Here is a 107818-nt window from a genome sequence, read left to right as displayed (position 1 = left end):
AAAAAAGGTAATACTAGTAGGATCAGTTACATGGAATATAAAAATATTTGAGTAAAAAATCAAAATGGATTAAAACTTAGTAATATAAGAATAATACATAACAGTATACTTTTTTCGAACGTGGTTAAGTATTCGATTATGAAAGCAAGTAACATAATAATAATAACATTTATAATAATATTAATACGCGTAAATGAAAGTTAAATGGACTAAATACATAGAGTATACATTTTTCGAATGCAATTAAGTATTTGATTATGAAACTGACAAAAGAAGGGTAAAACCAGATAAAATGAGTTGTTGTTGTTTTTTGAGTAAATAAGGAAATGGATTAAAAACTGAGTATACATTTTTTGATCGCGGTTAAGTATTCGATTATGAAAGCGAGTAACATAAGAATAATAAGCAAAAAAATTAATTGAAATGGCTGAAATACATAGAGTATATATTTTTTCTAACGTCCAAGGAAAAACAAGCAAACTAGATTGAAATAAATTGAATAGGGTTAGGGGTCAGCAGAAAAATCACCCAGTGGTATGATTGGCAAACACCAAACACCAGAGAAATCATTCTATATTTGCTGCTGTATGATATCAGATAATTGAGAACCCATTTCGCGTGCTGTCAATTCACAGGAGACTAAACACAATTCAGGCATTGATTTACATCGTCAAACGAGCACGCTGGTATAACGATTGGAATATCCTCCAACCAGATCTGGGTGGATGCGTTGAAATGTGGAATAGCACAATGTTATTTTTTGAATATCAATTTAGCGCAAAGCCTGATCGAGGTATAGACGAATCTCATTGACCTGAGTGTTGCCGTCATCGTCTCTGTGAGCCATTTTGGATCTCGCAACCCAGACAATTGGCTTGGATGATGCGACGAACCAGGGTACAGATGAAATAAGCGACAATTTACTTCATAATCAGTTTATCCAGTGGTTTCCTGCTACAAAGAAAATATTTACATAATATTCACGAAATGTATTCTTAAATTTCACGCATAATAATGGTAATCACTTTTAGTAGATATGATATGTATAGGCAGAAGGCCAGTTTGCAAACTCGCTAGCGAATTGGCTAACTTCTTGGGTTGTGACTAAAAGGTTGGGGTTTTGAATATCGTGGCGCCGACATGTAGTCGCGACATCCAAATTATGCGTTGGGGATAACATTAAGTCAACCGCTAAAAAAACTCATTCGTGGTTTTTGCGTGAACAATCACTTGTATACGAAGACCTCATTACATGAAGAACATAGAACACTTTTCCTCGTATATTTAAAAATTAAATCGCCATCCAACTGTAAGACTGCCATCGTTGATTAGCTCATATAGTATGACAACCGTCTCCCCCTGCTGTTATATAGATTCGCCTAGAGTGGGTGCGACTACAAGACGAAAGCCAACCATTTGATCCCATCTGTTCCTGGATCCAGGGGGAAAATGAATGTCTCATTTGCAAAGGTGTTAAGCGATGTATGTCAGGCCTGTGTCAGAACACTGTTATAAAAACTTTTGCTTTTGGCTGGTTCCCGCCTCAAGTGTTATGGCGTACCAAGCCACAAGAGGCTGATAACGATTCCGGCATTCTGATTGGTCCATTACTTTCTCATTGCTTGTTCTATCTTCATTGGTTATGTGATATCAGAGCTTATGCTCTTGAAATTTGGGTGAATTTAAAATTATTTCTTTTGTTATAAATTTGCACAGAAACAGTATGAATTGCCAGAAACATCTCAAACGCAAGTCTAGGGCTAATCTGCACTGGCTCGGAAGATTGTAAATGATTAGCTAGTTTGAATTTGCATAAAAATACTGACAATGAACGTGCATTCAACGCCACAAGTTTTTTTGTTTTTTTAGCCAATCAGAATTCATCTTCCGAGCCAGTGCAGATCAGCCGCAAGTCTAAGCTGGCAGAATATATGGGCATGGCATAATAAAGACTTGTTTACAGGAAAGGAAATGTTTTTAAGTTATGTTATTTAGTTACGTGGAACGATATGGCGATTTTCACTAGACTTGACCTTGTTTGTGTTTGTGAAATTTATTGAATTTTATTACAGTGATAATGACATGAGTGATTGTGACGAGAATACCGCCGACAAGTTTAATTTCAATCTTGTCAGTAAGAGAAAACGTTTATTAAAAAAGTTTAACGTGAGTGGAACGGATTGGGTCGTAAAAGTTTCGCATCCAAATGCCAATACGTTCAATGAAGTGCATAGCATATTACATGGTACTTTTCATCAACTGCTCGAACTGATCACCTCTGACCTTGACGGACGTGACCAAATTCGCATTTCATTAAACGTATCCTAAATTCGAAATTTGGCTACAATTTATACCAGTTGAGGATATGAATGTTGACAGGGTGGAGAGGATTCTACAATCTTATCAAGATATTTCCCTCAAAGAAAACATCACCATCAGGACGGTATTTGTTGAAATACAAAACATGTGGGAGGAAGCGACAGTTTAATACGAAGATCATAGACAGGTTGAGCAATTCCAAATCTGTCGTTGAAATTGTTTCAGATGACCAGATGTGTTGCGCTAGAGCGATCGTGCCATGGCGACCACGATTGCTCTAGCACAAGGGACGAGAATTCACCATCGATGTGGGATTCTATAAAGAGGAAAAAACAACGAGATACTCTATGCAAAGCGACCGTGCTAGAGAACTTTTATGGAAGGCCAGAGTCGAACAGAGTCTAAGTGGCATCAAAGAGATTAAACAATTCCAGAGGGTGTTACCCGATTTCAGAATACATCTGTTGTCGCATGATCATTTTGATTCCATCATCTTTGTGAGCAATACCGCAGAAAGTTCCAGGGACATATTTCTGTTTCTGAAAGACGAACACTGCAACGTCATCACAAAAATGACCGGTTTTCTGGTAAAGAAGTACTATTGCACTAGGTGTGACAAGTTTTATGCTGAACGTTACGATCATGTGTGTCCGACTGGGTGTTTGAGTTGTGGTAATCAATGGGACTGCATGGTTACATGATGGAAAAAATGTGGTAATTGTCACAGATTTTTTAAGAATGAGGTTAATGGGGAAAAACTCTGCCAGTTAGTTCAATGTTGCACACAATGTCACAAACTCCTCAAATATTGTCATGGGTCTCACAAATGTAACAAGGTTTATGTAACAAGTGTTTTCACACATAAAAACAGAAAAAATAATGAAGAATCTGATGATTCGATGGAAGAATTTGCGAAGGATACGTCTTTTACGATTTTTGAATGCATGACTGACATTGCACTCATATTCCAGATCTGTGCGTAGCAAAATACGGAGAAAGTGTCCTATGGTCCACGTACCTTGGAAGATTTCTGCGAGTGGGCATTAGAACAGGAGCATAATGAGATGATTTTCATCGCACATAATTCAAAGGGGTACGATGGAATTATGATTCTGAATTATTTTCACGATCACAATATACTACCCAAAGTCATCATGAATGGTTTATGGAGTTCATCAACATGTTTCTGAAAATTAAACAAGAGTCATGCAGTGGGACAGAGGTCGAACGTTGAACAGACCACGGCCGCCGAACTGTTGGAAATGTTGATGGATAGTACAAAGGACGTCACAGATCTTTCTTTTGTCTATGACAAAATGGTTCTTGACCAGCACTGCGATAAAGAAGACTACATTACCGAATCACTCAATATGAACGTTGTACTGGCTGCCATGATGACAAGCTATGCCCGACTTAAACTCTACAGTGTTCTGGAGAAATTAGGTAGCATAGTAAAGTACTTTGACACAGCAATTTCGAGAATGAGATCTTGGGGATCTGACAAGAGAAATAACTCCAACGGATAATTACATCACACATTTCATATCTGGAGGACTGAAAAATTACGCGTATCGACTACACAAACTGGAGAAAAGTGGGAACCAGATGGTGTGTAAAGTGTAAGGATTCACCCTCAATTACAGAAATGAACTGAAAATTAATTTTGAGTCCATGAATTGACTTGTTAGGGGAACAAGCGGTTCTCTACTCATCAAAGACCTCCGAAAAATGATGCGCAAGGAAGATAGAATATTCAATAGAGAAGAAGTTAAAATGTACAGTTTAGTGTATGACAAACGAGTGATACAAGATGATTACTTTACTGTACCCTCCATACGGCTTCTTAAACTATAAATAGAAGCGAGATCGTCGGTTACCCTCCATCCATCTATTTGAACTTTGAACAATCACAGTGACATGGGCTCTACCAAATCGGACGTGGTTCTATCACTTGTCTATTCTGGCTTATGAACGCTGCCTTATTTTGTTTCGAACTGGATGTTGAAAAAGTACATGTATTGGTGTTATGCCAGCCAGCGAGTTTCAGCCAGCCTATTTGGAAATGATGAAACATTATGGCTAAGCAAATGTACCCCGGAAACGTTAAGTTTCTTCAGGAGGCATTCATCAATGCCACCCAAGAACCTCACGGATACCTCCTCATGGATCTGATGTCAGACAACCCTGAGGATATATGCATTCAAACGAACATTCTTTCATCTCAAGTACCGATAGTGTATGTGAGAAAAGTATAAAAAAGACCATCCATTGCCAGTCATTTCATCATTTCAGTCCGTATACAAAAAAAACACTTCCTCTCTGTATTGCACAAGGCCAACTCAAAAAACAAAAGGCGATAATAGATGGAGCCACTAGTGACTTGATACAGTGTCTGTGCGAATGCTCACTCAATGTGTTAAAAGGAAACATCCAGCTATCTCCTAGTCAGAGAAGAAATTTGGCGTTGTACGTTAAACATCTCCGAGCACTGTCCAATAAGAAAACTCAAGTCAAGAAAAGGAAAAAAAATTCTAGTTCAGAAAGGGGGTTTCCTTGATTGCTACTTTAACTTCGAGCATACTCCTTCCCCTACTCGGTCATAAACAGATGGAATCCGAGAAGAAGGCTTTAGTCCTTGCTGAGCTACTATCTACCATCCAAAGCCAGAATGCTCAAATGACGAGACCTGTGGTGAATTCACATTGACTTCGCTGGATAGAGACATGAACTACAAAACAGAAATGGAGAGTTACCTAAAGACGAGAAGATCAAACTGTACCAGCAAGTTCTGTGTAAGTACTTGTTGTTGCAGGAGAAGGAAAACGGGCCGATTCCAATCTCCGTTGTGCAGCAATTACCAAGCATCCAAAGTCTTGCCCAGGAGCATGCAGAGAAAAGCGAAGCTCCTACTTCACTGCAGTGAAAACGGCGAATTAACCATTGATGGACAATCCATATCAGGCACGCATGCAGTCGATTTAGTAATATTAATATGCATAATATTAGATACTACCTATGAGCACAACATCATAATAATATTTTCCAAGGCTGTCCACCCTTAGGGAATTAATGCAAACATGATTCCGAGAACACCAAGTAATTCTTCATAATCAAGAATGTAAATTTGCACATTTATAAGTGAATGATTTTTGTAAGGTAAGATATTTATGCCAGCCATGCCAGATTAAACACAGTAAACCATGAGTCTACTGAGGTGCATATATACAGGTTTCAAAGTTTAAGCATCATACAAATTAGTAAACTCTTCAACCAAAGCATATGAAATTATGAGTCTATATCAACTATGTGTTGGAGCACCCTTGTCACGTGGGAATTGGAAACTGAAAGAATTGTATTACTAAGCTAAATAAGCACAACTCTCCTAGCTAAAAGATAAAGTATACCCGGACCACTTTCCATCAAGCTGATAGGTGGACTATGATATAACCATTTTTGATTTAGCTGGCAGATGGAATACGACAGAACTACTCTGCATCCAAATGATCGATGGACTATGGTATAACCACTCTCCATCTACAGACTATGGTAAACTACAGAGTGACTAATTACAGTGTAGTTTTGATATATTACATAGAACGCTGAAGTAGTCCCTTGATTTGACCACACTGTGAACATCATTGCATTCTCATTATAAACAGCTGAAAATTAGGTAGAATAAAGACTATAAAAATATAAAATAGAATTTCTAGAACATATTAAGTGGGTAAAAGGATGGTTGTTGTCACATCCTGTTCGATATGATACCCATAAATATACATTGTTTGTTTACATGAATCTTATTGATGAGCACAAATACTGAGTGTAGGCTGCTAACTTACTCTACATTGTAGGTATAATATTGTGTGTTTTGTATTGCAGTGAAGTTTCACACACTGAGTGATCTTTTATTTTAAATGATATGCATAGATAATCTGTAAACCCTTTATATTGACATTAATTGAGTGTCAGAAAATGAGTATTAAGCCTATTCGGACTATATAATGGATCAAAAATGCATAACGTCTCTAATCAGCATACAGGCAGCACAGCACTGACGAGAAATCAAGTAAAACTGCGCATTTCATTGTCTATTTGTTGGCAACTAGTTTGCATCTTGTATATCATAGTAGTGATTCTATTTCAAATTTATAATGATTACTTGAACGTTGTTCATGATTTTCCTAGAAACTTGGTTAAATTCCAGGCAATTGCAAGGAAGAAAAAGTCCGAGATGAAAAAAACATTTGTCAAACACCGTTATGTAACAACAATTTAAATAAAATACCCTTTGTTTATAAGGAGGTCTCCTGTATTTGCTTATACGCTGTCTTAACTTTTTAATTAGCACCCAGAATTTGAATAATCACACCTCCTTCTGCTGAGAAGGGCTTTAAATACATCTGAAAAATAGCTGCTTATAATATTTGGATTAATTTAAAAATAATTAGATGAATTACAAAATAAAATGACACGCATATATACAGTAGATTTTATTGGAAATAAGTCATAACATAGATTTGTTGTATATTAAAACAGCACAAAAGGTAAGTAAATGTCATTATCATTGTATCTTTCTTTTACACCAACTTGGAATAAAAAAATTCGAATCGAAAAGACTCACAAAATGGCTGTCATAAAAAATTTAAAAAAAACATTATTGGGTAAAAAGGGTGCATGTATTTTCACAAAGCAATGATCTAATACATCAACTCCAAAAAATGCAAGAATCTTAATTATTAGCCTGTAATTAACATATCAATTATTTTAAGTGGACTTACTTTTTGTCAAGTAATTATTAACGGCATTACAGAAGTGAGAAAAACAAAACTGACGCTAGCCAGCCATGCCACAAAAAACGCACCATAATCCTATTTCCACATTTATTTGTTTGGCTTAATGGACATCATCAAGTATTTTCTTGATAATATAAAGCAATCATCACGAGGTACAAATATTTATCTCATATAGATTTGACTGTGTTCTCTTTTGTACTTGTCAGCTCTATTTTAGGGTACTTGCCAATTCTTTGTCAGGTATTTGTTTTACTTCCCTCGTTCAAACGATAGTATATGATGTAACTTTACAATGTTAGAAAGAAGTTTGACCTGTCTATATATTATTATTTTTTAATAATAACATCCAAAGCCAGTTCATCATGTTTAGGTTAACTGTCAATTTTCGTAACTTCGAAAATCGTTTTTTAAATATGTCTCATCAAATTTTCCAGTCTTCGTAACTTTTCAAATTGTCTGAAGTAGAATTAAAAAAAGTTGTTGAGAAATGATCCAGTCCATCATTAATTGGAATAAGAATATTTTTTCCGACGTTATTTACTATCTAACTAATGCTTAATTAGTTCTTGTTATGCATTCATGTTGAGTCCATACTTTGGATACTCTCATTCACCCGATGTCGTACTATTTACACGAGATGACAATTCATCGGCTTAGGATGAGGTTCAGTGGTTTATTTATTTGTACAACCAACACAATATTATTATTATCATTATTCAATGGAGTCTGTCGCTCAATTATCGTATTTAATTTGCCAGTTCATGGAAGTATTTTTAGATATGGTTTGTATTCACACGTCAAGTTATTCCTACAGTTAAATGAATAAAAATACTTTAGCTTCCTTATGATGTTTGAAATGCTAACGGGGTCTGTGAGGTGCAATGATGTATACATTACGCTGTACATAATCTGAAAACAATACTGATCTCCTGGAATGTAACGAGCAGCTGCTCAGGTATTACATATTAGAGTCAAAGAAGCTACTTATTTTTCCTTGTCCAATTGCTAACTAAAAATCACTACTAATACTAATACTTGTATGGGTAGGGTGTATGTTAGTGCTCCCGTCGACTGTCATTTTATTTTCGAGCAAGATGGTCGCCGTTAAAATGCTATGGCCATATCGACGTAAACTGGCAAAAAAATAAACATTCGATATGGCATGGTAACACTGAGGGTGTTCCAGTCGAGGACTATGTTGCGGCGGCTGCCGATATTATAGGCGACAACTTAGTTATAGCAGCGTCACTAAGAAATATGGTGTACAGAGTGTTTAATTTGAATCTGCCGCAGGTATTACTCTTAAAACCTAATTCAATTTCAACGTTCAGGTAACTAGTTCTATCAAAAGTTCTTCCATTTCTAACCGATGATTATATTGAGCTTGCTTTAAAGCCCTATGGCCGTATTATGAGTAAAATGCGTAGCATTCCTCTCGGATGCAAGTGACATGGATTAAACGGTTCAATCCCCAGTGCTGTATGGCGGACTGACATACAATACAAGGTTCGGAAACAAACACACTGAACTTAATAAGCTTTTGATAAACAATGAAAAAGACATGCACGCAAATAAAGGTGAAACTGACATGGAAATCACAACTGGACCACTTGGCTTAAATAATAACAATAACGCCACCGTTTACCCTCTCACTTAAACTTTCCGGCTAACATGAAAGCTCACAAAACTTTATTACCCAACGCACACCAAGTAGTGATCAAGGAGATGATATCACTTACGCTAATTCAGCAGCGGTAGTAGGCGACCATATAGAATTAGTAGTATCGAATATGTTGGATATATCTGGCAGTTCCAATTTTCTAGCTACTCATCATACTGAATCAATAAAACATACGTGCTCACAAAAACATAGATAAATGTTTTGATTTTTATCATTTTACCAAGGTGGTAGCAAACGAATTACAAAACTACCATCGTGCATCATGAAACAAATTAATAAAATAAGAAATATATATGCACCACAAGTGTCAGTTAGATTTAAATAAAAAACACTGTAACTGTGGCAACATTAATATTCAGTAATATCCCTAAGTATTATGGTTATAACCATCATTATTTGGGCAGGCAACAAATTGTGATATTGTCCTCACGAACATTTTATTATTTAAATGTTCAATGAAACCCTTTTTAACAACCCCCGCCCCCATGAACCGCTCGTTTTTTCAACTTTGTCGATGGTGGCGTAAATATAGTCAGTAAATTAATGGACGATGGAATGAAAGCCTATCACGGTCGATCGGTGGTGTATACTTCATTCTACCACACAAATAAGCAACAAGATTACATCCTCTTCATTTGGTGTTGTCATTGTAAATCAGCCATGTTGAATTGCCACGGGATTGGTAATTGTGAAGTACACGGCAAGATCTTCATTGCAAGTAAGATTCTTGTGTTCGGTATGCTCATTTATCACAGTTTCTAAATCAGTCCGTCAATAATTGACATTATTACTATGAATACGCAACTCAATTCCAACCTTTAGATAACTAACTAGTTCTATCAAATGTTCCTCCTTTTCCTCCACACATGATGCATATCGTAATAAAGCAGGACCACGACCACATGTACCCCACACTATAGTTTTGAATTAAACAGGCTGGTTTGTCCCTTTCGCGACATTTTCAATCAACGGATCTTCAATGGCGAGTCGTTCATGCGGCGTATAAAACAGGCCAGTTTTCTTTTCAATGCCAGGCTTTCTGACTCGATATGTCTCCGCGACGCAGTTCCATCCAGCATATTTACTTTGACTGCTTCACGGTAAATGATCTGTTGCCTTTTCTTTCGAACAGTAACAACAGTCCGAGTTTCTTCCACAGTGGCATGTTATGCTACTGCCTCCCAAATCATGTAGCGTTCTATCCTGTCAAGCACAGTTATGTTCTGTTTACAAGTGCTGCTATAAAATTTGCTATTCACCTGAGTCTGTGTAATAAAGATGATGATAGACTTATTCTATTAGACTTATGCTATCAGAACACTTTACTCGGCATGTCCATACATGGCTCAAAGTAAAAGGTGTTTTATACATCCATGCTTGCAGTTGGTTCTCTTTTGTGTGGCTGTTAGATCGCAATTGAAGTTTCATCCTCGCACACTATTTGTAGTAAGTTTGTCTTTTACTGCTTTGGGACTAGTTGGTGGGGTCGTAATCTCTTGTGGTGAGAGTCAATACAATTGGCCTATGTACAAGGTCTCACGGGTTAATGTTCCAATGTTCTTGGTTTTATTACTTTATCTATAACCAGAGGGCGCTGTGATACAAGTAAGTGCACCAGGACTAGAGCGTTTCCAACACACAGTCGCCTGCATCCCCAAAACTATACCACCAAGGAAATTCTGAAGAAATCGAAAACAACTATCAGAAATCAGTGCTCGATTGAGATGCATACCATCCATATTAGAAAACATTAACGAGCTGAAAACTAGCCAGGATACTATAAGCACCTCACTGGAATTCTTCAATGGAATTGTTGAAGATCCAGGTGTACTACGTTGGAGCATGAAAATAAAGAAATCAGATGTGTCAATGAATATCTTCAGAAACAAGACAAGAGCCGACGAGTGGGAAAAATCAGTAGAGGAACAAAACCAATATAGTCGTCGTGAGAGTATCGAGATTCATGGTATCCCCGAGAGTTCTGATACATCAAAACCAGAAAACACAGATGTAGTTACTCTTAAAGTGTTGTGAAAGATTTAACCTGAACTTACTGGAATGGATGTTGAAGTAACTCATCGTTTAGGAAAGAAACCAGCTGAAAACTATCAGGCTTTTCCAAGACCCATAATTGTAAAAGTTTGAGGAAGAAACAAGAAAGTATATACCTGAATAAAAAGAAGCTCGCAAATGTTACTGTTAGCAGCCCAAGATTTCCAGACTAAAATCTAATCAACATAAATGAGAACCTAACGCCTAATGCACGAAAGCTTCTGAAACTGGCCAACGAAGCGTAAACAGGTAAATTATAAATTCCTCTGGACTAGAAACGGACAGATATTTGTACGCAGGGTTGAGAATTCACAATCTCTTAACATAAAGAATGAGCATGATCTTGTAAAGATCGTGTAGTATTCCGTATCATTTTGTATATATATATATATATATATATGCATAGATATTTTTACACATTTTAATGTTGGATGATAATGTAAATAACACTTGTTATAGTAATTGTAAATCGTATTCTTCTTCCAAGTTCTTCAATCTGATAGGTAACACACCTAAGTCTACCTTTTCAATTTCACAATGTAATATTCGGTCCCTCGGTCGAAATTTTCAGGATTTCAAATTATTCTACGAATCGCTTATAAGATCAAAAATCAAAGTCATTGCAGTATCTTAAATTTGGCAGATACAAAACAGAAAATTGACCAGTGGGGTGGGGGATTAAGGGTGTATATTCGGACATCTTTGAAGTACACAGACTATAGAAGCAAATGCAAGTCATTCTGAATCACTATGGCTGAAAATTTACAAGTACAGAAATAAATCACTCATAGTTGGTATAATATATTGAAAACCAAACAAAAATGTGGACGAGTTTCTTGAAAGCCTTGAATCCGTGTTAATTGATATTGATCATAAAAATTCACAGTGTATACATGTTGGTGACTTCAATATAATTACTTATAATGTCCATGCAAATGAAACAATCTTACCAATAGTACGTCTTCCCTAAATTTAGTTCAAATGATTACCATGCCGACACGAATATCAAATCACTCGCGTACGGTTATTGATCATATTTATACGAATACACTTACTAATTTTGTCAATTGTGGTACAGTGGAGGTTGATCTTTCTGATCATTTGTCTATTTTTGTCATCTTTGATGATCTCTGTATTTATTTTCAAGAACCGAGAAATTTGACCTCCAATTTAAATGTAAGCTCATTTCAAGTTTTCAAGTATTTGTAATAAGCATGCATCCCTAGTTACTAAAACTTTAAACCAAAAACGAAAAACGAGGAAACTTTGGATAACTGCAGGAATTAGGAAGTCGGTGGATTGCAAACACAAACTATATTCAAAAGTATTCAAAAGTAACTACCATCCAGTTATCCTGGAAAACACTATCGGAACATGTTTATTTTGAAACGAGCTAAGCAGAATTTGTATGGTGATCAGTTCACATGTTGTCAAGGAGATAATAATAAAACTTGGAAGTTATTATGAATATTCTAGGTGGCAGGAATAATGTAAGTTTCCAAAATGCAAGTACACTTCATATGTCTTCTACACACAGTCGTTTAGAGACCACTCTTGTTAACCAACATGGCACTGTTAATAGGTTTAACCAGTTGTTTGTCTTTGGCTGACATGCTAATAACTTAAATCATTGCACTAAATCCTATCATTCATATCTACCAAAATCCTTACCACAATCTTTCTTTCCTCATGCAACCTCTGAACAAGAAATATTTCAACTACTAAAAGCACTTAATAAAAATAAGACTGTGGGGTATAACTAAATTAGTCCAAAACTGTTAATTTATGCCGCAGAATACATTTCCCGACCATGTGTATTCCCAAATTCTTTTAAAATAACTAAAGTGACTCAAATTTTCAAAAAAGGAGTACCTAGTGATCCAGGCAACTACAGACCAGTTTCATGTTTGAGAAAATAATTAACAAACAAATGATCTCGTATCTGAACAGTTTTGAACTATTGTACATTCCTCAATATATGTATTTCGGGAGAGATACAGTACTAAGGTAGCAATTGCGGACATAGCACAGAAAATTGTGAAGGAAATTGATATGGGTAATGGCGTGATTGGTATATTAATGGATGCAGTCAAATGAACTACCAATTACTTGCTAGGTCCGACACGCTTTCTGATTTACGTAAATGATATTGCAAGCGCCACAGATTATTTTGACACCCGTTTAGTTGCAGACGACACCAGCCAATTTCATACCTTCAATTCAAAAAACACAATAGATCGTTCAGATATAAATTTTCATTTAAACAATGTTATAGACTGGTGCAATACTAATAAATTACCAATAAAATCCCCCCCCCCAAAAAAATGAATATATTATATTTAGAGGTAAACGGGCATAAATACATTCAACGGGTACAATTAATATAAAAGGAGTAACAATAGATGAAGTTGAAACAACTAAGTACACTGGTGTTGAATTGAACAATAACCTTGACTGGAAGAACCACATACAGAAAGTAAACAAAACAATAAGTAGTAAAGCAGGTATTCTTTTCAAGTTGAGGGTCATTATTCCACCATGTATTCTTTTACTATTATATAACTGTTTCATCCTATCACATATTTCCTATGCACTAGAAGTTTGGGGGAACACGTACCCAACTTACCTGAAACCCATACATCTCACACAGAAAAAGATTGTACGCATAATAACAGCATCAGATCGCTTCTCACGCACTTCTTCACTTTTTAATCAGCTCCATGTATTAGATATCTATAAACAACATGGTTTGGAAATGGCTTCGTTTGTTCATGATAATCTCAATGGCAAGTTACCACAGGGGTTTCTTCAATATTTCTCTTCTATTCAACACTCGTATCACATAAAATCAAAAGCATTAGGTATTTTTATTATTCAAAAATACCATACTAATTCAGGACAATATTCAATCAAATATGCTAAGGCTAAACTCTAGAATAAACTTCCAGAAGACATTCGTTCCATGGCCTCAAGAAATTCATTCAAAAAAGAAATGAAAATATGTTTACAGTATGCATAATTGAGTTGTATGTAAACATTTTTAGCGTCCACTTATTATTGCAGTTTGTTTTTAACCTAGAAAATGGAGTGGACTCGACTATTGTTTTACACTATTTTTCCTATTCCCTATGTATTTCAGTGTTGTTTGTAATGTATCCTTTTATCAATATTGTCTGTAAATTAAGTGAATAAATTAAATCTATCTATATTTGTCTAATAGCAAATAAAAAAATCACTACTACTTCTATTACTTGCATGGGTAGGACATGTGTTCGTGGAGCTCCGTTAATTTGTCTCGGTAGTGGTTTTATTTGGTTTTTAATTTGAATGTCCTTTAACTGCTTTATTTTGAATCAACTCAACCCGTGAGTATTTTATTGCTTTCGTGTATATATTTAGCTTTTTATATTTAGTTTGCTGCATTTTCCGTGTTGGTGTGTTGTGATCAATGGTCGCTTAAATAGCCGCCATTGAAAAAAACACGCAATGCACGACCTATTGTAAATATATTCGCAACCATGCCATCTTATGTGATTATGTGGCTGGTATCCATGGAAACTGTCACGAGGTTGAATGATATTCAGCACGAACAATCCTGTCCGTGAAGGATACCACCCAACACCCGTGATTGTGGGTTCTTTTATTTTACCCATAACAAACAGGGCCACATGGGACCTCTCGATAAATAACCAGATTGGAATCGTAAGATAGTAATTGCAGGGTATAACGTCACTCTTATGTAATGAAAACACAATATTGGTAAAATTAATAGATTTAATACACTTATGCAATAGCACGTACAATAAATAAGTGTCTCCAAACAATACAATCAATAATAATAATAATACTACAGCCTCTGGAATTTCCTATACTAATGTGAATGTGTGTATGGGTTACTGGTAACAAATGCCATGGTCTTTGTAGTCAGTCCGTGGTGGTATCAAATCGATGATTCCCTTGTCTTCAATCAGCATGATATTCAGTGGCTTGGTATGTTCTCATCACTATTAGTGTCTTTGGTCAGTCTTCATGCAGCATGGCCCGAATCTTTTCACGACTTGCAGGGATAGACCACGACCACAACCTGCTCACACCTCAGTCACCAAGGGCAGACTGCCTCTACATGTGCTCCCAATTTCACTGGGGTTTCTCCAGGAGGAGTGCAGGAGTGGGGACAAAGGTTATTTCTATCCTTTTGTTCTAGTAGTCAGGTCAGTGACCTCATGTCTCCAATCTGGCAGTAATTCAGTCAAGTTAGTTTCCTATACAATTTGGCAATGATTCACATCGTGACGTCCTGACCGCAAAGTGTACGTATGCACAAAAATCTTCCTATCTGGCTGTATTAAACACACTGTCTAGAGGCTGGATATGTATAGATAGACAGAACAGCCCAATTGTGATAGATTTTCTGACGAACCCTGTGACACACCCCCATGCTGAGCTGTGAACATCACATGATCACACCCAAACACAGTCATGAAAATACAACATCATTTGTACTTGTCTATACCCGAAACCCCAACAATTCATGTAACATCTTGTAATATAATTGTTACTAAATTTTATTCCTATAACCCATTTATTGATTACCTTTAGTCTGACACAGTTCTACTTAAATAGTCTGCTCCTACGTTATGACTCCCTTTTATGGCCACTATTCGATAAGAAAAGGATTGGAGATAGAGGGCCCATCTCATAACGTGGTCATTTGTGTATTGTGCACTTTTCATACACGTTAAAGGTTTGTGGTCGGTTTCTATCCAAAATTGAGACGCATGCAAATATTGCTGAAATTTTCGCAGTCCCCAAATTAGGGCAAGGCATTCTTTCTCAATTACTGAATAGTGTGTTTCTGTCTTTGTCAATTTTCTACTTGCAAAGGCCATTGGGAATGCTACGTTTTCCTAATATTGAAGTAACACAGCCCCAATCCAACATTTGATGCGTCAGATCTTAGCACGAATGTTCTTTTAAAATCTGGCAATTTCAAAATGGGAGGGTGGCTAAGCGCACTTTTTAGCTGTGTGAAGGCCATTTGGTGATTCTGTTCCCAACTAACCTTTTTTGGCATACCCTTGCGCAATAGCTCAAACAATGGTGCGGCAATTGCGATAAAGTTGGGGACAAACCGTTGATAGTATCCTGCAAGCCCAAGGAATGCACGCACCTGGCTGACAGTCCTTGGCTGTGGTGTTGCCTGTAATGCTTCAATTTTTGTGGGTATAGTGCGTATTTCGCCATTTCCAACTATGTGTCCAACAAATTCTAACTTGGTGAAACTGATGTAACACTTAGACGGTTTAGCTGTTAAACTGGCCTTTCTTAACCTACTTAGTACTTCAGTAAATGTACTTAAGTGGTCATCCCATCGGCTATTATAAATTAGAATGTCATCCACCAAGTTGATGACACGCTCATGAAGCCCCTCAAGGACGATTCTCATCGTCCTTGAAAATGTACTCGGACTATTCGTAAGCCCAAATGGTAAGACAATATTGGTACTGACCTACTGGTGTCAAGAATGCAGTCTTTGGTTTGGCATCCTCTGCCAGTGGAATCTGCCAGAAACCTTTAGTAAGATCTATTTTTGTCAGGTACTTCCCCTCCGCAAGATGCGAAAACAGTTCCTCAGGGTTTGGCATCAGTTCTGCGTCAAATGCAGTAATACGATTCAAACGTCGGAAGTCCGTACAGAAACGTATTTTACCATCCCTTTTTTTAACAAGAACAACAGGCGCAGCATATGGTGAGGCAGAGCGTTCAATAATGCCCATACAAGACATCTCTTGAACCTCTTCAATTATGGTTTTTTGCAATGCATAGGGGTTAGCATATGCCTTGCACCTCACTGGGTGGTCAGTATAAGTTTGATCTCATGAATACCTACGTTTGATCTACCAGGCATATCAGTTAGGGTGCCAGAATATTGTTGCATTATTTCCTTCACCTCTTTAATCCTGCTCTCTGGCAACTCCGGACCCAAATGCACATCATCGATCGTCTCTTGCCCTTTCAAGGGGACGAACTCAATGAGATCTGGCAACCGAGTTCCAGGTCCATCCTCTCCCTCATCCTCTGGTCGTTCCATGACCAAACCTAGGGATACGCAAAATAGTGTTCCCTGAATATCCTTATCAACATCCTTTACACCCTCACCTATCACTTTACTTTTCTCGTATTTCTTTAGCATATTTATATGGTACAACTTAGTTTTACCCCTTTTATCAATTCGATAATCACCTAATCCAACACATTCTATGACTTGAAAAGGACCTTGCCATTGCATTCGCAACTTATCTGTTGCCGTGGGCAATAACAGTAAAACCTTATCACGTACCGTGAACTTACAGGGTTTAGCTTTTTTGTCAAAGTGAACACGATATCGCTCACTAGATTTAGCCAGTTCCCATTGTGCCATGTGACAAGTTGTTTCTAATCTGTCTCTTAAATCAATAACATACTCGTATGTGGTCTTTACTTCAGGATTTGACACTTCACCTGTCCACAACTCTGAGTATTGTCATGGGATCCCTCACCGTCCTACCATATAGTACTTCAAATGGCGAGAATCCCAAACTAGACTGTGGTGCTTCTCGATATGCAAACAACAATGGTGCCACATATCTGTCCCAGTCTCTGGAACGTTCTGCACACATACGTTTCAACATTCCCTTGAGTGTAGCATTAAACCGTTCCACAAGTCCATTGCATTGTGGATGGTAAGGAGTGGTTACCAATTGTTGGATTGACAACAACCGACTCACTTCTCCCATCACTTCACTTACAAACTGGGTACCTTGGTCCGTCAACACTTGTTCAGGGAACCCCACACGACTATATATGGCAACCAAGGCCTCGGCAACCACCTCTGTTGTAATTCGTTTTACAGCCTCAGAATAACGGGTTGGTAGTCAACAACTGTAAGTATGTATTGATGATCAGTAGTGGTAGCTGGTTGCATAGGTCCCACCAAATCCATGGCAACTCTTTTAAATGGGATATCGATTAATGGCATCGTGCCCAAAGGGGCTTTGCCTACCTTCCCTTTTGGTATGGTGCGCTGACAGACGTCGCACGACTGACAATATCGTTTGATGTCATCATGCATGCCTGGCCAATAGAATTTAGTAAACACTTTATCAACTGTCTTTTGACTACCCAAATGTCCAGCCAAAATTGAATCATGGGTCAGTTTCATAACACCCATACGGAACATGGATGGCACAACTGTTTAAAATTTCTCCCAAATTCCAAAGCAGGGGAGTGGTAACAACGATATAGCAAACCATTTTTTGTAAGAAACCTATTCTTAGTACCTACCCGGATTTCTTTCCCACTATGGGCCAGCTCCCATGCCCGATTGAGAGTCTTATCATCATGTTGGGCCACCCTCAATGATTCTACTGTTACTAGGATAATATTCTTCGGAAACTCTGGAACAATTAGTGGCTGTACTGATTTATTCCTGGAGGAGGACTGCGCTCTAGTAACCACTCCCAATGACACGTCGTTTCTGGGAGGAGTATCAACGTTTACTGAAACCCCAGACTGTCTCTTGGGAGTTGGACAACTGGCGACATAACCCTCCCTCCGTTCCTTAAAGGATCGCACCTCATTCGTGTTGTAAGGACTTGCACCTGTATTCGTGTTGTAGGGACTTGCACCTGCATTCGTGTTGTAGGGACTTGCACCTGCATTCGTGTTGTAGGGACTTGCACCTGCATTCGTGTTGTAGGGACTTGCACCTGCATTCGTGTTGTAGGAACTTGCACCTGCATTCGTGTTGTAGGAACTTGCACCTGCATTCGTGTTGTAGGAACTTGCACCTGCATTCGTGTTGTAGGAACTTGCACCTGCATTCGTGTTGTAGGGACTTGCACCTGCATTCGTGTTGTAGGGACTTGCACCTGCATTCGTGTTGTAGGGACTTGCACCTGCATTCGTGTTGTAGGGACTTGCACCTGCATTCGTGTTGTAGGGACTTGCACCTGCATTCGTGTTGTAGGGACTTGCACCTGCATTCGTGTTGTAGGGACTTGCACCTGCATTCGTGTTGTAGGGACTTGCACCTGCATTCGTGTTGTAGGGACTTGCACCTGCATTCGTGTTGTAGGGACTTGCACCTGCATTCGTGTTGTAGGGACTTGCACCTGCATTCGTGTTGTAGGGACTTGCACCTGCATTCGTGTTGTAGGGACTTGCACCTGCATTCGTGTTGTAGGGACTTGCACCTGCATTCGTGTTGTAGGGACTTGCACCTGCATTCGTGTTGTAGGGACTTGCACCTGCATTCGTGTTGTAGGGACTTGCACCTGCATTCGTGTTGTAGGGACTTGCACCTGCATTCGTGTTGTAGGAACTTGCACCTGCATTCGTGTTGTAGGAACTTGCACCTGCATTCGTGTTGTAGGAACTTGCACCTGCATTCGTGTTGTAGGAACTTGCACCTGCATTCGTGTTGTAGGGACTTGCACCTGCATTCGTGTTGTAGGGACTTGCACCTGCATTCGTGTTGTAGGAACTTGCACCTGCATTCGTGTTGTAGGGACTTGCACCTGCATTCGTGTTGTAGGGACTTGCACCTGCATTCGTGTTGTAGGGACTTGCACCTGCATTCGTGTTGTAGGGACTTGCACCTGCATTCGTGTTGTAGGGACTTGCACCTGCATTCGTGTTGTAGGGACTTGCACCTGCATTCGTGTTGTAGGGACTTGCACCTGCATTCGTGTTGTAGGGACTTGCACCTGCATTCGTGTTGTAGGGACTTGCACCTGCATTCGTGTTGTAGGGACTTGCACCTGCATTCGTGTTGTAGGGACTTGCACCTGCATTCGTGTTGTAGGGACTTGCACCTGCATTCGTGTTGTAGGGACTTGCACCTGCATTCGTGTTGTAGGGACTTGCACCTGCATTCGTGTTGTAGGGACTTGCACCTGCATTCGTGTGGTTGGGACTTGCACCTGCATTCGTGTGGTTGGGACTTGCACCTGCATTCGTGTGGTTGGGACTTGCACCTGCATTCGTGTTGTCGGGACTAGCACCTGCATTCGTGTTGTCGGGATTAGCACCTGTATTCGTGTTGTAAGGACTTGCACCTGCATTCGTGTTGTAAGGACTTGCACCTGCATTCGTGTTGTAAGGACTTGCACCTATATTCGTGTTGTAAGGACTAGCACCTATATTCGTGTTGTAAGGACTAGCACCTATAATCGTGTTGTAAGGACTAGCACCTATATTCGTGTTGTAGGGACTTGCACCTGTATTCGAGTTGTAAGGACTTGCACCTGTATTCGAGTTGTAAGGACTTGCACCTGTATTCGAGTTGTAAGGACTTGCACCTGCATTCGTACAATTCCATGTTGCACATTTTTCCTCTCCACCGTATCAACTCAGATCAGGATGATTAGGCTCACGTGCACCTTCAATATTCCCAATAACCAAGTCCTACAGTGGAGATTCAAAGCACAGTGCCCTTACAGGACCGGTGTAGTAGGGAGTATGTACATCAAATTCGGCTAAACCTGTATGGACCTTAGATCCGTCCATCAAAATACAAGTTCCCTTTCCCTCAATCATTTGGGAAGGGAGAACCAGGCTAGCTCGCACAGTCACCCCACTACACTCAGTATCTCGCAAGACCCTTACTGATTGCCCATTGACAAGGCCCCCAACCACCGGCATTGCTGACTCCATAGATGCATCGTCAATACCGATACCAGTTGTCGTTGGCATGGGAATGGACTACCATTTTTTGTTTTTGATACATCACCCGGATAAATGTCACCAGCATTGTTTATATCAAAACATTTGTTAACTGTATCAGTGGCATTGCTACATATACCTGTGGATGCAGTTAAAGATTTGCCATGGACATCTTTTGTTGCATAACATGTTGCTTTCCGATGCCCGATTTTACCACAGCAGAAACACTGACCTTTACTGGTAGGGTCCTTGCGCGTTTCATCTGATGCGCTCTGCCCTTGCATTGACTTAACCGGCTGCGGTGCATTTTTCTGTGGTTTCGAACCTCCTAATAATTTTGCAAGAATGCCACTAAAATGATGGTTCTCCTTGCGCTTATCTGCACGTGTGGCCATGTCTCTGATTGAGGTACATGCGCCCTCTCGAAGATGCATTACCAGGTCGTAACCACAAGTGGCTAGAAACTGCTCACGAGCAATCAAATCCATCAGTGCCTCAACCGTGTCGTCAATACCTGCCAATTCTACCCATCTTGTCAAGTATTTTTCCAACCGTATAACAAAGGTTTCAAATTTAATGGGTCGAGAATTTCTAAATTTGTCTTGATAACCTTCTTCTGTAAGGTTATAAGCTTTTAGCATCGAGCAACGCACATACCTCCAATCCTTTACCTGGTCTACTCCTAAGGCATTATAAATTGCTAACGCTTTGCCTGACAACTGCCCACTGAAAGCAACCCCCCACAGGTCACGCTTCCAGCCACATTTTGTAGCAAAGATTTCGAACCGAGTTAAATAAACATCCATATCCTCCTCTTCCTTATAATCAGATGGAGATTTAATTTTACTCACAAAGGGGGTAAAATCATGTTCAGCTTTCACTTGCTGCGTGTCTCGTTTCAACTCAAATTCATGTTGTTCACGCAAACGCTCAATTTCCAGTTTACTACGTTCCTTATCTCTCTGGGTTGCCCTTTCTCCCTTTATATCTTCTTGTTTTTGCTTAAACGCAGCACGAACATACTCTTCTAAAGCCCCACCTTCATACCCAAGTTCTCCCCCCTCTGCCCTTAGCTCTCTGATAAAAACAACAGTTTGAGGAGTTTCCTTCCTGGGAGTTTCTTTCTTGGGTGGCATAGTGAATTAACAAGGCCACGTGAAGGATTATTCAAATATTAATGAACCTGATTAACCCAATAATAAGAACTTCAATACATACAAGTGAAACAGACACCCATTAATGCAAAAACATACCAAAATAAGAATTCGAGATACAATAATATCCTGGATGTGTTAAATAAATTTCAACACATCCCACTTCTGACACCAAATGTCACGAGGTTGAATGATATTCAGCAACAACAATCCTGTCCGTGAAGGATACCACCCAACACCCGTGATTGTGGGTTCTTTTATTTTACCCATAACAAACAGGGCCACATGGGACCTCTCGATAAATAACCAGATTGGAATCGTAATATAGTAATTGCAGGGTATAACGTCACTTTTATGTAATGAAAATACAATATTGGTAAAATTAATAGATTTAATACACTTATGCAATAGAATGTACAATAAATAAGTGTCTCCAAACAATACCATCAATAATAATAATAATAATAATAATAATAATAATAATAACAATCAATACTACAGCCTCTGGAATTCCCTATACTAATGTGAGTGTGTGTATGGGTTACCGGTAACAAATGCCATGGTCTTTGTAGTCAGTCCGTGGTGGTATCAAATCGATGATTCCCTTGTCTTCAGTCAGCATGATATTCTGTGGCTTGGTATGTTTTCATCACTATTAGTGGCTTCCATTATCGGCCTAGTAGAGCTCTTTGGTCAGTCTTCATGCAGCATGGCCCGAATCTCTTCACGACTTGCAGGGAGAGACCACGACCACAATCTGCTCACACCTTGGTCACCAAGGGCAGACTGCCTCTACATGTGCTCCCAATTCCACTGGGGTTTCTCCAGGAGGAATGCAGGAGTGGGGACAAAGGTTATTTCTATCCTTTTGTTCTAGTAGTCAGGTCAGTGACCTCATGTCTCCAATTTGGCAGTAATTCAGTCAAGTTAGTTCCATACAATTTGGCAATGATTCACAATGTCCTTCAGCCAAGTCAGTGATACTGTTCGGTAGTAATTAATTCTCACGTTTTTGCAAATACTCTGTTTTCCATAAACACGCGTCTATAAACTACAATGTTCTGCCAGGGGCATGCCTAGGTGGCATCGTGACGTCCTGACCGCAAAGTGTACGTATGCACAAAAATCTTCCTACCTGGCTGTATTAAACACACTGTCTAGAGGCTGGACATGTATAAATAGACAGAACTGACCAATTGTGATAGATTTTCTGACGAACCCTGTGACACAAACCTACGTTGAGGCGGTGTCCTAGATTGTTGGTGACAAAATGATTGTTGTAGAATCGGTGTACAGATCGGTGTTGTTTTTTTCGGCGCGTGTATTGGTTTGCTTTCTGTTCAAGGCATTACTGTTATTATAGGTGAAATGATTACTGCTGAGCCTTATTTGATAACCAGAATAGCCCTACGAGTAATCTTTAATCTCACTGTCAAATAATGATACAAATGAATCTGGTAATAATGAAGTACAAAATGGTACTGACGATCGCAACATCCGGAATCAATAGTGACACCTTTTTTCACCATTTTATCTTCTGGTTCATCAGATTTGTTTTTTACACCATCGGATTGATTTTGTGAAGTACACGATTTTTAAATCTACATCCACCCTCTTGCTAACACAAACACAGTTTGACATATCGAATATATCGGACATATTCTCAAGCTAGTGAAATGATACTAGAAGACTCAGTATATTTCATTTCTGAATTTATCGAGAATTGTTTTTTATTTTGTTCAACATTGAAGTATTTGGTAAAACAAGACATGAATGTCACAGACCCTTTAATTTGATTATAAAATACTCAGTAGTGTTAAAGTAGTATATGGAACATCTGCATTCAGGTGGTTTAATATGTATATGGGTACAACTCATCATAACGTGATTTCCCATAATTTATTCCAGCGCTACAAAACTATTGCCAACAATGTACTTGCTCAAGGCACTGCATAAAACTGAATGAACCATTATGTAACTGGATGAAAAATTCAGTTTTTTTATATTAACATGACCTGGATTTGTTTCAATATCACTGCTAAGCAACTTGAGTAGAATTATTCTTGCGTCGCACAAATACTATTTTGTAGTAACACAGTATGATTTATTATTTAAAATATATTCACTGTAACATTCAGCAACATCTGTTAATGAACAGTTGTCAAGCAATATTGAAGAATGTAAAATACTATAAATTATTTAATTTTCACTGCAAGAAATGTTCAGGATTTTATAGCACTTGTTATGACATGTCGCAGGACCCCAAACAATTTGTCACTCCTACAAAATCCAGCAAATTCAGACTCATGTAATTCGAGAAAATTTACTTTAAGATAACATTTTCTTAACTGTACATAATACTAACGTGTATAGATTGCAATGTTGTATAGATTTTATAAAGTCACCAAGCTTCGACCAGCCGTGTCCACAATGTAAATAGTTTATATTAAAGTTATGTTCACAACATCAAAGGTACGAGTATAATTATAGGCAATGTTTTCTAGTGAACACATTTCATCAACAGATGGAGCTGTATGTATCTGAAAAGCATGAATCACGCAAACAGATAACAAAACGATGTTTAGCCATGCGATATGGTACTCAAAAACTATTAATCTTGTGCAATAATTAAATAACATACGAGGCTCTTTACAAACTGAATTCGTGAATTGACAAGCATTTATCTTTTAATATCCTAATTACTCACATGAATATGAAGATGGCAATCAACATTGCAATTCACATCGCTATGCGCATGTCATGTGCATACCCTACCACACTAAATTTATATAAAAATTGAGAACCTACCTTCGTAATAAATTACAACTCTTTTGATGACTTTTTGAAGTTTCTGCAATCCAAAATCCAAAATTAGAAAGCTTCATTACACAGGTTTCTCAGCTTTATTTATAACTCCAACATTGTTGTTGTTAGAAGATGTTCATTATTTAAAAACTGTATATATATAATATACAGAATACTCATGTTTTCTCGAAATAAGAAAAAAACAGTACATCACATATAATATAAAGGTGACATATATGGTAATAATTTTGACACTGTTTTTATCTTCATATTCTTTGTGAACATTTTTTGTAAAATAAATTGTTAGTCTCAGTTGTTCTTAGTTTCTCTGATGTGTTGATTTGCTATGTATAGTACAATCTGTGTTTCTGTTATCGATTTATATTAGATCAAATACATAATAGGTAATACTTGTGAATTTCAAATCATTAAATTCATGACTGAGCATTCAATTCATTCTGAGCATGTGTAATTATTTTGTCAGTGTTGTTGGGAGAGATAATTTATGCTGATAATTGTGAAAAAGACCCACTTGGGATTAGATTCCAAGAAAAAAATTCAGAGCCTTTTCAACAGATTATTGCAGAATTTTTGTTGTGGCCGAAATCCCAAAACGGAGGTGAAATTAGTAGTCCCACTTTAGCCGGCACCTTAACGGGAACTTAGTGTATTGTCCAACACGGTCCTTCACTACTTCCTAAACAGTGCATATATTAAAAATTAGATCAAAGTGTATATGAAAACGACAGGATACATAAGCGTTCAGGCAAATGTGTTTTATCTCCGTTATAATGTGTTTATTATATGTTTTATCATAATTTTTTGGTATTATGCTTAATGTGTATGAAACACGTACTTTGAAGCAATGCCTGTGGGGGGGCAATGTTTTCGCACGGCGACACAAATTGGTATGTCTATTTTGTTCCATCCAGGTGCTCATGTTGAAGTGCTGACAGAGAATGAAATTTGTAGTGGTCATTTATTTATCGTTAACATTTAATAAATTAAAAACATCCCTAAAATTTACATAGAGCGCATGGCACGCTTTACCCTTCACAACTGCAAATGACCTGGACTGCAATATTTTAATTTGTAGGTGAAATATGTATGTGAGATGTAAGTTGTTTAAGTAGCAAAACCCCACATTAGAACCAATATAATATAAATCATGGTGTAAACTTTTAGCAAAACTGACAGAAAAACAGTATTACATCATGCTAGTTCTGTCAATCATAACTTGTATTCAGGTGATTATTGTAATCGTTGACACAATCCTACAATTGTGCTAAAAAATGAGACGCTCGCTTACCAGTATTGTGTTGGTGTATTCTGATTATTACCAGTCTAGTGCACAGACAAGCTGTATCACATAACGACTGTTAGACATAGAAAAAAATCTCATGACTTAATATCAGATTGATGGTGATCACTATTCACGGCGTATTCTTACTCAGGAGATCGGGCAGAAATATTCATTAGGTAAACGAAATGCATAATCATCATTATGAGGATCAACCTTGAAATAGAGTTGTACTGGTGACTCACTTTCTCCGTAGATTGTCTAATATTTTTAACATACTTTCATCAGTTAATCCTTATAAATCCGAAGCACTCGTCAAAACGGCTGCAAATGTATTTAATATACAATATACGTTATTGTTACGCTAATCATACTCCATATAGTTCACAGTATTTTTTCACAACTAAATTGGCAATGTTCGTTGTTAAAATCTGAACAGGTTAATCATTGACTGCGATGACACAACGCTTTAGTTATGATGTAACTATTTGTTCAATAATGACAAAACAAATCAACTCTTCATCATGAAACGAGTATATAGTTGTAGGACAATAGTTTGTCCCTTTTTAATGTAATTGCTGTAGCTGGCTAAAATCTTCACATTGAGCAAATGGTATGATAACATTTACAAAATAAAAAACAGTCCTAACATTTTGCCAAAATACTGAAATTAAAGAAGCTAAACATTACCAATTGATAATTATTAGTTTTAGCTTGAACGCAGGAAGTCTTCATTTTCTTCTTGAGATACTTTTATTCCAAAACACCCTTCCACAATGCTTTACCGTTTTTACATTGCAAATAATGCATCTTTATGATGTTAACGGAGTCCATGCAATGACCTGGTTACTATCTTAAATAATTTCAGTTTTGCTCATACTGCAGTAACTGTATGTTATTGAATTCACTTTACATGGGCTCTGGCAGTTCTAGTTCTGATTCTAGCCATTTGTTTCTCTCATAACAGAAATTGTCTCAATGATTACAGGTCAAAAATTGTCAAATTGACTAAATCTAACAAAAACAGTATGGGAAATGCGGTTTGCAAACAAAACATAATTGTAACAAATGCTCCAGGTTACCACCGAATTCATCGCCGATCTATTTTCAGATTTTGAGTTGGTGACCGGAGAATGACATCGTGTAAATTTCCCATAACCCACCGCGTGATTTGTGAAGGATAGAATGTTACAGGTTTTCGACCTGTGACACATACACGACAACAAACGCCCACACCAAATCCGCAAAACAAGCGAAACAGCTACTTTAATCAAACATATGAAACGGCAAGGTCATCTGTCAAAATCATACGAGAAATAATTGCAGAATCATATATCATAAATGTAGCAAACTACAGATTTCAGCTAAACTTTCCGCTTATTTAAATTGTTGTCCAAGAATATGTTCTAGTAAATATGTCCAGTTATTGCCTACAGTTATTGAAAACAATAGCTTAACCATCTTGTGATTTTTAAATTCTATTGGAGTTTGAGTAGTATAATCACGTATTTATTCTATATCGTACAGTAAGAAACAGTTAGATTGCAGAATTAAGTCATAATGTAATGAAATAAAAACTACAGGTTTTCAATGAACTCTTCCCCGTGCTAGAGTGTCAGATTTTTAATTGTGACCGGTGAATGACATCGTTTAAATTTCCCATAACCCATTGCGTAATTCGAAAGATAGAATGCTCCAGGTCTTCGACATGTGACACATACACGCCAACAACTGCACACACAAAATCCTCAAAACAGGTGGGACACATACATCCGCATCAATAAAACTTATGACAATAGTGACTCCCAACATAAATACAAGAGTCAGAGTTGCAATTGGATACGCCACCTACAACTTTCGATGAAGTGCGTGTAGACATTCTCTAAATACGAAGATGTTCCGTGTCGTACTGATCGTTGTAACAATCATTTCACTGGAAAGCCAGGGGGATGTAAGTATATAAAAATATGTTTGGTAAATAACGCGTATTTCCTCACCCGATTGTATTATTCGATCGTTTTCTTCCTTGATTTGTCAGATAGTGAACATTTATTACACCCGATTTTGACTGTAATATTACATTACATTTCCATCGTTTTTACAATATTAATATAACATTGTTTTGATCTCTCAGTCTTTGCAAGAAATATTCTTAGTGCAGGCGGGTTTAATTGACACAGACCCATCACTGATTTGCCAAGCTTTTCGCTGGGCATACCAGTATATTCATCATCAAAGCAAAAATGCATTCTCGTGTCATATTATTATAAATCTATGTCGTTTCAGGCAGCTGTTCCAATTACTACACCTCCACCTCCACGTGAGTATATATAAAACACTATGTTCGCTCACAAATGATTTTGCTAGAGACACAAGTATAAATGTTTATTATCCTTGGGAATGAGATTAGATGTTGGCAATAATAAAAGATCATCATTCCGAAATAAAGTAAAAGATGACAAGAAACAATTGGGATAAGTAAAAACTACTTTCAGTTAGGAATAATTGCAAAAATTTTTACAAATAGTCTATTAATATAGAAGTCAGTCATGTAAAAAAAAGTGGTTCGTTTTACTGTTTATTTTATGACTAGTCGTACAATACAGATTGTTGATAAACGATAAGTGTTAACGAATATGTTTTTTTCAATAGCACCTGATGCTGTAGCATTTTGGCCGCTGAATAAAGAACATTATCTCAACGACACATCTGGTAATGGTAATGATGCTGAGAACACATGGAATAATGTAACCCTGGTCGCACCAGCCAAAGGACGTCAGTGCGGCGCTTATAAATTCCGTGGTAACCCCAGCTCGTATTTATTTTTTCCAAACAATGGTGCTTTCGACACTAAAGGGTCAACAACTATCATGGCGTGGATTTATCCGTTTGGTAGTGCAGGTCCTATTTTCTACTTCGATCCAAATATGACGAATACAGGTGTTCAAATGTCGCAAGTGGTTGATAATTTCTCGCCATCGGGGTTGTCTGCAAGCGTTAGCTTTACTAAACGCGACGCAACTCCAGTAGCAGCATTAGAGACAAACATACCAGCTTTGAATGAATGGTATCATTGGACTGTTATGTACAATAATGACACGAGCAACGGATCTATGTACATAAATTGGACTCTCGCGATATCGGCAAAGTATGATGAAGGAGAACTTGCAACTCAATATGATGCACAAGCAGGCGCAGCATTATTCCCTCAAGAATGGTTTCATGGTTTTATTACTTGTATACAAATTTACGATAGAACAATGACTGAAGCTGAAATTAGGGCAGCCGCGCATAACCCCCTGTGTACATGTCCGAGTAAGATGCAATATAGATTATATATATCATTATAATATGTCGATATTAGTCATTACTATAACAAACTATTTAAGGCATTTTTTGACAGAAATCACAGATAATGCGTTTTAATACATCCTGTCTACATTCTTTCATTGTAGTCGTGACAGGTGACCCTCACATAACTACTTTAGACGGACGTGCTTACAGTTTCCAAGGCATGTGTTGGTATACACTTGTAAAAGACTGCTCTAGCGCCAATCCCGACTTCGAAATCACCGCTGATTTAGCACCACCAAACGAGATCAGTGATCAAATGAGAACCAGAGCTGTTGCCATCAATGTTACAGTCGGAGATGAAAGCGTTGTCGTTGGTCAGGATAATGTAGCAACTGTAAGTACAGCTTTCTTTAATTGCTAGTCTGGTAAAGTCGGGACTTCTTTTTTGTTTTACAAAAAATAATATAATTAATTGTCAATTTAGCCTTTTTAACGTAATCGCGAAAACTAGCGTGACAACGTTCAGATGACATTTTAGAATTAATACGTGATTAATTTATCAATTAGGTGAGTGGTAGCAGTTCTAAAAATATAAACATCGTACATGACGGCAACATGGCACAATTGAGTTTCAAGCAGAAAGACACAACATTCAAGATATTCTGGACTGGAAGTAAACACACTTTTGCTATTGAATTCACTGGTGATTATTATCGCGGAAGAATGTGTGGTCTGCTTGGTAATGGTGACGGTGATGCCAAAAATGACTTCCAGAGACCCGATGGTGTTATTGTAAAGGATGTTACTGAGTTTGGAGAAAGCTGGAAAGTTACTGGCAAAAAGTAAGTATGAAAAACGGAATTCACCAAGAAAGCAATCAGAATATCAAAATAAGTAATCAAACGATTGATAAATAGGATGATTGATTGATTGATTGATCGGTTCGATCTGATACCCATTTTTTCTTGCAGATGTTAGTGTCCACCACAGACAATTCAACACACGATGACCAGTCGCACTATATGAATATTATCAATCAAGCTTAGTGTTGCAGAAATGCATAATTAATTTAAGCCATGGGTTTGGTTTTGGGGTGAATAGTATCAGTTTTCTCTTTATTAGTACAATAAATGGCTTGCAAAAGGAAAGAATAGTGTGTGTGTGTGTTCACTAGCATGTTGTATTGATGTGTGATTACTGATGAGCCACATGTCAAAACAATTGTCCCAGTTGACAAATTGAGAAATAATAAACTATACAATAAGATAACAAAGTTGTACGTACCCCCTTGAATCCACTTGTGTTATTCTGGTAAACTTAGACTCACTACATTGAAAGAAAAAAAAAACGTAAATATTTAGGCGAGACGTAATTTATATATTCAGAAGACATTGTTTGAAATCAATGAAATGGATGACATATTCATCTCAAATCTACTTTTAAACCAGCCTTTAAAAATTCTTCACTTCCCGAGTTCGCCATGGTCGACGACGTAACTGCTTCTAACGACGATAGCTTCAGGGAATGCAGAGTACAAAAACTAGCCGTAATGTCACGCAACAAAGTCAGTGTAGAACAAGAACCAAGATCAGCAAAATACGCTTTCTTGCAAAACACGGGTATCTAAATTGTGTTGCTCTTACGGCGTAGAATCATTGCGGGCTGTCTTGTTTCTATCAGTCCCACGTCACACATTGGACAGTCATTATCTTGAAATATGTGCAGGCTGCTTCGTCGACATTTGCGCTGGACTGCACTAAAGCTGAGCTGAACTGCACGTCACTGGCCTGGAGCTGGGTGTCAACTGACTAATTCGTGTTCACGGTCGTCTTGCACAAGCAAGTTCAAAAGAATATTAATTAGCAATGAAAATACACGCTATTTATCCTAATTCCACAGCTGGGCAATCCTCGTTAGCTAACTTGGCATTATCACAATACATCACTATTACAGTGACATTACCAAAACTCTAGTCTATAAATTTCCTTAAGAGAAAAAGATGACCGACGAGAAAAAAACGTAATATAAACATCAACCTACTGTTTTCCATCTTCCCCCAAATAAGAAAAGCAGTTTCAAGTTAAATTTGCCTCTTATATGGGTTAACCACCCCAACCAAATTAAATAATTTGCGGAGAGCCGTAAAGATGTTTGCACCACAACGAATGGTTGATAACTATCTTCAATGATATGTACAATGGAACGTGGGAATACTTGCCAATAGCTGTATGGGAAGTTTCCCATAAAGAATTACTATCTTGTAATTGTTCAACTGTTGTACTTTGTGTAACAGTTGTCAGCCTAAACCTAGTAAAAACATGTCGTCATACTGTGACCATTTCTACGATTTTTATCTGCAGTGTTTTTCTTCAATTTCCATTTGATCTGTTTAGACGTCGTTTCAAGTTGTTGTCGCATAATTTTGTACGCCATTTTTCTGTCTCAGAAAACATTACATGTTTGGATGATGTACTTTTTCCTATTTTTCACACAGTGGCCGTCAACACATTACAATAGAACAGAAACGATAGGTGATAGATAGATAGATATAGCGAGAGAATACTTTGTTCGAAATGTCAATTTATATTGAATAATTTTGCGATATTTGCCAGTGCACGTGCAAGAACTATGTAGATGACAAACCTAAAGTATATAGCATTATTTAGATTCTGAAAACATGACATTACTGCAATAGATATCATAGCCTCCGTTATTTGACAGAGGTGATAGTTAGATCGCAAGTATATGTTATTCAACTCTAAAGAAACATCTAATATTGCGATAGCTGATGGCCTGAAATACTGCTCGATAGTATTTTTGTGATAGATGATCTAAATGTCATTTATATTACAGTTTAAACAAAATACTATAATACTTTATAGGACCAAACAAATTGTTTTGTTGCCCTCAGCGACCGACCGAAAAATATGAAATATCGGGTCGCGTTTTTTTCCCATATATCGTGGCTATTTACGATACCCTTAGTTTTCACGAGTTTAAAAAAAAATCCGACCGACCGACAATTTTTTTCAATTTTCCGACTTGAGGGCAACATAAGTTGTTTTGTTTTTTGATGATCGAGCGCAGTTAGATAGTATAGATTCTCTGTGCTGAAATTCCGGCCCGGGATTCACGCAACTAAGTGGTGTATTTTGAAAACATACGACAATTTGTTCCACGCAAACCACTATGTAATATTGCAACATCGTTATTAAAAATGACATCACTTAGCATTAAGTCGTGAGAGTAATTATCCCTCGAGCAATTATATTCGAACAAACGAGGGAGTCACAAACTAACAGACAGACGTATTTATAACTGTTCTGGCATTGAAATAATTTCTCAGGGGATTTATTTATTACACCTTTTTGGAATTTACAACAAATCACTGAAAATCACAGCAATTGAGATTTGTTTTAATATTTATTTACATTTATGTATATAACATACATGGACAAACAAAACATATACATTACATTACAGAAGGCTTAATCTCAAGATATAATTTCAAAAGAAACCGTGTGTGGTGAAATCTAGCTACCTGAAAAATGAATACATAAATAAATAAATATTGACTATTTTAATTTTAATTTTAAAAGATATTTGTATCGTCTACACACGGTGTCCTTGTTGTCGTTCAAGTTCAAGTTTATGTATTTCTTCAGTCGATAAATTTATGTAAAACCTTTAACTTGTTTACCTAAAAACAAATCTTCTTACGGCATTAATAAAAAGGAAAACCTTTTATTTCTTCACGGGCTACAAATCGTTCTACGATTACATCACTTCTGCTCTCCTGATCGTGACAAATACTACGATTGACTATATGACGCCACGTCTATTCAGTCTTCCTGGTTGTAATTTATAATGACATGATTCAAGCATTTTTTTGTATTTTTTTGCCAAAATTCAGATATGAATATTGTTGATGTTTATTATATTTGGGTTTGAATGTAATATTCAAGGTAATACATGTTGTTGGATATCGAACATGACGTGGTTTCACATTGTAAAGTAGGTAGGATTGCTAACCTCTAACAAAGAAAACACGATTTGTAAGCTTGAATAGTGATCAACTAGATGAGATTCAGGGATTGAAGGACAAAAAAATACAAAAAAATTTCGAATTTTACGTGATAAAATTGCACCCGGGTAATTGTCATCGTCTATTTCGAAAACCACGGGATAACGCAGAATTCGGCGACGATATATGGTGTTGTAATTCTCCTCTGGGCGTAAATAAATTAGGGGAGATGATATATGTAATTCCGAAATCTCCAGATTTGTTTCGAGTGTACACCAACCACTGTATCAGAGCGACGGCGTGCACATTCCTTGATTCCAACTGAGTTGAGACGAGGCGTGTCATGTACGTGTCCTGTAACACAACGAGGCGAGTATCCGATCTTACACCAACACAGTTACCTCAGAACAGCGACCAGACTTGTCAGGCATACCGTCACAAAGCCTTGGTCATACCAAAAGAGGCATCCAGGTCAGATGTTGGGTCCGAGATCGCCGAGCGGGTCACCGTATATGATACACCACCGCGTCCCACCATGTCTCAAACTTCGGTCGAACCATGGACGTACTAACCTGGTCGAACAAAGTACCGCTGATAGCCAAATATCCACAGTTACAAGTGGTATGATGAGTCGGACATTCGATTTATTCCACAACTGTACTTTCAATGGGCCAATTACAGTCCAAATTGTACAAAATCGGGAAGAAAACATGGGAAATCAGTTATTTTATTGATTCAAAGTGTACTTGACTTGTATTCCAAATGACATTGACGTAGTCAGTGAAAGGTTAGGAAGGTCGTGTATATACGTCGTGAATTGGGCTATATCTCAAGATATACCCGATTTCGGCGGGGGGAGGGGGCATTGCTTAAATATAATATACGTTCAACATTGCTTGAAATTGTTTTGTAGTAAGCAAATGTCATCAATTTTGAGCAACAGGAACACCTATTGGTTTTGCTATTGTTTCCAGTGTCCTCAAGCACAAAAATGTGAACGATTTGACAACAGACTAAGCTGTGTCATGGCCATGGTCAACAGAGCACACCTTTTGGTTAAAGACATCCTAAGTGGTGTAATATGCAAATTAACTTCAATAGTCACAACAATACAACATTTCACAGGCGAAAGACTTTCAGCTATTGTTACCACTCACGGATGAACTCCACTTTAACAAATTCGACTCAAGAATCAATTAAAAATATATTTTTTTTATTAAACCATAACACCATGATTGTAAACTAAAATAAACTATAATTATATAATCGAAGCTGTTACTCATAAATAGCTCACAAAATGATCTAAAACCGTTCATCTTTTTTAACTGTATTCGATTTACAATTCAAATTGTAATGCAAATACTAAATAAACACTAGCAAAAGCATACTTATACCAGTAAAAATGTGTTACGCATGTATACATTAAGTAGACAACTATTGTCTGAACATACTTCTTCGGTAATAAAGAAAAGTTACATATATTACTGTGCATGGGTACAATGTGTGATCACGTAGGGACAGTTTAATCAAAGTATATCCACAAAGCGAAATTGGATACATCGAAAAAATCAAACACGTTGATCTCAGATTGGTGCGACTGTTAGATGTTAAGGCTTGGTTGGCAAACAGGAATAATCTTGTAAGTAGTTGCGCATTTATTACTATGTAGGAACGGAAGTTATTATTAAGGGTAAGACAAATAGAATATAAACTCGACTGGTACAGCGTATAAACGTGGATTAGAGAGATGCAAATTAGGAATACAAAATGGAAAAGTACATGGGTATATATTAGCAATAAGAATTATAAAACATCTAAGTGTGTGTTCGAGTTTAATTCGATTCCTGGTTCCTGAAACTTCATATCAGAGTACAAGGAGATGCTAACCCAATATAAACCATAATAAAATAAGCGAAACATCGTGATAGTAATAAAAAAAATATCCAAGGCTCAAGTTGATGAGCTATACTATGATGTAAACAGTGCTTAGGGTATTATGTCGTACCAGGATCTGAATGGTAACGGTAGAGAAATAAATCATTATAAATTATAAATTTGTCTGCGTGGAAATCCTATCAGCACTATGTAACCTGTTCTAAAATATAAATTTTACAATACGTCTTTAAACAAATTTTATTAAGTGTCAACCAAATAAACTGCAATGTTTTAAAAACATCTGAAGACTATAAACACAGTTGTAACTTTTAACTTTGTTAATCATATATATTTGATAGTACAAAACATACTTGAAATGACATCATCAATTCAAATAAGGCAGTTCTCGTTCATTTGTTATAGTTAACACAGCGACTATGGTTACCATGGACGTATCAGTCAAAACTAAATCATCCACATTTTTGGAAGTGACCTAAATTTGTTCTTATGAATTAGTAATATCGACCATGAAAGGTAATTTTGTGTTCCATAAATGAAGTTCAACTGTACTATTAGATAAGAAAGAGTTTAATATGTGATTACACAAGTACTAAACCCATTGTTACTGAATATGTGACATACAATATCGAATATAATTCATGTGTAACAATAGCCCTGGAATATGAATAGATGCGTACATGTATGTAGAATATGTCAACTTTTGAATCAATACTACATATAAAAATCAATATTAATTTTCTTATATAATATTGTTAACTGCTACACACAGAGCAAGCCAGATTGATTCAAAAGCATTTGCTAAATTCATGAAAATAAAAAAAAAAAACCTAGAATTCATTACAAGATTATTGTGTATTTAAGTACCACAGATACTGTGCATCGTGTGGTCCAATTTTGTGTAAAAAATGTAGTTACCACTTGTAGCCCAGTACGAGTAACGGTTGCAATGCCTTATGATGTACAAATCATTAAGACTGTGACCATAAACATCCCTATGCAATGGAAGCAGCCAGCAGAAACAATATTGAATGCATGATATACAGCACTGAAGTTATATTTAAAGTGTGACCTTAGTGTAGCAATGATCATTGTCAACAATTGTCATGAATCACTTGATCGCATGATGTACAGTTACAGTTATTCTGATCATGGAATATGAGAGTAGACTAGATATCTTGTTCATTAAAACACCTTCCACCATGCATTGTTGAATCCTGCACTTGAAGTAATATTAATTCAAGTAGCACAAATGCTACAACAGTGTATGTATTGCGGATGTGTTGATTCTCCTTCATACCACGCAAGACAAGCCTGTTTAGTCGCTAAAGTAAGAGAGCATATGCTTATTATTGAAGTTGTGTTATGTGCGAGTTTTTTTCTAGACCATGCATGGCAAGCCTGTGTAACTCATATAGTGATAATACAGTTATCACTGACATGATGTGTTCTGTATTTTTTTTCTGCAGCTCACAAAGTGTGCCAGTGTACCTGTTATAGGGATAATATTATCACCGATGTTTGTTTTGTTCTACAACCCACGCAAGGCTAGCCTGTCTAGCTGTAGTAATGGTCATACTGTTAACCCTGATGTTATGTTGTGTCTGTTTCCTCTACAGCCCATGCGAGGCAAGCCTGTCTAGCTGCTCTCATAATGCTCTCAAACGATTCATCACGGTTTATCATTGCTCCAAATAAATAACATGACTGGGTGGATCCAACAACATTAATTTCAATAGCCATTCCACCTCCGGGTAAAAATCCATATGGTTTTGCCTGAAATTATACATGATAACATAAAGTAAAAGAAATACTAAATTAATCATACACATATGATTGCAACGGTGCACATGTGACATCCATGTTCTCGTTTGTTAGTCTAATGATAAGTTAAGATGTATTTCTTTGTGTACATAATTAATGATATTAGATGGCTTATAAGCAACTTAATCTGAATTGATCCAATGTTTTGATGCCCTGTTAAAGTGACATTCGTATCATTCTTTTGTAACAATGGTACATTATGAATATATGCACCAATTTTGTTAACATGAATATACCAAAACATATCAGTAATATACTCAATGTACTCAACTATCATCATATAATTAGAATTCATGAGGTAATGAGTACAACCAGTTGCATTATGTGATAGAAGCAGTTTATGATGAGCTGCAGAAATGTTATTTGTCAGAACGAATTAAAGTGATTCATGTGAGCATATGACTTCAGTTAGAATTTGTGCATATAGCAGTGTCAGAATCTGTTTACAATGTATAATTTTATTTATTAGTCCACATCATGAAAATATCCTTGGTTCAGTGTAAATTTGTTATTTATTGTGAAAATAGGTAATTGAAAATATTGCCAAAAATGTAATTTTAACTGTGGTTATGATAGACCACAATGAAAACACATTTCCTCATAAAAACACTGAAAATATTGCCAACTTTGTAATACTTGTTAACATCTAAAAAATACATTGTAAAACACTATAATTATGTTTTTTTATCACCAAATGTCACAAAGTACAAATTTAGGATATAACCATACCACAGGACAAAATGCCCTAAGCCATTTCTATTTGCACTGTTGTACACTATATGTAGTGCCTATGATAGAATAATTACATACCTTTTCACAGGACGTAATATCCGTCAATGGAATAACTAGATTCTTTGGCGTTGGATTCTTTGATCTTTCAAAACAAAGGAAGCTGAAAAAAAAATTTAAAAAAAACACTGACGTGAATTAAACAAGCCAAGAATATAGTGGAACTATTACAACCTATGGATGGATAATTAACTAACAATGCAAACAATCCTTAACAAAACTAACAGACTTAGTTTTTAATATATTATTGAATATATTGATTATTTATTTATCTCACCTTCTTGTAAGAAATAGTTTTCCATTCTTGAAGGCACCTGTTAGGGGTTTTTCTTTGCTGATCAATGTACATCGCTTTCCACCTTGCCAATCTAAAAATGAAACATTCTCGTGAAATGAACAAATCCAAGAAATCCACCCAGGTTAGCTACATATACCGGTAAAATATTAAAGCAATTTGGCTCCTCATTTTTAAAAATGACACAGATATTCACCTAAAATTCAAGAACTGAATGTATTGTCAAGAAATTAACAAATCTGAGGGAGAATCATGCCTCATGCCCCCCTCCCCAAGCTTCTGAAATGTGTAATAAGTCCCACCTGGTAAAGGTGCTTCTGATGAAGGCAGTGCAAACAACTGACAGAATGCTTGGTTTTCGTTGCTCAATACACTTGCTGTGACAGGACTGGGAGTAACTGGTGCTTCTTCCACAGTTGGTGTTGAAGATGGTAAAATATACTGCAAACAAAAAATAAATATCATATTCCCAATTTCTGAACAAAAACTATATGGACTTGGATATCATTAACAACAAGATGATTACATTTGAGAAACTTTAATTGTGTCTTGTCTTTGTAATACATAATCCATAAAGACATATTTCAAAAATGGTTAAATAGACATAAAACACCAATATAGCTGACAGTTTGATATGTTGAATAAAATCCCGTGGTAAATGTTTAAATCCAGATATTTATTGAACAAAATCGAAAAAACATGTCCAAGAAATGATATTGGACGGACAGTGTAACCGAAAACACGAGTCCCCATTTCTGACTGTGATAGGACAAATAATGAGTTTCAGAATTTAATGTTTATTTGAGACAATCTTTACTTTGATTCATAGTAGGTTGCACATACCTGTTCTCTCTCAGCCATTCTCATTCTTTTAATCAGCACATCATCGGTCGGCAAGTTTTTCCAAATTTTGAATACAGTATCATAACGTTGTTGAACCTTGGGGAATTTCCGGTAAATATTGTTAACAATGAAAAATTTGATTCCAAGGAGCAAACCTAGTGTGCAGAATAAAAAAAAAAAGTTAAGTCAAAAATCAGATATGAGACAACAAATTTTCTTTTAACAATGTCATTAAGTAATTACAATGATACCAAATAAATATGATATCAAATATAGTGGCAGCATAGACTACGACTAAAGCCTCAACTCTGTATGATATATTGTGCCTCATACATTTTGTGGTATTATCCTGGTAATACAATTACTATACATCATCCCAGGCCAACTGATTTCTGTATCCCATGCAGGGAAATGCAAAGAAGTGAAATGTACTGGAACTTTGTTTTAAAGGACGATCACTAATTCAGGATATCACATCATTGTATTTATACATTAAAAACTACTTTTGGAGATAAAATGGTAAAAGTACAATAACAATTCTCTATATACTTACCAATAATTGTAAACAAGACTGTACCGGGAAGAAAACATGATGCAATGAAGGCAACACCCAGTGCCACATACAGTTTATATGTTGCCTCTGCATGCTGCCACATCACAAGGCTGTAACATTAATAAAAATCAAAGAAAGCTTAGAAAGAACTCCCATGTGCTGAGAGTATTGGAAACACATTAAATATAATTCGAAATTACTTAGCTGAAAACTAATTATGCAAATCAGAAAATTATTATGACCAGATTTGAGTGTAAAACTAATGAGGTCTGCGCAATGTAACAGAAAATCTATGTCTCCAAGTTTAATTGAAATGTGATTAGAACCAAAAAATTATGAATTATTATGCTTATTAGGGAATTAATATGAACAGATTTTTACCCCAAACTAATTAGGTTTGTACATTGTCCTAGAGCATCTTTGTACTAAGTTTCATTGAAATGGAATAATTAGTACTCCAAAATTTCGACCCCTCTAAAAATTCGGCCGCCTATTTATTTGCCGGGTTTCGGTGTTTTATTTACCTCCAAATTTTCGACTCCACTAAAAATTGCCGACTCATTCTTATTCGAAAATTGCGACCAGTTTTAGTTTTCCCCCAAACGAAAAAAAACCCGATGTGAGCGTTCAAACGGGACCTTCCTCGAAGGCATGAATCCGGGTTTCTGATTGACTGAGAGATTTTTATTTTATTGGTAACGAAAATATATTCTAAATAAACGAAGTTTCAAATAAAAACGAACACAAAAATCTCGGCATGCTGCGTTTCTGAATTGTTGATTATTACTGTACTCAGTAGTGATTATAATAATGTACACAAAATAAATTTGTTGAATAGTTATGAAATACAAATAAAAGTCAACTTAGTTTCATCGTAAGCGAATGATTCCGGTCTCGTATAAACGTTTGATGCTGTAGGATATCCGCCATGTTCTCTTAGGTCAAATAGGTCAAATCGCTAATTAACCAATCAAAAAGCTGGATGATGCCAACGTGTTCAAATTACCATAGCTTATTTAAATATGTTAATGTTATTGAACGCAATGCGGAAGAGATTGATGTTGTAGTACGATATTTTGGCTTGGATTTTGATGCGAAAACGGCATGATTTTTTTTAAATAAAAAGATTTGTTGTTTTTAAAAAATAAACTGGTCATCTGAAGAATAATTTAACATTGTTCACAGTGATAACAGCTCATTCTCGAAAGGAAGCTTACCCGCTCACGCTAGTCACGATAAAAATCATACACGTGTACTCTTGAATAGACAGACGTCAATGACTACGGTAAAACTTACTCTATTTTAGCCGGCAGGATTGATTGAAATGTCCGAAAAATGACGCCAAAATACACCTTAAAAGTCCCATTTTATTTTCTTAAATCCCATTTTATTTTTTAATCTAAGGGCGAATTTACGGCAGAATTTGGTCCCTCAAATAAGGGACACGTGAGCTTTGATTCTAACCGGATACATTGCACTGGGTCGGGGAGATAGTTTGCTAAACTTCCATGTGTCTTTTGTCCAATGGGTACCTGTACTTCGAACATTCGCAAGTTTTCCTAGGTAGTGCGAGACAGCTTTGTCTTTTGACCTATTAGTTTTGTGCTGACCTCTTCTCCGCGTCTTGATGTTTTGTTTTGCTTGTCATAATACTCACTGATTGATGACTTTGTTTAGATTTTGAGTTACAACTCGGCCACGACCTTCGCTTTTACCGTGAAACATGAGGAAGTTTACGTCAATTGACGGACATTGCATTTTTTAAAAACTAATGAAGCACACTGTCTATCATCCCCATTTTTTCATTTACTGATTTCTATTCTGAAAAATTCGACCGTCCGAAAATGCACCTTAATTTTGACTCTAAAAACACGTCACATTTCTAACACCAATTATTTAAAACCGGTCGAAATTTTGAAGTTTTTACGGTACTTTAGATATCAGTGTGAAAGCTTAAAATTGATTAATTATGCAAATTAGGTAATTAATATGTACAGATTTTAACCCACAATTATTCAGGTCTGTCTATTGTCCTACAGCATCCATGTACATTCATTGATATGTGATGTATAGTACCTGAGATATCAGTGTGAAAGTTGGTTAATTATGCAAATTGGGTGATTAATATGCACAAATATTTACCGGAAACTAATTGGGTCTGCATAATTCTAGATTCATTGAAATGTGATGATTAGTACTTTAGATATCAGTAGAAAAGCTGAAAATTAATTATGCAAATTAGGTAATTAATATGCACAATTATTTACCCTAAAACTAATCAGGTCTCTGCATAGTCCTAAAGGATCTATGTACCAAGTTTCATTGAAATGCGATGATTAGTACTTGAGATACCCGTGGAAAAGCTGAAAATTAACTAATTATGCAAATTAGGTGATTAATATGCACAAATATTTATCGAAAACAATCAATCTCTGCATAGTCCTTGAGTATGTAAGTACCAAGTTTCATTGAAATGTAATGCTAACTACTTATATCAAATGCTGAAAATTAATTAATTATGCAAATTAGGTAATTAATATGTACTGATATTACCATAAAAACTATCAGGTCTGTGCAGTGTCGTATGACATCTATGTACCAAGTTTCATTGAAATGTGATGATTAGTACTTGAGATATCAGTGGAAAAACCGAAAATTGACTAATCATTATGCAAATTAGGTAATTAGTATCCACGGATTATTACCAAAAACTAATCAAAACCTAGCATTAGTTCAGAGCATCTATGTACCAAGTTTCATCAAAATCCAATGAGTGGTTGTTTAGATATCAGTGGAACAGTCATGGAACCACTAAAAAATAGCTAATTATCATGCAAATTAGGTAATTAATATGCACGGATTTTTACCAAAAATTAATCAAATCTGCGCATATGTTCAGAGCATCTATGTACCAAGTTTCATCAAAATCTAATGAGTGGTTCTTTAGATATCAGTGGAACAGTCATAGAACAGCTAAAAATTAGCTAATTATCATGCAAATTAGGTAATTAACGAGCATGGATTTTTACCAAAACCTAATCAAATCTGCGCATTGGCCCAGAGCATCTATGCACCAAGTTTCATCAAAAACCGATGTATGGTTCTTGAGATAGCAGTGGAACAGTCGGACACACATACACACATACACACATACATACACACATACACACATACACACATACACACATACACACATACAGACACACTAACTGCAAAGACTCCCATAATGTGCTTCGCACATGGGAGTCAAAAAACTATGAAAATAAACACAAAACAGTTGGTTGCAATTACAGCTATACAGTGATGTAATGATCGAGTCTTAGCTTTAAATATTTGGTTCAATTGGTAAACAATTTTGTGTGTGACCAAATTCCAAGTTTGTACAATATCTTACAATCCAGAGAAGTATAGATGTTACTGGCGATGATAAAAAGGATATTGCATGTGTAACCCAGGGAAGTTTGAGTGAAATCAACTTTTAATTCGGAGAAACAGGTCCAGAATCAGTTCAGACATATTTGTAGACAGGGATTAACAAGTTTAGATTAAAAACAATTAGAGCAAATTATTAAATAACGCAATCTATGGTATCATCTACATGTATATTACTTGTCTTCAAACTTTAAGCTCAATATTCGCGTGGATGTGAATACGAACAATATGACCACCAGCTGGCTATATTTGTTTGGATCTTAAAAACAATGTGACATAACCTGTTTATAAATGATGCTAATACAAAGCCATGTTCACCAAGAGACAGTTCTGGGCATGATTAAGTATCAGAAGTTAACAAATTCGAGAAATGGCTGCCAGTCAAATGTAATCAAATCAATATGCTTATACTTTACAGTCTTTGTGTTAAGTTTGAATGTGATTGATCAAAGCATGCCTGTGAATGGTTCTGGTGTTTTTCTGATATAATGCTTTAAAACAGAATTGGTGGCACATTGCAATTCAATGCAGCATCTCCTCGAAAAGTTTTTAGACAGTTATATTATGGAATGCACAGTTATTTTATTGACAAGTTGTTGACATAGAAACTACTGGTATGAGGTACCCAGGGAGCAAATCATTTACTACTATGTACATAAAACAAGCTCTGTGGTAAATGTTTAAAAGATTAACTTACTTTCTAACTTTCTCCAAACCATCTGCAATTTGTCCAAGTATATTTTGCACTTTTCTTGCAACTTGCAAAACCAATTGGAATTTATCTGACATGCCAAGTGCCTTATCACTATCATTGTCCTGAAAATAATGGACAGATTACAATATGTCGACAACAATAGTACCAGAGCAGTCATTACACCGTTGAATGTCAGTCTCAACTTAGTAATCTATCACAAAGTAGTTCTATGTACTTTCTGTGTTATTAACTAGGTAATTCGCATATCATTATCCCTCGAATGCAACATGGACTTCACCTGACCTGCATAGTTTCATATTTTGATTGGGACTTGAAGCCAAATAGTAATTAAATTTTGTTTACTCAATAATTGTCTATTAGATTGTAAATAAATACATAGAAATGTGCAAAAATCTGTCTAAAACGTTGGAGATAAAAACTAAAGCAAATGATTATAATGTTTTGTTCTACAATTTTTTCTTTAAAATTAGTATTGATTAGATTTTCTAATATTATGAGTAATATTAGTATGCATAATAATAATAGATACTACCAATGAACACAACATCATAATATTTACCTCTTCTACATAGCTGTATGGTAAGATATTTAGAGTCACATGCCAGCCTCTGGAAATTAAAGACAGAAAGCCATCAGTCTACTAAGGTACATATATACAGGTTTCACAGATTAAGCATCATGCAAAATAGTAAACCCTCCAACCAAAGCATATGGAATGACAGTGGCGAATCCAAAGGGGGGCAGGGGGGCCATGGCCCCTCCCAAACGCATGACGATTCATATAATCTGGATTACGGCTAGCTTCTCCGCGATTTACGCTCCGTATATTTTAAGCGAAGCTAGGAACCCCCCCCCCCCAATACAATTTGCTGGATCCGCCACTGTGGAATGATGAGCCTATATCGGAGATGACTTTGCGAGTTTAGAAAGCCCATAAATTGTCACACATCAATGCATTACTAAGCTAAGTAAGCACCACTCTCCTAGCTAATAGATAAAGTATGGCCGAACCACTCTCCATCCAGCTGATATAGATAAACTATTGTATAACCATTTTCTAAGTGGCCAACAGATGGACTTTGGCAGAACCACTTTCCATCCAGCTGATAGATAAACTAGGGTATAACCATTTTCTAATTAGCCAACAGATGAACTTTGGCAGAACCACTTTCCATCCAGCTGATAGATAAACTAGGGTATAACCACTTTCTAATTAGCCAACAGATAGACTTTGGCAGAACCACTTTCCATCCAGCTGATAGATAAACTAGGGTATAACCATTTTCTAATTAGCCAACAGATGAACTTTGGCAGAACCACTTTCCATCCAGCTGATAGATAAACTAGGGTATAACCACTTTCTAATTAGCCAACAGATAGACTTTGGCAGAACCACTTTCCATCCAGCTGATAGATAAACTAGGGTATAACCATTTTCTAATTAACCAACAGATGGACTTTGGCAGAACCACTTTCCATCCAGCTGATAGATAAACTAGGGTATAACCACTTTCTAATTAGCCAACAGATAGACTTTGGCAGAACCACTTTCCATCCAGCTGATAGATAAACTAGGGTATAACCATTTTCTAATTAGCCAACAGATGGACTTTGGCAGAACCACTTTCCATCCAGCTGATAGATAAACTAGGGTATAACCACTTTCTAATTAGCCAACAGATAGACTTTGGCAGAACCACTTTCCATCCAGCTGATAGATAAACTAGGGTATAACCATTTTCTAATTAGCCAACAGATGGACTTTGGCAGAACCACTTTCCATCCAGCTGATAGATAAACTAGGGTATAACCACTTTCTAATTAGCCAACAGATGGACTTTGGCAGAACCACTTTCCATCCAGCTGATAGATAAACTAGGGTATAACCACTTTCTAATTAGCCAACAGATAGACTTTGGCAGAACCACTTTCCATCCAGCTGATAGATAAACTAGGGTATAACCACTTTCTAATTAGCCAACAGATGGACTTTGGCAGAACCACTTTCCATCCAGCTGATAGATAAACTAGGGTATAACCATTCTCTATTTAGCTGATAGATGGACTTTGGCAGAACCATTTTCCATCCAGATGTTAGATAAACTATGACATAACCATTTTCTATTTGGCTGACAGATGGCCTATGGCAGAACTACTCTCCATCCAGATGATAGACAAACTATGGTATAACCATTTTCTATTTGCCCGACAGATGGCCTATGTCAGAACTACTCTCCATCCAGATGATAGACAAACTATGGTAAAACCAGTTTCTATTCAGCTGATAGATGGACTATGATATAACCATTTTCTAAATAGCTGACAGATGGACTAAGGCAGAACTACTTTCCATCCAAATATTCGATGGACTATGGTGTAACCACTCTCCATAAACAGACTAGATATATATAGACTATGGTAGATCACATAATGACTGAAAAGTGTAGGAATTGCAGTGCAGTTTTGATATATTACATAGAACACTGCAGTAATCCCTTGATTTGACAACACTGTGAACATCATGGCATGCTTGAACCCATCACCATGTATAATGTAAATTGATTTAAATTGCATACTTAAACCATCCCCAGGACTGAAATCTGTTTAAAGGAGTTATTGAAAGAACATTATTAGTAGTAAAAATAAACATAATCATATCATTAGAAACAGCTAAAAATTAAATAATATAAAATATACATAAAATACAATTTCTAGAACATATTAGGTGAATTAAAGGGCAGTGGTTGTCATATCCTGTTCGATATTAAACCCATAAAAATACATGTTTTTTACATGAAATTTAAACACCCAGTGCATGACGACCATTGCCCTTTAATATTAAATTGCATAGCAATTGTAAAGGCAGTTGCAATATACAGATATATTAATTGTAAGCTACTTGAATCTTGTTGAAGAGCACAAGTACTGAGTTGGGGCTGCTAACTTACACTACATTGTAGGTATAATATTTTGTGTTTTGAATTGCAGTGAAGGTTTACACACCGTTACTTACCTAGAGCTCTTATGCTTAAATAATAAGTAAACTCTTTATATCAACATTATTTGAGTATCAAAAGTTAATCTGTGTTAGGGAAATGGGTATTAAGCCCCTATTCGGATTATATAATGGACCTAAAACGTTAACGTAATCAGCATACAGGCAACACACCACTGACGAGAAGTCCCGTAAACCTGCATATTCTATTGTTTTGCAATTGAAACCCAGGCTGTCCAATTTTAGTTTACATAAATATTATAGTACTGATTCTATGTCAAATTTATAATGATTACATCAACATTAGTCATGATTTCCTTTACAACCTGGTTAGATTCAAGGGCAAGAAAGAAAAAAGGTAAAATTCCCAGATAAATAAACATTTGTCAAACACTATCATAAACAAGCAGCCTATCGGCTGAGACAGCTCCGCTGTTAGCAATGCACATTTCAATTAAAGAAGTGAAGACATCATTAGAAAATGAACAATATGAATAGTATCAAAGCAATCGGACTTACAGTTTTTAACAAGAAGTTAAAAATATCACTTTTTACCAAAAATTACAAAAATATTCACCAAAATAAATTAATTAGAGAATTGAAGATATCATCACAAAACGAACAAATCTGAGATAGGTCCACATGTAGTACCTATATATGTAATATCAAAGCAATCGGACTTACAGTTTTCAACAAGAAGTCGAAAATATCACTTTTTACCAAAAATGACAAAAATATTCACCAAAATTAGAGAATTGAAGTTATCATCACAAAATGAACAAATCTGAGAGAGGTCCACATGTAGTACCTATATATGTAATATCAAAGCAATCGGACTTGCGGTTTTTAACAAGAAGTCAAAAATATCACTTTTTACCAAAAATGACAAAAATATTCACCAAAATTAGAGAATTGAAGATATCATCACGAAATAAACAAATCTGAGAGAGGTCCACATGTAGTACCTATATATGTAGTATCAAAGCAATTGGACTTGCGGTTTTTAACAAGAAGTCGAAAATATCACTTTTCACCAAAAAATGACAAAAATATTCACCAAAATTAGAGAATTAAAGATATCATTACAATATGAACAAATCTGAGAGAGGTCCACATGTAGTACCTATATATGTAATATCAAAGCATTTGCACTTGCGGTTTTTAACAAGAAGTCGAAAATATCAGTTTTTACCAAAAATGACAAAAATATTCACCAAAATTAGAGAATTAAAGATATCATTACAAAATGAACAAATCTGAGAGAGGTCCACATGTAGTACCTATATATGTAATATCAGAGCAATTGCACTTGCGGTTTTTAACAAGAAGTCGAAAATATCACTTTTTACCAAAAATGACAAAAATATTCACCAAAATTAGAGAATTGAAGATATCATCACGAAATGAACAAATCTGAGAGAGGTCTACATGTAGTACCTATATATGTAGTATCAAAGCAATTGGACTTGCGGTTTTTAACAAGAAGTCGAAAATATCAGTTTTTACCAAAAATGACAAAAATATTCACCAAAATTAAAGAATTAAAGATATCATTACAAAATTAACAAATCTGAGAGAGGTCCACATGTAGTACCTATAGATGTAATATCAAAGCAATTGCACTTGCGGTTTTTAACAAGAAGTCGAAAATATAGTTTTTACCAAAAATGACAAAAATATTCACCAAAATTAGAGAATTAAAGATATCAACATGAAATGAACAAACCTAAGAGAGGTCTACCCAAGGTACATATACACCAAGTATCAAAGCATTTAGGCTTGTAGTTTTCAAGAAGAAGTCGAAAAAGTAAAACATTGACACGGACGACGGACGACGACGACGGAGACGACGACGGACAATCACGCATATGATAAGCTCCGCTCGACAAAGTCGACAGCGGAGCTAAAAAACAATGTAAATAGAATACCCTTTGTTTATAAGGATGCCTCCCGTATTTATTTATACACTGTCCTAACACTTCAACTTACAACCAGTAATTACCACCCTGAATGTGAATAGATACACCTCTGTCTTTGTCATTTTATCTTTGTTGTACACCAACTTGGAATGAAATAAGTCGAAAAAACTCATAAAATAGCTGCCAAGTAGCAATTTTGAAAAAACATCACTAAGTATAATGGGTGAATCAATATTGTCATAATATAACATCATATATTTTTACAAAGCTTAAAAGGTCAATTCCAACAAAAATGCAAGGAGCTTAAATATTAGCATGTAATTAACATATCATACATTTGTGCAAGTGGACTTACTTTGTTGTCAAGTAATTAACTGTCAACCAATACAGAAGTGAGAATAACAATACTGATGCCAGCCAGCCATGCCACACTGCATACATATAGACCTGATAAATAAATGACAGACATTATATTATAATACATGTAGAAGCATCAGCTGACAAACACAGGGTAAAAATATTATGATCCATCACGGTTACTAGAAGAACAGTTAGGAAACTCTCTTGCTTCTTTTGTTATGATGCGTGTCTCAGTAAACATTTAAAACAAAGGGAATTAGCAAACTGCCGATGTTTCAGCGATTGTAATTTACATAAAATTACATATTCCTTCAAAGATGATTCCATCGATTGGGGTTATATATATATATAATTAGATTGAAAATGGACTATGAAACCATAAAACTTCCTGTGTAACTTGCACAGTGTTCTCATAAAAGAATATAATTCAATGTACAAAAAAAAAGTTATGAAATATTCAGAGATGCATTTTTGAGGTACAAATCTTCGTGGCCATGTTGGATATCAGCAGATGCAGAATTACGATCACCCTACTGAAATGAAAATTTTATAATTCAACTTAGTATTTAACCCACAGAAATGATAATAATATAAACTATAAATATTAATTTAACAATGCGTTGTACTAAAATATAATTTAATGCGATTTTCAGTAATTTTCCCAAACTTTTATGACAAGGCAGCCAAAATGGCTGACGTCGCTAACCTTAACAAAAAATGCGTTATTATCTAAAGTTATGATTGAAACTAGTAACATAGTAAAGAATACTAACATTTTAGAACATTCACAGACAGAGTTTTTTTGGGTACAAAATCCATACTCAATTTCGAACCAAAATCGACAGCAAATCTGTCAACAAAACAAACTATCTGTATTTTCATTTCTTTCGAGAACAACGAAATCTCAAGTAATGCTTCTATGTCGATCTTTCAGCTTAATGAGCTATATTTCTTCAATTTAGTGGAAACACATGGGAAACGAACGGCGATAGCAATATAAGCCATGATGTCACAGTGGTTGGACATACATCTAATTGAAGTCAATGGATAATTAGCATATCTAACAATAGAGTTTTCTAACCATTCTTCTAGTAACCGTAGATCCATAAACTTTACACCATAGTGTTGTATATTTGGTTATAGGGTAAACTAATTGAGTTGATATTCTTATGATGTTTATCATTTAAACTAATAAATTTCTATGACAACAACAAAACTTGCTGACTCTGTAAATGGCTGTGAATTCATACATCATCCTTCTTTGCTAGTAGGACTGTACAGTGTTCTGCTCGCTGTCGTTCACTTTTCAGATAAAAATTGTAGGCATTCATGTAGAATACATGTAAAAGTATTTCAAATTAAACTTACAGAAAAATATAACAGGGATGCAGTAGGTGCTTTCCAACTCAGAATCACAAAAACTACTTTCACAAAATTTACAATAGGCTTAGTGCACGTTTCTGGAAGAGATAAAAAAAAGTATCTGTGGGCATACACTAAGAGATTAACAAATATACAAATATAATCAATTCAAAATATGGTATTTAATTTAAACAATCCCAATAAAGAGTGTGAATAGATATGTCATCATTACTCCAAATATAGAAATGAATATGAAATAGTTAGTCATCATCACTCCAAATATGGAAGGGCATATGAATAGTTATGTCATCATCAATCCAAATATGGAAGAGCATATGAATAGTTATGTCATCATCACTCCAAATATGGAAGGGCATATGAATAGGTACGTCATCATCACTCCAAATATGGAAGGGCATATGAATAGGTACGTCATCATCACTCCAAATATGGAAGGGCATATTAATAGGTATGTCATCATCAATCCAAATATGGAAGGGCATATGAATAGTTATGTCATCATCAATCCAAATATGGAAGAGCATATGAATGAGTATGTCATCATCACTCCCAATATGGAAGGGCATATGAATAGTTATGTCATCATCACTCCAAATATGGAAGGGCATATGAATAGGTACGTCATCATCACTCCAAATATGGAAGGGCATATGAATAGGTATGTCATCATCACTCCAAATATGGAAGGGCATATTAATAGGCATGTCATCATCACTCCAAATATGGAAGGGCATATGACAGTTATGTCAACATCACTCCAAATAAGGAAAAGAATTAGCACTTTCAAAAGGACAAGCATCGAAAATACTGTGTGTCTCAAAGTGTCTTGTGTTATGAATGTTAAAATGAAAAAAAATCTAACTTACTAAATCTTTTAATGTTTTCTTTCAATCTAATAAAATAAAATATAACATTTAGAATATTATTCTACAACTTTTTACCAAAAACAATGGAGTTCCAATAATAGGCTGTATATGTCTTTATTCAATACTTAACTTTCTAGACACAACATTGAACACATTTCACATAATTGACAACTCTCCTTTGATTTTGGGTATACAGAGGTAACCTCACAATACTGCTAATACAGAGGTAACCTCACAATACTGGTAGTACATATAGAATAACAGAGGTAACCTCACAATACTGCTAATACAGAGGTAACCTCACAATACTGGTAGTACATATGGAATAACAGAGGTAACCTCACAATACTGGTAGTACATATGGAATAACAGAGGAAACCTCACAATACTGGTAGTACATATAGAATAACAGAGGTAACCTCACAATACTGGTAGTACATATGGAATAACAGAGGTAACCTCACAATACTGGTAGTACATATGAAATAACAGAGGTAACCTCACAATACTGGTAGTACATATGGAATAACAGAGGTAACCTCACAATACTAGTAGTACATATGGAATAACATAGGTAACCTCACAATACTGATAATACAACTGGGATACAGAGGTAACCTCACAATACTAGTAGTACATATGGAATAACAGAGGTAACCTCACAATACTAGTAGTACATATGGAATAACAGAGGTAACCTCACAATACTGGTAGTACATATGGAATAACAGAGGTAACCTCACAATACTGGTAGTACATATGAAATAACAGAGGTAACCTCACAATACTAGTAGTACATATAGAATAACAGAGGTAACCTCACAATACTGGTAGTACATATGGAATAACAGAGGTAACCTCACAATACTGGTAGTACATATGGAATAACAGAGGTAACCTCACAATACTGGTAGTACATATGGAATAACAGAGGTAACCTCACAATACTGGTAGTACATATGGAATAACAGAGGTAACCTTCACAATACTGGTAGTACATATAGAATAACAGAGGTAACCTTCACAATACTGGTAGTACGTATGGAATAACAGAGGTAACCTCACAATACTGGTATAGTACATATGGAATAACAGAGGTAACCTCACAATACTGGTAGTACATATAGAATAACAGAGGTAACCTCACAATACTGGTAGTACATATGGAATAACAGAGGTAACCTCACAATACTGGTAGTACATATAGAATAACAGAGGTAACCTCACAATACTGGTAGTACATATGGAATAACAGAGGTAACCTCACAATACTGGTAGTACATATAGAATAACAGAGGTAACCTCACAATACTGGTAGTACATATGGAATAACAGAGGTAACCTCACAATACTGGTAGTACATATGGAATAACAGAGGTAACCTCACAATACTGGTAGTACATATAGAATAACAGAGGTAACCTCACAATACTGGTAGTACATATGGAATAACAGAGGTAACCTCACAATACTGGTAATACATATGGAATAACAGAGGTAACCTCACAATACTGATAGTACATATGGAATAACAGAGGTAACCTCACAATACTGGTAGTACATATAGAATAACAGAGGAAACCTCACAATACTGATAGTACATATGGAATAACAGAGGTAACCTCACAATACTGGTAGTACATATAGAATAACAGAGGAAACCTCACAATACTGATAGTACATATGGAATAACAGAGGTAACCTCACAATACTGGTAGTACATATAGAATAACAGAGGAAACCTCACAATACTGATAGTACATATGGAATAACAGAGGTAACCTCACAATACTGGTAGTACATATAGAATAACAGAGGAAACCTCACAATACTGATAGTACATATGGAATAACAGAGGTAACCTCACAATACTGGTAGTACATATAGAATAACAGAGGAAACCTCACAATACTGATAGTACATATGGAATAACAGAGGTAACCTCACAATACTGGTAGTACATATGGAATAACAGAGGTAACCTAACAATACTGATAATAGAACTGGAATAAAGAGGTGCCATGTACAATAAAGTAGCAGAATAGACAAAGCTGCTCACTTTTTGACCGTCAAAGGATCTCCTTCCTTGTCTTGTGGCATTTCTTCTTCCTCGTCATCCTCTGTAAAATCAGAGGCGAAATCGTAATACATCGCCACCAACCAAGCTAATATTTTATACTGCTTTGCCTTGTGTGTCAATACTTTTTCAACTTCAGCTGCAAAAATCAAATCATAAAAATCATTTATCCATCAAAAACATTTATTAAAATATGTACATAAAATCCTGGGGTTTTCAAATAATTTGAACAGTTTCAATTCAAAAGATTTTTCAAAAACATATAACAAAGAATGCCCAGGTCTAGCATATGATAAATTAAATATTTCATGTACATGGCAACAGAATAAATTGATATTAAGGAATCCCAGCTGCCACACTTAAACGATATCGTTAATAATTACTTAGATGCTCAATTGCAAGTACATTTGCAGTGCATGATGCCACTAACAGATTTGTTTTTGTAAACTGATACCACGGTAACCCACTATGCTGTTAGCTAAAGTCATATTTGCGTACATGCAACTGTATATGCTAGGCAATCATACTGCATTGTGGTATATGTAATCAACACCTTTGTTTATAGGTAATCTAATTGCATTATAGTACTAGGCAAAAGTTATATAAATATATATATTTCGCACATGATGTGCCATATTTCACACATTACAAGCCATCTTTCACACATGATGTGCCATATTTTGTATGTTCCGAGCATAACATACATGTAAGATCCAAGATCATTGCAATTACATGGATAGCAAAAATCATCTGACTAAAATCAATCAAAAATTTGACTGGAGAACATTCATTTAGCTCACCTGGTGCTGGTAAATGTAATGCATCTGCTGCTATTTCAATACCAGAATCAACATCATCTTCTGGTCTTCTACCCTCAGCTAACTCATTTAAACCAACTCTATGATACAAAGAAATATGTAAATCTGTCAGTAATGCATTTAGTCTATTTTACCTAGTAGTTGAGTTTACTGTCATTAATTTTTGCAATACTTTGGTTTATTTAAAATATTCATTTGCCTATGATAAATAAAACAAATAAGAAAAGTTAATCTAAAATTCAATTATTACCTCTGCCAAGCAAGTTTTATATATTTTTAGTCAGTGTTTGCTGTACACAGGAAAACTAAAAAAAAATTGGAAAGATTCACATGCAATTCTCAGAAAAGTTTACCCTTGACAATACATTACATTTTAGTAGAAATGTGGATCTGGTTACCCAAGGGAATTTCGGGAATGATTTTTCATTTGTATCTCAAGCAGTTATGAATAAATTGTCATGAATTTTCCGGGAGGGGTTACCAACGACAGAAACCTGATGCTGACAGGAAAACAATACTGAAACTAAACTAGTTTACTTGATGGTCTGGTGAGATTTGATGACACCAGAAAGCGCCATGATTTTCAATTTTGTTTGTTTATATTGATGTGCTCATCAGAATGATAACGAATATGTCTAATGTTAGAGACTGGTTTATTTTTACCTCACTGCCCACCTGTTATACATCAGCTGCATGACTAGATTTCAAAATTACAGTTTTTATTTGTCAAACAATTATTTATTGTTTACTATGTCAGGTAAAAATCATTATTTTAGTTTGCAATCACAAAAACTGAGCATGAAAAAAAAACTTTGTGATTTGTTTTTGTTTCTTCTACGTGTATTATTAGCAGGATTTCAAAATTACAGCTGTTATTTGTTACGATTACTTACTGTTTACTTTGTTATGTGGAGTCACTATTAAAGACTGAGAATGTGAAAAAAAAACTTCACATGTTTTTTTTTTATTATGCCAATTGTGAACATTTTGACAATCAACTCAACAGTGAAACTCGGGCTCAAATTCGTAAGACAAATTCCAAGTGATCCATAGTAAAAATTGCTTTTTGAAAATATACACCACACACAGATGTATTCAATGAACTGACTATGGTTGACATTCAAATGAACCTAGCCTAAAACATAATTGAAGTGCCCATATAGTACATATTTGTTAGTACATGTATGTTAATTCATTGCTATTGTTCGTTGTTTTTTATCTCCATGGCAAATTCGAGACATGTTAAAAGTCAACCACAGCTACACGAATATGGAGAAAAAACTAACATAGATATAATGCTATAGGAAATGGTTAATAAAGTCAATACAGCCAGCAATTTTTGCCACCTTGACCTACACTTTAAGTAATTATCTTGACCTAATTATAATTATAACTCATTATTAACTCATTAATTGATCTACATGAACATTTAATTAATACAATATTAATAGGAGTTTCACTGAATGATTCAATTCTCACCTGCCACTAGAAGATGGTTTTCGCTCAAGTTGATCAAACTTTTCAATGAGCAATTTATTTTTTTCTCTTTCATACTCCAATTCTTGTTGTAGTCTATCCATTTCTGTGGTATCTTTGTATTTTTTGAGATCCTCCGCTGTGAAACATAATAAATATTGGTGGAACAATTTAACTACTGGTATCATGTAATGGGAAAGCCACTAGGAGGCAAACATTACTGTACATATAGACCATGTTCAATTATTGTACTTTTGAAGTTAACCTTTTTTTTACTGGAAACCTTATTGCACACCAGAATCAATAATCTAATAAGGATTAGAAGTCAATAAAGATAAATTATGATAATAAGTCATTGTTAATGGCATAGTCCCCGTTGGAATTTGGGGAAATGTTATTCAAGCCAAAATAAAGTAATATGAACCATGCATAATCATAGTTAGTAATTGAGGGTGAATAAATGGCTGGTCTAGAATCAACAGAAATTAAATGCATCAAATTACTCTTCCAAAATCGAAATATATGGTCAGAAATTAAACAGGATATGCTTTTCATGCATTTGTTGCATTCAAGCTGAATTTCATTTGTCCAGGCTCATGTACAGAGATATAATAGTATGGTCAAGAAGTAAGACAGCAGACAGTCAACAGATCTGATTGTGAAAAAAAAACACATTTCGATGATACATTTTGAAAAAACAAGTTGGCTGCCAGTTGGTCACTTTGGATTCAAACACAAAACAAACCATCATGGACATGTATCTCAACATTTATAATGTTTGTATAAAATTTGAATGAAAAACGACATATACCCTGGTAATACATATAAATGCAGAATATGAATGAAAATGTTCCAAAAGTCTTAGAGATATAATACTATGATCAAAAAGCAAGTTGGCTGACTGGCAGCACAATGTATATACCTGATTTGAATGAAAATGACAAACCATGTCCATGATACAACAATCTAAATCAAAGAAAGCTTAGAAAGAACTCCTGTGTGCTGAGAGTATTGAAGACACATTAAAAATTAATTCAAAATTACCTGTACATGAGATATTGATAGAAAAGCTGAAAACTAATTATGTACATCAGGTAACTAATATGAACAGAACAGAACAAAAAAATTATGAATTATTATGCTAATTAGAGAATTAATATGAACAAATTTTAACCCAAAATTAATCAGGCCTGTCTATTGTCCTAGAGCATTTATGTACCAAATTTTATTCAAATGTGATGATCAGTAATTGAGATATTAGTGTTAATTAATTATGTTAATTAGGTGATTAATAAGCATAAATATTTACCAAAAACTAATTGGGTTTCTGCATAGTTCTCTTTAAAAGTTTCATTAAAATCCAATTTGTGGTTCTTTATATATCAGTGGAACATTATGCAAATTAGGTAATTAATATCCAATTAAAACTAATTAGGTCTCTGCATAATCCTAGAAGATCTATGTAGCAAGTCTCATTGAAATATGATGATTACTACTTGATATACTAGTATCAAAAGCTGAAAATTAATTAATTATGCAAATTAGATAATTAATATGTACTCATATTACCCTAAAAACTATCAGGTTTGTGCAGTGTCCTATGACATCTATGTACCAAGTGTCATTGAAATGTGATGATTACTACTTGAAATATCAAAAGCTGAAAATTAATTAATTATGCAAATTAGCTAATTAATATATACTGATATTAGCCTAAAACTATCAGGTCTGTGCAGTGTCCTATGATGTCTATGTACCAAATTTCATTGAAATGTGATGATTACTACTTGAAATATCAGAAGCTGAAAATTAATTAATTATGCAAATTAGGTAATTAATATGTACTCATATTACCTTAAAAACTATCAGGTCTGTGCAGTGTCCTATGACATCTATGTACCAAATTTCATTGAAATGTGATGATTACTACTGGATATATCAAAAGCTGAAAATTAATTAATTATGCAAATTAGCTAATTAATATATACTGATATTACCCAAAAAACTATCAGGTCTGTGCAGTGTCCTATGACATCTATGTACCAAGTGTCATTGAAATGTGATGATTACTACTTAAAATATCAAAAGCTGAAAATTAATTAATTATGCAAATTAGGTAATTAATATATACTGATATTACCCAAAAAACTATCAGGTCTGTGCAGTGTCCTATGACATCTATGTACCAAATTTCATTGAAATGTGATGATTACTACTTGAAATATCAAAAGCTGAAATATAATTAATTATGCTAATTAGGTAATTAATATGTACTCGTATTACCCTAAAAACTATTAGGTCTGTGCAGTGTCCTATGACATCTATGTACCAAGTGTCATTGAAATGTGATGATTAGTACTTGAAATATCAAAAGCTGAAAATTAATTAATTATGCAAATTAGGTACTTAATATGTACTCATATTACCCTAAAAACTCTCAGGTCTGTGCAGTGTCCTATGACATCTATGTACCAAGTTTCATTGAAATGTGACAATTACTACTTGAAATATCAAAAGCTGAAAATTAATTAATTATGCTAATTAGGTAATTAATATCTACTGATATTACCCTAAAAACTTTCCGGTTTGTGCAGTGTCCTATGACATCTATGTACCAAGTTTTATTGAAATGTGATGATTAGTACTTGAGATATCAGTGGAAAAGCCGAAAATTGATTAATCATTATGCAAATTAGGTAATTAATATTGCACAGATTTTTACCCAAAACTAATCAAATCTGCGCATTAGTTTGGAGCATCTGTGTGCCAAGTTTCATCAAAATCCAATGAGTGGTTCTTTAGATATCAGTGGAACAGTCATGAAACAGCTAAAAATCAGCTAATTATCATGCAAATTAGGTAATTAATATGCATGGATTTTTACCAAAACCTAATCAAATCTGCGCATTGGCCCAGAGCATCTATGCACCAAGTTTCATCAAAAACTGATGTATGGTTCTGATATCAGTGGAACAGACGGACACACATACACACACACACACACACACATACACACATACACACATACAGACACACTAACTGCAAAGACTCCCTTTTTGTGCTTCGCACACGGGAGTCAAAAACAAGATTGGCTGTCAGTTGGCCATTTTGAAATTAATCAGTAAACCATTGCTTGTACATATGTCCCAGATAAAGCACTAGGCACATATAACGAATGAACAGATTTGGTCCACGCCAGACGGACAGGGACCGAATCATACTTTGTTTAAACAGGGACTAATAACAAGTATGTCATGGGGAAACTTCCATTGGAAAGAAAAAACAACTACACTTTGGCATACATGTAATTAGGATTTATTGTCTGTCAAACAGCTTCTTCTTTCTTTTGTGTTTTTGACGTTAAAGCGCGGTGGTCGTCGCGTGTTCAAATTTCATGTAAATAAACAATGTATTTCACACACGTTGTATACGTCGCTAAAAGTCCCATATTGAACAGGACGCGGCACGACGACTGCCGCCCTTTAACGTTTACTTATAATAAGTTATGCAACATTGTGATGATTTGAGGCTGTGACATTGAGTCATTTGCATAATGACCCATTCTATGAAACATCTTGTGAGAACTTGGGCTCAGTTCCAATTCCTCACTCTACTCTGTAAAATCTGTATTAAGAGCCACAACTTCTATTAAAATGGTACTGAGGGGATGCAGCTTCTATTAAAGCATCTACACACATGACAAACAATGATTTTTTGGTTCTCAAATGCTCAAAAAGAATGGGTGTGACTTCTATTAGGGATGTTGCTTCTAATACAAATTTTACGGTAGCTCACAATCCTCGTGCCCAGCAAATCACTGGTAATCACACTCTTTTGCAGTCAGTTTTCAAAGTAAACCTTTTAGGTTTACACATTATGTTTGCCTAATAATAAAGGTCCAGTAATTACACCCCCGGTCCTTCCCCAATCAACTAACCAGCCAGCCGAACAATTGACCAACCAATCGACAGATTGAATTACAGACACAGCTGCCACAATTAAAACAAACAATCAAGCACACAGTTAAAAACAAATGATGCATTTCACAGTACATCATTACTGTGCATACATTTTACTTACATAATGATTGGTTCTCAATCATAGATGCTACTAACTGTTCTTGTAAATTAGATAACTGAGATTCGTAGATTTCTCTTTCCGATGTGGTCCAATCTTTGTGAGTGCCATCATCATTTAAGGAATCAGTCAACTCTGCAAGCTTACTCAGGTACAGCTCCTGAAATAACCATTATTAAATAAAAGAAAATATTACATGTACATGCTATCAGTGATATTAAATACATTTACCATATTTATCAGAAACATCAGCTTTTTTGCTTAGCAGGTCATATTTTGCAAGTTCACAGAAACCAGAACATCGTCCAGGGCAATGTTTTAGTACCTTTGTTATATATTGAAGGTACAAAAAAAGAAAAAAAAACTGTTGATCAAACAATGCTGAGAAAAAACGTGTCAAATCAACTGTTTTTTTCATGTTCATGCGTAGCATCAACACAGATCAGCTTTTTCATTGTTTGATCAAGAATTTTTACCAAAAGATCACCAAGGTGCTGAAACATTTCCCATGAAAAATCTTTTGACCAATGTTTCTTATAAATATAGTACTGGTAATATCAAAATGTTTCATGAATGTATATCACTGGACAGTAGAATGGACGCAAGTGAATATAAGCCAACAATTAGGCTAAATCAGTATTCTATAATTATTAAAAAAATATGTGAATAAAACAAATATTGTAATCAAAAATTTGTGAAAAAGTTATTTATACCTAAGGTATAGGTGGTTACAGTAATACCCACGCCATCATGTATACAAGTAGTTCTTAGAATCCTAGTATTATTTTTATTACCGGTATGATGCAATCAGAAGAATTCTAATCTGCACTATAAACCAGAATATGAACTATAAAATATGTATGAATTTCTAATTAATACAATTAAGTAATTATTAAAAAATTTTAAATATAAATTTCATTGTGCAATCAAAGAAAGCTTAGAAAGAACTCCCATGTGCTGAGAGTATTGGAGACACATTAAATATAATTCGAAATTACTTAGCTGAAAACTAATTATGCAAATCAGAAAATTAATATGACCAGATTTGAGTGTAAAACTAATGAGGTCTGCGCAATGTAACAGAAAATCTATGTCTCCAAGTTTAATTGAAATGTGATTAGAACCAAAAAATTATGAATTATTATGCTTATTAGGGAATTAATATGAACAGATTTTTACCCCAAACTAATTAGGTTTGTACATTGTCCTAGAGCATCTTTGTACTAAGTTTCATTGAAATGGAATAATTAGTACCGTGAAAACTCCAAAATTTCGACCCCTCTAAAAATTCGTACGCCTGTTTATTTGCCGGGTTTCGGTGTTTTATTTACCTCCAAATTTTCGACTCCACTGAAAATTGCCGACTCATTCATATTCGAAAATTGCGACCAGTTTTAGTTTTCCCCCAAACGAAAAAAAACCCGATGTGAGCGTTCAAACGGGACCTTCCTCGAAGGCATGAATCCGGGTTTCTAATTGACTGAGAGATTTTTATTTTATTGGTAACGAAAATATATTCTAAATAAACGAAGTTTCAAATAAAAACGAACACAAAAATCTCAGCATGCTGCGTTTCTGAATTGTTGATTATTACTGTACTCAGTAGTGATTATAATAATGTACACAAAATAAATTTCTTGAATGGTTATGAAATACAAATAAAAGTCAACTTAGTTTCATCGTAAGCGAATGATTCCGGTCTCGTATAAACGTTTGATGCTGTAGGATATCCGCCATGTTCTCTTAGGTCAAATAGGTCAAATCGCTAATTAACCAATCAAAAAGCTGGATGATGCCAACGTGTTCAAATTACCATAGCTTATTTAAATATGTTAATGTTATTGAACGCAATGCGGAAGAGATTGATGTTGTAGTACGATATTTTGGCTTGGATTTTGATGCGAAAATGGCATGATTTTTTTTAAATAAAAAAATTAGTTGTTTTTAAAAAATAAACTGGTCATCTGAAGAATAATTTAACATTGTTCACAGTGATAACAGCTCATTCTCGAAAGGAAGCTTACCCGCTCACGCTAGTCACGATAAAAATCATACACGTGTACTCTTGAATAGACAGACGTCAATGACTACGGTAAAACTTACTCTATTTTAGCCGGCAGGATTGATTGAAATGTCCGAAAAATGACGCCAAAATACACCTTAAAAGTCCCATTTTATTTTCTTAAATCCCATTTTATTTTTTATTCCAAGGGCGAATTTACGGCAGAATTTGGTCCCTCAAATAAGGGACACGTGAGCTTTGATTCTAACCGGATACATTGCACTGGGTCGGGGAGATAGTTTGCTAAACTTCCATGTATCTTTTGTTCAATGTCTTTTGACCTATTAGTTTTGTACTGACCTCTTCTCCGCGTCTTGATGTTTTGTTTTGCTTGTCATAATACTCACTGATTGATGACTTTGTTTAGATTTTGAGTTACTTACAACTCGGCCACGACCTTTGCTTTTACCGTGAAACATGAGGAAGTTTACGTCAATTGACGGACATTGCATTTTTTAAAAACTAATGAAGCACACTGTCTATCATCCCCATTTTTTCATTTGCTGATTTCTATTCAGAAAAATTCGACCGCCCGAAAATGCACCTTAATTTTGACTCTAAAAACACGTCACATTTCTAACACAAATTATTTAAAACCGGTCGAAATTTGGGAGTTTTTACGGTACTTTAGATATCAGTGTGAAAGCTTAAAATTGGTTAATTATGCAAATTAGGTAATTAATATGTACAGATTGTAACCCACAATTATTCAGGTCTGTCTATTGTCCTACAGCATCCATGTACATTCATTGATATGTGATGTATAGTACCTGAGATATCAGTGTGAAAGTTGGTTAATTATGCAAATTAGGTGATTAATATGCACAAATATTTACCGGAAACTAATTGGGTCTGCATAATTCTAGATTCATTGAAATGTGATGATTAGTACTTTAGATATCAGTAGAAAAGCTGAAAATTAATTATGCAAATTAGGTAATTAATATGCACAATTATTTACCCTAAGACTAATCAGGTCTCTGCATAGTCCTAAAGGATCTATGTATAGAGTTTCATTGAAATGCGATGATTAGTACTTGAGATACCCATGGAAAAGCTGAAAATTAACTAATTATGCAAATTAGGTGATTAATATGCACAAATATTTATCGAAAACAATCAATCTCTGCATAATCCTTGAGTATGTAAGTACCAAGTTTCATTGAAATGTAATGCTAACTACTTATATCAAATGCTGAAAATTAATTAATTATTCAAATTAGGTAATTAATATGTACTGATATTACCATAAAAACTATCAGGTCTGTGCAGTGTCGTATGACATCTATGTACCAAGTTTCATTGAAATGTGATGATTAGTACTTGAGATATCAGTGGAAAAACCGAAAATTGACTAATCATTATGCAAATTAGGTAATTAGTATCCACGGATTATTACCAAAAACTAATCAAAACCTAGCATTAGTTCAGAGCATCTATGTACCAAGTTTCATCAAAATCCAATGAGTGGTTGTTTAGATATCAGTGGAACAGTCATGGAACCACTAAAAAATAGCTAATTATCATGCAAATTAGGTAATTAATATGCACGGATTTTTACCAAAAATTAATCAAATCTGCGCATATGTTCAGAGCATCTATGTACCAAGTTTCATCAAAATCCAATGAGTGGTTCTTTAGATATCAGTGGAACAGTCATAGAACAGCTAAAAAATAGCTAATTATCATGCAAATTAGGTAATTAACGAGCATGGATTTTTACCAAAACCTAATCAAATCTGCGCATTGGCCCAGAGCATCTATGCACCAAGTTTCATCAAAAACCGATGTATGGTTCTTGAGATAGCAGTGGAACAGTCGGACACACATACACACATACACACATACACACATACACACATACACACATACAGACACACTAACTGCAAAGACTCCCATTTTGTGCTTCGCACATGGGAGTCAAAAACACATGCTGCAACACAAAATTTAAACATTGTATGGCCATACAGACACAAATTCTTTTGATAAAATATGATGTTATATTTGTAGGCTGTGACTGTGTTAAACATAAACCCTACAACCAGAGTCCATCCCACCCCCATTACCACAGCATACCTCACTCACACACACCGATTCCATTTCGAATAAAGCCAATTTCACTTTAACAGCATATCCCATTCCCAGATACTGTATAAAGTTTTAATTAATAGCTGGATTTTCATTTCCTTTATTTCATTGATATCTAAATGCACTAAAATAAAACCCAGAGACAATGGTAATTGAAATAGTATTGTTTCTTACATAAATCTAGTGAATATCCCTTCAACACCAAATCCTCTTAAAATTTAACTTTATGAATACTTTTCTTTCCACAAAATATTGATGCAGAACACTTACCTGACTTATGGTGCTTGTATCCAAAACGCTGTCATTGCTTGATGCACTTGCCTGCTCTTCTGTTGATAAAGTATCTTTACTTTCATCTTTATCAACAACCACTGTATCCTCACTTTTGCTTTTTTCGGATTGAAACTTAGCTTTGAAAGCTGACCTTAAAGACATGTTAGCACTGAGGATACAAAATAATTATAATTTATTTACTTGACTAAGAATTAAATATAGAAAAATACTGCTATGCAATTATATTGATATACCACTGGTAACACAGACAAAACTTTGCAACTATTGTACATTTCTAGCAAAACCAATGGCTTAAATTGCCTGTGAAATTTTCTCACCTATAATCATTCATTGGTACATCATTAGGCTAGACTTTTTTTATTCCTCGTTTCTCGAGTTTTTATAAGGCAATTTTTGTGAGGAGGGCAGAAAAAAAATTAAATTAATTCTTTTTTGCCATTAGATTTGTGTGATTCTCAAAGAATTGTAAGTGGGATCATTGATCAGAGAGAAGAAATGAAATAAAATTTTATTCCATGTATACCCTTGTTTCTCATCTGCGCGAGACTTCGGTACTTTGATCATGATTCTCCCACGAAAATGCAACTTGGGTTTGTTATGCGGCGGGCGGAAAAAAAATGAAGATAAAAATAAGTTTTTTTTAGCAATATTTTGCACTTACAAGTCGGCAGGCGCCAGAAATTACGCTGAAATAAAATTTTATTTTTATTTCATTTTCGGCTTCTGTTCATTCGGCGGGTTTGTGAAACAAGGGATAATAAAAGTCTGGCCTCAGCATAAAATATTTTTTTAAGTGAAAAAATACATTTCAAACTCAGTCTAGGACAATTTTATTTTTGTTTATTTTAAAACGAGGCTTCTCATTTGCATACAGAAATTCCCCTTGTAATGTCAGAAGGGGAACATGCTGGGCAGCTGGCATTGCCGATACGTGTGTCACACGCAACGTAATATTACCGTAATTGGTATAGTACAGGTGTGATGGTTCAAATACCAAAATGGCAACAGTAACAAAAAGACTTCCCTGGCGGCGATGATAAAATACGAACACGGAGCCAACAGATGAGGTTTCAACTGGTACTGGTATTATTATACTCTGCAAACATCAAGTACAATAACGCGGTAAAACTCCACTACTCCAATGACTAGATACTTAAACTCCAATACAATTCAACGAGATCTCCGATCTGAACTCAGTGCTGAACAACTCCCCTATATATACCCGCACTGTCTATAAATAGACCATTACATCAGCATACATATTGAGTCTGGAACTTACTACCAATTTCTAGAATGTTCCATTACCTTCTATTGCCTCCTACAGTGTTCTATTACCTATTCAACCAGTTTCTAAACAAAATCTAGAATATTCCACCCAGACACAGTACGGTTCTAGAACATTCTCAGTGACACGGAAGTGGTAAATAAGTCGTATGAGACAACGTGTAAATAAGCAACATTTCTTGTGCAGTTTTCTCATCTTTGACTGTATTGCCACTTATGTACTTGTTCATCGAGGAAGAATGGTCCATAATGAACACATAATATCATATTTGTGGCAAAGGGTTGAGTTAGATGCCAAATGTGTTCTTTTTGGCATAGTTGGTCACCGTGATCGTCACCGTCACTGGCGCTCGTTTGTACTGTCGCTGGACAACATTCGTGTTGGTAAGAAGTTAGAAAGAACTACAACGGGATTGGTCAGAACTGCACAATTACTTATATGGTAGTCAATCAAAGTGTCGACTTCTATTTCCACGAAACTCTACGTCTATGTCGATCATCGCTGAGTTTGTGAAAATCGAATGTAATGCCTGAATTGTCTTGTTATTTAGCAAGTTACTAGACATTTCACTACACTGTTTTATTTCATCAATCGTCTGATAAAAAAAAAAAAAAAAAAAAAAAATTAAAATAAAAAAGAACATATTTTGACACTCTAAACATTTAACTATAGTTATCAATAAAAAACGACAAATCACAATTACCGAGTTATTCGAGTTAATTATGACATCATATTAAAAATTAGTTGTAACACACTGACATCTCAAGCCTGGATTCTTATTCCATAAATTATTACGCAGATCAAGCTGCCAGTAAAGGTAACAAAGGTGTGAATTCAACATTCAACACCAGTCACTGAACAATTCAGAAACTTTTTGCCTGCAAAAAGAACACAATTAACAGTGTGTAAGTGCTGCATAATTTCCTGTTTGTTCGACACTTCGTTTTCGCGCCACTATCAAAATTATTGCTACTTCTTACATAACATGAAGTAAATGGTCTCTATATTTAGGATCGCAAAAAAACACTTATCCAATTGACGTCTCTCTCTCTCTTCTGAAATCCGCCTTAGTGAACATGGGCTGGTCTGGAATCTATTTCTTTGAAAAACTCTTTTTCTCAACAACAAAAAAACGACTGAAAAATGTATAATCTTTTAAAAGTAAGTTGAATGACGCAGTGTTATAAAAGTATGGATATGGATTCCTCTCAAGAGTCGGAAATCAGTCGACCATTTAAGGATAGGTGGGCGTGGCTACAGCACTAGAAGTATTTACTTGGATACAAGTAATCATTTTCAACAACAAAATCCATAACTGTCCATTTCAGTGGGACACAGATCTAAAATGGGAAACATGTTGGTAGGCATTTCACTTGCATTTTAAACACAGACAATTTCAGAACAATTTCTAAGATTCATCAAAGTGTTCAGTTGTAGAAGCAAAGCTCATTTTTTTTTAAATAACGATGTTTGAAATTAAAAATGACAAATATAATTTATATTTTTTGCCTCAAGCTGATAGCAGGATGGGACGTAACAAATTGTGGTAATTTATTGATTGATTGATTGACTTGTTTGTTTAATATGCTGGTACAGGTGATGGTTCTTTACATATTTGTATGTATTAATAATTCCCATCATAACTCATGTGTATACGGTAAGTATTTGATTGTGGGACATGTTGTTTTTCTCTGATCTACAGTTGAAAACCCTTCAATTCATTAGCCCTTGATTATAAATATACATATTTTACTTGTCACCAATAGCAACCCAATCCTAAGCAGAATTACCGCAATACCATTTATTTCCACTGACATTTCATTTCATTTTCATGACTTGAGTGATTTGACTGTGTTTCAAGTTAATGAACTTGACAGTAAAACAATGAGTTCTATTGTTATTTTACATGTTCACATGCATTTAATTCAGCAAATTTTATGAAAATAGTAAAATTAAATAAGAATAATTAATGCATTTACAGAATGTACCCAATATGAAAAAATTACATAATTTTATGCACTTGGTGTAAAATTGGATAAAAGGCAATAAAGCTTGGATGAATACATGTATGTTTTAAAAAAATCATAAATTCTACAACAGCTGTTACACATGAAATAAACACACTTACATTATAGTTATATATATACGTTAATTGCTTCTTCCTATCGATGGAAATATACTGTGTTTGATTAGAGTATTACATTGCTTCACTGTAAAATAGTTACTGCAACATAAATGCTACTGGGATACGTGTATACATTGTACATGGCAGGATTATAATTATAATTTACGATCAAATATAATAACGTAAAAGACGGAATACATATCAGCATTGTGCCATATGCAGTGAACTAAAAATTAGAATCCGATTGAAAAAAAAAAAACATGCTGATGTCAGACAGTAGTATCCCTTACAGCTCGATTCTTGTTGGTCTGTGACAAGGTTTTATTTTTAGAGATATTTGGCCACAATATGCTAATTGTTCAATTGCGCAGTCAATGGCATGTGTACGCATTGTCAGGAATTCTATTTATAATTTTAGTCATGTGTAATGTAGAGAATTAATGCGGATCCATATCAGACACACCAAGTACATGTAGGTTGACTAGACCATATAAAACAAATACGGTATCTCTGGCAATGAAAAATACACGGTAGACAGGCAGGAAATTTCTTTTAATTTTTTTTTACAATAAGTTGTTCTCTTATGATTTTTGCTAGAAGAACATAGTCATGCTTTAAATACAGATGTTAAAAATGACATCTGAGATAGTTTTCTGAATATATTTCCTTAAAAATAGCAAAGTACTAGTCATTTACTTTGAAGAGAAAAGTAAATGAAATAAAAATTAAATTACAAAATTTGGTGGAATGACAATAGCTAATTAGCACAGAAATAAACAAATTTTTGTTCATTCGCATAAAATAAACTATAAAATTCTGTAGATTTATCAAAAACACAGAATATTATGTGATCTATTAGGTTCAAGCAAATGTTATTTCTGGTATTTTGATACTAGTACTCTCATTAATTTTAATAATGTGGAAATGTCATGATAAGTTGATGCCTTTGAATTCTGTCAATATTTGCAGGTTGAGTGCAATACATGTTCAATTTTAATTACTTTTCAGGATCTACCACATACCACATGTACATGTGTGGATTTAGGGAAAGTTTGAGGCACATGGTACCCCCCTCCGCTGACAAAAAAATGAGAAATCAATTGACAAACCCAGGCCACATCATGAGGAGATTCAATAACCATCACCTATTAACATTACGTTTTTTGTTTAGATAATTTAAAACAGCCTATCACAAAATTGTTTTCAACAACGTTTCAGGAAATACCTGTCACCAAAAGTGTGCTAGTAACAACCTAGATTGGCATGGCAATTTTACATTTTTTTTTTCAAATTTTGCCAATGCGAAATTACGTTTATTTCACATAATTTTGATTACAGGTACACACGTTATCAGATTATGGTGGTATTTGCAATTACAAACAAAATACCAGTAATTAAAGTAATTAAAGCGAGAGGGTCATCACAAGCACAGCAATTGAGTCCCAAGCGACAATATCAACACACGCTAAAAATGCAAAGGCTCATGGGTAGATGCTTGTTTGTAAACAATGACGCGCTATGGCTATCTGACGCATGCGCAGGTGACGACTCCCTCGCTTTAACAATAGGAATTAATTTTCCAAGCAGACATGTTAAATAACTGTTTCAAACAACAAAGAAATGACAGGCATGAATACAAATTAAGTCTACACTCATGCAGATAACAAACATGGGATTACACCATTAACAATGTGAATTTTTTTGTTTTGCTGATGATACTGTCACTAAAATATCATTTTAATTAAAATATTACTATATTAAAAATACCACAGTACCTCCTAAGTATAATCCCCCTTCTTATTTTGAATCTACCGATTTTAATTAAAAATGATTCTATGGAGGCTAACCTGCAGTATGTGTATTTAATTTAGAGATACCTTATTTAGAGCACATGCAAACCAACAAGCTGAACAGATTTGTATGAGTTAATTAAAATAAATAAATATTTAAAAATAATTGTCAGTGGCATTAACTGACATACTAAGTACGATGTATAAATACAAATGATGGTGACGTAGAACTACGTATAAAATTGTTGACATTATTTTACATAACAGGAACTGTATTCAAATTCATGGTAATGATGCTGGCACATCGCTGCTGTTATTTCATTTACCGACAATGAACGTGACACTAATGTTAATGTCAATTCCGATGGTGTGACTAGGTAAATGCTGCATAAACTAATTTGAGCCCACTGGACTTTTTATTAATTTAATTTCCTTGTTGGCCGAAACGAATACCCCCCCCCCCGCCCCTTATATACAATTCTGACCTCCATGTTGAAGCAGAGCTCTTTAAAACGTGTCACATCGCGTAATTCTGGAAGTTTTATCATGCAAACAAATTGAAACAATACCTGATATCGTTGTCCAACAATTGCACGGGTCGATAACCGATCGGTCTGTGATTCTAATGTGCAGATAACGTTGTATCTAAATATTGACCCTCAGCGCAACAACAACGTTGCGATGTTATTAATCCGCAATTTGCTGACATCACGTGATCGTCGTCACATGACTACCACGTTATGAATGACCTCTCGGAAAAGTTCATCCAGCTGAATACTCCCTCAACTGTGACCGAGGGAAAGTCTGACCCAGCCTTGTCAATTACAATTATGTTTCCCCTTCACTTAGTTTTAAATTTTGGATGGTGTTTGATTTTTTTTATATTAAAATATATATTTGTTTTGTAATATTCTCTGTATATGTTTTGTTACCAATGGTGAACCCTTTATTCTTCAATAAAACCCTACTCAAAAATACAATGTATTTTTCATGATCATCATTGCCAGAAATACAAAATACTAGACAATTCTATGTAAGAGTTTATATTTTTGATTACTAAGTTATGCGTTTACACAGACACAGTACCCCCCCCCCCTTTGTTGAGGTACTGTGATTTATATCTGTGATGAGATTGGTAAGTGCTCCGTGTTTATGGGTCGACTAATTGAAATCATGTAGGTGGCTGAAAGATTTGTTTTAAAAAAACTTGAATGCAAGCCAGACTTAGAGAGAACAAAATATGCATGGAAAAGATGATTCTTATTAATAATAAAAATATAGTTAAAACGCGAAAGAAAAAAATTACACCGGCCACACTCGTCACCCCCACCCCCACCCCTATGATTTCAATTGTCTGACGCCTTCCTCGACCTGTGTAATATTTTGCAGGCAACTAAGCCTGACATGTTTGGCGACAGTTATTGCGCCCTCGTCGACGGGTTCGATCCGACCATGGTGACATCGCTGCCGATTAGTCCATTTTTAAACTAATACCATTACTAGACTACTAGTATCACAAAATCGGAACATGGATCCACAGTCCCTCTGATAGAGGAACTGTGATGATCAGACAACTTGATAAGAGGTTATTTGTTCATAAACTCATTTGAGCTCTAACTACTGGAAAACAAAGCCACAAAACAAGACAGGTCTAGAACGATTATTTGGTTTGAGCATGGGAGCATGGTAACCTCAATCCGCTCAATGGTTTGAGTTTACAAACACGCACAATGATACGTCAAAAACAACTTGGTCTGACTCCAGGTGTTATGCCTGGAGGGCGAATAGTGCAAATTCTTGTACGTAGCTTCGCAATAACTCACCTTTCAGCATAGCTATGTATACAAGTATGTGAACGCACAGTTGTCGTTTTCATTGCGATTTTTTTGTTAAGTTACAATGTTAATACAACTACCAACAAAACCATGTATGCAGTCAGCCACAGTCGGCTACTGTCGGCCAATTGTCCCCTCGGTCTATTGAAGCCCTCTTTCTACCGGCACGTGATTCTCATGATGAGTGCCACGGAGATAGGGTGGGCCAGGGGTTTGGGTGTACCATGGAACCATAGTTCCATGGGTGTACCCTCTCCGGGATATCAGAGGTAGTCAACATTACAATAGGGAATCAAGTCATCACAATGTTACACATACATCTAAAATCCGTATGCCTTCGGCCATATCACGTATAATGCATCTTGTCATAGACCCTCTCTCTCTCTCTCTCTCTCTCTCTCTCTCTCTCTCTCTCTCTCTCTCTCCCTCCCTCCCTCCCTCCCTCCCTCCCTCCCTCCCTCCCTCCCTCCCTCCCTCCCTTAATACATTTATTTTAATTTTACCATTTGTACATCATCACTGAGTCGATAGTTTACCAAACAAATGAAATATTTATATTTCGGGAATTGTGTCTCCGTGCGAAAATAGTTAACCACATGGCTTCAGTCCGATGCCTTGTATCCGGTTATTGTTCGTTTTTGTATAATACAAGTTGTATTTCAAGTTGGTGCTTACGCTTACGTTTGGTTGATACACGTAGTGTAATGATGAGTTGTTGGTAAATTCGATCATAACTAATTCAGGAGCCTACACTTCTATGTCTTGCTTGCTTCGGGTGAAACATATGACGTTATGTATTCTGCAAACGATAGTGCCAGTGAGAAACAAGTTTCGAAAGTACTATTATTTTGTTGTTTGTTCCTTTTTCAATTAAAACGTCCTTACTACGCTTCTGTGTCCTTTTATAAATGGCAACGGCACGGAAATTTATAGATAATATCTTTATTTCGTCGATATCAGACTGGCAATTTATAATAATACTAGTAATTAAATACTGTTGATAATGTCCATGTTGCATTGTAGTCGATATGAGTCGATGCGCCCTCGCCGACGGACTCAGGTGAAAGCTGCTAGTGGGTCAGTCGGCGAGGGCGTTTAGTGTTTTATCAATGTAAACACTGTACTATTAATGTAAACACTATACTAGTGGCTACAACATGGTGAGAACTGCTTAAGTTGCAGCCAACAAATATTTCGCAAATATTGTGAATGTTCTAAACTCGAAATTTCTTAGTTGCGCTGACAACAGAAAAATACCTATTAAAAGAAAATTTTAAATAGCGTTCGCTTCGTGAAAAAGAAGCATGATATAATATATATCGTACACTAATACAGTTAAATATTATATAGCACATTAACCAATGGATATAGTATATACCAAACACTGGACAACAGTCAACTCATATTAACTGCTAGGTCACATAGAGGGCAATATTCCTTGTGACCACGTCATTACTTGATTTTCTTTTCGCAGATAAATGCCCAGTCTTGGTTGCAATGGGCGTCGTTCCATGCCTGGTTATCAAGACGCCACATGTGAACACATCGACTCAAACGTGACGAAGGATGACCCGAAGACCAGTTACTAAAATCCAGTGTAGTGTTGTCCACGCAATGCCATTTACCTTTCTGTGGGGTTGAGAAAATAAATAAACAAGTGATTAAATGGTGTTGCGAATTATTTTGTGATTTGATTTGATTTTGACATTTAGTGGTTTTAATCGGTATGATTGATTGATTGATAAACAAGATAATAATAATAATAATAATATTGAGTATAAACGCGTTGGGAGAGGAACGCATCACTGCCATGCCATAATAGTATTACATCGACTATGCAAATAACACTTGTTCCACACTGTTCAAATCATAGTAACTGAGTATATGTTTGATATACATTATTATCATTCGATATTCACCCTTAATTTTATTTCATCATCAAATAATGAACTGTGTGAATGCATGTGCGCGGGCCCGAATTATTGGTGCGTACCTCAAAAGACATGCATATTTGGGTAATTAAATATTTCAATAAACGTGTACTATGTTGCGTGACGTAAATACACCATTGTTCTGTGCGTATCGATATATAATATTGTACGACTAAAGATGCAATATAGACGAAATTGTTGTTCGATACTCTATAATGTAAACCCAATTCGATTATGATTTCTTATAAACTAAACGAATTTGTATTTAACATATCAGTATTGGTTCGGCAGTGGTGGCGGCACGGGGGTCAAGGGGCGCATTCGCCCTGAAAAATGCGCGACCTGTTGCGCCTATGAGCATGCCGCCGCCTCGGTTTTTAGGGGGAATTAAAACCATTAATACCTATGCCCAGTGATTATTATTGCACTATTAAAACATCCAGTGTACATGCGTATCAAAGAATTTCATTATTTCATCGAATATCATGATAAACCATATAGTACAATGTAGTCATCAACATACACTATTAATTATCAATATAAAAAGATACATGTTGTCGTTCATATTGCATCTTTAAACACATACCCAACGTTGATAACAGGTTGTAGAAGTCATACATAGTATATTGGCGGTCACAATAATAAAAAAAGTACCAACACATAAATTATATTGAAAACTTAAATTTGCCATGAATTATACATACATAAAACCTCGGCAAAATATTTTTCTCACTAAATGTTTTTAAAATTTATCATATTTCGGATGAGATATAAAATGTGCCTCGCACACTGTCGCACATCGATTACTCTAATCCTTGGCGACGTGATGGCAGCAACGAATATATAAATATCAAACCTGGTCTATTTGCATGCCTCGAGGTTCGTTTCAGAATAAACATCCTTGGTAGTTTCGCTAAGTGATTTCATAACGTATTAGTTGTTTACATACGACTCTTGCACTATTTCTTAAAAGCAATACTTTAATGAATTCAGGCAATTCCTTTTGAGTAAAATCGGCCGCTAATGTATACATCTACATAAATATTTGTTTTACAATCATCAACACTGTTCGAATGGGCCATTAATGAAACTAATAAGCAACATTGTTTCCGGGACCCCTGTGGGATTCCAATTTCACACTAAATGATTTACCTTCCACCGAGTTTCCGTGGAGGTTATTGTAACCTATACGGTTGCCAATTAGTTTCCCAAGTTTTACTGTCAGCCAATTGTAATATGTCTATCGGACAAATCTGCAATGCTGACATTAGGATAAAAACATTGCCGAGATTAGCGAAATCACATAAAGTACCGTGCATTGAGTTTATACAAATCCCTAATTTCACAAGATTGGCTATTCATACTCCTTAATGAACCCCGGTCTTGGATATATTCCAAAGTACGTCATACATTGTCAGTTGTCATTGTTGTCATTGTCAATGTATTAGTATACGTGACGTACGCTATATACGGAATGGCGAATTTGCCTAAAAAACCACAAAAGAAATTCAATTTTGTCCACATCTTTCCGAAATATTTGTTCAAGGCATGACATAACGCAACGTGAAATTACGTAAATTTGGTTCAAAATTTACTGAGACGATATGCGATACACATAAATGATAAAAACATATGTTGGTTACAATGGGATGGATAGCCACTTACTGGCACATTAGTGCATCCCAGCCACCAGCTGTTAGTTGCATCTAAGACGTCCACATATGCCTCTATTCGGACTTTCTCTTCGTTGTTGTTGATAACCAACAGATCTGCATCCATCACTTGACAAAACAGCCGAGCGTTACTCCAGTTGGTTGACTGTCCCTTTTTAGCGAACCAATAACACGACTGTCCCATTTGAATCCATGGTTCTTTGCATGTTTTTTCTTGTACTACAAAATACAGTATATTATATATGAATGTTGACTGTGTTTGGCGCCTAAAGCTAAAAATGATTATAACACGATGTCATATTTTGTTTAACTAGGAATGACACTATAATGTTATCTTACCTTTCATTGACATAACTATATCGGTTAATAGGTCATTAATTTGATTTGATTGTCGCATGAGTTCAGCTTCCACTTGAACTAGGCGAGTTGCAAGCCGGCTGAGTTGTTCATTATGACTACGACTTTCACTCTGTAAACTTTGGAGTTGATTTGTCACTTCGGTAGACGTAGCAGAACACAAGTTAGCCTGTCCAGTGGGAACCATGAACGTGTATTTACACACATTTGAGTCATCCACAGTGTAGTTGACAGCGGTCTCTCCGTAGCCGAAACTCAGTAAATACAATAAAATTGGCAACATTGTATATATTATCGTGTGCCGTTCCTCGAGTCTTTGCCTCATCTGTTCCTGGTAACTGTGTTTCTTACTTGGCAAACAATCTCCAATTGCGAGAACGTATAAACAGAGAAAATCAATTCGATATAAATAATTGAATGATGTTTATTTAACTTGCAAAGTATTCGCCAGACACATGTCGATTTTAATTGGACTGCTGAGGTACGCAAGAGGTCATTAGTGTATATGATCTACGATGTCGTAAATGATATACTACGAGCCCAGCGTTGAAATGAGTGTCTAGTAGGCGAGCGGCGAAGTCCATGACTTTTTTGATTTTACGTCCTCGCCTTACACAAACTGTCATTATATATCAAAACAAATTTCAGTATTGCTACTTTTAGAATATGTATGATGTGGAGGTGCCTTGTGGTCAGAATATCTCGAAAACAATCTTAAATGATATTCCCATCGTTGGAAAGCACTGTCCACTCGCCGAATGCTAAGGTATGGTTCACGCATGTCGACATAACAAAATATATCATGTATATCAACACAAATGAAGCAAACGTATTTTCGGGCATTTATGAAAAGCTATTCATAATTTAACTTCAGTTTTTACGAAGATTTGTCCGTACGCATAGATATTCGATGTTGGCACATTGTGGAATGAAATTCAAATCGCGAAATTGTTTTTTTTTTTAATTAATTAAAAATATTGCCAAATACATCATAACGATAGTCTATCAATGTATTAGATGTTGTCACTGTTGACTACTGTTTTGATCCAATCTTTTTCAAACTTTGATATGCTATTAACCAGTTTGGGGTCTTGGTCAAGTTCAATTTTAGTATGAGGTCTAAGTATCTTTCTCACGATGTTGATGAAAAGTCACATACAATTGTTTTCTTCTGGTAGTTACGGTAATTCAAATTTGGAAATCTTAATAATCACTATAAAATGTGTGACTAGCAAATATAATTTTTAAGATACGAGGTAAAATGTGGCTTACTTTAATTAGAAATTTGTCAGAAATTTATACTAGTGATAATGAGAACCAGGCGTTATTACTGTGCTCATCAATATCTATCAGTTGATATGTTGTTTATAATAATATGTTGATATGTTGTTTCCAACTTAAATATCGGCTACTATATTTATTCCCCCCAAAATACAAAGTTTTATTAAATTGAAACAAAATCCAACGACACTCACTCACTCAACACAAAAACACAACCACGAGGCACCGTATTACACATTGTAGTATACCAGTTCAATGTTTTTCTCATTTTACTTTAAATTTCGCTTTATTATTATGACCCAGAGCTATGTATTTTTCCGCTTCCACGACCTTTCTGACGTCTGCTAGTGTTTTCGTACCGAATTCGACTTAGATAGATGTTGTACAAATTTTGGAAACATTTATACAATTCATGTTATATTATTCTATAGGGACAATGAGATTGTAATTAATTAATTGACTATGTGTCGCTTTTGTTATAAATTACATTTTGGATTTCTTCTTGAAAATTACTTTGAGGACATTTTGCAAAGTCTCAAAAGACTTAAAATTTGCAAATACCCTGCAAGGTGTTAATATATTTTACAGATATTTTGTAAGAAGTGAAACATACTTTGCAGACACTTTGCAAGGAGTAAAACTACTTTACATACACCTTACAAGGGTTATCAATATATTGCAGACACTTTGCAAGGAGTAAAATACATTGGAGTCCCTTTGAGAGGGGTCGAATACACTTCGAATAGAGCCAACTAATTTGTAGACGTTTTGCAAAGATTCAAAATACTTTGCATAAACTTTTCAAGTAGTCAACATAATTTGCAGACACTTTGCTAGAAGTGAAATACGAATATGTGGCTGTGAAATCAGAATTTGAGAAGTTAAAAATTACACTCACGTAAGGTGACGTTCACGCGCACAGTGGATAGAGGAGGAGAAAAGTGTACAGAATATTTTCTAAGTCTTGAGAAACGCATTATTATTACTGACGACGGTACATGTACCTCAAACATGAAAATAATTCTAAAAGGACAGCATAATTTCTACTCCAAAATATATAGTGAACAAAGTTTGCATATTGTGTACGGCAATCAGAAGATATTTTTGAACGAAGATCAAAGGCAGACATGTGATGGTGATTTAACTTTAATTGAATGCACGCACGCACGCACTTTAGTCTTTAAAATAAAACAATAAATCCCCGGGTTCAGATGTTTTCACTCTAAAATTAGAAACATAGTATAGCTGCTAAATACGGATTAGTATAAAAGAAAAGCCCTGTTGAATAAACTTCATGACATTTTACCACAAACTATTCACCCGGATCAAACCGGCTATATCGGTCAAAATCTTCGATTGATCTCGGATGTATTACATGAAAGCTATTTGGGTAATGTCACAGGTGCTCGTTTATTCATTGATTTCTTAAAGGCCCTCTATTACGTGCTTTGCTTGTGTTCAATTTTGATAGCATTTTCTGATGTTGGGTCAAGGTACTTTATATTAGAGGCAATAGTTCAATTGCGGGGTTGAAACTTTTTGATACAGCTGTGAATATTTCACTGCTAGAAAATAATACCACACTTCATCTACGTGATGCTATTTCAATTCAAAACTCATTAAATGCGCTTACACTTTTTGACTCCCGTGTGCGAAACACACAATGGGAGTCTTTTCGGTTAGTGCATGGTGTGTCTGTGTGTTTGTTACACTGATATCTCAAGAACTAATAATCAGATTTTAATGAAACTTAATCCATAGATGCCCTGGGGTAATGCCCAGACCTGATTAGTTTTTGGTTGAAATCCGTGCTAATTAATTGCCTAATTTGCATAATAATTAGCAAATTTTAAGCATTTTTTCTTGTTTCTCATGTACTGTTAAACAGATTTCAATGAAACTTGGTACATAGATGATCTTGGACAACGCCCAGACCTGATTAGTTTATGGTTGAAATCCGTACATATTAATAACCTAATTTGCATATTAATTAGCCAATTATAAGCTTTCTCGTTTGTTTCTCATATACTATTAAACATATTTTAATGAAACTTTGTACATAGATGCTCTGGACACAGACCGGATTTGGTTTTAATTGAAATCTGTGCATATTAATTACCTAATTTTCAAAATAATAAGCCCATTTTAAACATATTCATGTACTATTAGTATTAAACAAATTTGAATGAAACTTGGTATATAATTGTTCAGAGATAATACGCTGATATGTTGATTAGTTTTGGTTAAAATCTTGTGCATATTAATTACCTAATTAGCATATTAAATTACGTAATTTCACCCATTATCACTGTTTCTTATACACCATTAAATAAATTTCAATGACACTTGGTACATAAATGTTATTGGATAATGCACAGTACTGATTAGTTGTGGATGAAATCCTGTGCATATCATTCATAAAAAAAATAGCTAATTTTAAGCATTTTCACTTGTTTCTCAAGTACCGTTTAACAGATAATACTCAAACCAGATAAAATTTCGGTTGAAATTCCATGCATATTAATTGCCTGATTTGCATATAAATTAGCCAATATTCAACTTTTTCACCAATATCTCAACACTCATCAGATTCAATGAAACTTGGTACATAGACATGCAGATGCTTAGAAATAGGTCATATACATGTTCAGTTTAGGGTTAAATTTCTTTTACTTACTAATTACCATATCACCATATATTAACCAATTTATAGGTGCTCCACAGATATCTAGTGTACCACTGATCAAATGTTAATAAAACTAGGTACATAATTGCTTTTAGATAATCCACAGATCTGATTACTTCAGAGTTGAACTCCATGCATATTAATTACCTGTTATAAGTTTCATGTTTGTTTCTTTATATGCATAGCTGTAATGTACTAAGAACTGTTGCAGAAAAGGAACTGCAACTGGTGCTATAATTTTGTGGTCGGACAAGACATATGACCAATATATTAGATCATATTTCATTAAAAATTGTTAGTTGTTAAACCATAGATACTTTAAACCACCCTAATCATTTTCTCTATTCGAAGCATGTGTGCTTCATGTAAAAATAAAGGACAAAGACAAATCTATGTTCAAAATAAGACGTATTCTAATAATTTGGCATGCAAGAAACACAATGCTTTATGTGTAATGAAGATGTGCTTCTAATATCGTAATAAATACAGTATTCCTTTTTGTGTTCCATGCCTCCACTACCTTCAGCACATGGGGGTTCATTCTAAGCTTTCTTTGATTTACTTTGCAGCTGGTCTAAAAATTAACTATGACAAAACGCAGGCAGTTTGGTTAGGACAGTATCGCTTTCTGGAAAAAGCCATTTCGCTTAAAATGAACCCAGTCACCAGTATTGTCATTGGGCGTCTGGTTTGCCCATGATAATGAAAAAATGATTAAAATAAACTACACAACACGGTCAGAGAAAAATGAAAATTATCATAAATATCTGGCAGCAACAGGATCTATCTTTATTAGGTAAAATAACCATTATAAAATCTATCGCCATTTCTCAGATTTCTAACATTAGTTCGGTTCTTTATACACCAGATTGGGTTATTAACCAAATGCAGACGCTTATTTATAAATTTCTCTGGTCTGGAAAAATGACTAAATAAAGAGAAATGTGATCACGAAAAAGATAGAGTGTGGGGGTCGGAACTTAGTGTTACGTGATTTTTTTGCATTGTAACTGGATCAAACAATTTCAGCCATCAGCCATTCAAACTACACTACCCCGAATGAATGTTACTCAAATCTACCTGCTGACAATACAATGAGAAGGCTTGACATTTTGTTACAAGTAAAACTTACATATAAAGGCGGCCATCCTATCTCGATGGAAGAAAATTTTGTATGAAGGTCAGAGGTCACGTACCTGCAATATAGTAACGTGTAATGTACTATCTTGCAAACAATATTAGAATCTATTTATGAATACTTTTGAAGTACCAGCTATAATTGCAGTTAACAAATGGTCAGCAATCGTTGAGGAAATTCAAAATGATTAGTGGGTGCATTATTTGTTATTACAATGAAACTAAACTTCAGGCTTTTCAATATAAAATACTCCATATAAACTTTCCCTGTAACACTAGGTTACATAAATGCAGTAATACGGATAGTGATTTATGTAATGATTGTGACCAATACAAGTCGATACATTATGTCACTTCCTTGTCCAGTGTAATATAAACTATTCTTGGAGTGATTTAACATGGTATGAAGTAGATATATCTGATTATTTACCATTATCCTGTAAAGATGTAATTTTTGGATTAATACCACTTAATAGAGATAATTTAATTATGAATTACTGTATTTTACTTGGAAATTGGTACATATACAAGCAAAAATAATTCAGAAACCGTCCTCTTCCTATTAGTTTCCATGGCTTCTTACGAGAATTGATAAATAAGATTCTAGTCAAAGAAAGGCAAGCACATACTGCTGATAAATACCATGAATTTACTACAAAATGTACATTCTAGGCTGTAATTTTTAATCTATTATAAGCCTGTATATTCATTGCATATTTAATAAACCCACTATTTTGCCATCCACCACTCTACTTTTATATTATTTGCTAATAAATATGCATAAAGTAACATATGGAAAATCAATATAAATTTTGTTTCTTCAAACCAGCATACTATTCAACCAAGACATGCAACTACGTATAATTATAAATATTATTACTGATCAACTTTTAATTAACAAATACAAATAATCCTAATTTTCTTTTTTAAAAAGGAGTAAAATACTTCAAATACACTTTTGAGTGAAAAGGAGTGAAATGCCTTGCACACACTTTGCAAGGTTTCACAATTCTTTGCAGACACTTTGCAAGGTGTCAAACTCTTTTTTAAACATTTTGCAAAGAGTCAATATAATTTGCACACACTTTGCATTGAGTAACAATACTTTGCAGTCACTTTGCAAAAAGTAAAATTATTTTGCATATACTTTGCAAGGAGTCAAATATTTTGCAGACATTTTGCAAGGAGAAACAATACTTTGAAAACACTTGGCCAGAAGTTAAAATACTTTGCAGACATTTTGAAATGAGTGAAAGATTTTATAGACACTTTGCAAGAAGAAAAAATCTCTGCACAGACATTCCAAGAAGTAAATGATTTTCCCAGGAGTAGAATAACAATGGCCGTTTTTTAGAAGTACGCCATCAGCGGTATTTTATATTATTCCCTCTTTTCAACTAGACGTGACGCTATTAGAATAAAATTATCCTCGGAACAACAAACCCGTTCTTTCCAAATTTTTTTAAAAATTTCTATAAATTTAAAACTAAAACGAGCGTTTTAAAAATATATCACCAGATTGAATGGCATTGAAATGTTATCACATGACGTCAATGTGCTACTTAATTTAATAAATATCTATAAAGATGAAAGGAACGTCTTTGTTGACCTTTTGTCAAAAATGTGGTATATGTGGCACATACAAAATTAAGAGAAGACAGTGGCCAATTCGAAACATGCATTTCATGCTCTCTGGTGACAACTTGTTGTTTGTTGTTGTTGTCACCAGAAAATATATAATAAATAATATACACAATAATAATAATAATAATAATAATAATAATTCTAGTGAGGACCACAGATATAGTTCATAATACTGATGTTATTAATTAAATGCATAGCACGCTTAACTTAAAGATAAATAAAAAATAATTATATACATGGCGCATTTACTGATTCATAAGATACAGTTTTAACAGATTTTTTTTATATGTATCTGCTTTTGATAATTTTTATGGAACCAGGAAGTGAGTTCCAGTTTTTTTGCTGCTGTATAGGTGATACTGTGTTGATTAGTAGTAAGATTCATTCTAGGAATATAATAATTGGAACTAGTAGCTTGACGTGTTGCATAGTTATGAGGAAAAGGTTTTAAGTAGTGGTCAACATTATGGGCAAACGAATTCTTATTAAGATAAAAAACAAACAGACAGGTGTGGAACTTACTGAGTTTATAGATGTCTAAAATATTTAGTTTTTTTTAAATATGAGGGCCGTGGGGCACGAAAATCTGAAAACGTTATCAAGCGAACAATTTTTTTCTAGAGCAGTAGAATTTTGTCAAGAAAGGTTTTGTAGGTGTTACCCCATATTTCAATACAATAAGTAATATGTGGTAAAATGAGAGAGTTGTAAAGCAGGATAAGAATAGATGTTGGGACAAAATGACGGATTTCAGACAAAATACCAATTTTAGGTGAAATAGTTTTACAAATTTGTTCTATGTGTTCTTTCCAATTAAATGTATTATCAATTGTCACAACCAGGTACTTTGTAGATGATACGCCCTCTATAGTTTTATTTTGGACTTTAACGTTACCACAAGTATGAATTGATTTCTGGGGTGTTTTAATTAACATATAATTAGTTTTGCCTGTTTTGATGGTTAATTTATTTGCATTACACCAGTTGCACACCTTCTGGAATTCAGTGTTAATGTTGTTGAGATCAATAACAATATTTCTAAAAACTTTGAAAAGATTTGTGTCGTCCGCAAAAAGGCGGAAATTGAAGACGCTAGAAGAGTTAGAAATAACATTTATATACAAGACAAATAAGATTGGGCCGAGAATTGATTCCTGTGGAACACCGCAGGATATATTTCTGGGCAACGAAGTGCTCGTGTCAACTACAACATACTGCTTGCGGTCGGAGAGGTAGTTTGTAAACCACTGTAGTACTGTGCCCCTAAATCCATAATTTTCGAGTTTACTGGTTAATATGCTATGGTCAATGGTATCAAATGCTTTTTTAGGTCAATAAATATACCAATAGTGATATATCCATTGTCCAGATTTGTAACTATGTCTTTGACTAAGTCAGCCAGGGCCAGTTTAGTATTGTGTTTTTTCCGAAAACCATACTGGAATTTTTGTAGTATTTCATATTTTTCTAAGTAATTAGTTATTTGTTTGCCAACAATTGTCTCAAAAATTTTGCTAATGACAAGAAGAATCGAAATAGGCCTGTTATTTCCCACATATGTGCTGGATCCTCGTTTAAATACTGGAGTAATCCTGGCTATTTTTAGCTGATCTGGGAAAATACCTTTTATAAATGAGCAGTTAATGATGTGCGCAAGGGGAGCTGAGATAATGAAAGATGACTGAATTACAAGTTTTGAGTGAATTAGATCGTAACCAACAGACTTTATGGAGTCTAAATGATTGATCCCGGTGAAAACGTCATGCTCAGACACAGAATGGAAAAAGAATGATTTAGACTGGCATCTATTGAGATATTTGTTATGATCACCGTTGTTAGTTATGTTATCAGCTAGATTCGGTCCAATATTAGTAAAGAATGCGACAACTTCCTCGGCGATATCAGTGTTGTTAGTTAGAATGTTGTCATCAGCATTGACGAGCTTTTGTGGAATGTTATTAGTGGTTTTATTGAGAATTTCATTGATCACCTGCCATTTCTGATTATTGTTAGCAGAGTTTAATTTATTAGTGTAGTAACGTTTCTTGGCCACTTTGAGCAGTTTACATAGAAGATTCCTATACTTTCTATAATAAGTGCGTATCTGGATATTATGTGGATTTTTTTTCATTTTTGTGAAAACTTTATATTTAGTTTTGGTTGATTTTAGCAAACCCTTCGATAGCCATGGCTTATTGGCATGTTTTTGTTAATGTTAGCTGTTTTTTCTTCAGGTGCTCAGAGGAAATAGTGTGGGAAAATGTCATAGAATGTGTTATACGCTTTGTTTGGATCCAAACAGTCATATACGGGCTGCCAAGTGACTTTGCCTAAATCGCTCAAAAATTGAGTTGTAATTGTAAAAATCGAAAATGCCAGATGTAGATTTGAATACGTGATGTAGGTTTTTTATGGTGCCAAAGATCGGATAGTGATCAGTATTGTTGCTTTCGATAACCCCACACTCAATAAAAAAAGTCGGAGATATTAGTTAATAGGTGATCAATGGTAGTATTTGATGTGTCCGTTACTCTGGTGGGGCTGTTAATCAATTGAGTGAAGTTATATGAATTCAGAAGTGCGAGGTAATTATTGGCAGCTGTGGAGTTAGTGGATGTGTGAATGTTAAAATCGCCGAGAAGAATACATGATTTGCCTTTGGCCGACAACTGGCCAAGACATTCTCCCAAGCTAATTAAGAATTCGTGGTAGGGAGTGTTTGAAACAGCGCAAATCTCGATCACGATGAGCGGGGCTCAAATACATGTTGTTTTTATATATACATTTTCAAGATATTTCTGAGGACAACATCTAAAGATGTTCATTTAATTAGTTACACTGAAATCAGTGACTATTTGGGCGTTCACCATATTCACATGTATTCACATGTATTCCCCAGGCCGACAACAATTTAATTCCCAGTTATGTTATATTGTGCAGTCGTTGTTGACTCACTCATATAAGAGTTTTTCATTACGTCCCCCAGCACATCCCCAATTTTAAAATAAGAAACTCTAACAAAAATGACTCCTCTGTTAGGTTGAGCCTGGAGACTCAGTCATGTAGCATTGATTTTATTATACATATACTCACTCATCATACATACAGGTATATATTACATACTTCTCCACACATTTTAAAATAACAAGTTCAATGATTCATTTACACATTAACACAGTATAAGAAAATAATATGCCCCTTTAGAGTGTATGTGACAATATTTTTTTCTCTGTTTCTCATGATCCATTTTAGTTGCACATTGTTTGAAACAAGATAATATTTTCTATGACTTTTTAAAACCCAGATTTTTCAAAATAAATATTTATTTCACTCTATGTCACCAGTCACTAGAGATTTGGCTAAATATTTCCACCTTGGACAAATATCACATGATCTAATACTGATAAAATGATAGCCATTTGCAATAATGTAAATACAAATTTCTCGAAAATATAGCTTGTAGGCCGGATACTGATAAACATGTGCAATTTATTGCAAACAGATGATGTCAGGTTATTTTCATGATCATTTTCATGATCAGGCTTCTACCTTATACAAATATTCCAGATTGCTCTAATCTGTCATCAAATATTATTGTTGTATGTTTTACTGTCTGTTGGAGTATATAAAAATCAAATCAATAGGATAATTATATGGAAAACAATTAAATTCAAATTTAATTTAATTTCCTGGTTAAAAGTGGTTCAAAAGAAACAAATGACAAATATGATTACATTCTTACCACACATTACCGCAATACTTTTATTAAAAAAACATAACTTTCGCGATATATTTTGTAACCGACTTTCTAAAACTCTACTCTTAGTCTTCTCCCCCACCTCCCCACACCCCTTTCTGCATGTGTTCACAGGGTAGCTCCCCAAAGTAACTATCATATATTGTGACTGTTGTCGTTTATAAATGTGACTCAATGCTCTTACAATGCTTATATGAATATGAATTAATCAAATGTGTGTGTCCCAACAAAACAAACATGTCCATAACAACCACATGGGATATCGCTCGCGTGGTATACATGTATGAATTGACATTTTGGCACATAGCAACCATGACATCGCCATTAGCAACCAGGATTCACTTTTTATCAACTTATGTCTCACTCACAACACTTGCTATGACAACAACTGTCTTGCGGATGTGTCCTTAACAACCAGAAAACGTACAAAGCAACAGCACGAAGAACAAATTGCTTGTTTACAATTTTGGCAACCAAATATTATAAAACTGTGATAACAATCAACAATTAACTTAATTATCTCTGCAGAGAGATAATTCTACTGGGTTACCGGGTCTGTGCACTGTAAATTATTGATTTTGATGACGGAGATGAAATAATATGCAACCATTTAGAAATTTGTCAGCTTTGGTCATTTATACTAGCCAGAATAATTATCCATATCGTTCTATTTGATATGCTTGTGTGGAATTAGTTTCTTTTGCATGGATATTAAATATTTGAGTACTTTGGGTCAAATAAATCTTTAAAATATGACCAAATAACAATTGTTGTTCTGTAGTTTTTGATATCACCATGCTTGACACAACTGACTGAATTCTTATATACTATGTAAGCATAATATAGCGATGTATCTGGTACGCTTGTAAACACTTCATGTCAATTGGGTCAAATAAATCATAAAAATATTACCAAATAACAATTGTTGGTCCATAGTTGCTGATATCACGCTGCTCGACACAACTGACTGAATAATTGAAAGCCAAATAAATTTGGAAAACATATGATGTATTGAAAGTTATAACTAGTTATGATATTTGAACACATTTCGTTCATTTGCTTATGGTTACTATAGCTAGATGTCAGTTTTGGTATTTTTATGACAGCAGTCGATGTTTTTTTTTAAATGAAACTATAGAAGTTTTCTACTCTACTCCCCCTCATTTCCCTTTCTACATGTATGCATATGGTAGCTGCACAAGGCAACTGTGATATATAGTGAATGTTGCTGTTTAGAAATATGACTAAATGTTCTTGCAAAATATATGAAATATTAAAATATAAATTAATCAAATGTGTGTGTCCCAACAAAACAAACACGTTCATAACAACCACACAGTATACCGCTCGTGCAAATCAGGTGGTACACAGATATGAAATGGAATTTTGTCACATATCAAGCATTACCTTGCCATTAGCAAGGAAGATTTAATCTGTTTGGATTTTCTAGTGTTTATAATTATTTTATGTCTCACTCGCACCATTTGTTATGGCAACAGGTTTCTTGTGGATGTGCTCTTCACAACCAGAAATGTCCATAGCAACTGCATGAAGAACAAAATTGTTTGTGGCTGTGAAGAGCCTATACAATGTTGGCAGCCATTTATTATGAAATGGTGATAACAATCACAAATTAACTTCATCTTTCTGTAGAGATAACTCTTCAGGGTTACCGGGACTGTTCGCTGCAAATTATTTTATTTTGACGACGGCGATTAAATAATATGAAATCATTTAGAAAGTTTCGCTTAATGCTGCACTTTACCCATAAGCGGGAAGTAATATATGACATCATCAATTAATGTAAGCGTAACATGGCGACGTCTCTGGTCCGCTTGTAAAGACTTTGGTTGGGTCAATTGGGTCAAATAAATCTTTAAATATATGACCAGATACCAGTTTTTGGACCATAGTCTCTGCTATCACCCTGCTGCACACAACTGACTGAATACTTTTGTACTTAACGTGTACAATTTAAGGTAAGTGCTGATTCACCTAATATAGAATTTCATTGTAAGCATCCCATTGTTTATGGTTACTGTTGCTAGGTGTCAGGTTTGGTATTTTTATGACAGCAGTCGATGTTTTTTAATATGAAACTTTAATAGTTTTCTACTCTACTCCTCCTCCCTTCATTTTCTTTTCTGCATGTGTGAACAGGGTAGCTCCCCACGGTAACTCTGATATAAAATCACTGTTGCCGTTTAGAAATATGACTAAATGCTCTTGCAAAATATGTGAAATATTAAAATATAAATTAATCAAATGTGTGTGTCCCAACAAAACAAACATGTTCATAACAACCACACAGTATACCGCGCGTGCATGTCAGGTGGTACACAGATATGAAATGAAATTTTGCAACATAGCAAGCATTACCTTGCCATTAGCAAGGAGGATTTAATCGGTTTGGATTTTCTAGTATTTTTAATTATACTATGTCTCACTCACACCATTTGTTATGGCAACAGGTTTCTTGTGGATGTACTCTTAACAACCAGAAATATCCATAGCAACTGCATGAACAAAAAAAATTGTTTGTGGCTGTGAACAGCCTATACAATGTTGGCAGCCATTTATTATGAAATGGTGATAACAATCAAAAATTAACTTTATCTCTCTGTAGAGATAACTCTACTGGGTTGTCGGGACTGTTCACTGCAAATTATTTTATTTTGACAACGGGGATTAAATAATATGAAATCATTTAGAAAGTTTCGCTTTATGCTGCACTTTACCCATAAGCGGGAGGTAATATATGACATCACCAATTAAGGTAAGCATAACATAGCGACGTCTCTGGTCCGCTTGTAAAAACTTTGGGTCAATTGGGTCAAATAAATCTTTAAATATGACCAGATAACAGGTTTTGTACCATAGTCTCTGCTATCACCCTGCTGCACACAACTGACTGAATACTTGTGTACTTAACGTGTACAATTTAAGGTAAGTGCAGATTCACCTAATATAGAATTTCATTGAAAGTGTTTCATTGTTTATAATTACGGTTGCTTGGTGTCAGTTTTGGTATTTTTATGACAGCAGTCCATGTTTTTTAAAATGAAACTTTAATAGTTTTCTACTCTACTCCCCATCCCCTCATTTCCGTGCACAGGGTAGCTCCCCGTGGTAACTCTGATATAAAATCACTGTTGCCGTTTGGAAATATGACTAAATGCTCTTCTAAAATATGTGAAATATTAAAATATAAATTAATCAAATGTGTGTGTCCCAACAAAACAAACACGCTCATAACAAGCACACAGTATACCGTTTGTGCATGTCAGGTGGTACACAGATATGAAATGAAATTTTGCAACATAGCAAGCATTACCTTGCCATTAGCAATGAGGATATTATCTGTGTGGAATTTCTAGTATTTTTAATTATTCTATGTCTCACTCGCACCATTTGTTATGGCAATTAGTTTCTTGTGGATGTGTTCTTAACAACTAGAAATGTCCATAGCAACTGCACGAAGAACAACATTGTTTGTGGCTGTGAACAACCAATGCAATATTGGCAGCCATTTATTATGAAATGGTGATATCAATCAAAAATTACCTTTATCTTTCTGTAGAGATAACTCTACTGGGTTGCCGGGACTGTTCACTGCAAATTATTTTATTTTGACGACGGGGATGAAATAATATGAAACCATTTAGGAAGTTTCGCTTTATGCTGCACTTTACCAATAAGCGGGAGGTAATATATGACATCATCGATTAATGTAAGCGTAATATAGCGACGTCTCTGGTCTGGTTGTAAAAACTTTGGGTCAATTGGGTCAAATAAATCTTCAATATATGACCAGATAACAGTTTTTGGACCATAGTCTCTGATATCACCCTGCTGCACACAACTGACTGAATACTTTTGTACTTAACGTGTACAATTTAAGGTAAGTGCTGATTCACATAATATAGAATTTCATTGAAAGCCAAATAAATGTAGACAGCATGTGAAGTATTGAAAGTCAGAACTAGTTATGATATTTGAACAAATTGCGTTCCATTGTTTATGGTTACTGTTGCTAGGTATCAGTTTTGATATTTTTATGACAGCAGTCGATGTTTTTTAAAATGAAACTTTAAAAGTTTTCTACTCTACTCCCCCTCCCCTCATTTTCTTTTCTGCATGTGTGTACAGGGTAGGTCCCCACGGTAACTCTTATATAAAATGACAGTTGCCGTTTAGAAATATGACTAAATGCTCTTGCAAAATATATGAAATATTAAAATATAAATTAATCAAATGTGTGTGTCCCAACAAAACAAACACGTTCATAACAACCACACAGTATACCGCTCGTGCATGTCAGGTGGTACACAGATATGAAATGAAATTTTGCAACATAGCAAGCATTACCTTGCCATTAGCAAGGAGGATATTATCTGTGTGGAATTTCTAGTATTTTTAATTATTCTATGTGTCACTCGCACCATTTGTTATGGCAATAAGTTTCTTGTGGATGTGTTCTTAACAACTAGAAATGTCCATAGCAACTGCACGAAGAACAACATTGTTTGTGGCTGTGAACAACCAATGCAATATTGGCAGCCATTTATTATGGAATGGTGATAACAATCAAAAATTACCTTTATCTTTCTGTAGTGATAACTCTACTGGGTTGCCGGGACTGTTCACTGCAAATTATTTTATTTTGACGACGGGGATGAAATAATATGAAACCATTTAGAAAGTTTCGCTTTATGCTGCACTTTACCCATAAGCGGGAGGTAATATATGACATCATCGATTAATTTAAGCGTAATATAGCGACGTCTCTGGTCCGCTTGTAAAAACTTTGGGTCAATTGGGTCAAATAAATCTTTAATATATGACCAGATAACAGTTTTTGGACCATAATCTCTGATATCACCCTAATGCACACAACTGACTGAATACTTGGGTAGTTAACGTGTACAATTTAAGGTAAGTGCTGATTCACATAATACAGAATTTCATTGAAAGACAAATAACTGTAAACAACATATGAAGTATTAAAAGTGCGTTCCATTGTTTATGGTTACTGTTGCTAGGTTTCAGTTTTAGTATGTTTAACAGCAGTCGATGTTTTTAAAATGAAACTTTAATAGTTTTCTACTCTACTCCCCATCCCCTCATTTCCGTGCACAGGGTAGCTCTCCACGGTAACTCTGATATAAAATTACTGTTGTCGTTTAGAAATATGACTAAATGCTAAATATGTGAAATATTGAAATATAAATTATTCAAATGTGTTTGTTCCAACAAAACAAACACGTTCATAACAATCACACAATATACCGCTCGTGCATGTCAGGTGGTACACAGATATGAAATCAAATTTTGCAACATAGCAAGCATTACCTTGCCAGTAGCAAGGAAGATTTTATCTGTTTGGAATTTCTAGTATTTTCAATTATTCTATGTCTCACTCGCATCATTTGTTATGGCAACAGGTTTCTTGTGGATGTGTTCTTAACAACCAAAAATGTGCATAGCAACTGCACGAAGAACAACATTGTTTGTGGCTGTGAACAGCCAATGCAATGTTGGCAGCCATTTATTATGAAATGGTGATGACAATCAAAAATTAATTGTATCTCCCTGTAGAGATAACTCTACTGGGTTACCGGAACTGTTCACTGCAAATTATTTTATTTTGACGACGGGGATGAAATAATATGAAATCATTTAGAAAGTTTCGCTTTATGCTGCACTTTACCCATAAGCGGGAGGTATTATATGACATCATCAATTAAGGTGGACGTAACATAGCGACGTCTCTGATCAGCTTGTAAAAACTTTGGGTCAATTGGGTCAAAGAAATCTTTAAATATGACCAGATAACAGTTTTTGGACCATAGTCTCTGATATCACCCTGCTGCACACAACTGATTGAATACTTGTGAACTTAACGTGTACAATTTAAGGTAAGTGCTGATTCACATAATATAGAATTTCATTGAAAGCCAAATAAATGTAGACAGCATGTGAGGTATTGAAAGTCAGAACTAGTTATGATATTTCAACAAATCGCGTTCCATTGTTTATGGTTACTGTTGCTAGGTTTCAGTTTTGGTATTTTTATGACAGAAGTCGATATTTTTTTAAATGAAACAATAGAATTTTCTTCTCTACCCCCTTCCTCCCATTTCAAATTAATTAATTTATCTGTCTGCAAGGATAATTCCACTGGGTTACCGGGTCTGTGCACTGCAAATTATTTTGATTTTGATGGCGGGGATGAAATAATATTAAACCACTTAAAAATTTGTCAGCTTTGGCCATTTATACTAGCCAGAATAATTAACAATATCGTTCTATTTGATATGCTTGTGTGGAATTTGTTATTTGTGCGTAGATGGTGAATATGTGAGTTGTTATCTCCACAAATTAGCGCTTCAAACTGCACTTTACCCATAAGCGGGAGGTAATATATGACATCATCAATTAAGGTAAGCGTAACATAGCGACGTCTCTGATCCGCTTGTAAAAACATTTGGGTCAATTGGGTCAAATAAATCTTTAAATATGACCAGATAGCAGTTTTTGTACCATAATTTCTGATACCACCCTGCTGCACACAACTGATTGAATACTTGTTCATAACACGTTCATAACAACCACACAGTATACCGCTCATGCATGTCAGGTGGTACACAGATATGAAATCAAATTTTGCAACATAGCAAGCATTACCTTGCCAGTACCAAGGAGGATTTTATCTGTTTGGAATTTCTAGTATTTTCAATTATTCTATGTCTCACTCGCACCATTTTTTATGGCAAGAGGTTTCCTGTGAATGTGTTCTTAACAACCAGAAATGTCCATAGCAACTGCACGAAGAACAACATTGTTTTTGGCTGTGAACAGCCAATGCAATGTTGGCAGCCATTTATTATGAAAAGGTGATAACAATCAAAAATTAATTGTATCTCCCTGTAGAGATAACTCTACTGGGTTGCTGGGACTGTTCACTGCAAATTATTTTATTTTGATGACGGGGATGAAATAATATGAAACCATTTAGAAAGTTTCGCTTTATGCTGCACTTTACCAATAAGCGGGAGGTAATACATGACATCATCGATTAATGTAAGCGTAATATAGCGACGTCTCTGGCCTGGTTGTAAAAACTTTGGGTCAATTGGGTCAAATAAATCTTCAATATATGACCAGATAACAGTTTTTGGACCATAGTCTCTGATATCACCCTGCTGCACACAACTGACTGAATACTTTTGTACTTAACGTGTACAATTTAAGGTAAGTGCTGATTCACATAATATAGAATTTCATTGAAAGCCAAATAAATGTAGACAGCATGTGAAGTATTGAAAGTCAGAACTAGTTATGATATTTGAACAAATTGCGTTCCATTGTTTATGGTTACTGTTGCTAGGTATCAGTTTTGATATTTTTATGACAGCAGTCGATGTTTTTTAAAATGAAACTTTAAAAGTTTTCTACTCTACTCCCCCTCCCCTCATTTTCTTTTCTGCATGTGTGTACAGGGTAGGTCCCCACGGTAACTCTTATATAAAATGACTGTTGCCGTTTTGAAATATGACTAAATGCTCTTACAAAATATATGAAATATTAAAATATAAATTAATCAAATGTGTGTGTCCCAACAAAACAAACACGTTCATAACAACCACACAGTATACCGCTCGTGCATGTCAGGTGGTACACAGATATAAAATGAAATTTTGTCACATAGCAAGCATTATCTTGCCATTAGCAAGGAGGATATTATCTGTTTGAAATTTCTAGTATTTTTAATTATTCTATGTCTCACTCGCACCATTTGTTATGGCAACAGGTTTCTTGTGGATGTGTTCTTAACAACTAGAAATGTCCATAGCAACTGCACGAAGAACAACATTGTTTGTGGCTGTGAACAACCAATGCAATATTGGCAGCCATTTATTATGAAATGGTGATAACAATCAAAAATTACCTTTATCTTTCTGTAGAGATAACTCTACTGGGTTGCCGGGACTGTTCACTGCAAATTATTTTATTTTGACGACGGGGATGAAATAATATAAAGCCATTTAGAAAGTTTCGCTTTACGCTGCACTTTACCCATAAGCGGGAGGTAATATATGACATCATCGATTAATTTAAGCATAATATAGCGACGTCTCTGGTCCGCTTGTAAAAACTTTGGGTCAATTGGGTCAAATAAATCTTTAATATATGACCAGATAACAGTTTTTGGACCATAATCTCTGATATCACCCTGCTGCACACAACTGACTGAATACTTGGGTAGTTAACGTGTACAATTTAAGGTAAGTGCTGATTCACATAATATAGAATTTCATTGAAAGAGAAATAACTGTAAACAACATGTGAAGTATTGAAAGTGCGTTCCATTGTTTATGGTTACTGTTGCTAGGTTTCAGTTTTAGTATGTTTAACAGCAGTCGATGTTTTTAAAATGAAACTTTAATAGTTTTCTACTCTACTCCCAGTCCCCTCATTTCCGTGCACAGGGTAGCTCTCCACGGTAACTCTGATATAAAATTACTGTTGCCGTTTAGAAATATGACTAAATGCTAAATATGTGAAATATTGAAATATAAATTATTCAAATGTGTTTGTTCCAACAAAACAAACACGTTCATAACAATCACACAATATACCGCTCGTGCATGTCAGGTGGTACACAGATATGAAATCAAATTTTGCAACATAGCAAGCATTACCTTGCCAGTAGCAAGGAGGATTTTATCTGTTTGGAATTTCTAGTATTTTCAATTATTCTATGTCTCACTCGCATCATTTGTTATGGCAACAGGTTTCTTGTGAATGTGTTCTTAACAACCAAAAATGTGCATAGCAACTGCACGAAGAACAACATTGTTTGTGGCTGTGAACAGCCAATGCAATGTTGGCAGCCATTTATTATGGAATGGTGATAACAATCAAAAATTACCTTTATCTTTCTGTAGAGATAACTCTACTGGGTTGCCGGGACTGTTCACTGCAAATTATTTTATTTTGACGACGGGGATGAAATAATATGAAATCATTTAGAAAGTTTCGCTTTATGCTGCACTTTACCCATAAGCGGGAGGTATTATATGACATCATCAATTAAGGTGGACGTAGCATAGCGACGTCTCTGATCAGCTTGTAAAAACTTTGGGTCAATTGGGTCAAAGAAATCTTTAAATATAACCTGATATCAGTTTTTGGACCATAATTTCTGATATCACCCTGCTGCACACAACTGATTGAATACTTGTGAACTTAACGTGTACAATTTAAGGTAAGTGCTGATTCACATAATATAGAATTTCATTGAAAGCCAAATAAATGTAGACAGCATGTGAGGTATAGAAAGTCAGAACTAGTTATGATATTTCAACAAATCGCGTTCCATTGTTTATGGTTACTGTTGCTAGGTTTCAGTTTTGGTATTTCTATGACAGAAGTCGATATTTTTTTAAATGAAACAATAGAATTTTCTTCTCTACCCCCTTCCTCCCATTTCAAATTAATTAATTTATCTGTCTGCAAGGATAATTCTACTGGGTTACCGGGTCTGTGCACTGCAATTATTTTGATTTTGATGGCGGGGATGAAATAATATTAAACCACTTAAAAATTTGTCAGCTTTGGTCATTTATACTAGCCAGAATAATTAACCATATCGTTCTATTTGATTTGCTTGTGTGGAATTTGTTAATTGTGCGTAGATGGTGAATATGTGAGTTGTTATCTCCACAAATTAGCGCTTCAAACTGCACTTTACCCATAAGCGGGAGGTAATATATGACATCATCAATTAAGGTAAGCGTAACATAGCGACGTCTCTGATCCGCTTGTAAAAACATTTGGGTCAATTGGGTCAAATAAATCTTTAAATATGACCAGATAACAGTTTTTGGACCATAATTTCTGATACCACCCTGCTGCACACAACTGATTGAATACTTGTTCATAACACGTTCATAACAACCACACAGTATACCGCTCATGCATGTCAGGTGGTACACAGATATGAAATCAAATTTTGCAACATAGCAAGCATTACCTTGCCAGTACCAAGGAGGATTTTATCTGTTTGGAATTTCTAGTATTTTCAATTATTCTATGTCTCACTCGCACCATTTTTTATGGCAACAGGTTTCCTGTGAATGTGTTCTTAACAACCAGAAATGTCCATAGCAACTGCACGAAGAACAACATTGTTTTTGGCTGTGAACAGCCAATGCAATGTTGGCAGCCATTTATTATGAAATGGTGATAACAATCAAAAATTAATTGTATCTCCCTGTAGAGATAACTCTACTGGGTTGCTGGGACTGTTCACTGCAAATTATTTTATTTTGATGACGGGGATGAAATAATATGAAACCATTTAGAAAGTTTCGCTTTATGCTGCACTTTACCAATAAGCGGGAGGTAATACATGACATCATCGATTAATGTAAGCGTAATATAGCGACGTCTCTGGCCTGGTTGTAAAAACTTTGGGTCAATTGGGTCAAATAAATCTTCAATATATGACCAGATAACAGTTTTTGGACCATAGTCTCTGATATCACCCTGCTGCACACAACTGACTGAATACTTTTGTACTTAACGTGTACAATTTAAGGTAAGTGCTGATTCACATAATATAGAATTTCATTGAAAGCCAAATAAATGTAGACAGCATGTGAAGTATTGAAAGTCAGAACTAGTTATGATATTTGAACAAATTGCGTTCCATTGTTTATGGTTACTGTTGCTAGGTATCAGTTTTGATATTTTTATGACAGCAGTCGATGTTTTTTAAAATGAAACTTTAAAAGTTTTCTACTCTACTCCCCCTCCCCTCATTTTCTTTTCTGCATGTGTGTACAGGGTAGGTCCCCACGGTAACTCTTATATAAAATGACTGTTGCCGTTTTGAAATATGACTAAATGCTCTTACAAAATATATGAAATATTAAAATATAAATTAATCAAATGTGTGTGTCCCAACAAAACAAACACGTTCATAACAACCACACAGTATACCGCTCGTGCATGTCAGGTGGTACACAGATATAAAATGAAATTTTGTCACATAGCAAGCATTATCTTGCCATTAGCAAGGAGGATATTATCTGTTTGAAATTTCTAGTATTTTTAATTATTCTATGTCTCACTCGCACCATTTGTTATGGCAACAGGTTTCTTGTGGATGTGTTCTTAACAACTAGAAATGTCCATAGCAACTGCACGAAGAACAACATTGTTTGTGGCTGTGAACAACCAATGCAATATTGGCAGCCATTTATTATGAAATGGTGATAACAATCAAAAATTACCTTTATCTTTCTGTAGAGATAACTCTACTGGGTTGCCGGGACTGTTCACTGCAAATTATTTTATTTTGACGACGGGGATGAAATAATATAAAGCCATTTAGAAAGTTTCGCTTTACGCTGCACTTTACCCATAAGCGGGAGGTAATATATGACATCATCGATTAATTTAAGCATAATATAGCGACGTCTCTGGTCCGCTTGTAAAAACTTTGGGTCAATTGGGTCAAATAAATCTTTAATATATGACCAGATAACAGTTTTTGGACCATAATCTCTGATATCACCCTGCTGCACACAACTGACTGAATACTTGGGTAGTTAACGTGTACAATTTAAGGTAAGTGCTGATTCACATAATATAGAATTTCATTGAAAGAGAAATAACTGTAAACAACATGTGAAGTATTGAAAGTGCGTTCCATTGTTTATGGTTACTGTTGCTAGGTTTCAGTTTTAGTATGTTTAACAGCAGTCGATGTTTTTAAAATGAAACTTTAATAGTTTTCTACTCTACTCCCAGTCCCCTCATTTCCGTGCACAGGGTAGCTCTCCACGGTAACTCTGATATAAAATTACTGTTGCCGTTTAGAAATATGACTAAATGCTAAATATGTGAAATATTGAAATATAAATTATTCAAATGTGTTTGTTCCAACAAAACAAACACGTTCATAACAATCACACAATATACCGCTCGTGCATGTCAGGTGGTACACAGATATGAAATCAAATTTTGCAACATAGCAAGCATTACCTTGCCAGTAGCAAGGAGGATTTTATCTGTTTGGAATTTCTAGTATTTTCAATTATTCTATGTCTCACTCGCATCATTTGTTATGGCAACAGGTTTCTTGTGAATGTGTTCTTAACAACCAAAAATGTGCATAGCAACTGCACGAAGAACAACATTGTTTGTGGCTGTGAACAGCCAATGCAATGTTGGCAGCCATTTATTATGGAATGGTGATAACAATCAAAAATTACCTTTATCTTTCTGTAGAGATAACTCTACTGGGTTGCCGGGACTGTTCACTGCAAATTATTTTATTTTGACGACGGGGATGAAATAATATGAAATCATTTAGAAAGTTTCGCTTTATGCTGCACTTTACCCATAAGCGGGAGGTATTATATGACATCATCAATTAAGGTGGACGTAGCATAGCGACGTCTCTGATCAGCTTGTAAAAACTTTGGGTCAATTGGGTCAAAGAAATCTTTAAATATAACCTGATATCAGTTTTTGGACCATAATTTCTTATATCACCCTGCTGCACACAACTGATTGAATACTTGTGAACTTAACGTGTACAATTTAAGGTAAGTGCTGATTCACATAATATAGAATTTCATTGAAAGCCAAATAAATGTAGACAGCATGTGAGGTATAGAAAGTCAGAACTAGTTATGATATTTCAACAAATCGCGTTCCATTGTTTATGGTTACTGTTGCTAGGTTTCAGTTTTGGTATTTCTATGACAGAAGTCGATATTTTTTTAAATGAAACAATAGAATTTTCTTCTCTACCCCCTTCCTCCCATTTCAAATTAATTAATTTATCTGTCTGCAAGGATAATTCTACTGGGTTACCGGGTCTGTGCACTGCAATTATTTTGATTTTGATGGCGGGGATGAAATAATATTAAACCACTTAAAAATTTGTCAGCTTTGGTCATTTATACTAGCCAGAATAATTAACCATATCGTTCTATTTGATTTGCTTGTGTGGAATTTGTTAATTGTGCGTAGATGGTGAATATGTGAGTTGTTATCTCCACAAATTAGCGCTTCAAACTGCACTTTACCCATAAGCGGGAGGTAATATATGACATCATCAATTAAGGTAAGCGTAACATAGCGACGTCTCTGATCCGCTTGTAAAAACATTTGGGTCAATTGGGTCAAATAAATCTTTAAATATGACCAGATAACAGTTTTTGGACCATAATTTCTGATACCACCCTGCTGCACACAACTGATTGAATACTTGTTCATAACACGTTCATAACAACCACACAGTATACCGCTCATGCATGTCAGGTGGTACACAGATATGAAATCAAATTTTGCAACATAGCAAGCATTACCTTGCCAGTACCAAGGAGGATTTTATCTGTTTGGAATTTCTAGTATTTTCAATTATTCTATGTCTCACTCGCACCATTTTTTATGGCAACAGGTTTCCTGTGAATGTGTTCTTAACAACCAGAAATGTCCATAGCAACTGCACGAAGAACAACATTGTTTTTGGCTGTGAACAGCCAATGCAATGTTGGCAGCCATTTATTATGAAATGGTGATAACAATCAAAAATTAATTGTATCTCCCTGTAGAGATAACTCTACTGGGTTGCTGGGACTGTTCACTGCAAATTATTTTATTTTGATGACGGGGATGAAATAATATGAAACCATTTAGAAAGTTTCGCTTTATGCTGCACTTTACCCATAAGCGGGAGGTAATATATGACATCATCAATTAAGGTAAGCGTAACATAGCGACGTCTCTGATCCGCTTGTAAAAATATTTGGGTCAATTGGGTCAAATAAATCTTTAAATATGACCAGATAACAGTTTTTGGACCATAGTCTCTGATATCACCCTGCTGCACACAACTGACTGAATACTTGTGAACTTAACGTGTACAATTTAAGGTAAGTGCTGATTCACATAATATAGAATTTCATTGAAAGCGTTTCATTGTTTATGGTTACTGTTGCTTGGTATCAGTTTTGGTATTTTTATGACAGAAGTCGATATTTTTTTAAATGAAACTTTAGAAGTTTTCTCCTCTACCCCCTTCCTCCCATTGCAAATTAATTTATCTGTCTGCAAGGATAATTCTACTGGGTTACCGGGTCTGTGCACTGCAAATTATTTTGATTTTGATGGCGGGGATGAAATAATATTAAACCATTTAAAAATTGTCAGCTTTGGTCATTTATACTAGCCAGAATAATTAACCATATCGTTCTATTTGATATGCTTGTGTGGAATTTGTTCCTTGTGCGTAGATGGTGAATATGTGAGTTGTTATCTCCACAAATTAGCGCTTCAAACTGCACTTTACCCAAAAAGTAGAGGTATTATAAGACATCATCAATTAATGTGAGCATTACATAGCGACGTCTCTGTTCCCTTATAAACACTTTTGGTCAATTGGGTCAAATAAATTTTCAAATTATGACCAAATAACAATTGTTGGTACATAGTTTCTGATATCACCCTGCTGCTCGATATAACTGACCTAATACTTGTGTACTTAACGTGTACAATTCAAGGTAAGCGCTGATTCACCCAATATAGAATTTCATTGAAAACCAAATAAATGTAGACAGCATGTGAAGTATTGAAAGTCTATGATATTTGAACAAATTGCGTTCCATTGTTTATGGTTTCAGTTTTAGTATGTTTAACAGCAGTCGATGTTTTTTAAATGAAACTATAGAAGTTTTCTACTCTAACCCCTTCCTTCCATTGCAAATTAACTTTATCTGTGTGCAAGGATAATTCTACTGGATTACTGGGTCTGTGCACTGCAAGGGTAGCGCCCAACGGTAACTGTGATATAAAATGACTATTGCCGTTTAGAAATATGACTAAATGCTCTTGCAAAATATATAAAATACTAAAATATAAATTAATCAAATGTGTGTATCTTAACAAAACATAGCAACCATTACCAGGATTTAATCCTTTTATATTTTCTTTTTATCAACATATGTCTCACTCGCACCATTTGCTATGGCAACAACTTTCTTGTATATGTGCCCTTAACAACCAGAAACGGCCATAACAACCACATGGAAAACAAATTGTTTGTGGCTGTGAACAGTTTATGGAATTTAGGCAACCAGATTTTTAACAATTAAAAATTTACTTTATTTTTCTCTGCAGAACTAATAAACTAGATATATATTTCCCTCAAAATCATAATGGGTTGCGGAACCAGCCTATCACTTATTGAAAACGCATCTTGTTGCCGCCCTGGAAATGGCAAATCGAGAGAACACGATGGAATCCATGGTGAAGAAGACAAATTGGATGACAAGTATTACGCTGACGTGCCACTGAAAAAGGAAATTAATGAGTGGATCTCTAAATTAAAAAACATGAAGGACTATACCGACCATAAGGCCGTCCAAATTTTAGAGGATATGGAGAGCGGAATAGAAGGAAAGGACAAAGAGGCTAAGATCAAAATGACTAACTATCTAATTGAATTTAATTATCCACAATTATTTTTGAAAATGTTGCGTAACTTGGAAAATTACCACCTGGTACTGAATGCGTCAAATTTACCAGGGAAAAAGCCCGATATCGTAGCTGGGATTAATTTTGAACGCGCTAAGTTGATACTTTGGTACGCAGCTGAGTGCTCTCCGAAAATGTGTCGACAAATCGGAGAAGATAAAATTATAGAAAGACTCTTATCTCAGCTCAAACAGCCTGAATACGCATCAAATCATTTGACTGGAAAACAAAATTCCAGTCCAATTAATGCTGACAAAGCAATACGCTCTAACCTGGGGATTCTGCTCAGTTATATTCGTAACTGTTCGGATAACAGGCATTATTTCGGAAAAGAAAACGCAGAAGAAATTTTATCCAAATATCTTGATTGTCAAAATGCGGCTATCCAAGCACAAGCTGTCCTTATTTTGGTTTACTACTTTCAAGAGGTCGACTCGAATTCTACTGGGAATGAAAGCATCAAGGTAAGGTAACACACCACATGTGCATAGGTTGATATACTTCGTAGCAAATGCCCACATGGGTGGGTTGATGTTGTTCTATCTCGAAGCACCTGATAGAATAAATTGAAGAGATACAAGGTAAGGAGATATTTCACTAGTGAATGGGTTGGTCTACCTCGTAGCAAACGATTCCAACAAGGTAAGGAGATATTCCACTCGTGGATGGATTGATCTACCTCGTAGCAAATGATACCAACAAGGTAAGGAGATAGCAAATGATACCAACAAGGTAAGGAGATATTCTACTCGTGGAAGGATGGATTGATCTACCTCGTAGCAAACGATTCCAACAAGGTAAGGAAATATTCCAGTCGTGGATGGATTGATCTACCTCGTAGCAAACGATTCCAACAAGGTAAGGAGATATTCAACCCGTGGATGGATTAATCTACCTCGTAGCAAACGATACCAACAAGGTAAGGAGATATTCAACTCGTGGATGGATTGATCTACCTCGTAGCAAACGATACCAACAAGGTAAGGAGATATTCCAGTCGTGGATGGATTGATCTACCTCGTAGCAAACGATACCAACAAGGTAAGGAGATATTCAACTCGTGGATGGATTGATCTACCTCGTAGCAAATGATACCAACAAGGTAAGGAGATATTCAACCCGTGGATGGATTGATCTACCTCGTAGCAAACGGTACCAACAGGGTAAGGAGATATTCAACTCGTGGATGGATTGATCTACCTCGTAGCAAACGATTCCAGCAAGGTAAGGAGATATTCAACTCGTGGATGGATTGATCTACCTCGTAGCAAACGATACCAACAAGGTAAGTCGATATTCAACTCGTGGATGGATTGATTTACCTCGTAGCAAACGGTACCAACAGGGTAAGGAGATATTCAACTCGTGTATTTGTTTCGTAGAAATTGATAATAATGTAATGAATTGAGATGAATTCTTCATCACCGTTTTGTCCCTTACAGCTTATGTAAACCAAGAATTGAAATGATCCAGCATATAGCCCCTGACACCTATTAAAGGTTTTGGGTATTATTATTGAAATTATTGCTGTTATTAGGAGTGTAATGCCCAAGAAGGTATATGTGACCTTTGGAGTACGAATAAGGTTCACACAATTCTCTGTATTTTTTTCACATCTTTAGGTTAAATTGGTGAATAAGGGCGTACTGCCATCACTTATCAACAGTCTGGCATCCAAACGTTCAAAGGAAGAACACTGTTTAGTAGCCACTGCAATTTTGATATTAGCATCACATAATGATAACAAAGATCGTATCCGGAAAGAGGAGGGATGTTTAGAAGGTAAGTTCAGTATGATCATTAGATTCCGAAACCTGCAACATTTTTTTTTCATATTTTTAACTGTTTTTTTTTATTAAAACGTGTTCCAGGTTTGTTTTACCAATAATCAGTGAAATCTAATGAAATAAGCAAATGCAAATTGTTGAATGTTATTAAATTATGATTATCCAGTGAAAAGTTGAATTTTATCATCGCTTTAGGACGACTTAATAGATTTTATATAATATACCGTGTGCACAAAATTCAAATTCGCGCTAAATGATGACTGGTGTTTTAAATATTTAATAGTATATCCTCGTCCCAGTGACATATAATTTCTGTGGTATAATTTTTGCATAGCTCTGAAAAAATGTCAAAGAAGTGAGAACACCGAATTGAGCACAGCGTGCACGAATGCACTGAGGGAACTCCGTCAGGAAAAATGAGGTAAGGTGTAATGTTTTTGGGACTTATTTCAGTGATTCGCACATTATGATAATTATCTGTCGGTGTGTATGCTATGGGCAGTCAACAGTCACTCAGAGCACAGTAATACCAAAGATGTATAGCCTCTTCCGACGTACCAATAGAAAAGGATGTCTTTCCATTCCTGATACCAGTGCCACAAATTTCATTCTGTCATTGTCGATTTGTATCAATGTAGATGCAGGTCAATACTTATGTTAGTTGATTGTTATAAACTTCATTGGCCAATGCATGTTTTCTTTTATTTCTTCGCCTGACAATAGATAGAACGTGGTCAGCTTGAACCGAGTTAACCGTTATTCTGCGATCATATTATTAAAATATAAATATTAATTTTAAACTATCGATAACATATTTTAAAACTTGTTTACCTGCAGGAGGAAAAAATCGACAAGAGAGCCAGCAGTGGATCCTTTAATATGTTTGATAGCGTAAAAGGAAATGAGTGAGAATCTCACCACATTCAAAAACCCAAATCATGCCTCGCAAATAATCAACTACCAAAAACTGTTTGAGATGAGCACAGACGCACTTTAAACTTTGTATATGATTTCTTGAAATGTTTTCTCGCGGTTTTTAATTCACGCGAAATCTTCATCGCATATCACACGTTTGTATACCCTAATCTTATAAATCCTTGATTGTATTTGTGTATACATCAATAATGAGTTGCTGTGTTTTATTTGATTATGATTGCAATGTAACGTATTGCTTGGCGTTTATTGTTACCATAATGGCCTGTACGCACATTTGGTTCACACGACGTTGCAATATTATTTAGGATCAACAACTTGCATGTTTAACGTAAACATTATAAACATATATTACATGAATTTTGAAAATACGCTGTTTACTAATTGTATTCAGTAGAGGCATTTTCGCAATGCTTTAACCGTGAGACACATCTCACATTAATCACGTGATCGTGCCAACGGCTGCAGCGATTGGCTGATCGTGTGGTTATTCTGCCACGCATTATAGTGGTATAGGTGTATTGTCATTTGCACATTAGCTGGAGTTCCCTCGCCTGGACGTTCCTTTTCTAACAATATTATTCCTGTGTGTAACGTATTAAACAGAAAAATTAATGTGTGAGCGAAACATTACATTTTGAAACTTTAAACAGAAAACAAATTCTTAACAAAAGCACAAGTGTCTGAAAGCTAATCATTTGTATTATTGTAATATTTTGATGTATATTGATAATATCAAGCAGATTGAAATAAACATTCAATTTATATTGAAATTTATATGTTTGTGTTTCTTCTCAATACTCTATGTTGCGAGCATTTTTCACGTGGTTGGTATTTACCAATGTAGGCAGTCCGACCCTAACACATTTAATACATTTAATGTAGGAAAAACGACAAAATGACCGTAATAATTAATGAAGAAATAAATCACGTTACAAGGACACTTCACGTGTATAACATTCAGGGAATGGAAGAAAAAGAGAAAAAACACCCAAAAGTGTCACAAAAAGCTAAAACAACATTTTAAAATAAGGTGCTTGTAAAGTAAAATGTCAATGGTTAGGGTAAACTAAAGTATTTTTCCTCATCAAAACAAAGTTTACAAATTCCATCTCCACTTCATTTTTATACCTATACTATCAAGTTTCAATGTGTTTAAACAGACCATTATTCGTTAGATGAAATGAAAACTGTCATGTCCTAAGTTACCTGGACGTGTATAGGTAAATCAGAGACGTGGAGACACGTGTGAAGATGATATTTAGTGAATTGTGGGGAATCAGTGAGCTGGCTGATCAGCTCATTACACTTTTAGATGTTTCGGATAAAATCGAGTTCAAAGTTAGAATGTGAAAATATAATTCGACGTAACATGTTGAAGAAGACCAACGTGAAACCAGGTGATGACGTTAATTTCATTTTTAAAGTCTTCATGTAGTCATCTGTAATCACTCAATCATATCTAAGAGCGTATCCACGTGCACGTCTATCCCGTAAAAGGATTTTAGTTATTATATGCATATTTTTTTCAGCGTCAGTGCCTTTCTGAACAGCGGTATTTCTCGGCAGCGAGATAGTGGGATGTTGAAAACTGACGATCACAAACGATATCTAGCAAACGCAAAAATTCATAATTCGTTACTAATTGTCTCCTCTGCTAACATGACTTTCGAACTCACTTAAGGCCAAAAAAAATTGTTTTGTTGCCCTCAGCGACCGACAAAAAAATAGGAAATATCGGGTCGCGGTTGTTTTTTTTAATAGGCCCAAATAAAAAAAACTCAACATTTTAAGCAGTAAAAAAGTGTTTCCTCTAAAAATTAACGATCCCGGACCGTTGTTTGATCCCCAGGATCCCGGGGGAATAAGTGGCGACTTTGAACCTCGGGTTGATCTGTATTTCTCTGACATGTTGCAAATACTAGGAAGTCTGAAGAGCAAACACGTCTTTTGCATTTCAGTCCATTTTGACATTTGCGATTCGACGGATAGTTGATGCACAATATTAAAAATATCGCCGCACCAAGTATTTTCTTAATTAAATAAAAACATTATTTTGAATCGAAAACAATACGTTTGTTGTAATATAAATTTTAATACATGAAATGCACAACATTTTATTGAATTTACAAAACGTGACATTTTATATTAAAACTCTCATCCGCTTACATCACAAAAAAAACGACGGCTTTTGCACGTTTTTTTAGCGCTGTCAGTATTCTTACGTTCGGGTTTGTCATCGTGTTTACGTACATGTGTACAGCGGTAGCGAACATGGCGAACACGTCAACTGGGTCAATTATTAAATTAGCAAAGTACTCTGGACAGGGACTTCGACACAGTTTTTAGTGAGCACAAAGTAGATGATAAATTTACGCTTGTGGAGGTAATGGTTTCCAGCGGGCCACAAGGGCCATGGATGGCAGTTGAGAAGAATGAAAGCACAAGCTGTCTGTCTGAATATGCGGCACTTGATTTTTATGGTGGAGGAGAAACAACCGGTGAATCCAAATCCTGAGCAGTCAGCATTCCACGTACTCATGTCGAGCAGTAGAGCTCGTGCCTTCCCTTTAAAGAAGAAGGGTTCAAATGACAGGGATAAATATAAAAGACTGAAATACACTTTAATTGTTGTGTTTAATATCTAGCATGCGTTTGTTTAATTCCCATATATCTCGGCTATTTATGATACCCTTAGTTTTAAAAAAAAAAAAAATCCGACCGACCGACCCAATTTTTCAATTTTCCGACTTTTTTGGCCTGGTGTGACACATGATAAAAATGTTGATAAAATGGATAATGCTGCTGATTTCAATGTGACAGACAGAAGAGAATATTAAGAAATCTATGCAAATACATTGGAAATTTTACAGCACTAACACCAAGAAGGCAATGTAGTAGTATTGTGATACTCTTTTGATGGTGTGATAAGCCTCACCAAAAAAGACATTCATATCGGGTCTACTGTTCATTTCCACTATTCCCATGGCGGCTACACATTTGCTGTGCCAGGAACTATGTATCCATTTTTTAAAATAACATCAACTCTTCTAAAATTAACAGTTTGATACCTGCGCTGTCATCGGCAACAGTGGTATTATGTTGCATAGCAACGTTGTTATAAGATGTGATTTTCCGGAAGTTTCAGGTTTTGAGCGAGCCGACTCTTTAACCCAAGCATACTGGACAAGAAGTACGAGCGCTCATTCGCAGCCACAACAAGGATAAAGTTTCAATCTGATTTACAGCGATTTGAACGTGTCAGTATTTGCTTATCATCACAGTCATATTATGAGTAATAATTGGTCAATACCACTTTCATATTATATGTAATAATTAGACTATATCACAGTCATATTATGAGTAATAATTGGTCAATAATCAGTCATATTCTATGTAATAATTAGACTATATCATAGTCATATTATGAGTAATAATTGGTCAATACTCAGTCATCGTATATGTAATAATTAGTCTTTATCACAGTCATATTATGTGTAATAATTGGTCAATACCACTTTCATATTATGTGTAACAATTGGTCAATACCACAGCCATATTGTGTGTAATAATTGGTCTATATCGAATGCATATTATGTATAATGATTGGTCTATACCACAGTCATATTATGTGCAAAAATTGGTCAATACCACATTCATATTTTGTGTAATAATTGGTTTATACTACTGTAATATTATGTGTAGTAGCTAGTCTATATCACAATCATAATTTGTGTAATGATTGGTCATTATTACAGTCATATTATGTGTAATAATTGGTCAATACCACAGTCATATTATGTGTAATGATTGGTCAATACCACATTCATATTTTGTGTAATGAGTGGTTAATACCAAATTCATATTTTGAGTAATAATTTGTCAAGACCACAGCCATATTATGTGTAATAATTGGTCAATACCACAGTCATATTATGTGTAATAATTGATCAATACCACAGCCATATTATGTGTAATAATTGATCAATACCACAGCCATATTATGTGTAATAATTGGTCAAGACCACAGCCATATTATGTGTAATAATTGGTCAATACCACAGCCATATTATGTGTAATAATTGATCAATACCACAGCCATATTGTGTAATAATTGATCAATACCACAGCCATATTATGTGTAATAATTGGT

At 35.2% G+C, this 107818-nt stretch overlaps 3 protein-coding genes and 2 long non-coding RNA genes across 5 annotated transcripts; 2 read left to right on the top strand and 3 right to left on the bottom strand.

Moving 5' to 3' along the window:
• Positions 1-27656: 27656 nt before the first annotated feature.
• On the top strand, positions 27657-30254 carry LOC144343130 (uncharacterized). Its single transcript, XM_078005850.2, has 6 exons — positions 27657-27760; positions 28096-28129; positions 28462-29124; positions 29265-29497; positions 29671-29945; positions 30075-30254. Exons 1-6 carry the CDS (start codon positions 27704-27706, stop codon positions 30079-30081), a joined length of 1269 nt encoding a protein of 422 aa, XP_077861976.1. The 5' UTR covers positions 27657-27703; the 3' UTR covers positions 30082-30254.
• A 4069-nt stretch (positions 30255-34323) lies between these two features.
• LOC100372551 (GRAM domain-containing protein 4-like) lies at positions 34324-69842 on the bottom strand. Its single transcript, XM_085496788.1, has 18 exons — positions 69656-69842; positions 63863-64034; positions 59446-59602; positions 55369-55504; positions 53872-53969; positions 53054-53210; positions 50995-51020; positions 50114-50205; positions 48741-48832; positions 46048-46071; positions 44031-44079; positions 43454-43572; positions 39325-39434; positions 38772-38926; positions 38231-38369; positions 37911-38001; positions 37655-37736; positions 34324-36796 (listed from the first exon to the last, which is right to left on the bottom strand). Exons 2-18 carry the CDS (start codon positions 64025-64027, stop codon positions 36614-36616), a joined length of 1875 nt encoding a protein of 624 aa, XP_085352914.1. The 5' UTR covers positions 64028-64034; positions 69656-69842; the 3' UTR covers positions 34324-36613.
• On the bottom strand, positions 40955-41243 carry LOC146747497 (uncharacterized). Its single transcript, XR_014929036.1, has 2 exons — positions 41187-41243; positions 40955-41027 (listed from the first exon to the last, which is right to left on the bottom strand). It is a non-coding gene; the product is annotated as an uncharacterized LOC146747497 (long non-coding RNA).
• Positions 69843-71847: 2005 nt separating the features above from the next.
• On the bottom strand, positions 71848-75240 carry LOC102806768 (C-type lectin mannose-binding isoform-like). Its single transcript, XM_006825049.3, has 3 exons — positions 74865-75240; positions 74518-74744; positions 71848-72550 (listed from the first exon to the last, which is right to left on the bottom strand). The coding sequence occupies exons 1-3, from the start codon at positions 75205-75207 to the stop codon at positions 72374-72376; spliced, it is 747 nt and encodes a 248-aa protein (XP_006825112.2). The 5' UTR covers positions 75208-75240; the 3' UTR covers positions 71848-72373.
• A 27062-nt stretch (positions 75241-102302) lies between these two features.
• On the top strand, positions 102303-104438 carry LOC144343141 (uncharacterized). The gene is made up of 3 exons (XR_013418892.2): positions 102303-102727; positions 103067-103153; positions 103570-104438. It is a non-coding gene; the product is annotated as an uncharacterized LOC144343141 (long non-coding RNA).
• The last annotated feature ends 3380 nt before the right edge of the window (positions 104439-107818 follow it).

Source organism: Saccoglossus kowalevskii, chromosome 3 (genome assembly GCF_978046115.1).
Source record: "Saccoglossus kowalevskii chromosome 3, keSacKowa6.1, whole genome shotgun sequence".
Classification (NCBI taxonomy): Eukaryota; Metazoa; Hemichordata; class Enteropneusta; family Harrimaniidae; genus Saccoglossus; species Saccoglossus kowalevskii.
Note: the sequence above shows the minus strand (reverse complement) of the source record. Positions and strands in the feature narration are given on the sequence as shown.

Excerpts from the sequence above, each read along its gene's own strand:
- LOC144343130 (XM_078005850.2), top strand. The coding sequence starts at position 27,704 with ATGTTCCGTGTCGTACTGATCGTTGTAACAATCATTTCACTGGAAAGC. Across the intron at positions 27,761-28,095 it reads CACTGGAAAGCCAGGGGGAT|GCAGCTGTTCCAATTACTAC; the intron begins GTAAGTATATAA and ends ATGTCGTTTCAG. Across the intron at positions 28,130-28,461 it reads TACTACACCTCCACCTCCAC|CACCTGATGCTGTAGCATTT; the intron begins GTGAGTATATAT and ends TTTTTTCAATAG.
- LOC100372551 (XM_085496788.1), bottom strand. The coding sequence starts at position 64,027 with ATGTCTTTAAGGTCAGCTTTCAAAGCTAAGTTTCAATCCGAAAAAAGC. Across the intron at positions 48,833-50,113 it reads CATCCCTGTTATATTTTTCT|GTCTATATGTATGCAGTGTG; the intron begins GTAAGTTTAATT and ends TTTATTTATCAG. Across the intron at positions 46,072-48,740 it reads GTTAATTACTTGACAACAAA|ATTTCAGTCCTGGGGATGGT; the intron begins GTAAGTCCACTT and ends TCCTTTAAACAG.
- LOC102806768 (XM_006825049.3), bottom strand. The coding sequence starts at position 75,207 with ATGAGGCAAAGACTCGAGGAACGGCACACGATAATATATACAATGTTG. Across the intron at positions 74,745-74,864 it reads TATAGTTATGTCAATGAAAG|TACAAGAAAAAACATGCAAA; the intron begins GTAAGATAACAT and ends TGTATTTTGTAG. Across the intron at positions 72,551-74,517 it reads TGGGATGCACTAATGTGCCA|AAAGGTAAATGGCATTGCGT; the intron begins GTAAGTGGCTAT and ends TCAACCCCACAG.